The following is a 121,896-nucleotide window of genomic DNA, read 5'->3' as shown; positions in this document are numbered from 1 at the left end:
ATCGAATACTTTCAGAACTGGCATGTCGTTCACATTACCAAAGAAGCACTTTTTGTTAAGAAAGCTTCTCCGTTGGATTTCAAGGTGTTAATTATTGTCAGTGCCGGTTCCGAAATCCACAAACGAAGGCTCTTACTATTTTAAAATCACAACTGTGCACAGTGACGAGGGTGCGAAACGCGAGTGCGCCGACTGTTTGTTTGGATGCAGGAGGTACTTCGTCTGGTCCTCGTTCACCACCAGCGCCATTCGCTTCTTTATTCAGCTTAGGAAATACAGAACTAGCAACGCGGTTGTGAGATCCAACGATTTCGGCAAACGCCAGCAATTTTACGCTCTTAAAATAAATTGTGCCTGAGCGATAAGTTCTGTGCCTCGCACAATATTTTCTAGCATCAGGTTAAAGAAGTCGACCGATAGAGAGCCACCCTGTTATTAGTTAGCATAATAAAATGAGGTCTAATTTATTAAATTGCATATTTCAAAGAACTGACATATCAAATTTATTTTAATGACCTATATCTGCAAACCAAGTTGATGAACTTAACAATTCCTCGGCTGACATAAAAATTTTTTTTTTTTTTAATTCATTCTTAGATCATAGATTTTTTTTTACATTTTTGTCTGACGACACATTCATCACATTATTTAAGATTTATGAGCAGCAACGTAGGAATTTCCTTATAAAAAGTATGAAAATAAGCTGGTCAAGAAGGACACTGCATTTTGGTACACCAGATGAAGCAAAAAAAAGGGGTTCAGATCTATCTAGTGTAATAACACAAAGTCTACTATATAAATAGGAGCTACTCCAATGCAGAAGCCCTAAGAGGCAGGTTTATTACTTAAGATTCTATGAGGTTCCTTGTCGGTACTTGAAGCCCAGACAAAAAAACTCAAAACAATATTCACTAAATGCGGCGAGATTAGAACAGCAGCATTACCCGTACATGTATGAGTAATGTTTATGATGCTACAACAAAAACAACGTATCTGCTTGTTGCATAACTCCTCTAATGTTATTATTCATAATTTTTTTTAAGATAAACAAAAAATTGGGCTAAAATGATGGGAGTTAGATTTTAAGAAATTATTTACTTTTTGTCGTGATTTTGAAGTTTGAAATTTGGATTTATATGGTTTTGTTTAGGAAAGGAGCTAAACTTATATAAAAGAAAATAATGAGCAAAACAAAAACAAAACGCATACTCAAAACTGTTAAAAATGTGCGCTTGCTGTTAAATTAAAAAATGTGTTTTTCAGTTATAAGCCTAAAAAAAGAGAAAAAATACATAACATCAAAAAGCTTTGCTTAAGTGAATTTTATTTTCCTACTATAACACCTCTAAACTATGGGCGCAGAAATGTATGGAAATATGTATGCATTTATGTAAAATTGCTTTGTATTTTCACGGGTCGCCAGCAGTCTGCCTGCCAGAGTGTAGAAGTGAAGTGGACGTGGAATTCGTTGCTGTGCGATTGCGCACCTACTCAAGCCATTTTTGGTGTCTTTACTAAACAAAAAGGAAAAATTATTTTGTTTGTTTTTTAGTGTCACATTTTTCAAAATTAACACGCCGCCTTAATGCTAAGTTCTTGTTGCTTTATACAAATTTTATTTACTTAAAAAGCCTTTGGGGTTTTTTATTTAGTAATTTGAATTTGTTTTTGGCGTTCATTTGCCTATCAATACAATCACCTGCAAAGAAAAGGAAAGAAAAATTAAATTCAACAAATGTATCTGTTTATTTATGTGTGTATGTAAATACTTGTATGCTTTTACAAGTATGATAAAAATACTAAAAGATTTACTCTCAAACTATGATGACAGAACTAAACAGCCGCAAATGAAATCTTTTGAGATTTTCCACACTTTTGGATATTTAAACTATTTTGCTTTATCTCTGGCAAAGGCTGAGCTGTCGGTGCAGTTACGGACATAGCCGAAGCTTAGCAAATCTATTGACTTTCAATTGATTGATTTTCAGAGCTCTGAACTTTTTCAAAAAGCATTCTTTTCTCAGCTTATTAGCGACAAAACAGAGCATTGAAGGTTTGACTTTTTAAGACAGAAACTAGTGACGATTTGTGACTAAGCAAAAAAAAAAATTGAAAAATAATTTGAGAATTTTATAAGCATACATACATACATACCTACATATATGTATATTATATATACGTAAAAAATATACTAACCACAAATGCTGGCTTACTTTATGGGAACTTATCAAGTAGGGGCACACGAAAAAAGTTATAAGGCCAAATGTCTCATAGTTTTATCACCAGTTTAGGCCTGACAATTTATGTTTTTCATATTTAAGCTTTTAATGGCAAAATGTTTTAAAAGTATCCTGAATTAAGCACACATTTCAGGAAACTTAAATGAATTATTACGAAAAATAAGATCTTCAGAACAAAAAAAGTGTTAGACCAGTTATTATGTTTAAAAAAAAATATAATTCTTGTTAGGTTATTTTATTTTTGGGGGTTAGTTTATAATTTGGAGCTGAGCATTTGTATTGGATCTTCCTTTGATTATAACTTTTTGCATAATTTTAATTTCAGTCATCATTGATTACACTTTGAGTTGCTTCTTTTCAAATTGAAGGTCTTGAGAAGTGAGATACTCGATGCTTTTAAATATACCCGACTCTTAACAGAATCAATATCGAAATATTGGATTCCCAAAATTACTCGGAACTGCGCAGCACTTATTTATATTAGCCACTTTCGAGTCGCGAATTCTCTGCTCGCTTAGCGAAGAGTTCATACGGGAAAGCAACAACAAATTAATCGCGCAGAAGCCCCCTAGTTTATAGCTCGTAAGCAACTGGTTTAGATCAGAATCTCCACAACTCTTTTCTAGCCAACCGTCGGCAAAGTAGCACAGAGGTGCCAAATATTCGTAAGCAACCAGAAATTCGCTAGTCGCAGATTGGAAAAGGTGTCCTAGAATAAATCTTTTGGGCTTCTACACAATCATCATTTCCAATGACAGCAGCGCTACAAATACACACCTTTATTTGTTGCACAAAAGAGCAGTGTTTCACACACACACACACACATTCATATATGGTGCGCATACGTTTACCGATGGCTGGTCACTGGCCCTGTTTTAGCGCGCCCCACTCGTGCAATCGCACGTCAGTTCATCACTCACTCGCTCGCCACCAACCGCCATCTCTCGTACGAGTATATGCAGTTTATTTGCGGCCATGTGGGTGGGGGGTGGTGTGGTGTTGCACAAATTTGGCAGCGTTATGTGTCATAGCGAACAACGTGCCACAAACAAACGGACGTCGTCGGAGCTATATACAACCAACCTATCACAACTGAAATCGTGTTGACTGCTCGCTGTGTGCTCTCCTTCCGCTCCTGCTGTCCCGTCCACCTTCCGCTGCATTCTTCTATTTCGCTACTCACTCCTACACTCATTGCAAAAATGATGAGTGTGTGACCAAAGTAGAAAAAGGCAACAAAAAATAGCAAACCCAAGCAAAAGAAAAATGAAAATGAAAAACTGCGAAAAACCGCAAAACTTTATGCAACGATGTGCAACGCGTTGGTTGGCTGACAACAACGATCGCTGTCGCGCTGTGTCTGGGCGCGTCACCGCCTGCGTCGACGGCGCGCTTCGTCAGTGCAGTGCAGTTGCAGCGGCTGTTGTCGTTTGGCCGCCATCGCAATCTAATGTCAGATAGTTTTGCGGTCGCTAACCCCCAGTGGAAGGAAAAACATGTAGTATGGTGCCACAAACGCACACAAACACAGCGTATAATGAGTGATTCCACTTTTGCATGACAGTTTCTTTATAAGCGCGCATGAAATAAGTATTCATATGTGCGCGTATTTTATTTTAGATTTTCTTTAATTTTTGTTATTCTAATTTTTGCAGTCTTTTTTCGCATTTATGCGAATATTCTTGTGGCTGTTTGCTTTCGAGCGTTCGTGCGTGTGCGCGTCTTACTGCGTGCATTGAATGCAAATTTCGTATGCACTCACGCACTCACATGCACTGTCATCTTCCAACGCTTAAATAAATGTCTAAACTGCCTTCTGTCTTTGCTGTGCGTCGATTTTTCTTATTTTGCTCCTTCTCTCTACTTTATTAGTTCAATGAATTATGCGGCCTCTATTAAAAAAGAAACCAAATGAGCTTTTTACAAGTAGAGGCATCAGGAAACAGTGCATATTTTATGAAATATATAAATAAGTAATAAAATAAATAAATGCATTTTTTCTATTAATTTATTCACTTTCTGCTGGGACATGCAATTTTGAGTTCTCAAACGAGCTATCCATGTCCTTTCTGGATTGTTATTTAGAATGGCTGTTGTCGCTTCACAAAGATTTCCTTTCGGCGTCAAATAGAGTTTGAGAAATAGATAATCGCTGGTGGCAACGGTAAAGGGTACATTATCATGGAAAAGTCACTAGCTATAAATTCGTCGAGGTTTAGGCCGACTGTGACGTCTTCTGTTGACTGAGGAATTCCCAATTTCTTCTCAGACATTTTTTTAAAACTTTTAATAAAATTACACACTTTTTCGATGCTTTCTGCAGATAGTCCACATTTGCTCGCTTGTACCCTATTGAAATCGCTTTTACTACTGGTCGATTGGTTCACGGGATAAACAGTCTTACTTAAAAAAAAATCAGCTTCTTGGTGTAGGGAGTGTATACATGCAAGATACTATAGATATACGGGAGGTTTACATACTTATATATACACTTTGCCGTCATATAGCAGTTTGACTTAAACTTCCACTAGAGTTGTGCCATTGCTTTTATGAAAGCTCAGCTGTAATTTAAACAAAAATGAAGAAACTTCGCATTCTAATTTAATGAAAGCTAATATTTAGCTCTGAGCAGCCGAGGACACATGCGTCCTTACTTGCTTGCGTTCTTTTTTTTACGTTCTTAATTTTTCTCTAACTTCTTGATTTACTGCTGACACTCGAACAGCAACCGTAGCTGCTTGCAGTCAGTCAGCCAAGCAATTCAAATCACATCGTCACGAGTTGTATGTTCTGCTCAGCCGAGATGATTGTATGACTTGTCGTTGGAATGATAATCGCAACGTAGATTGTAGATGAAAGTAAAATTTATTCACTTATTTTTAGATCAACAGAAGTAGCAGCGTTGCTCATTACTTGGTCGCATTTTCCTGTATGAGAAACGGATTCCTTTTTTATTTTGTATTCATGCTTACGGAGAGACAATTTTTCCTCTAATTTTGAGTTAATTACCGTTTGCTAACTACATTCAAAATTGTCATTTGTACAGGGTCACTCAAGTTCGAGTATGATTTTTACCTTTCCCTTACAAAGGCGATATTGTCAATTAGACGGTCTAGCCGAACGGGCATTTCTAAGTCTTGTAGAGAGTCAGGTGACTAAAATTTTTAAAAAGTAACATACAAGTTTTACAATTAGTAGAACCTTAAATGTAGGACTTTCGTGGTTGATTTTAATTATTTGCATGCGGTTCTTCGACTGCGCTCGCTAATTTTAAGAAATTCTTTATTTTCTTCTAAATATCTTCCAAAAGAGGCGTTATCGAACTGTCACAGCTGTCAAATAAAGGTAGTGCTAAAAAATAATTTTAAGCTTGAAAAACAAGACCCTGTATTTAATTTTTCCTAATGTAAGTAAGTGTAGTCTTAAACTTAAGTGAAATATTTAGAAAAACTTGAAGACTTCTCAAAATTTTAATATTTTTTCTCACGTTAGAAATACCTAAACAGTGTTGAATAATTTCCTACACTGGAAATTCATCGCCAGTTTTAAAGTTTTCAGTAGATACGCGCGGCTTTTGGATTTTAAATACAGTAACAGGAATTATTGAGGCTTTGAGCAATCAAAGTTCTCCCTAACCACCCCCACTTGTCCCACCTTCGTTACTATCGCCCCCCATGATACGCAAAGCTATTTTTAATCACAATTAACATTTACAAACACTGGTTTGCAATTCGATTGATTGCCTTTGGCACACACACCGACTTCACGTATTTATAGCTGCGCTCTGACGCCACCCAAACCCGCATCTCTCCCACTCCATTGCTTGGCAGAGCTCAATTATCTTATCAGTATGCAATAAAGGCAGTTAGAGCTCACTAAAGTGCCTTCTCTACGCGATTGCAAACAACTATTTATAACTATGCGCGTATGTACATACATATACACATGCATATGTATGATAGTATGTCTGTTTAGTGATATTTAATGATCTAATTTCATTTCAATATTTTTTTTTTTGTATTTGAATTATTAATTGTTTCGTTTGTTATCGGTTGACAACCCTTTAAAAGTTCGCCTGTGCCACAGTTTGTACAGGTTTTTTTGAGGTACTAAAAAATTTACGAATACGTTTTGCTGCAATGTGTGTGGCAAGATGCCGATTGATGTGATAAGGATTTTCTCGCTTCGCCAATGCAAAGTTGATAGGCATATTTAATATTCGAGCAAGACCACCGGCCATAGCCAAATGTTTTATAACTGACATACACACACATACATGCACCCAGAATTTGTATGCTACTTCGAAGAAAAAATCTGTAGACGGTAAACTAAGTACTTTATGTATTTGCGCAAAAACATAGTGAAAGAGTCCTATGAAAATCAAAAAAAGTTTAATTATTTAAGCGTAGTGTAGAGTTAACCATAAAGAATGAAAATCAAATTTATTATTTGATGCGTAGAAAAGTTGCATGCCATTTTATATTTGTAAGCAATAATTTCTTTTACGGCTATACATTTTCTGCTAAGTGCTACATATATTTAACTTTGATTTTAGTTTGGATTTTTAGCTTCAATTTAATAATTCTTAATTTTAAAGCGTCATTATTTTTGAGAATTTTTAACTTATAGCTCACTAAATTTGCCATAGAGGCCAATGACCTGACCGTATTACCTTTACTTAACTTAAGCGCATACATTAAATGCAAGGCCTAGAAGTAGGCAACGAATTTGTAATGAGCACTGCTCCTTCATGCCAACACAAGCACTTAGTTTTTCACGCCAGTCGCCTCGTTCTCATGCTTTGCATAATAAATAAATTACCATAAATCCATACATTAGCAACACTTGTTGTTTTTGCTATTGTTTGTGCTTCACATTTTTCTGTGGCAAGCTGCAATTAACACGCCCACATTTTAAGTTTTAAGTTTTAAAGCGCCAGAGTTTACTTATGGCCACTTTGAGTGGCAATTCAAACTGCCAATTGGTTTTTGCTTAGGTGCAACAGGTTTATCGTATTTAAATGTGTAAAGTGACGATGTCTACAAATCTACAAATAAAACTGGGCCTGCACAGTAAACCATGTAAACCATTGACAACAACAACAACAACAAATGCGATTTGTAAAAATTTGCACTGTTGCCACACGGTTTTGCCGTCATATCGACATCAATTGCCTTACCTGCCAGCTGTTGCGACGTCGGCCGCACCTCTTGGCTGCCGGCGTCGCTGTTGAACTCAATTTGCATTGACTACACACGGCTAACTAAGCTCCGCTTTGTGCGACTCTGCGCTGTTCGGCGCGTTCATTGACTTTTCGGCATAGATAACTCTGTTTGCATTGCCGATTCGTTCAGTCACTCGCTCGCTCGTTCCAAGCTGGCCATACCCAATTGCGGTCGTTTGTTTTGCGGCAATCGCCGGGCATATCAGCTGCGTCGCGCTGACCGGCGGCAGCAAATAGTTGCAGTAGTTTTTATTGCCTATTTATTTGTTAATTGTTTCTTCTATTTTTACTATTGCTGCTTCGGCAACTTTTTGCTGGGTGGCAACCGTCCAATGCATTTAACACTTCACCTCCGCTTTACAACCCATTGCACAGGCGCACATTTCCTCCAGCTGCTCAAACGAGCACTTTACATACCAGTCACTGCCATCTAAGTCGATTGCGTGTTCACCGCAGTTTTGGATTTTGGTCTTGAGTGTTTAAATATGAAGTGGCATGCCACTAATGCCACATTTGTGATGGCTTTTAAAATATTAACACCGCAGCTGTCATCACCACCATCGACGTGTGTTAGTGCCAGCGCCAGGGGCCTGTATCGTTGCTATCGTCATCTTCGCCATCCACAGTTTTTGCTTCAGCATCGTCATCGGTAATAAATCATAGACAAGGAAAAAAGTAGACCCTACTAAGTATACGGATACTAGCAACGGTGCATTTTAATATAACTTATTGAAATTCTGTGGCAGCATTTCGTATTCGGACGTTTTTTTAGCACAATTTAAGCGATTGTTCAACAGTTGTAGTTGCATTTGACATTTGCACTTTTCGCGCCACAAGCTGCAACTGCCTTACGACGTTGCAACATGTATGCATTATATGTGTGTACAAATGTACGTGTATGAATATGTATTTGTGTGAGTTTACCACCTCGTCTGTAATAATTTGGCATTTGTTTGGATATGCGCCATTGTTTCGCATTCATTGGCGAGGCCATTTGTTGCAGGCAGACATTTAAGATGCCTTTATAAATAATTATTTCTTTGCTTGTAGTCGGAATTGAAAATACTTATAAAATTCTTATCATACGGTTAAATATTTACTTATACTTGTATTGAGCAAGTCGTCTGATAGAATAAGCTGAGAAACGTATTAGAGCTCTCATTATCAGATCTAAACATTGTGTCTGCTGTTGTCAATAATAATACAGTTATGAAAACCCCAATCGTTTACATTGTTTTTTAACAGAAAAAAAAATATCAATGAGCTTTAAGCGGCGGTGGCATTGTAAAGTATATTCATTTGTAGATGAACATGTTGCCAATGCAATGTTTAGATACATTTATTGTGTGCTGTTTAGATTTTGTAGAAATGGAGTCTTTGAAAGCATAACAACCCAAACAATCTTTGCAAAGGCTAGTACTAACTTCGCTGCCTTGAATTTCGCTATTAAGATTGATTGTCAAATGAGAAGAAGCTTCACATTTATGAGCATCGACCCAGAAGCTATGGCAAATTTTGATAAAAAAGTGATTTTAAACAAGTTAATACACACACATATATAGTGGCACACAAAAATATAAAGAAGCTTTACTTACACTCTTTGCGAAGAGGATTCGCTTAAAAATGCCATATCTCCGGAGTATGCAAACTGAGGCGCCTCAATCGCAAATAAACGCCCAGTTTTAGCTCAATTTTAAATGACATGTGCGTTTGAAATAGATGTGAAAAAGTGCTGCTGGCTTGTTGGGCGGTGTTTTTACTGCGTGAACTGAGTACTACTTTGCCGTAAAGTACATATGAAACTTCTCACATATTTCACGGCAATACAATTTGTATGGATTTTGTCAGCCATTTCACGTGAAACGAGAACTAATATGCTTAAAATATATTTCAAAATACGAGGGTGGCTACCTAAATGTTGATAAACAAGCAAAAATTATTTGTAATTGATAATGGTTTTATTGCCCCTGAAGATTAATACACTTTTGTATGTACAGGGTGGGCCAAATAAGACCTACTAATGTTAAACACAAATAACTTTTTTATTTTTTGACATATTTATTTTTCTCTTTTTGTAGGTTATAGTTCAATTGTTGGGAATTTATTATGGAACCCTACAGTACAACACAACGCGTTAAAATTATCGAGTTTTTCTATTCTTACACAATTAGCCATACAAATTGATTTTTTAAATAATGTTTTGATGTCGGATGAAGCGCATTTCCATTTAAATGGTTATGTCAACAAACAAAACTGTAGATTGTGGGCCTCTGAAAATCCAAGGGCAACACACCAACATCATTTGCACCCATCTAAATGTTCTGTTTGGTGCGGTGTTATGGCCACTAGAGTTATCGGTCCATATTTCTTCGAAAATGAGGATGAAACGCTAGAATCCGTTTCAGGAGCTTCTTACAGAACATTGATTGAAAACTTGTTGCGGCCAACGGCGGGGCAGTATCCTAATTTGTGTTTTCAACAAGATGGAGCAGCTGCGCATACTGCTCGGCAGTAGTCTTTAGTCATTAGTAGATCTTATTTAGCCCACCCTGTATTGGAACCGATTGGCATGAACCTCTATTTGTGTGATTCTCAATTAAGTGTTATTCAACGCGAATAAATCATTTTAACGTTCAAGTGTTCATGCCATATTGAATGTGTGCGAGTGAAACCAATGCCCAAGCGTGTCTCAATTGCACTGTACGTCACGTGTTTTATGAAATATTTCACAACATAAAAAGCAAATTCAATTGCATCTCTGAATTTTTCAATTCGAGACTTTCACATGTAAATATCAGTAAAAGCTGCATTCCAACTGGTCAGAGTTTCAAAAGTTCAAAAGACGATTACTTTCAAAGAGTTTCAGAGGACATAATATTCAAGAATTGCTCAAAATTTCGCAACCTAATTGATATTTTTATTTGCATTTGAGTAGTTTTATGATATATCGCTCGCGGCCAACAGCAAATGTCCATAGCAATTTGTTGCAATAACTCAATTACAACAGCTACATATCATCTTATCAATAGATTTTTATCGCATGGCAGGTTTGCCAGAGCCGTACGCACGCATACACACACATGCCTGCATGTTTAGATGTAATACACTACAAGGGTGACCCTGTTGGAAATCACGTGGTGCCGAACTGGTTTACTTCAAGTAAATTCTAAACTATCACCAGTTTGCGTTCTTTCCATTTTTCATATAAGCAACTGGTCAGTTTTACATGGAAATGTTTTACAAAGCTTCAATTGGAACCGTCTGTTTCGATAGTTGGATTAGTACATACAGATAAAATGTAGCCAATATTGAACTAGATTTTCCATAATTCCGAATCAATGCTTTCTTCGAAGAATTTTCTCCATCAGACTGAACTGGAAGTTTGTGTCATTAGTTCCAGTTTTTCCTGCAGAGAAGGTGCATATGCATGTATGTGCTTGGTTACAATGTATGTATGTGAAAACGCTCATTGCAGTGGGTAGATGGAGTGCGCGCCGCCAACTCTGTAGTCAGTCAGTCAGTCTTGCAGCCACCCACTTCCTCGAGGCGCAGCAAGTAATTTTCAGTTCCAAACACAATAATGAATAGCAATATATGCACACATGCATACACACATATGCACTTTCATATATGGCAGGTTTTAAATTTGTATGCGATATTTTTGACTATTTTTCCTTTATTATTATTTATGCTGTTAAATAAATGTTTGTCTGCCGCCATGGCAATTTGCGCGAAATAACAATCAGCAATCAAGCCAATAAATTTTCTGTTGTTGCTAGTGTGCTTGTATATGTACATATGTAGTACATATATTGTTCTGAGCGCTTGCACTTATTGCAACATAATTACAATTCCGCATACGCCACCGCAGCCCGCCAACGCCAATTGAGTGCGACGATGGGAACGAACAACGCTGCAGGGCCAGAGGACTGCCAGTCATGAGTTCGGCTGGTGAATTATTGCAGTTGAATTATTTTTAGTTGGCCCCACATTGTACTCACTGTAAATATGTACATATGTGTATGTGTATGTAGGTATTTCGCATTTGTAAATATCACTCGCTTGCGTGTGTATGTGTGCGGCTGTATCTCTGTGTCCGCTGGAACAAATAGTCTTCATAATTACTGCATATTTGATATGTTCACATGTTTGCCTACATTTGAGGCTGCGACAAACAGCTGCTGCATTTAACAAGCTCGCAGGCACACACAAACACCTACTTATGCTTATAAGACAAAGTGGGCGCGGAGCGATCAGCGACTACGAACTGTTGCCACCAAGTATTGTAGTGTCAAGTTGCGTTGTTCTTGTTGTTGCTGAGTTTGTATTATACTTTGCAAGTGCCTGCCTGCCTGCCTGCCTACCTAGTGCATTAGTCTTATTAGTCGTATTTGTTTGTATGTCTGTGTTTGTTGCTTTTTAGGTCAATGAACTGCTGGCGCATTTCGGTTGCTGCTTTTGCGCTATGCCATTCCAACTTATCGCATGGCACTCATTCCTCAGTTAGCTATCAATTAGTAAATAAATTCAATTAAGAGTAAGAACAATACCAGTCTGTTAGATGGAAATACTTTGCGATTTGAAGCATTGCCGTTTTCTGCCTAATGTTACTGATTTCGGTAACCGCTAATTTCTTTCATTATGTACCTATGTATGTGTGTGCATATTTCAAATATTCTTAATTTTTATTTGGCAGACTTATTTTTGAGCTACTTTTTACTAAATTTATCAAACTTTATGACTTGGCAGATTCTCGTAAAGAGTAAGTCTTGATTGCGATTTCACATTTCATTAGTCATTTAAGTGATGCAGAAATTTTCAAACTTTGTATAAAATTTGTAAAAATATGGCAAATTTTCTTTAAAGTTAAAAACCTTTGAATCAGAACTTTTAGAAAAATCGCGTTGATTTTTGAGAATTTTTTCTGCTGACTCCGCACCAGGTGTTTTTCTCCATATAAAAAATGTAGAATAGCTCCCAAAAAAAAAAAAAATCACTAAATTAACCACAATCATTTTTTTTCTGAATTTCAACATATTTTAGTACTTTATTAGTTTTCATATAATACAAAATTTAATCGTCTTAGTTCTATGCAGTTCTGCTTTGCTTGCCGCAGGCTGATAAGGGCAGCCCAATACGTAAAAATCACATCCCCATGCATTCCTTCATTGCAGTAAATCTTTAAAGTGAGTGACTGAGCGCTTCGATGGACCAACTTTGCAGCTTTGTAGCCAGCCGCATTAAGCAATTAGATGAGTTTTTATTTTCGGCACCGACTGCAGAATCGTCAAAGCAAGCAGCCAAAATTTCATTCTGTGCTTGACATGCATCCGTGAAAAGAATTTTTTCAGCCAAGAGAAATGGAATAAAACAATGAACCCTCGTTAAAGTGCCGACATATTGCAAGCGAAGGGGCAACATTTTTAGAAACTTACAATTTTTGCTCCTTCAGCTTTTTTTTGTATTCGTTGGCTGTTTGCTTCACTGGACACTGTTGCGCTAGCCTTTGGGTGAAAGCCAATGACCATTATGCCGTTATAAAAAACGCGAAAGCAGCACCAAAATTAAATAAAATAACATTCCTCTTTGTGTCGCTAATGCGTCCTGTTGTTCGGATGCAATATTTTGATTTGTCCTTTTGACAACGGCCATTAGTTGAGGATTTTTTTGACTGTAGAAAGCTCATGCGAGTCTATTTTTCGCTATTCAGCGAATCCTTTTTGAATTCCCAAAAAATTATATTACTTTACTCTGAAAGTGGGCGGGCCCAGTAGTGGGCGAATGAAATAGGTGCAGCTGGGCTGCCAATAATGCAAAGTCTTATAGTTATATTGTACATAGACATGCATATGTATGTATGTCTGTTATAGAAAGAAATACGTAAATCAACGTGCGTTCCTCTACATTTCTTGCAAGTTGCTAAGTAAGCCAGGCAAACGCTGAACTCGTTAAGCAACACACACATACGTACACACACATTATTTAAATGCATCCCTTTTTTCTATACAATTGAATTCCGAAATCCTCCAGCAAATCATTTACATTAGTTTCCTTCGATATTTTGTCATTCAGTTTTTGAATCTCAATATTTCAGCCTCCAACTGCTGCTCGGTTTCATTCCGCACAAACAATTTACGTATACGTGCAGCAGAACGTGCGAACTTTTACCTTATTTACCACTCGTGGCTGCTTCCCCTAAAGTCCTCGAGTGCTCTCGTTGGTTCGGTGTCCTTTCCCGCTCACTGCTGCCTTGTTAGGAGTCGTCTATGCGAACGTGTCTGCTATGTCGTATCAGCATTTAGTTTCTCTTTAGCATTTACCGTGTTTTTTTTTTTTTTTGGAATATATTTTCAACATTGATTTAATGACGTTGACATTATTGGCGGCTGCTACTGCTGGGGCATTGCGCTGCGCAGGGGTGCATACTTGAGTTCGTCCCAATGTTAGTCGGCAAGTCGCAAAGCTGAAGTAAACTGGCTTCAGTCCAACTCCTCTTATTTGCGCTTCCTCTCTACCGAAGCTTCTCTTCTCGTTCCACTCTCTCCTTTGAACTTTTCCCCATTATAGACCCAACATAATTTCCTTTAGCTTGACTGCTTCCGTTGCATCCTTTGCCAAGTGAAAGCGGCCAAGTAGCAACAACAACAACAAAAATAAAACTTGCGTCTGCTGGCCTCCTATTTTCTATGCGGAGCCGTGCAAGCTGAAGTCTTTCAGGTTCTGAATATTTTCCCTCTCGCTTTTGTCTATTTGGATTTTTTACTTACTTTCTGGCAGAATAACTGCTTTTATGGTTTATTTATTGATTTAACTTTCCATATATTCACTTTTATCTCCAGTGCAACTCCAGTCTCGTCGCGTGGCTGCTTCAACTTATTGCTCTGCTTATTATTATGATGCTCGGCATTGTGTGGCACTCACTCATTGTTGATGCATTATTTTTTGCGTTTTTGCGTTTTAGTGAGTTTTCCAATCACTTGTTTGTTTTTATATGCTGAATTTTCTAGAGTTTTTCATAATCCCTTTTTGTGCACTTTTTTCCTCTGGTTCGCGTCTGCAAAGTTCTTTATCTGCTTAAATGCATATCCACAGATACCTTTGATATAATTTATGCGACTGCTGTCTATATTCGGGGCAGTGTCCCGCCCCGCTTGGCCATGAATGCCTTGTCCACTGCTGGCCAATAATGAGTTAAAATAAATAATGTTCTCTGGCTTCCAAACTCATTTTTGGTTTTGTGAATGATGCTATTCCAACACGATGACTGACTAGCTGGCTGTGCGCCGCGTTGAAGTACAAAAGGCGTTGATTAAGAAAGTTCATTGCCGCCATATATCCTTATTTTGGTTTTTGCTCCATATACATACGCATGTTTTTGTTGGTTTTTGTTTTTGATGGCGCATTCAACATTTCCAATTTTTCCGATCTTATTGCCAAGTTGATTGGATTTTTGTCTGCATCTTGCTGGCTCATATATGTATGTATGTGCGTACTGCTGCTCCTAAATGATTAAATAAAACCTTTCCGGACCCCCCTGCGCCCAACAGCACTGCCGTTCAATGAAATCGAGTGCATTCACTGCCTCGACATTCGATATTTTCCTTTCAACTATTTAGGAGGAAATTAATTTTCTTCTCGTTCACCTGTGTTCTTAAGGCTTCCTTTTGTGGCACCATTTTCTTGATTTTAGTTTGCTTGTTTTCCCACTCTCATTTAGTAACGCCTTTTTCTTGTTTCTTTTTCCTCAACTTTGTGCAGAAATGAGTGTCTGTCTGCCAAACATACACACACACACACACTTGTATGCAGCGTAGTAGTTATAAAAGTACTTGAAAGTTGAAGTTGATGTTGAACTTCGATGGTATTTTCAGCATAAAATATCCTTAAAGCGCAGTGAGACGCCCATTGCTTTGGACTGGTGAAGTGCTTTAAAGAGTTCGATTTGAAAACTTCAATAGTTTTCTCTATTCTATATGTATGTGTATGTGTATTTTGTACCTTTAGCAGTAAGTAAGTTTAGTAAGTGTCCACTGAAAGCTAGTGTTTTGCTCGTGACTAACATACGATTGGTCTCAGGCTCAATACGCACTCTAATCGCAATTGCATTTCTGCTATGAAAAAGCTTTTCAAAAAACCCCCATCTGGCACTCGCAGACGGCATAAAATTATAGATTCTTCTATTTGTATGGCAATTTGAAGACGCAAATCACAATCACTAATCGCAGCGGAAGCTCGACTAAACATCTTCTGAAAAATGTACACCCAAAATATATACATATATGTATATAAACACCCGAACTTTGCAAAATTTCAGCTGATGTTCCTCAACGCAGTGCAATGGGTCCCATTCTATGTATGATTTACACGCATGACTTGCCAGCATTCGAAAATGCAATTGTTGGCACATTTGCCGACGATACAGCGATTCTCGCAACGGACACTTCCACAATTGGCCTTACTCAAACTCCAAAGGCTTCTAATAAGATAACCCAGTGGGTTTCAGATTGGCGAATTAAGCCAAACGGGGCAAAGTCTGCCCAAATTACGTTATCCCTCAAACCTGGAGCCTGTCCTACTGTTAATAATGTGGATATTCCACAGTGTAATGAAACTAGTTACTTGAGCATGTACCTCGACACGACGCGCACGTGGAAAACTCATATCTTTAAAAATCGAAAAGCGCTGTGAATGAAGCTCAGAAACCTACACTGTTTACCTAACTCAAAACCGCAAGTCCCACTTGAAAGTTAGCTCTTCTTCTATTCAGCTGTTTTGGCACCAATCTGGACCTATGAAATACAAATGGGGAGATTCGCGACAGCCTCAAATGCAGAAATTCTCCAAAGATTCCATTCGAAGACTCTCAGAATGATTGTGACCGTCACAAAAAATCAAATTCACCGTGATCTTGAAATCCCTACTGTTTCTTCTGGAATTACAAATCATGATCTTGCTCGCCAGCAAAAAATTCCTGATGACCCAAAGCCTCTTATTTCTAGGTATTCTGGGGTGCATTCCTTAAACTATATATATTTTGAAATTAATGAATTTTTAATTGAAATTGAAATTTCTTATTGTGAAAAACAGATGGCAATAAAAAAATTATAAATATAAAATTTACTATTTACTTGCATATTCTTAGTGCTGAGCCCTTAAAGCGCTACTCAATTTAGTTCATCAGCAAAGTTCAAGGCAGCAACACTGCAGCCGATATATCGTATCTCAACATATAGCACACTTTCAGGCGCTCCTTTTGTATGCAGCCAGATTCGACGCCCACAAAGCACCAAATATTCATGCAATTTAATTATGCTGTGGCTCACCACTCACGGCCAACAATTGCAACACCACATGCCGCACAACACACCCACACACTCAGATGCTCGCGTACATATTTGCTTTGTTCTATGTGCATATGTCCAATAAGTAGGAGCTGGTGTCCTTCGGCTGCACCTACAAACGGTTAACCAATATTTACAACACGAACTGAGCGCCATGTGTGTGGGGCGTGTTGCACGTTTGTACATGGATGCATGTATCACGTTGCATGCGTTATTTAAGTAATTTTATTACATTCCAGCGCCACACACATGCGAACACCGGCACACGAATTCAGCCAACTCGGTGCTTTAACCGTAAAACTTACCCAAAGGACATGGCATTATAAGACAATACCCATACACAAGCGACATCGCCAGGTACGGCTAATGTCATCAGGCCGAGCCAATGTTGCGGTTGTTGTTGTTTAGATGCACGAGGACATGTATCTGTCTGCGCTTGTATTGTTGTATGTCTTGTCGTCTGTTGCACGAAATTGAATTTAATTATAATAGCTTTGAGTGCCGTTGATGCAATAAAACTGTAAAATACATCCACACACTCCTTCACACACTCACCATCGTCTGCGCGTATACTGTTTCTCAGCAGGCTTTAATGGATTTTTCTGCAGCTTCGGTTGGTGGCTTGGTGAAAAACTATGTTTTATTAAATTTTATATTACGCCAAAGTAGTGTCTTAAGTTGATGTTAGCCAAGCCGTGTCGCGTTGGCTTGTCCAAATAAAATATGTAGATACATATGCGCTGTATAAACAACGAACTTTCGCCGTAGATGTAATCCATTTTATGGAATTTGATATCGTCCAAATGTCTTCCGCGGATCCAAGAGGTCCAATTCATGGTATCGGCCTCAATTCAATTAATTAAAGATACAACTAAGAAATTTCCTTGGCACGTCAACATATGAACCTTAGCACCTCCAGGAAGAACTCTCTCTTAGGAGGGATAAGGGGGATAGTAACTCCATGGGCAGAATTTCTACGCCAACATTTTGCCATCACTTCAATTGGCACTCATTGTCAAAACAAAAAATGTCATGAAAACGAGGCATTGGCGTTGATTTATAAGATAACCAGTGCTGATTCTCTCTCAAGAATGGTCGAGCAATTTTAGGCAATAAATAAATCTCCTAATTTGTCAGACAGTCACTTGGTCCATGGCATTAGTTGACAATAAAATTATAGTCTTATTAAAGATAATAAAAATGAATTGGTTAATTGGACGAAAATCAAAGCTCTCCAAGTATATCAAAATAATAGCTACATATAAACAAATTATAAAACCTGTGTGGTTCTATGGCGCGCAGCTATTGGGTTGCGCCAGTCAAAGTTATATAAAAATACTTCTACGAATCCAGACAAAAATCGTTCGATATATTCTCAGCTCTCCTTGGTTCGTTCACAATAGTGATATTCATGGCGACCTTCAGATCTCTACGATCGCTGAAGAAATTAAAAAACTACCTCAGGCTGCAAGGACACATAAATGAGGTAGATAGCAAGAACGTCAGGCCTAATCCGACGACTGCACCGAATTAAACCATATTATGTGGCATGAATGATGGCTGTAAACTTAAGTTATAGGTCACCAAAACTGCAGTGCTCGTTAGTTTATTTGTAATTATTTCCAGTGTCAACAAGCATTGACGTGTATTTTATATTGCATATATGTTTGAAATAAAAATTAAAAAATGTTATTATTCATAAACTCATTTAATTTTTCTTGTTTCACATTTTGCTTTTGATGAAGATAAAAACGCCTGCTCAAATCCATACTAATATCATTCTGCTATATTTATTACTTTCCACTGCGAACATAGTAGGGGGCCCGCGTGCCCCTCAACACTCTTCGAGCAGCATCTTTATCTTTAATGGTCATTGCCTTTACGCTGAATCAGTGAAAATATCGATAAAAACATTACATAAAAAAGTTCGAGGAGCTATGGAAAAAAGAAAACTTGAATGTGAAAGCAACAGTACTGCAAAAAGTGAAATGATTGCATTGTCCTTTCACCAGCACACTTACAGTGATTAATATCCGTCCCAATCTGGTTGGGTGTGTGCGTGTATGGGGCGCCGTGATGTGCATCCTTAAGTAAAATGCGCTCGCCACAACTTGTCGCCGTCATTTTTTACACGTACTCACGCACACATTCGCATGCAATTACATTTATAATACCAAGTAGTTAACACAGCTTCCACAACCCGCGCACAATCACGTTTTGAAAGAGCAGCGATAACACAGAAAGTATGTACCTCAAACAACAATAACAACCAAAACAACAACCTTTGCGCTAAAAGCAACAATTCGTCGAAATACGCGCCAAATTCAACTCGAGAGTGTCTTCACTTTGCGTGTGAATTTCTCGCCAACGCCAAAGAGAAGAAGCACAAAAATTGCTTGCCTGTTAAAAATCCTGCGAGCCTGTTACTCAGCATCACCAAAGAGAGCGCAGAGTTTTTTAACCTCAGCGTCTGGCTCACGCATTAGCTGGTGGGACAGTTGAGTCTTTGCCCCTCCGCGATTTAATAAGAGCCACTCTCCAAAGTGAAAATGGTATGTAAATCGGGAAGTGCGAGAGTTTCTCGAAACTGTTTTTGATAAATGGCCACTGACATTGCCACAAGCTGCTTAGTGAAAGCGACGACAGGAGCGAAAGCGTTGAAGGCAAATGTCCTCTTTAAAGCACACAACTTTGTTGAAAATTCCTGTGCTGTGCCATAGTACAGCGTGAATGCATATGTTTTTGCTTGAAAGTAGCTGTCTGTCTGTCTGTCTGTCGTTGTGTGATTAATTGCACTTGAATGTTCTGTGGCATTTGGGTCCCCAAGTTAGGTTTTAGTCACCCACAGTGGAGCGTTAAAGGCAGTTGTCTATGTGTATGTGTATATGTGTGTATGTGTGTGTGAGAGAACGCGCTAATTATTAACGTTAATGTTGTTGCTTTCACTAATGCCTCGATCAGGCGAACAATGTGCTGAAAGCTTAAGGTGCAGCGACAGTCAACCAACCAACCAACCAGCCAGCGAGCCAGCCAGCCAGCCAACGGTTTCAGTTCCTGTCCAATCAAGCAGCCAACCGTGGGGTCAACCATTCAGCGAGCCATTCTTCGTCAAACAAAGCGCCTCGTCGCTTAATGAATTTTGTAAGCGTGCTTAAATTGTTGTTAAACATGAGTGAGCTGATTGTGCTTTATTTTGTCGTCAATGAGTTTTGCTGGCATTGTCACGCGCTGATTTGCAGCAAACTTTTCTGTGCCGTTTTCATAGTTTTATTTAGATGATTTTTTGTTGTTTATTCATTTATTTATTTTTTGTTTGTTTGCCTTGTTTTTGGTTCTCTGAACTGCTAGCAGTTTTCACTTTCTCTTACTAATACCCAGTTGCCAAGCCACTCGGCGCTTTCTTCGCTGTTCTGCAGCGCGCGGGCAGCCCACAGGTGATCTGATGGCGTTGTTGTTGGTGCTGGTTAACTGTTTATAATGTGACAATTTGTAGACACGCGATTTTAGATGAAGTCATTTAGATAGAAATGCTCGCTTTGGCGCGCAGGTAACAGGCGGATTACGTATTTACATACAAACCAAGCCATTAAGTGACAAATTGAATTAGGTGACAATAACAACAATGGCTTATGTCGGTGGAATTTTGATAATGAAATGAATAAACAAATAGATAGAAAGAGAGAAATTAGTCAAACACAGAAATAGGTATAAATAATTCGAGTTCCCGTGTTTGGGAAGGATGCGACTGTCCGAACGGCCAGAGGGTTGTGTGAAATTGCAAATAAGAACAGAACGTAAAATTGAAAGATTTTTAGTAAATATAATTATTACTCCACTTTTGACAAAGACAAAGGAACTTCTTTTGGCATCATAAAACTTGTAAGGTTGCAATTTTCTTCCTTAAAATAGCAACGAGGGTGACAGTTTTAATTGGAAACTGATAATAATGAACTGAAATTTTCATTTTCAATTTGCTTGAGCCACTTCCAAGGTCAAAATTTTAACAATGTGAAAGTGAAAGGCTTCTTGCGACGAAAATCGTTGCCATACTTCGTTGTGTGTGGACAAAAATCACGACTATGCGGCGGATGATTATTACTTTCATGTTGTGAGCCCCACAGTTTACTTGAATATGGTCCGTTGTTGTTGTAGCATAATAAATTTTCCGCATACAATTACGGCGAATGCCGTTGGAGTGACAGCCCTTGGCCGTATATAAATCCGTGTTGTTCCGGTCACGTAGAACCGACTGCCCTAGGGATCTGAATATTGTCCGTATTTGGCTGCTGCTTTTCAATATTTCTTCTATATTTTAGAGCAAACGCATGTCAGTTTACCTATTAAGTTTAATAAAGGACCTGGGTTTGGATGAGGTTCTCTGATGAGTAGAGTGCGCAAAGGACCATGAGGTCGGAGTACAAACCTCAAATCCATCTATCTATCTGTCTATTCCATCGTCATAAACATTCCACATGTTTACATACTTGCGGAATGCTGCTGAATTGCTAGTCCTTGGCCGTACATGGGCGTTCCGGAGCGTAGAACCGACTGTCATGGAAAGGTGTGATCTTTGGTTATTCTTAGCTGGTGTGTATTGCTTTTTAATTTATAGCCTATTCTCTTTGGGCGCCTTTTGAAGAACCGCGTCTAAATTTTTGAAGCACTTTCTTGTGCAAACCGTCTGGAAGGTCGATTTTATTATGCTGCTCTCGAAGATGATGAATAATGAATTAGGAGCTGGCCGATTCTGTAATTTTGAAGGTTGTGCGCTTTCTCAATTGTAAACAGCTTCTCATCAGTGAACTGCATTATTCCCCGGCAAGCACCTGTGATTCGTCATATGCATTTACAACTTATTTGAAACTTTACATTTTTCTTATCCTCCGTAAGAATTGAGTTCTTCGCAACTTGTAAGGCCTCATATAAAGTTCCACTTTTGCCGTCTGGCGTAAAGTTTTCTTGAATTCCGCCAAACTCGATTTTTGTTGACCTTGGTTGTTGTTCTTTAGTTATTTACGGTGCTTTTTTCGCGTCTTTTGACACCACCTTAACATCCTCGCTCACTGAGCCGCTGAATAGCTTTCGGGGCTGTACGAACAGCAATGTTGAGCTATCATAAAAGTTCACATTGCCATTTTTCTTGTCGTTCATTTGTTAAACAGTACTCATTTTATTACAATATGATTAGACACGGGCTGCCGCAGCTGAGTATATATTTTCTTGATTTAAGAACAACGATATCTGTGCATTTTGTTCTCGGTAACAAATCTTCGGCCGCCGTAGCTGAATGGGTTGGTGCGTGACTACCATTCGGAATACAGTGAGAACGTAGGTTGGAATCTCTGTGAAACAGCAAAATGAAGAAAAAGTTGTTTCTAATAGCGGTCGCCCCGCGGCAGCTAATGGCAAACCTCCGAGTGTATTCCTGCCATGAAAAAGCTCCTCATAAAAACTATCTGCCGTTCGGAGTCGGCTTAAAACTGTAGGTCTCTCCATTTGTTGAACAACATCAAGACGCACACCACAAATAAGAGGAGGAGCTCGGCCAAACAACCAGCAAGGGTGTACACGCCAATTATATATATAAATATAACAAATCTTCGATGGGTATTTCTTAAAGTCGCTGAATCCTATTCCATCGCAGTCTGTATCTGCCACTGCCCCTCACTTGCGTCTCCACTTTGCTCTTGGCTGTTACCTTTTCACACGCATGTTCTTGGGATTCAGTAACAACTTTAACCTCTTCCAAAGGCTTCATTCATTTACACATGTCCCATGACGAGCAGCTTAAACACCCGCTGTCCTCCGCGTAAGCAGTTACACTTAGAACAAAAGTACGAAAAAGTTTACTAACTTATGTTTGGCCGCATTGTATGGGGTCGTCGTTCCTTGCTAAATGACTGGAATTATTGTAAGCAACAATCGTAACGGTTGTTGGTCGCAGTGCCGTTACTTGTTGTTATCACTTTCGCACAATCTCGTGTGGCGCATCTTGCAGATGTTCGTTCATACAATGGAAGTAAACCACAGATGCCACATTCCACATTTCGTTGCAAATGTTGAAAAGTTTTAATCTGCTGTTTCGCATTATATAGTTCAAAGTTGTTTTTGTTGCTCGTTTTAATGTTTCTATTGATGGTTGTTGTTTCTTGTAGGATTTCATATTTTTTTGCAAATTTTATTAAAATTGAATGTTGTTTTGTTAGCAAATTTCGGTTGATGAAATTTGTCTTTATAAAGGTCAGTGCTCTGGAAAAATACGCAATTAAAAAATCAGAGCTGCCTTGACTAAATTAAATGTTAAACGAGTAGAGAAAGAAATACAGTATGCAAAAAAAGTAATCTTTAAAGATTTTCGATTCATGCGTTTGTATGAATGTTTGTAACTTTTTGTTGTATAATGTTGTTTTTCTTCATTTTTTCCTTTCTACAATTCCATTTAGTGCTACAACAGCTTCTACAATATCTTTGAACCAAAATTCCTTTTCATTGCATACATTAAGGCGTCTCCTGCTCTCATCAGCAACACCTCTGTGACTCGTTATCACTGAATAATGCAAGCGAACTCATTAGCCAAACCAAACTGATCATTACAAATAGTTATTAAAAGTGTCATTATCCTTCGGCGGCAATAAACCGCCGCCTCTCACTATTTTCACTGTGGAAGAGGAGTCACTGCACGCCATCAATTGGCCATACACGCACACACATTTCAGAATACTAATAAATACCTAGCGCATTGCATATACTTAGCATATTTAATTACCTGCTGAACCCGAAACGGACGACGAAACACAAGAAAGTGAAATGGAATGATTTTGCATAGCGGCGTCTCTACGTCACACCTACTTAGAGCGCGCCTTTATTGGCACTTCTCCACCACATTTGCGTACGTGCATGCACTAGTCTAGCATGTGTGAGCGTGTATAAGTGTATAAGTGAGCGTGCATCCACACATTCACATCTGCATACGCGCAGGTGTTTCACCTTCATTTTGGCACAACAAAAACCATATGTGAAGTCGGTTGGAGCCTCGCTGCGGGCTGTGCACGCCTTCATTTGTATAGAAGGCAGAAGCACAAACTTTAGCATTATTTTTTGGTGGGCGCTTCGTGCATAAGTATGCGGTGTTACGAAGTAGCGATTAGTGGCTTAAGTAATGTCATTTTTGGCGTTTTCGCTAGACAACGCTCTTATGCAAATAACCACGCATACGCACATAATTTCATATAAACATTTACTACATTCACACATATGCGGTGCTGTATTATTAGCCTTTTAGTCGAGAAACTCTTCGTCGTCATTGTGCTGGCACTTTCTTTATTGACTCCTTAAAGTGCAGGTAAAAGCAGACTATGTAAATGTAAATGTAAAGCGTGAAAGCAGCAGCTGTGGGAGGGGGCGCACCTTGCAAGCATTCACCTTGTTAAAATGGAGTGTTAGTTAGAGTTTCTTAACACTTGAACTTTGTTTTCTTCCCACTCTGTTGGCTGACTTTCGCTTGCCTTTCAATTTCGTTTATTCCAATCCAGTAATTTTTGTTTTCTTATGAAAAGTGTCGGAGTTGGACTCGGAATGAGCGGAGGAAAATAGTTGGCAATGCGCTGTTTTTTGTGTTTTGCTGTGCTGTGGCTTTTGGTGCGTCTGTCGCATGTAATGCGTGACATTATCGTTATGTCTGCTCATGTTTAAGGACTTTTGAAATTTTAATGCCAGCTTAGAAATGACACTTAACTGCGCTTGTTTATTTGTGCCAGTTGTGCAATTATATGCTTCAAGTATGTTCAATCTTTTAAGTTCGCTTTTGGCTGGCTGGCTTAAAACTGGTTGACTGTGATTTTTATAGTTTTTTTTTTATAAAATCAGCAAGGGTTACATGTCTTTCCTGCCTCGAATTTCTTAAACAAAATGTGTAATACTATTTTTGAGAAGTTTGATATCTTAACTATTAATAATAGTTAGAACACACATCTTTGGCATGCGTTCAGGCTGTTTAGGTTCTCTTATTTATGGCATACCTCTTGAGGTTTGTTTTTACAAAAAAAAGGTATGTGTATTTTTAAACCGCCCCCGAATGACAGATGAACTTTATATGAAGCCTTTTCACCCCACAAAAGTATTCCCCGATTTTCCGAAAGTCAACCGTAGGCTGCGAACCTGGGTCCATGTGAATGGTGGTTGTTGTTGTTGTAGCGGCTAACTAAGGCCTGCCAGTATGCTGTAGTCACCGATCGTTACCGTTTAGCTCAACGGTAAGCCGATAAGGAGAAGATTATAAGAGCCTCCCCTGAATGTCGCTTAATGTCTTGTCTGTGCACTGTTCGATCCAGTAGTCGCATCCCATCTAGCGTCAGTGTAGTGGAAGAGATGTTTCCTGACTTAACTGGGAGGTGGCTCAGGCTCTAGCAACGGTAACACACAACATATTCTTTATTTGCGCCAAGTGCTGTCGCCTAGCGATTTGGGGACCTTGTTGCGGTTTTTGACCTCAGTAGCAATCGCGATTGTATGCGCCCAAAATGTTGGGGATGCCATTATCGAACCACTGGCAGCATAGGTTACCAGTGAAACTCGCTCTGGAGGTGGAGGAGGCTCGAGGTATAAAAGTTGCAAAGCAAGTGTGAAAGCATCTCACTCTGCGACACACCTTGCTTTATCCTCCTCTCAAAAGGTGACAGACGATTGCCCACAGCACAGATAATTTGCGGGCCACGTCTTTAGTCCCGGCGAGAGGGTCGATATCATCTTGGATATCATCTAGTAGTGTGGAGAAAGTGTAGTGAAAGCTTTCGGCAGGTTCAACGCTAATAGGACAGTCCTCTCGCAGAGGTGGTCTTGGTTGAGCGCCCGGGTGATCTGCGCACACTACGGAAGCCGTGTTGATGTGTACCTGGGATCAGATGTTTCGTGTAGAGTAGGAGTAGTGGAACTCAAGTGTCTTCACCATTGGGAAAATGAGAGTTATCAGACGATATGACTCTGTTTGGTGGCGGGAGTCAAAGGTTTCAATAGTGAGGCGACTCTCCCTGCATTGCACTTATCTGGTTGACTATTGCTTCATACTGCAATCACATCCCTAAATATTTCCAACACTCTTCTTTATGATTTTTATTTTCAACTTCGTCTAAAATACTATTCGCTGCCCTTGATTTTCAATGTGAAATTTTGCCTGCAAAAAGTTTAATTTGAAAATGTCTCAGCCATTCCACTCCGCAAATGCTGCACGTCAGAAATTTTGGCCACCAGGTTCATTGACTCCGTCGCCGTCAAGTTGACATCTGTTTAAATTTGAAATCAACCAACAATAACGGTTTTTGCCGCTGCCTTCTTAACTTTTATCGCATTTGCTAATTTGTGTGCAAAGCTAATTAAAACAGTTGGCACAATACAAACAACCTAATAAAGTAAATAACATAATTTTCTGTCCGTTAGTTGCTGCCAAAGCATTTTACACTTTTGTACGTTTTTGTTTGTATTTATTTAAATACTTTTTTTAATTTTCTTTAAGAAACTTGTAATTTATGGATGAGTGACTGTTTCGAGTAACTCTTCGCCTGCTACTTTTGTTGTTGTGAATACACATTTTATCAGTACGTGCAACATTTGTCGTTGCATTCAGCGTTTGCCATTTACACACACTCGCAATTAGGTTCATTGATCTGCTGCTCAGCTACTCAGCCTACAGAGCTCCTACAGCTCATATTAGCTTAGCAATTTGCTCATAGTGTGTGCATCGCTGACTGATAAGCCCCCCGATCAGTGGTGCAAATATGCATTTGTATATTTATTTAAGTGCATTGGGTGATTGCTAGAAGCACATCGACCATAAGAAAGAAGCAAAAAATTAAGTGTAGCGCTAGAACAATAAGTGCACGGCCCCTAATTATAGAAACTTGTGATAACCCCTTATCAGTCAAGTACTTAAGTGTGCTTAGTGGTGGGTGTCGAATGGTCGTCGTCGTCGGCATAAACTAGGAGTGGCTTGTAGAGCCTTTCGATAAGAGTTGGAGGCAGTGAGCTTTAGGTTTTACTTAAGTTAGATTACACGCAAAAGGGAACAAGGTAATAAAATATAAGATTTTTAGGCATTTCAAATAATAAGAGCTGTCACGCACATTTCGTACGTTTCGAATAAGTTGGGACAGAAATATATTGGTGTATGGAAATAGAGGTAAATAGTTTTCAAAATTTATATCGTAGTAAAAATATTAAAAGAAAGCCAAACAGTTGGTTTAAGCTCGTCAGCTTAATTTAGAGTGAGAGGGTGGAGGATAGGGAAGAGAAAAAGAGGGTTACCTAAGCTCAAGGATGAGCTCGCTTCCAGCTTTATTTATTTAAGCTGTATAGCTCGTGTGGCCTGTGGGTATGCCGAACTACTTGTCTTGAAATTTATTGAGCCTTGCGGCTGGCTCAGATGTTCCTGTCATGAAAGCAAATATTATTGTATATAATATTTCGTAGTGTCAAGAGAGGTTTCTGTCGGGTGTGAAATATTTTATGAATTAATTACATATTGAAGCGGAGGAGGGTTTTAGTAGAATTCATGGTCGTCGTAGACGGCCGAGATGGGGACGTACATTTCACAGTTTTCAGGACAACTTGATTAAGTCTGGTCCTTTTTTACCGAAAATATAAATATGGATTTGCATTGACTCAATTATATTTAAATTCTATTAATTTTTATATTTAATTTGACATATGTAATAAAAACACCTCCGATAAAAATTTGCGCCATAGGCGGTTGAGCAGTTACCATTTGCACCGGACTTGCCGCAGTGCAAAACTGCATTCCGACAAGGCATACGGCACATATGGCAGATCTAAAAGCTTTGATTAAGCTGTCAGTGGTATTCGTTGCCGCAACAGACGTAACAGACCCATTGTGACGAGCGTATTAAACAGACGGCATAAGAATATCCGGATTTCTTGAAATATACGAAAGGTATATTCCTCCCCTCGTCACAGCTGAATGCTTGCGCGTGACACCAATCGGTTGGAAGCGCACAGCAACGTGAAATGATGGAAAAATTGTTTCTAATTGTGAACAATCCTCAGAAGGCAAAGCCAAACCTCTAAGTACAGTTCTGCCATGTAAGAACCTTCTTATGAAACTGTGGATCTCTCCATTTACAGGGCAACATCAAAAACGGATTAGAAGAAAGGCTGACCCAAACACCTAACAAGAAACAGTACGCCATTTAAAATACCAACTTGGAGCCACTAATTGTTCGTTGTTGCTCGCAAGCTCAAATTTGTATTTGATTATTAGATGCAGTGGAGTTTTAGACGAAATCCAAGCTACTAAATATCATCACACCATAGGTGAAAATGTAAAAACCAAATAATCAGTGCTCCACTTCAACCGGAATTATATTCAAGGACAAGAATTAAAAATGCTTTTAGAAAACGAACTCATTTCTTTCACCCAAAATTAGTTTGCGTCTTAGTCGCATCTACCCCTCATATTGCTTGTAGCAAAGAGGGATTAACTTAAGTGGAAGAAATTATCCGAAATACCATACAATCACATTGTTTGCTTGTCGTAGCAATTGCCATTACCATTTCCATTGTCACTAGAATGCAATGCGGAAAAAATGAAAGTACAAACAAAAAGAAGTACAGAACTTAAAATTTCTCATACACGTACGTGCATATACGCCGTACGTCTGTCCACGTCGACTCCTACAACTCTATCAAATGTCTGCGTTGCAACCGTGGCTGGCTGTAGTAAGTAATCCAGCCGAGCTGAAATGTCTTCCAGTTGGTTGTGCACATCCAGTGTAAATGTCCTGGGGATTAGGTTCAAATCAAAGTAATGTAGTGTGCCATCGTAAGAGCAAATCCAATGCAATTCACAAATGGCGAACAGCACATCAATTGCGTTTAGCTGGAGCCATTGCAGGGATATCATCATACATATGTATTTATATCTATGTATGTAAGTGACGGAGAAAGTTTGCGAGGGAGCGGTGTGTAAGAACTGCGATCCGTTGAGGAGCTTGTGGCTTGCTTGTAGCTGTTAAAGGCGCCAAGCTATGTGTGTTGCATTTTTAACCAGTGATTAACTTTTACTACGCTACAAGTCCCTTTCATTGCAAGTGATTTTCAAATGCACTGCTGGTTATTTAATTTTAATTGAGTGGAAAACAAAAACCAAAATTGTGCAAAGAATAAATACATTTTTTTGTATAAAAAATTATGATATGAAGCCAAATTTAAAGTATGATAGCATCAGCTAAATTTATTTAATTGTTATAGCCTTAAAAGCGTCCAGGTCCTTACAGGCTTCATGGAACGAAATAATATAACTGCGCATCATGCAAGCACTCCACGGAACGACCAGTTAAAGAATTTGAGATTAAATTATATATTTACTTTTGAAGCCCAAAGAAGCATTAAAACCACTTTTAATTCTGTTCATATTTGATAAGAAAAATGTAAGGCTATCGAAGGTTTCTATGTGGAATGTTAAATAAAAAGCGTTCATATTTTCAACAGCTGATCTCTCAGAAATAAATGAATACAGTGGACTCTCTCCTAACGGGCATCTCTCTTAAGCGGATACCTCCCCTAAGCGGACTCTTTTTTCAGAACATCTTACAAATCCTTAAGAATTTATTTTTAATTTTTAGCGAACAACCCTCCCGTAACATATTATTAACTTTTTTCACACCTTTCTCATAAGTTGACATCTCCCTTGCGAGGGAGCTTAATGTTTCTGAGAGTCTTATACGTCGAATTGTTCTTGAAGATATCTGGTATAAATCCTATATTAGGCGCAGGAGACAGTTTTTGTCGATGCAAAAACAAGAACAGCGAGTTATCGGATCAAAACGTCTTCAGTAGGTATAAAATAATTGAAAAAATTAATATACAAAAATTTACTTATTTCACTTGCTTTAACAACAAAATTAACAAAACAACAAAAAAGCGGTATGGCAAAAGTCGACATACATCCCTCTGATTTGGTTCACTACAGCAAAGCAAACATTGATAAAGTAGATGTAAAGTGCCGTTATTCGAAAATTTCCGTTAATATGTGACTGTTTATTACATTATGTGATTGTTTATTTCGTGGTTTGTCGCTGGTCTTGTCGAGTGGATAAAATAAGGAGGCCGAAAAAAGAAATATCTTCTAAAACTGGTGGTTAAGCACAGAAAAGAAAATAAATCTTACGGCGAGATTACTAAAATAGCAAATTTAGTTCGAGCAACGATACAAATGATTGTTAAAAATTACGAAGAGACTAATTTGTATGAAAATAAAAAGCGAACCAGCCGCCCAAAGAAGCTGTTCGGAAGAGATGTAAGATCCTATTTAAGAGAAGTCGACAAAAATCCGAGACTTAGTGCTCCGAAATTAGTCCAACATAACGTCGAACCATCCGGAAAAAGTGGCAGGAAAAGCCTCTGATTTCTGAAAAAAATCTAATCAATACATATCTCGAGCTAAAAGTGGAAGAGAATAAACGCGGATATGGAAATGAACAATTTTATACCTCCTATCAACTGCGGAGGAAATGTAATAGTTTGGGGAGCTAAAGCTACATCTGGCGTTGGAAAGATGACCTTCGTTGAAGTTACTATGGACCAATACATCGGTAGAATGCGTGGGTCTTAGGCAAAGTTGAGTATTCCAACAAGACAATAACCCGAAACAGGCTGCACTAAGTGTCAAAGAATGGCTCCAGAAGATTTTAGTGATAGAACTTCGACAAAGTATGGTAACTAAAGCAAAATTGCTAAAAAAAGAGTTGCTGGAGGCATGAACCAAATAAAACTCGAAGAGCTTACCCAAATAGTTGGTTAAATGCCACGACGCCTTCAAGCAGTGATTAAAGACGGTGGCCGGCCTACTAAATACTAAAAGTATTGTATTCAAAAAAGCTAGTTTTATGTAGTTTATTCTGTTGTGTGTCAGCTATGCTTTTGTGTTTTTTACTATAATTTAATTTTAGTAGTCGGCTTCCAAGTTTCTCGAACCCGATAGAAAATGTGTTATTAGTATTGGGAACAGAAGCAAAAAAAATTGTTTTTCAGTATATATCTGTTTCATAAAATGATATTCTCATAAACTTTTTACCTAACCTGCAGCCTGTCATCCGAATCAATTTCTGGATTTCTATCAATGGGCTAAGTTGTGATTAGCGCTTAAGCGGTTAGTCATTGAGAAAGTGACCCTGAAAGTGTTTAACAGAGAGTCATGGATGTGATAAAAATGATGTAGTTGTATTTAGAAATCGTTTAGCGTTAATTTTCAATACAAAACAACTTAAATTTCATCAACATACACGGGCTTTACAATTTAAATATTTAACCTTCAATTTTTAATTTGAAATGTTGCATACAGATATGCATACACACATATGCACATATATCAACTATATTTGCTGACCACATATCTTGAGTCGATGAATCGTTAAAGGACATGCAAAATATCGCCGAGTTCAATAAACTGCTTTACTAGATTGCTTTCCAAATATTTACGTATCATTGAACCATTAAAAACGGCAACCAATTTACCCACACCTTCACACAAGCAAACAAAATACACCTACACACCGACCTACCTACTAACAGACACATTATTATTTTAAACTCTGCACATTTTTCCGAATTCTTTGCCTTACTTCCCACACATCCTGACCGTATTTTAAGCGCTCGGGCATATCCTCTGATGCCGATGACATTGTCGTGATTGCACAGAATGAACATGAGCTTAAGAAAATTTATATGCGATTGAAAAACACAGCTTTAGAAGTTGGTCTACGGGTAAACATAGATAAAACGAAATATATGCACTTCGCAAAGAAACCGAGTGAAGATGCACACATTGAAATAGATGGTGAATGCATACAGAAGGTCGACAAATTTAAATACTTAGGTTTTTTCATCAGCAGTAATTCTGACACTTCCGTGGCAATAAATGACCGAGTAAGTGCGGCAAACAAAGCATTCTTTGCTCACATAAAATTATTCAAGTCCCGATTGCTATCAAGAGATCAAAAGATGGCAATGTATAAAGCGCTTATAAGACCCATACTAACATACAGCAGTGAGGTATGGGTACTTAAAACAAAAGACATGGACCAAATACTAAGGTTTGAAAGAAAGATACTGCGAACAATATATGGTCCTTCCCGGCGAGATGACGGAACGTATCGGATAAGATACAATCATGAGCTAGACACATTGATACGTAATGGAAACGCAATACGCTTTATAAAAAGTCAACGAATCAGATGGCTGGGGCACATGTACCGAATGCCCAAATGGAGAGCTGCCAATATAGCGTTCCATAGACAACCAATTGGACGGAGATGTCGAGGGAGACCAAACAAACGCTGGGTAGATGAGGTCACAGCCGACCTGCAGAAAATGGGTATCACAAACTGGAAAGGAGTAGTAGAGAATCGATCGGAGTGGAGAACCGTAGTTGTGGAAGCAATGGTCTGCACAAGACTGTAATGCTAATGATGTATATCCTCTGATGCATATAAATTTGTAAATTTAACACTGGTTGAGCTCATGTCTATGTCTGTTGACATTTGTCGCAGAGCGAAAAAAACTTACTTCTGCCAAACACGGAATAAAATGGGAAGGGTAGTATAAAATTCAAAATAAGCATTAAAATCAGCAAAAAAGCAGCTCACTTCAACGGACCCTCTCATCAGTTATTAGTCTGTACGAGTATGACGTCTATTGCTCTCAAACGTGCGCTTGTGTGGATGTGTGAATGCGTGTATGTGCCCTTTGTGTGCCTTTTGTCGGTAAAATGCATTTTGCAAATTTAGTTGGTTATTGACGTGGAAGTATAGAGAAAAAAATGTTCTTGGCGAATTTTCAAATACTTACATACATACATACTTACATACATATAAATATATTTATTTATATTGCCAACATTTTTGCATTTGAGTATTTTTTGCAGTCGCTTGCTATTTTGCCATTTTTTTGTTTTGTTTTTTGTTTGCATCATTAAAAAGTGAAAAAATATGTTTGCAAAAGCTCATATTACGCTTGTCGAAAGCGGTTGGTGGGTCAGCGCGTGGAGTTTGGCCAAATCGTCGCTAAGTGCACTTTGTATTCCTTTTTAGTTTTTTGTGTTTATAGTTCCAAAAATGTTCATTACCCATGCCACTGCGCTTTTTGGCAATTGTGGCCCTATTGTTTAGGTAATGGAGACATTTTCAAGCAAAGAGGTGTCGAGAGTGAGTTTGTTGCAAGTATTTGTTGTTAGTAAATCCCCGTTTTTTACATTTCAGTTTTGAATGCTGGTTGATTGCTTTCGTAATTGACTTTGAGTCACTTAATTTTAATAAATTTTTAATTTTTGTACATTTCAGAAAAATATTTCCCGTCATGCCCGATAAGCACCGCTGATTTGACGCAGAAAACCCTCTCTAGGTCCTCAGTCAGTCATCCAAACACTAGTAAAGCGTATTTCAGCGTTTATTAAACTGCTCTATAAAATTTGTTAACAACTCGCTTTCATCACGCAATAAAAATCTATGGCAGCAATTCCAATTCAAAAAAATGAAACCAAAGAATTCTAAAAGGTTTACAAATTGAATTTGTTCCCCCGTAACATTTCCATATTTCCAAATGAATGCGTTTTGCCAAATAAAACTCGCATAAATGCCACTCCTTTACTGCATACTCAGGCGAAGACACCTTCATGCCATGCGCATGTATGTGTGTGTATGCAATAATAATGCATATAAAATCAAATACTCGATGACATCCTGTGGCTATCAATGCGCCATGTTTTTTATGACCGCTGCGCGTTTGGCATTCGTTGGCTGCTGCCAAAGCTTAAGCATGCAATTTAAATGCATTTCAAGCAATAAGTACTGTGCGATTTCGTGCTGGAAGGGGACAAATGTGAATGGATGGGGCCCGTTGAAAAAATAATCGTAAAAGAGTCTAGGTACTCGACGTTCAGTGCAAGCTTTGGAGGTTTAAGAGTTTTTCGGCAGTTATGCTTAGTTTTCGCCAACGGTTGGCTGCCTTTGGAAAGTTTTTAAGCAGCCGTCTACTTTTGGCATTCTGCGAAAAGCCCACGCTTCCGCGAAATCCACTTGTAAGCTGCCACATTGTTAGTTGCATCCACTAAGTACTTTTCAACAATTTTTAGACTTTCAAACATTAAAAAGAAGGAAACTTACCAGCTTCCCATGTTGGGCACAAAAAATCCCAGTGCAAAGCAAGAATCTCTGTGCACGTTCTAATCTATTTTATCCACTTTTCTTTGCTTTCGTGTTCACTATTTTTTCACTCGTTTTGCTGCTCAGCAAAGATCTACAATCTTTATTTTGCAATTGTGTCTCGCATTTAAATTAAGTGCAAATGACATGAGATTTGTGCAGCGGCGGCTGCTGCTCCTTAAGCTGCCGCCAACAACGCGACAAGCGTGTACTTACAAGCACATAAGTACCGGGCATAAGTGGTGGCAGAGTGAATGCTGTTTAGCTGCCTGAAAGTATGCTTCTAGGTATGTACAACATGTTTGAAATCAGCTCCGTTGCCTGCGTGCAATTCCCCATGCTCTCGAAAGTCTTGCTCCGTGCCTTGTTTACCGCGCGTTTGCATTTGTCGCAGTGTCCCCCAGGCCAGCATAGCCTTTTGAAGTGGCAAAACAGTGTGGAGCTCCGTTTCTCGCTTTCTCCACTGTCCGCCAGCTCAAACTCCAGCCCGCTACTTTGGCATCAGTCTCAGCCTCAGCTTTAGCGGTGCTCATATTCGCTGTCTCTTCAGAACTCGTTGCATTCTATTGCGGTGTAGCACTTTGTGGATTTATTGAAATGTTTGTTTGCTCTGCATTGTTTGGCGAACACACACCGTTCCCTGCATTCCTTTTTGACTGCGTGTTGGCTCAGCTGCAGCTGTTCCTGGTGTTCTTTTCTTACTCCTATCAGTCTCTTATATTGCATTATTTCCGTCACTGCTTTGTGTTATCCTTAAAATATTATTACTCCATTTCATTTCTTTTAAAAAACTACTTACCAAGCTTAAGTCGAAGCTTTTTACATGCAACAAACATTGACAGGGAGTGGCAAATAGGAAACATGCCAAATTGACTACCCGCTCCTGTGCGGACTCAAACCTTTCGCGTTTATTCTCGCTAACTCCTGTGTCCTGTTTCAAAGCAAATCTCGTTCATTCAGCTCCTCTTATTGTTTTTGGCTGCTTGTTGCTGCAATTCCATTTCATTATTGTGTGTCATTACCACTGTCATTTTCATTCATTCAAGTTGGCTTGGTTATCTGGCTGGTTCCTCCGACGCATCGCCTGCTGCCACCAGCTGGCGCTCGGCCCCGACGCCCGTACACTTCTTGCCTCCTTTGGCCCTGGGTTTATATTTACTGAAGTTGTGCTCTTGTGAAATGTTGTAGTCACTTGCAAGCTGATGCTTCATTTTTCATTGTCTTCAACTCAACTGAAATATAGCTGGAAGAACCAATTGCTGGTAGTTGTAATGACAGCAACAATTGCTTATTTGTTGCTGCTGCGACTCCTTAATAGCCAGCCATTGTTATTGTTCAATGTACACTGGTTTGCTGACAATATCGCGTCGTTGCTGCAATTTGTCTACAATGCCATGTTTTTTACAATTCGAGTGTGTTTTTGGAAAATTAATCCACCTGTTCGTGTCCTTCGTTTTGTCATCTACTCGAGCAGTTGATGCGCTTAAGAAATTTTAAGGTGTGGGGGGATGCCTTTGAGGAGAATAGCACTTTAAATTGTGCTTTATTACAATTAAAATGCTGACTCATTTTGCAGATTCTATAGAAGAACTCGTTTAAGTTTTAAAGTTCAATGATTTTAAACTGAATATTTGTGACTTGGAACATACTTTAGTACGTTTGTAATAGTTCCGAACTACCTTACTATCAGTTTGCTTTTCAGCTGAAGTGAAGTTGTTACTTTTAGTTTATGTAATAATATCAACTTTTGTAAAATATAAACTAAAATAAAAAAATACACAAAATATTCCTTGAACATCATCAACTGGTGGTAAGTCCATACATCAGTGTAATACCAGTTAATGGACTGCCTTATCTATACTATAAAGGTGAATGTCTGTACGTTGTCCGCGCATCACTACGAAACGACAACACCAAATGACGTAAAAATTTTTATACATTGATATTTTCACCCAATGAAGGTTATAGGCATGCTTTTATGATGGAACTCCCTTCCCACAGCCCCCAGGCCGCGCCACCATTCTCATTCGTCACTAATAATCGAATATTTGCTTAAATTTAATCTAAAAAATCTTAGTTTTTCCTATTTCCCACTATTTAAAGCACACTCCAGACTTCATAATCCGCATAAGCTGTTCAACTATGACCCAAATGCAAAGTTCAAAAACGGTTTGAGATAGAAAATTAATAAAAATAATTTTGCTTGACATTTTTCTGATTGGTTGTTTTGGTTTTATTCAACGAGGCATAACAACGGATGCCGGGTATTGTAATATTATGGTTATTAATAAAAAATTATTTTCTATGAAATTATTGTTTGTACTTCTTTTATATACATATCCTAAATCCCTCAAAACTACTCCTACGCGAGCGGTGCCGCGGGTTAAAGCTATATATAATTGGCGCTTACACCCTTATTTATTGACATTGATTTACTTTTACAAAATTTTGATAAGAAAAATTACCAGACATGGGAAAGGGTCTTAAAGCTTAGTCGAATATATATATGAAATCTATATATATATTAGCCTAGCCGTAACCACCTGATTTGGCACCGACTTCAATCTATTCATGGTGCTTTCCTTTCAACACCAAATTAAGTTTTAGGAATATATTGGAACGGCTATCCATTCCCGAAATTGCATATTTGACGAAAGCGGAGCGGCATGAAGTGTTGCAGCCATCGAAGCGGCCTTATGTGCCGACTAGGAGCGATATAATATGCATTGCGATAGTTTTCTTAAATTGTTTATTTATTTTAAATTGAGAATGTCATCTACATGTATAATGTATCAAGGAATAAAAGAAACAAAAAGTATGGCGGCTATGAGCACCCCAACCCGTTCCCACGACAGTCGGTACTAAGTTACCGGAACGACCCGGATTTGTATCCGCATAAGGACTATCCCCCAGCAGCATTCACCTACATATATAGGGTATTTTTATGTTGCTACAACAACAACAACTACCCTAAACAAAGTTCCTGTAAAAGACAAAAATAGCTATAACTTCGAAAGGGCTGCTATAAAACGTATTTATTATTGTTATTTTTGTGGTTGTTGTTGTTTTTGTTGTGAAAGAAGTTGTGGGCATATACACCCTTTAATAAGTGTTTCCCATAGTTTTTTTTCAATTTCAAGCTGTCTTACACTCAGTGGATCTTACAGACTTTCACCGAATAGCAGATGAATTTTGAGGGAGGCGTCGAAGACTGGATTCACTGAGCGGTAGCCATAAACACACTAGAGGCAGGAATATTGTAAATTCATGGTGAACTGTTCTTGCTTAATTGAGTGTAATTGTTAATAGCAAATACCTGCACATATAAGTACACGCATAAGTATTTTCTTATTAATTAACATTCATTATTGATTGGCATTCTTCCTACTGGGTGCTCAGATCCATCAGAGACGCGCTTTCACCAAATTAATTCGCCAACACGGTTGAGCCAATATGCGCCTGCTGACGCCCACACTACGCGCAAATCACAGCCTGCAGTCGTTAAAATTTGCAGGCTGCTGCGCCTCGGGCACGAAACAATCTCAAATACACATACCAGCGCACAAATTTAAATTCTAAATACACGACTATCACTCCTTCAACAAAATGCAAAATTTATGTCTTCCTAATGAAATGAATTTCCGCCAACCCCCTCTCGCGCCCATCATTTTCCACGCTAACATTAATTGAAATAAAGTTCGCCATATTTTCTTGCTTTATTGTAATTTGAAGCAATTTATCATGCAACGAGTATATTGTGTGTATGCATAACGGCATTGTTGCTGTGCTGGCAGCTGATTAGCATTTTTTGCTACATTAAAATTTCGCCATAAATCCTTTCAGGCAGACAGTGTGCAACAAAAGCGTGCCCCGTCTCGGAAACAAAAGTGATGTAGGAGCGTGCCGTGCTGGCGTGTCTCTGTCACTATGAAGTAGCGCAAATACTCGAATATGTTCATGTATGTATGTGTGAATATTTGCATGGCGCCTCTGCAAGTTTTTTCGCCTCCTCTTGTCTCTCGGCGTGCATTTTGCTTGATTGCTTAGCTATTTGCTTATCCGCCTAGCACTTCTCTCTGTTCCCTATCCCTCGCGCTCTTTGTTCAGCAGCTCGCCAGAGACACCTACGCATTCAGCCACTCAACTGTCTCCTTATTTTGACTGCAATTTGAATACGCCCATGAAAGGTGGCAATAAAAATCTCGAAGTTTATATTCATGCCCCTGATGCATGGAACAATTTGCATGCACGCCACTCCTCTAGCCGCTCCTCACCCGCATTGCATTTCCACTTTTCTCTCTGCTAGTGCAATTTTCACTTAACTCAGTCGTCGTCGCCATTATCGTCGTGATCGTTATTTCCCAGTTGGATGTGAGTCACAGGTATGTGTTGGTGTGCGTGTCTAGTACTGGCATTAAATCACTCAAAACCGCCCACTCATCTAAAATATCCATGGGCTTGTGTGTGCCTGTGTGTGTGCGCGCCTATCAATGCCTTGAGTACTTGCATGTTATATTGACGGTTTTTTCTCTGGCAATGGACTCAGCGTGGCTCCCATAAGAATGTGACAATTTTCTGCATGGCAGCCGATTGGATGTTTTTTTCGTGTCTTTCGTGTTTTTGGTTTTGGCCAAATTGACGCCGCAATAAATTTTAACGTTGAATAATTGCTGCTTTCCTTGCGGTGCTTTGCTGCCCTGTATGAAAAATAAAATATTAACCACTTTAGCAATCGATTGTTGTGCGTAGGCTTGGTCGCCGTTATGTCAACATTTTAAAAATCAATTAAAACTCTCCACCAGTCATTGACATCTGTAAGCATCATCTCTTCTTTCGCCGCCACTTACGTGCCTATGTATGTGTGTAAACCAACTAGTGCGCATACATTCACTCATTAAAACTCCACTCACCCAGATAGCTTTGATTGCATTTGCATCACCGGCGCTCTTGCCCTTGCACGAGGCTTTGATTATGTTTTGTTGTTTTAATTAAGAGCATACTCGTACATATACACACATCTGCATTTAATCGCTCTCTTCCTTCCTTTTAATCATTTTAATCAAGCGCTTACAGGACATTCACTGTAATTAAATAATTTTTGCTTTGACGTTTCGAAGGAAATAAATTAAAAATAATGAAAAAAGGAGAGCTTTTCCGGACCAATGGTTTTATTTTCAATCGAACTTATAGAAACACATAGCAACTTAGATTCAAGATTCAAACTTGCACTCAAACTTAGCAAGGACAGCAAAGATAAGCAATTTTAATGTATATTCTTCTGAAAAGTTTCCACTATCTTTCATGTTTTTTTTACATATTTTTCTTGAAAATAAATCTAATTCAACTTTTAAATTGGGTTGTTTTTTGGTCTCATGGCGCGCCATAAGCGAGTGCCTGTCAAATGCTCACTTGTTTTTTTGTTGGAACATTGAAAAAAAAAAATCGAACATTGCAAAGCGAGCGTGACTTTATTGGCAAAGTGCAAAAATGCAGTTGCTCTTCATTGCATAGCGTTTTTATTTCGAATCTGCTATTTTACTCATTATTATTATTATTTTTCTTTGTTTTTTGTTTAAGAGCAACTTTTTCAGTTGTGCCAACCAAAACGAAAAACTTTCCATTTCACCTCGTCCGTCAACGAACACTTCGATTACAATCGACAAACTTTTGCCTTCCTTGCTTGCTGCGTCGAATTTTCCTTCAGTGTTGTAAGGTATTTTTTTGTTGTTCTAGAAACAGGTAAATTTATATGATTTCATTATAGTGAAGTTGTTTCGTGAGCGGTACGTGATGATTTGATAATTTCACCCAAACCAAATTTAGCGCTTAACGCAGAGTATCGCTGTTGCCTTCTACTGCAAAGAATGCAACCTGCTGGCATCCTTACGGAGTACGATAATAAGCGTGCAAATGTGGTATGACGACATGTGAGTACGAGTGTTAGTTTGACCTGCAAACAAACCAATCAATCGTTTGTCGTAAATTTAGCAAATTTATTGCCCATTTCGCTTGATGCGTTCATATGAGCGGCCAGTCTCCAACTTCCATTTTCCAACCAACCTTTATTTCGGCAAATGAATTGGTTTTTGTCTAGACGCGCACGCTACGCATTTTAATATTTATTGGCAGAAATCGGTTAGGGAAAATATTTCTGGGTACACAGTGTACTTATGAGTTTATATCTGCATTCCCATATGTACTTTTGTGTGCAGCTACATATTTTGTTTATTTCCACACGCATGCCACACCTCATTAATTTCCTCTTTTCGCACTCAATTTTTGCCAAAACATACTATAGGATAATTCAGAATGAAGCAGATATGACCTGATATCGTGGCATATATAATCCTTTTTTTTTGTTGTTGCGCGTAATTGAAAACTGCTCTATTATTAAACATAGACCATATTTTTGTACGTTACTATTCCTGATCGTCGATTTGACGAACTGTTTTTAAAGCCATGATTTTTTTACAAACTGTGATTTTGTTTTGGGATTTGCTTAAATATTCTTTACTTTTATTTACTCCAAAACCATGAATACTGACTTAAAAACGCAAAAAATATTAATGAATTTTGTTGCTACTTTTGCTTGTATTTCATACCTTTCGTGGTTTTCGTAATTACGTTTGGAGACGTGGCAGAAATTTTTCGTATCTGGAAAACGCCTGACTTTTTTTACATATCACTCTTTGATATTTTTATATAAATCCAATAGCTCCGCTAGCTTCGGAATGTTATGATTACAGTTGGATAACTGAAATACTCGTTGAGGTACCCGCAGGTGTTTGCAGGCCTATTTTGTGTCGGATATATGGAACGAAGAAGTATTTGGGCTCACGTGGCGTTTCACATTGGCTCAGCGCCAAACTCACTTGGGCGTTACGAGCGTCAATCAAGAATAAAAATAAATAAATATAAAATTTCAGGCGATCATTTTAGTGCAGCAAATTAAATCGCAGTTTAAGTTGTCTGCTCGCGTTTTGCATATGTATTGCAATTATGCGCTCACAACACGACTGGCTATACCCCTCCTCTGGTACATTTGTGCTTAAATACACTTAAGGTTATTATGTGTGCTTAAGTGTATTTGTTTTTATTTCTACTGGTAATGCCTTGAACGTTAGTTCAACACCAGCGTCATAAATAAATCTCTGCATTTCCGGTTCACATAAATATTATCACACTACACCCACTACCTTCACCAACTCCCCCCCTCCTTGCACACCGCGCCCGTCACAAACGCCCAATGCTTGACTTATAGAACTAACCGTATCGTGCCATAGCTTATATCCGCATCCACTTCCTCCTTCACAACCTTTTGTGAATTCGCTGGTATCAACTGCTCATTCGCGTTTGCCAAGAAGTAAAACAATAGTCATAAACACATTAAATTAAATTGCATTTCAATTTTCTGCCGCTGCCACCAGCAACTCACACCCCTTCGCTTTTCTTCTCAACCCTGCAGTGTTTTTATTTCAACCACTCATTCCGCTTGTCCTCCTTCTCCTGCTGCCTTTTCTAATTCACAAACTCATATATTACACGTACAGTGCCTTTAAATAGCACTCGAACCACTTTCGCGCTTCTCTAAACAAAAACTGTCGAAATATAGATTTATGTGTGCGATTGTTGTTGTTTGCAATTCTTTTCGCTTAACTACTATTTAGTTATTGTTTGATATATTTCTAATGTGTAGACAAAAGTGCTTTAGCATACACGCATGCATACATACATACACATCTAACTACACAATGTAATCCATTAAAAACTTTCCTTTTGGTGGCGTTTGCTCTGCCATAAATTGTATTTCCTCCTTGCTTACTGTCTGTAAGGATATTTTATAGGTTCTTGCCTGCAGACAGGACCTCCTTTGCTGCCAACCTTTCCCAGCGTTGTAGCTAACCTTTCATGTACTCAAATATTTTTTTGCAACAACAGCGCGGCACTTTATTAAAAAGCAATAATGTGTGTGCTGAAAAATAAAAAATAAGAACTGAGAAACGAATAAAGTATATCGCAGCGCGTGGTAAGGAATGGGAACAAAAAATGCAGTTTTCCAAACCGTCCAAAGTCTCTCCCTACGAACCGCTTGCCCCTAAGGAATTTAACTATTCTGCTTGAAAAAAGGGCACCACCTCTGTATGTTTTGCGAGAAACTAATGCGTTTGAGTCTCTCGCAAGTTTTTAGTGTCTGCCGGTATTACTCTTCAGCTGCAGCACTTTCGACAATTTTTCAATTGTTCACGTATCCTATTATGTTTTTCGCTTCCCGGCGCATCAGTTCACTTTTCGGCAAATATTTATTTTATTGTTTCGTTTTGCTGGTTGCTTCTTATCTCTTTACTATCCTTTTGTACTTCAAGTATAGAAATCACTTAATCTATTGTAACTTCCTTGCATCAACCCCGACAGTATCAATGCCAGCAGGCAACAACAGCAAAGGGAGGATAGATAAAACCTTCGAACAATAGCGCAAATACTGTTACAAAAATACTTTGCAGAACAAATGTCAACAGTCCCGCCTTCATTATCCACAACTGCTTGGCTTATTCCACAAGTATTTACATTGCGCTACATATTGTATTCGCAATACCTCCACACACACACATAGACGTGCCATATTTCCAAGTAGGCACAATCAGTTTATCTTTGCTGCCATTGTACTTTTCTCTAGCCAAATCTGAAAATTAGTGCAAACGTTCATTAATCGAATTTATTGTTTTACTTTCATTCGAGTGTTATTTTTGCGTATCTTCCCCCTCAATCAGAAAAGTGGCACAGATTGGTTATTTCGCCTATATTCGTTCAGTCGCCATTGCTTTGTGCAAATACGGCATACTTCTCGATTGTTTACGTTTAAGTTGATATTAATTTGTTGGCTCTTTCCATGCGGCGCACTTTCTACATCGACAGTCATCTCAACAGCCTCGTCCCACGTCACCGTCGTTCATTTAGATCTGCTCTTAGGCAAGTCTACTTGCGGCAAATTGACACTGCGTCTGTAAAGGGTGGACCAAATACCAGCAACCTTGAAAATCAAATAAAGCAAACGAAACTGAGTTGATTTATACATTCCTTCCTTCCTAGAGAAGTCTAGGGCCAATCTCGATCATTTACGTAAAAGTAATTAATTCGTGAGGCTAATCATTAACAACATCCTCAAAAAGGAGGCTAACCGTGACAAATCGGAGATACGAGCGAGCAATTGACATCGTCAAAACCACTGATTAACTGTGAGGCTGATAAACGCCTAACTGCTGTGTTCGCACCACAGTCGGTGCTACTTATACATTACCTGAACGCACCTTCATTACATCCATCCTGCGATTCCAGCATCATTTACGTGTATGCTGTTACAACAACATGAATTGTTAGGGCGAATATGTGAAACGGTCCGCTATCCTACCAAAGATCGCCAAAATTCAAAGCTTCAATGTCGGGACATAAAATCTAAAATGTTAATATCCACGGAAGCATTGACTTTCCGACGGTTATTCAAATTTGTATGAGAATGTGGAGCGGTTGTCATCGATACGGAATCAAGGCTCGTGGATTGAGTTCCATACTTTTCTTCACGCACCATACGGTGAAAGGGGGACCCCCGCAAGCTAGTTTCATGAAATATTTGCTGAAATACTCTCATACAAAACCCGCGGTGGTGTGTTTTTTTGGTCAAAACTTACTTCCTAAAAAAAGCAAAGCTGGAAAATAATTTTGTTTAAAACGACTCACTTCATTCCGAGGTATGATACTGACTCACTGTCGAGATTTCAAAGGGCACAAAAACTGCCAGCGGCAAAATGGATTCATTCAAAACAAGGTCCTACAGTTGGACCACAAGATTTGTGAGTTTGCTTCGCTATGGTGTTTGCGTTTGTTGATTGATATTTCCGAGAATACAAATGGGATGTTAATAATCTAAAAATTGCCCCAGAATTCCGTGGCGTCTTCATGGCTCCAGTTCCTCTACTGAAAGTTGAAGTCAACTCGGATGTTAAGCCTAATAAATCAAACCTTATAAATCCTAATAAAATGTTTATATGCCTAAAATAAATTGCCGAAATTGCAACCAGCACGTTGAAATTAAAAGTTCAGTGATTTTGCAGTGAGAATTTTAGGTCACCGACCTCTAATGAATAGTCTAGTACATCTATTTCACGAATTATCCGCCTATTACCATCACGCACTCGTGCTTCCATTTGTCCTTGAATAATTGCAACTCGTGCTCATCATAAAATTGTCAATATCAAAATACAACTTTACTCCATCACACACACACATACTTACCTGATAATAGAGTAATGAACGCTCCTAATCTACGTGTAATCGCCTTTGATGGTCACCTGAGAATATTTCTATTACTTTCCGAATTACACTTTTCCGTTTTTTTTATATTTGTGGGGCCACGCGCGTAAGTCAATAAACGCATTAGTCTGCCCCACAAATACCTTGCAGCCGCTCCTTGCACATATGGCTTTGATGTACAAATAACTATTTTCGTGCATGCATGCAATAGAATATTTAGATTTGAAGACAAATACGAGCTAAAGCATATGTTTTTTTTCGGCTGGCGGGATTTGCAAGGAAATTGAGCTTTTTTATGTTTCTCTCCTTTTGTCTGTTGGCAACTTTGTTTTCGTCTATTACTTTATTAACCACAAAAAACACACGCTCTGCCTTATTCTTATTGATTATCAATTTGGGAATATGTTATGTCAACATCGACCGTAACAATGCCCGCACACATACACATGCATATTCATACATACATACATACAGCGAGGCATAAGGATTTCGCAGCACGTTCATTCACTTTGTCTGCAGTTTTAGCTCATTCAAGACTTTAGGGAAATCCGATGTTATTGGCATTACTCGCGCACACTACTCGTAGCTTCGGGTAGGAGTGAAGGAAGGATCCTCACATGCTTGCATACATATATACATATGGTGTTGTACTCGTATGTTCCTTCACACAGCTACTTATGCGAATTCAATTTAGCATAACTTAACGGTGCTTAATATATTTTCCAGGTATCCTTTGCGGGCACCTCTATTCAGGTTAAAAAGTGTTCGCCAGAAGAGTGGCAGTGGATGGTTACGCTGGAGCATCAGCGAACTTAGTAGCTCTCATTTTGTGGCAAGCGATTGGCGCACTTGGTTTCGGCACGTTTCGCTTTTATGGTTCATTTGTCTGCTGTGTGGTTTTCTTGCAGGTGGTTGCGCCAAGTTTTGTTGCTTAGTAAAATTGGATTATAAGTGAAATTGGGACGCTGTTGGTCCTTTTTGATTTGCACGTCTTGCCTTTTAATATGTGGATAAGACAAAAAGCAGATGGATGAGTTGAATTTTCATTTGCTGAGAAGCCTTTGTTCAGCCGAAAAACAATAAAACTCTTAAACCATTTGTTGAACTTTTTCATATTTTCCCGGAATTATAATTGTTATTAAATTACCCTCCTTTCTCTTTTCTTGCAGATCGAGGACGAAGGCAATCATGGCAACGACGAGACCCGTCTGTTTATTTTATCTTCTTTGGCTCAGTCGCAAATGAGTCGTGTCGCTTGCATTTTATGTGAGGAACCGATGTTGGTTTTCGATCGCTATCCGCTCGTTGACGGTTCATTTTTCTTGAGCCCAAAACAACATTCAGCCGGTTGCATTGAGGTAAGTGAACTGGAGTTGGTTGCAATTTTTATTAAATTTTTTCATAGCTTAGCTTCGCTTTCGATACCTTTGTTAACCAAAAAGGACTATAAAATGTATAGAAAAGGCTTAAGACGATGAGATAAATTAATAGACAACAATTAGAAAATATTTTTTTAATTTTTAGAAGAAGAAAAAGTCTGATTTGATTATATTAAAAAATAGCTTAAAAAACAATATTTGGCCTTTATAGAGCTTTTATTGCAATAGCAGTGCAGATTCTTCCCCTTCGCTGTCGATGAGCGCATTAGCAAGCTTCTTTTCCTTTTGCATTATTTTCTTTCTGCACCAAGTAATCTTATCGTTCGCATGTGCAACTCTACGCCTTACAACTTCTTCGTGCAATTAATCTTCATACCGTCAAATGACTGACTTCAGATCAAAGCCAACTCAACTCGCTTCAACTAAACGCCCACATACGACAAATTCGACTTTTCATGTGCTGGCAAATGATGTGGAAAACAATATGAACAGAGGGAACCAATACCTTCATGTGCGCCACAATGGTTGCACTATTCTTCAGAGACGTTTACATTCCTTAAAGGAAGAAAGCAAAGAAAAAAAAGAAAATGCTCGATCACTTTAAAATTTCTAGCGTCATTTGAGACACAAATGCGTTAATGTAGTGGTAGATAGACAGACAGTTGACGTTGAAATCGAACATTTTACTAAGCAGTGATTGAGCCACGAGAACAGAACCATTGACATGGGAAATTTATGGGCGCCCCGAGACGCCCACATTAGTGAACGGATAGGTACTTCCATGTGTACACATATGAGTCTCTACAACACTCCAAATTTTTAAAACTATTTTATTTTTTAAATTTATACATCAAGACTTACTATGAGCGTCAAAAACTAATACACGCCACGCTTTTTTGCGATAATAAAATATAAGCCACGTCGAAACAATATTAAAAAATTAAAGCAAAAAGCGCATATTTCAAAAAAGCTGGAAATGACAACACAGGTGAATTCACACTAAAATAGTTTTCATGACCGTTTATCTCAAAATTAGATGAAACAAATTGGCTATATTTTGCTCAAAACTACAACACAATGAATATGCATACACACATATTTGCCATCATAATTTACAAATACCACCATGCCAAGCCAAAGCCAGGCAGACGACGGTCTGTGCAACACGATAGAGGATCGATTACGGAGACATTTTGTGCAAGGTTAGCTAGAGGTAAACGGAAATAAACGACCGCAACTGAAACGAGCCCAAGGCAGTTACCGTAACCGAGCAACTTTGTGCGTAACTACCAGTCTATGGATCCCGTTTTGAAGCTGAAATACAGATATGGAAACAAATGTTTTTAAGGGGTGCGGTCGCGCGTCCACAGGCAATGACCACCCTCCAAGTGCCATAAAAAAGCTTGAATTCGATATTTCGCAAAAGTGTACTTCCATCTATATATTTTTTTAGATATTGATTTGAAAAAAGGTTTCGATTATATGTATATATGAATTGCGAATTCATGTGAAGTGCAGAGTAAGATAAACTTCGAAATTGTGAAACAAATATTCGTCCAAAAATTTATTAGAAAGCAAAACCATGAATATATAAAAAATATTATTCTGGAATCTACGCACAAACATATTGCGGACGACGTTGCCTGTTTGTTAACTGGCCCTACGCTTATGAACATCTGTAGAAAAATGCAGAAAAGTCTGGATATAATTGACACTTGGTGTTGTGCTAATGGGGTATCGCAAACCCTACCAATACTGGTATTGTCCTCTTCACCAGAAGGAGGAAGCTTAATAGACTCGTTCTGCCTAAGCTAAAAGGAGTCACAATCCAGCTATCCAAAGAAATCAAATATCTTTGAGTAATCCTCGATAGTAAACTCCTATGGAAGTCACAAAGACATCCAAAGCACTGAAAGCCTTCTAGCAGTGCCAGGGATCTTTGGGAAAACGTGGGGTCTTTCTCCTAGCAAGATCCTATGGATCTACACAGCTATGATAATACCTATCATCACCTATGCATCAGTGGACTGGATGAGTAGACTCTCTCTCTTGGTAGCCAAAAGGACCTTATCGAGACTACAACGCACTGTTGCCATCTGTTGCACCGGAACTTTTCCGAATAATTCAGGCCCAGCATTAGATGATATAGTTAGTCTACCACCATTTGATGTTTTCATCCAAGGAAAAGCCTAGAAGGCCATCTGTAGGCTGAAACACAATGGGAATTAGTAAGGTCCCTGTGTGGCATTGGACAGCTGAGAAGGCATGGACTTCGATCAATTCCCGATTCCCGCCACGCCCCTTGACTCCATGCCGTCAGGAGTCATACTTGAAAGGAGATACAGTGGGGTGCTGCCAGAAGCTGGTCAAACTCTGAAAATGAGCCGGGCAAACACTGTATTGGCTGGCTCCAGGTGAGGTAGATCTGTATGCATCGGCAGTGACAGCAAAGCTGCGCTCATGGCCTTAGACAAGCTTCCAATCACGTCAAGCTACCCTTGAATCCTAAATACAAGCTGAATTATGTCGGTAGACATGTAAAGTGCAAAATAAGGTAAAGTCCGAAATTGTGAAAAACATATTCGTCCAAAAATGTTAGAAAAAAAACTATGAATACATAAAAAAATATCTGTTTGTACCTCTGCATAGAGATGCAGAATGTAATTGTGAAAACTAGTTAAAATTTCGAGTCGATCGATCAAGATTTGTAAATGGGTCCTTCCGGCTTTAAAAATGAGGTTTCGTGAGAAACGTGAAAACAAAATTCTAACCTCCCAACTGTACTTAAGAGGATCGTACGATCCATGGTAGTTTTGGTTATTTTGCTAATATTTAATTTATGGGTGCATAATTTAACCCAAGTGTCTTTGGTTTTGTTTAAAAAAATCTTACAAAGAGGAGACGCAGAAAATGCCTACAAATGGATGTAGGTGTTGACTTTCTTTTGACGCTCTTATGATAGTGATGATGTTACTATTGAACGTTTCATTAGCAAGCCGTACCAAGCGTTGACCCTACAATATAGATTTAGTATATGTATTATTTTAATATTCCTTTCACGCATTTCTTATTCTTCTGGCTTACAAGTCGGAGCATATTTCTTGCTAGCTTTCGTTTTGTTAGTTGTTAGTTAGTTTTGTTGTCATCAAGTACGCCTACTGCCAAATTGCCTACATATTTGCCTCAGTTTTATGCTCTTATTGTTACTAATAGCATTGAAAGTACTTTAAATTGCCGTTGCATTAAACTGTATAATAAAATATTTTCGGCACTCCTATCTCGTAAATCGCCAGCATAAGTCCACGTGAAAAAGGGCATGTGCTTGCAACTGTTTGTGTATGCCTGTGTGTGTGTGCTGCCATTTTGTAGTCTGTTTAAGTCGCAATAATTACTAAAATGCACGCCAGCAAACGGAGAAGAGTAGAGGCTGCAGCGAATGGTGCTGTTCTTGTGTTGCATGTAGCGTTGTTTGTTTGGCTGCGCGGAAGGAGCACAGTTGCATGCAACTACCCACATACACATGCACTGGTATATAGACACATACATATATGCTCCTAAAGTACGCATGGCGGGCGATACAGTAAGGCAGTCTGCATTTCAACGCGATATTTAGCCAACTTTCTTCACGCCTACTCATAAACCTAAATTCTATGCTGTAGCTTGGTTTGCGCAACGCAGCACTTCACTTACCTTCACATTCAGACATCCATACATACATACATACATACATAAGAATATTAGTGTATATCTCTCCACACTCCAGTCTGCGCTTTCCTAAAGCCTTTTGTCTACCTCATTATATTTTGGCAACGGATTTATAACTCGGTGTTGTCAGCTGTGCTAGAGTTGAAGTTGGCTGCCACAAACTGCCGCTAAACGCCCGCCAACAATGATGGGCCTTAACTTTAATGCTGCTACCTCTTCCCATCGCAGTCATTCCCATTAAAACTTCCATCCAGTCCATATATTTGTATGATGTTTCTGTTGCCTGACAATGCCTGGTCGCTTTGTAGCCGCTAAATTTTGCCAGTTTACTGTGGGCGTAGATGTCTCTGCGCTGCATCATTTGGCCATAAGGAAGTTTATGCCTTGCATTATTTCAAATTAATATGTCTGCCTGTAGGAGTCACTGTTAATGTAGGTGTATGAGTCTGCAGCGGGCTTTCGAGGTTCAGCTGCAGTTCGCTGTCTCTTGGGTTATATGACGACGCCCAGTGCCAGGAAATGTCAGAAGTTGTAGAAAGTTTCGTTTGAGCGGCTTTGTACTGTTTCAATTCCTTCCGCTGCTTGGCTGGTCGCTGTCTTGAACTTCTCGTGCGTTGCGTTCCTCACTTGCATATTTTTTCACATTTCTCTTTTGTTGCACATTTGAACATTTTGCTGCCTTATGGTTTTTCCTGACACCGTTTAGATTTAAAAAGTTCAATCTTTACTATTATTGCGTGCAGAAACTTTACAGTTATACATTTTATAGGAACAAATTTCACTGATTGGATTTTTAGAGATTAAAAAACTGCAAATAAACGCAAAATAAAAACATTTTTTTTGTTCTTTCGCTGGCCCCTACATTTGTTCTATGGCTAAAGAAAATATTTAGCTACATTTATTATTTTTATTTTTTGTAATATTTACCCTTGCCGCCAACGTTTTGAAAGTTGCTATCGAATTCCTTTAGAATTAATACACTCTTATTTTAATTTCGTATAATTTTTTTACAAATCAGTATCCCGAAAATGATATTACTTCGAGTGAGCCTGAGAATTCCCAACATTTTTAAAAATTAAAAAACTTAAATACTAATCTATTTCGTTGGTGTCGAGAGGAGACCACATAATATTGATCTGTAAAAATGTATGGCAAAGTGAATTTTCCATAGGAATTCAATGGCAATTTTCACAGCATAGGCGGCATGGGTAAATATTTTTCTTTATTATTTTATTTATTATTATTAATATTTGTTATTCTATTAAATAAAAAATAAATATAGCAGTCCATAAGTTCGTGCGTTTTTTAAAGGTGGTTTTAAAATTAATAAAAATTAATCAATAATATATTTTCCTTCATTTAAAATGTCTTCCCAACGTTTAGGCAAATTTTTAATTCTCTGCTCAAAAAATTTGTTGTCCTTGGAGCCAAAATACGCTTCGATATCCCTTTTTATAGCTTCTTTTGAGGAGTAGTTCTTCCTACTCATATGAGAAAGGTGATAATCACAAGGTGCAATATCCGTAGAGTATGGTGAATGTGGCATTAGCTCCCATCCGAGCTCGTTCAGCTTGCCTAATGTTTTCCTTGCGGCATGAGGTCTTGCGTTGTCGTGGTGAAACAAAACTTTGCGTCTATTCACTAATTCTTTTTAAGTGCCTCATTCAGGTTTGATAGCTGATGGGAATATTAATCAGCAGTTATCGTCTGGTTTGGTTCCAGAAGTTCATAATAAACAATACCGGCCATATCCCACCAAATAGACAGGAGAATCTTCTTGGGGTGAAGGCCATCTCTAGGGGTCGGTTCTGGAGTTTCATCTTTATCTAACCATTGGCGTTTGCGAACAGGATTATTGTAAAGGACCCATTTTTCATCACCAGTAACGATACGGTTCAAAAACTTTCATTTTCAAGCCGTTGCAGCAGCTGAGAATACACATTCCCTCTCTGCTGAAGGTTGGCGACGGAAAGTCTTTGCGGAACCCATTTTCCCAGCTTTGAAACCTTTCCCAACTGAACCAGGTGTCTGTGAACTGTTCCATGCGATGGATTTAACCTCTGAGCTATCATATCGACTGTCAAATTTGGCTCAGCTTCCACGAATTCATGGACTGACCTGATTGATATAAGAAAATACGAATCCTATATCTTAGGCCATAGAACATTTTTAGAGGGTAGCGCCAAGTAAAAAAATTCTTTTTTTGTGCGTCATCCTAATGTAAGTTCATATGTACATACATACACTTGTTTGTGAAATTTCCATCTTTTATATTGCTTCCGCCAACAATTTCATATGTGCCCAATATTTTGAAAGAGGTGTAAGGCACTAAGTAAATCAGGCATTGTTTATTATTCATTTGGCATTACGTTAGTTGAATCTGATAATGTTCACTATATGTTGCTTATTATTTAAACAGTTTATTGTTAATTATGGAAATGATCTGAGTAAAAAAAAATAGCTAATAGCAATCAGCCAACTCTGATAGCCAACCCCTTTTCTAACTGATGGCACCACTACAAGCAAAAAACCTCTGAAAAGTCGGCGACAGAATTAAAAAACTGCACGATTTATGATTTATTTAAAATTATTCTTTAAGATGTTCTACAAAACACAAAATATTTCGTTTGGGTCTTTCACCTAACCAAAATCATTTGCGACTATTAATATAATTTATTTCCGTTATATGTATTCAACCAGCAGAAAAACTTAAAGCTATAAAATGCTCTGTACCTTATATTCCCCCTGTCTTCAAAATTGAATGCTTTCAAATGAATTTCCTTTGTATGTTGGTTATAAAAACAAAATATAAATGTTTGCATTAACTACTCCGTAGCAACAATATCAACGAAAACATAATCTGAACTTAAACAGATGAGTACTCGATCAGGTAGCGCAAAACGCGGGATGTTTTTCTCCGCTTCAAGCTACGTTTCGTTACTGCTAGTAGCCCATAGCAATAGTCAGAGAGAGTGTTGAGTGCTCTCTGTATTTGGAATAGGAGCAAAGCCTTGGAGTCGGCCGGAACGCTACTTGCGAAATTCTTCATGTGTACTCCAGCTAATACTACGGCTCCCGCTTCTGTTGCTCTGCTACTACTTCCATAGCTGGTATTTGAGCACTGTTCGTTTTTGTTTTGTTAGATGCATTTTTTACGAGTTTTTGCGGTGCTACACTGAAAATATACGTAACTGACCAATTATGTAGTGTAGGTTGTAAGTATGTTTCCTTCCTTTATGTTAAAAAAAATCATATCTGGCTATTTTTAAACGATTTATTATTTCAATACGTCCATGATTTGGAATATGGCGTTGTATCACAATCTGCGTGAAGTCATCAATTCTATGTATAAATACAAACTAACAGAGGAATATTTCTGGTTCAGAGTTTTATGCAAATATTTTTTTTATTAAAATATTCAACAAACAACAACATGAATACAGAAATACATCAAGTGATTGATATTTACTTAAAACAATGGTTCTCTTTTAAAACACGAAGGTACAAACAGACAACCGAAATATATTTTTTCTGTTATGTTTTCCCTCGCCGATGATTGAATTGTTTTGAACCTTTTCCCATGTTCACGCATTTCGAGTGATAATGCGACATCAACAAAGAATATAAGCTCTAGAAAACACAGACTAGCGACACACTGAAAAAACTTAGAGAAATGCTTTTTACAAATAATGAGGTAATTAGGGTAGCTGTTACCTGCTCCAAAACACCACCTGGTGCACAAAGTATTTTCTAAAAGCGATCGCATCTCGGCTGGCAATGACAAACCTGCAAGTGTATTTCTGCCATAAAAAACGATCTGCCTTTCGGACGCGCGCAGGTCCCTCCATTTGCGGAAAAATATCAAGACGCACACCAGACCTACGCGGAAGAGCTCGGTCAAACATCCAATAAAGGATTTAAGCGCCAATATATAAAATATAGAAGAATTAATTTAAGAAAGTCCAAAATTCGTATTAACCCTTTTGAAAATTGCTCGAACATCATAAAACGTTGTTGATAAAGTTTTCTTTTATTAATAATACATTTTTCTAATTAATTTCCAGGTGAAGTATGAAGGAAGGCCACTATATTTGACTTGCGTTTGTATGGCTTGTTTGGATGGTACCTCAACGAATCGTGTCATTAACTGTAGGTAAGTCAAATCAAAGCAAGTTTAACAAGCAAAAAAAAATAGTTTGCTTTTAATCGATTGATAATTTCATAACGTTAATGGGAGAAAATGATTTCACACATATGCCGACCCAGAGAATTATACTATTCTTGCACTTCTTCGAAATTTTGTAAAGGCAACAAAGAAAGGAAACTCCAGTATGCTTGAGGCATATATCCAAAAGTTAGCGTTAAAACATTCCTGTGCAGCTCAGGAGCGTGTGAATCGAGGGTAGAAAGTGAAAACATTATGAGGTGGTAATTTTAGAGCGTACGGCAGACCTCAAAACACAGGTCCACTAATTAAAAGTTATCCTAAATTTTTAGTTAGGCGGAATTGGGACACTTTTAAAATCCTTACTTTAAGATAAAATATAACAGCAATAATAATAATATTCTAAAAAGACAAGAGCCTGATTATATTCTGCAAGATCTGTACGCTTTTATGTACAACTCATAAGCCGGCTGAGAGGTGCTAACGACGAAAATAATAGCGCAACTAGCATTTGAGAACTGTATACCTCCAGCCCAATGATTTATGTAAAGGTCGCTTAGAGACAAACTATTCTGTTTTATATTTTTACAAACTTTCAATCTAAATTATTGGTAATTTCTATTTTATTTCGGTTTCTATTCAGGTTCTGTGGCGAAATTTGGGATGGCTCGAATCTAGTCCTTGGCACCATGTATTCATATGACATTTTTGCCGCAATGCCATGCTGTGCTGAGCGTCTAAAGGTGAGCAAAGAAAAGATAGCTTCGACAAAAATATTTTATGTTCACTCATTTTTCTCCGCTAGAATATTTTTATTGCGCTCATGTATTCGTATATGATTTTCACAACTGTTTTTCGTCTAATAATGATCCCGTCTCTTGTTTTTCTCTGCTTGCAGTGCAATAATTGCTTCAAATTGCTTTTGCATCCGCAGCAGCGTCTCAATTTCTACAGCGACTATTCGCACTGCGTCACCTGTCCATATTGCGCCACGCAGGATACTCACTTCGTCAAGCCGTTGAGCTTCTGCTACACCAAAAGCAATGTGATACGCCACCAGGCGATCGCATAACATGAGGCCCCGTTGGAGTCCACGGAAATGCTGGCGGCAGCGACAACAGCCACTCAAACAACAACAGCAGCCAACACTGCCAGCATTGCGGCTCCAACGGCAAACAATAGAAACAGCAGCAGCAGCAGCAGCAACATCAGTAGCAACACCAACATGCAATCGAAGAAAATTGTGCTCTATAACCCATCAATTGATTACTCAGCACCGCTGCAACAACAAATCAATCCTGAAATCATTGGTGCACATCCTCATGCACAACAATACCAACAGCAATACAGCGGTGGCAGCGGACTCGGTGCCGGTAGTTCGGCCAACAACATACACAACACAAATCAGGTAAGACAGCCACTACAGCCACAGCAACAGCAACAACAGCCGCAACAACCACAGGCACAGCAGCAGTCACGTTTGTCGGCATTTACGCCAGTGGCTGCTGCACGTCTGTCCTTAGCTGGTTTGGCAGCTGCCGCCGCTACGCCCGCAACCACTCAGTCGAGTGCATCGATTTCGTCATCACAGCAGCAGCAGCAGCAACAGCTTCTACTACAGCAACAAATGCTGGCAACACTACCGCTAAAATTAAGTGAGCAATGTAATTTAAGTAATTTGCATTTGAATAGTTTTGTTAATGAAATGGGCGAGATTAAGTCAGGTCTCGAACAGCAACAACAACAACATAATAGCAATCAGGTGGTAGGGCTTTTAGGACGCAATGGTGATTCTAACAGTTTACTAGCAAACAGTAGTGTCGGTAGCAGTATTAGTAATTTATTAATTAGCAATAATTTAGCAACGGCCGCAGCAACAGCACCAGCAACAGCAGCTGTAGCATCCGCAAGTGGAGCAGGAGACGCAGCAATAGCCCTATTGCCAACCGCAAACAAATTGAATGGGTTGTGGAGCCAATCGCACGCAACAGTTGCTCCATACAACATCACTGGGGTCAATGCTGGCTCCAGTATACTATTCGGTAACCAAACGAGCACCTCCGATGCCATTTCATCACTCTGGGGTTGCTCCCCCTCGTCCGGCTCCAGTGGTTCTTCCTCCACTAGCGGCTGTTCGAGCGGCTCCGGCTCTCAGCCTTCATTGAGCCCCACCTCCACTGCATCCACACGTCCGGACTATCGTAGCAACAGCAAGGAGCCATTGTGGTCGGCATCGCAAACATCGCCCAACAGCAGCAACACTCTCAGGGATACTTATTACACCACAAAGGCAGGTGTAGCCATAACCGCAGCAAACGCTTCGGGCGGAGGGTCTGGCAATAATGGCCCCAACAATCTAGGCGATAGCGGCCAGCAGTCGACGTCGCCCAGCGCATCCTCCACTTGCTCCTCGGCATCGTCCACCTGTTCGTCGGGCCTGGGTTCGAGCACTGGCATAGAGGTTGGCGTGTGGCCCAATTGCAAGCTACAAAGTTATTTTGCAGCCGATAATTGCGGTGCCGCCCAGCCCGATGAAGCTGCGCAGTTCGCCAAGATAAGCAACATTTGGGAAATACCGAACCCGACGGCAGCCGCCACAACACGCGCTACCACCGACCTATTCACTGATCTCTGGTGCAACAATACTGAACGGAACAGTGTCGCAGCAGGAGCACGCGTCACGAGCAACACAAATGCCGATTTCGACCTGGCTCAGCCCATCGACTTCACCGACTCCAACAACATTTGGCGCACAAACATGCCGGCCACAACATCGCTTGCAAGCTCCACCAAGCAACTGCCGACGCCAGCAGTGGCGGCTGGCAATAACAACAAAGGATTGCGTGCAAATATAGGAACCGACTTGGATAACGGCGGCATGGGAATGAGTGCGGCGGAGGCGGATAGCAACACGGCGTGCATGCAGTTGTTTTCGGAGCAATTCCTCAATTATATAAACATAATTAACTATGCGGATTAACTCATTATGAAATGAAATGATAAAAATTTAGCGAAATTTTTTAACAGTACATAATAAACAAAGGCGACAGACATGTAAAGTAAAGTGGTTCAGCAAGCAGCGAACGGCAAAAATAATGGCGAAAAGTGAAAACTAACCAAACAAACTGATTTGAACAAAATTAGAAAACAGATTTATTTGTAGTAGCAATAATGTGAAACGATGAGTCGACGTCGGGTTTTATTGTGTTAATTATTATTTTTTTTTTTGATACGTGAGAAGGGAGAATTTGAAATAAAATGCAGAAGTAATGAATTGCAACTGCAAAACATTTAATAATACTGTTATTTAGTTACAAATAATCATACTAATAAATATGTATTAGTAAGAAGTAGTAGCTGTTTGACGTTTAATGAAAATGAAAAAATTAGTCCATTTATTTTAGTTTATTTCTAGATGTAATTTTATTTTGCACACTGTGAAGTAAAAGCCTTGAGTGGAACGTTTTGCGTTTAGCTTATTGCCGAAGCCGTGGATATGAAATTTGCTTAGAAAAACATTTATGTACACAGAGCAATAGAACTTTGCGAAATTGTAAAAACTGCGCTACTAACTTTTTTCATTGACCAGCTGAAGTAATGATTTTTCTTTGGTGCAAAGGACTTCACTGTGCATAAAGTACCAGCCTAAATAAATTTGGCACACGACTTGAAGCTGCTAAACGCGAAATGTTTCCGGGCAAATAAATATAGCATAAAGTAATTTCTTTCTTGTTTGAGTTATTTTTTTAGTTAAATTCAAAAATCTGCAATTATCATCACTGAAATCAATACGTGTACAAATGTTTATGTTAAAAGAATTTGTTGAATTTTGTTTGAGTTTTATTTAAATGGATTTAAAACACATCTCACTGTAAATTATGACTTATTAATTTATGTGTAATTATTTTTATTTAAATTTTTTTTTCATTTTGGTTTTGCCACATTTACGAAATATTTCTACTTATTAAACTGTTAAGAATGGAAAATGCATAGAATTAAAAAAAATTACCAAATATTTTTGTTAACATAAAGAAAACTACGTAAAACAAATTATTACTACAAAAACATCACAATTTTTGTGTTTTAATTGATTATTTGTAGAGATTTTACGTCATATAAATTAATTAATTAGTATTACTTTGAAGTTTTACTTATTTTAAAAATTAAATTAAATATTGCTGTGTTTTTCAATAAACATAAACCTACTTTTGCAAAATGAATGAGAGAATGTTGCATCAAGTAACAAGTAAATGTATATTTAGAAGAGGGCAATTATTGAAAAATGAGTGTTAAGAGAAAATCCCCAATTCCCTAATTATTAGATTTTAGTGCAAGAAGATATTTAGTTATGCGTTGCTTGTAATTTTTTAGCGTAACATCTTTACCTCAAATTGGTAATTATAATCTAGACACCCGCCAAAAGGACGTGCAGAAACATTCGTGCATATTTTGTGCGCACCGTACAGCTACGCGATTTCCCCGCCGAAAATTAAGCGCATTGAGGCGCCTTAATTTATGCTAACCCAGAAGTGTGGACGTGCAAGCGGTCACTTCCTGTGCGAGCATACCCTGCCCTTAGCCCATTCAAGTGTTGATGCTATTTGTGTTTGAACTTTATTTAATTTGTTTTTTTTTTTTGTTTCTATTTTTGTTTGGAAACATTTTTGTTGCAAATATGCCAGCTCTGTAAATATTTATTATAATCCTTCTGTTTTTGTAAAAAATAAATTGAAATGCGTGAATGCATCACTACATTCACTTAACACAGCGCAGCGTGATCATATTAGTTGTAAGAAACCAACCCCTCCCCGCCACTCTCACCCAACCCTTGTTGTTGATAAGCTTAGCTAAGTATTTTCCAAATCTTAAATTGTAGATTTTAGTATTTAAAGTTAAACAAAAACAAAAACAAAAACAAAAATCATAATTTTAGGTCCAAAACAAAAAATTGAAATCTGTGTATATCCCAACCAAGTTTGGAAAATTGAAATATGTAAGGAACGCCCTTGTGATCTCTTTCAAAATTTGCTTGTAAGCATAGTTTTAGGCAGTGAGGCAGTGACGAAAATGTGAGTTGTGTCATTGACACCGGCAAAAGTTGCCATCTTCCCTTTGGTTATACTTTATATATTATATGTATGTTTTTCTTTCCTTTTATTTGGAGCAAGCTTCCGTTTTTGTGTGCGCTGAAAAGTAGGCTACTGCTGTGACTCCCTTCAACTGTGCTTGGTAATTGTGATATTGCTCAGCTTGAAGGATCATGGCTGGTGGACCACTTTAGCACAACCACTTTTCCAATGTTGTGATAATATAGTAATTCTTTGGGTTTGAAGCTTGCCTCCCGAAGCACGCAAAGAGCGGCCCTATGATTCCTTTTTGACTTTCATTTGCAAGATCATTTTGTGTTTTTGAACATTTTCTTAGTGTAGCACTATGATGATGTACATATATATTTGTGTATGCATATGCATTTTAGGTTAAGGAAACTTTCAATTTAGCGAATAGTTAACCACAATTGAACTACGTTTGATTTTTCTTCCCTCTTGTCGAATTCAAAAAATCAATCTATCCAAAACAATATATCCCAACAATTGCTTCTTATTCCAACTACTGCTTCTCCATTCCCATTTAGTAGTTATAAATATTTAAACGCAATGTTCATTCTTTTTAGTTTAGTTTTCCCCGACGTATTGACCAAAATTAGGCGATTATTATTTTTTTTTATTCTGTTTACCACAACTGTGAAAAAATGTGAAAATCAGTTCGGAACGAACAATTTGAAGTCCAAAAAAAAAACAAATAAGTTTTGAAACTTATAAAAAACCTTTAAACTTTAAACTTTGTTATATCGTAACAGCTGGCAAATCTGCAACAAACGCTTTCCATTGTCTGTTCTCTTAATTATCCTCCTGAGTTTTTAACGCTCTTCAGTTTTTCATAAACCTTTGATTTGTCTATTTCTTGTAAATGAACACCTTTAATGAACTGGAAGAAGTCCCAAAATTATGAATAAGTTTCGTATTTCATCCTATAGCTGATAACACTTGCATCCAATATATTCTCCTTTTGACAAAAAAAAAAAAACATAAAAAATCTTTTTTGCAACCGCCTTTGGCGAGTTGTGAGTTGCGAGCTGTACGTGTGCGTTACGCAGTTGCGAATTAGGATTTGTGCCGCATGCTTCCAGTTTCCGAGCAAGTGAGTTGGAAGCCCGGTGCAAAATATCGCTGTCCAATTGTTAAATCTACTGTAGTTTTAAAATTTTGCTCCTCTCTAAGGTTAAGATTACAACACACACCCACACACATTGACAAACGCAAATATAATTAATTAAACTAAGCATTTTATACGAAATTAAGGAAAAACACAAAGTAATAAGTAAATGAAAAACTTATACACAGACACGCGTACATGAATAAGTCAGCCCATTATTCAGTTGAGTTATTATAATTTTTCCTTTTTATTTTTTTTTTTTTTGTATTTTGAAAACTATAAATATTTGCTTTCTGCCTTTTGTTATTTTCAAATAATAATTTTCCATTTTTTGTCGCTGTGTTGTAAGTAGAAATAAAATAAAAATTTGCAGTAATTTAGTGCAAATTTATAAGTAAAGTAATTGTAAATGTGAACCAACTGAAGGAGTTGCGGGACAAAGGTCAAGCAGAAGTATTTTTTGTTTGTTGTCCGAAGTTGGGCGCAGAGAAGTGTGAAGCAGTGGTAAATACAATAGCGATAGCAGCATAGAAGGCGAGCGGTTTAAAGCTCGTGGCTGAAACATATACTTATACATTAATGTACACCCTTACCCACCACTACCACCAATCGCGTAACAGTTAAATGAATTCAAATAAGCAAATAATTGCAGCGTCTGAAGTGAGGCAACAACTTCATAGAGATGTTGGCGTGAGTTGACTAAATAAATAAATATATCTAAAACACACACACTCACACACACCTATACACACATAAGTACGATAATCGTTAATAGAGCTTTTGACTAAATGAATTTTGTTTAACAACTATTTCTCTTCTCGGGCAACTACCGAGAATTCATATATGCAATAAATAAATAAACTAAATTAAACGTCTAGCGAAAATAGGAAACCGGATACAATAGTTAAACATAACAATAGTAAAAGTGCGTCACTGATGTAAAGTAATGAAATAAATAACAGATATAATATAATAATTTTACCTCCCTAGGAAATGTTGACGAATAACATTTATCGATTATTCGCTAACAAAAAAAGAAAACAAACAAAAATAAAAAATAAAATAAAAACGAAAACTCTTTGGTGAATGTTGGCATTTAATGAGTCGTCGATATTCAGAATATGAAAGTAGGCAACTGCAATTTTACACATACATACATACATCCAAATGAAGCGAAGTAATCATGAAGAGTAAACTGCAAACCAAACACACACACACATACACATGCAATTATACTTTTAATAGTTTTTTGTATGCAACGAGAACTCATTCACACACATACAGACTAAATAGAACCACTCAAACACTTGGCACCAGCTGAGGGATTCTGCAAATCGTTGCCCTAAAGACTCACCTCCGAATTTGATTGATTTGTTTCTTTTTAATTCTTTTGGCAACTTGTGGAAATGAAATTAAACTAACAAATCTCACTGCAGGTGAGCCATAAAAAAAAAACAAGAACGTATTTTATGCTTAATAAATTTTAAATAAATTTTGCGTTTATCGCGCAAGCAATCGAACAGCGCAAATTATTTTGAAATGATTACTCCCCACGTCTTTTGCATTTTGTGAACTCGAATTTTAATTTCAAAATTGTTTAAATGAACTATAATTTGTTGGCAAAGTTTCAGTGTCTGAATTAAACGATGAATTACTTGAAACGGGGAATATACTTTTGCACCGTGCCAACGTTCAGGCTAGCAAGCGTGCAAAAAGGTAGAAAGTTCAAAGCAAATACATTCGGTGTTTGATATTTATTATAAAACGTAAAATTTTTTTGGTTAGAAACATTGAAAAAATAAATTTGTAAAGGTTTTATTTGCAAAGTATCTGCAATTTAATTTAAAATAATCTCAGTAAAATCAAAATATTAAAAGGAAATATTGCAAAAAAAAAAGTTGGCGCATTGCGAAAATTTATATTATATATCGCTCACGGCCTCGTCTTTTTAAGTTCGACCAACATTGTGCAAAGCATTTAGTTCTTTATTAATATTTAAGTCTTCTTATAGTTTGGTTATGTTTATTTCTAGTTTAATTATACCCTCTATTACTTAAATTTTTATAGTGCGAGCTTTTTGCACGTTTTTGCGCACCACAGCCTTTTCAAAAAATTAACTAGAATTTTACTTTCGGAAGTACGTCGAGTTGCGATAGAATTAAGGCGAAACGCTGGTGTTGTTACAGCGGAAAACATTGCCCATAGGTGCAGAATTTAAACGAGTTTTCAAAAGAGTCATAACTGGAATATCGAATAGGTCATATACAAGGCTTAAAAGCTGGTTGGCACGCCTCTTTTTTACAAAGAACTATTATTGAAACCAATAAGTTGGCTCTGATCCCATAACTTATGCAAGTAAACCTCTCACTTCTTTCCGTCTCGGTTCCTTTTCGGTGATCCGGTTCCTTTTCGGTCGTTCTAGGAAATATTCATGTACGACTGATCAACATTTCGAAACAAAATTCCTTTCGGGTATTTGATGTTTCAAAAAATTTCGTTCCAGTATTTCAAAAAATCGTCGACACATCGAAGTGTTCCGATTTTGTTTGTCAATTATTTGCGGTTTTGGGACTAGCCGAAGAACATGTCGGTAGTAATAATGACTAATGAAACTCAGACGGTTTATGCCAAGAGGTATTCGAATTGGTAGAATAGGCCACCGCAGCCAAAAGCAAATTTTTCAAATTTATGTATTTTTTATAGTTCATTCAAAGTTCAATTCAAAAAATACCAAAATTATAACTTAGAAATCTGAAATATGTCTTAGTCACTTCTTTAGGTTTATGCGAATTATTACAGTAGAGCCCCGCAGCCAAAATCAAGTTCTTAAAATGTTTTTTTTTTTTATAATATAATTCAGTTTAGAAAAAATAACAAAATGACAACTTAATCTGATACATGCCTTAGTCACTTCTTTAAATCCACATATGAATTCACAATTGATTTTCTGCCACAGAACATTTTTCCTTAATACTTTACTGTAATGTGTCCGTAGGGTAAGACTCCGTCAGAAAATATGAGATTTGCAAGTGGTCTTTCGATTTCTTTGAAACTTTGGGAAATATTAGTTCTAGGTAAGATACATTCGAGCCTAAAAGGATTTTGAAAAATTTTCAAGATTGAGTCATCTACGCCATGTTGAAAATCGGGACCGTGTTTTTTTCAAAAATCAATATTTCTTGAACCGTTGGATGGATTTCAATGCAATTTACAGACAATATAGAAACAAATAAGTAGTTTAAATTAGTATTATGTTAAAAAAAAAAATTAGAAATTTTGACCAAAAAAAAGTCAAAAAAATTTTTTGAATCAATTTTTAGTTGATTTGGCCAGTTTTTTAGATTTTCTGTTATACACGTAACGATTCCTTATGATTTAACCTTTATTTTGAAAAAAAAAAATTTATGGTGTCTATAATAATTCTCGAGATATTGCGATTTTAGTGGAAGCGCGCACGCACGGTTCGCGTAAGCACGCACGGTTCGCGCTGCGTTATGTGTTCCTGTATGAAGTGACTGGAGCAGACTGCTGCAGGTCTGTGCGCGTTTTTCTACTCCCGCGCTGCGTAACCGCGAACTTCACGGTGCGCGCTTCCACTAAAATCGCAATATCTCGAGAACTATTATAGACACCATAAATTTTTTTTTTTCAAAATAAAGGTTAAATCATAAGGAATCGTTACGTGTATAACAGAAAATCTAAAAAACTGGCCAAATCAACTAAAAATTGATTCAAAAATTTTTTTTGACTTTTTTTTGGTCAAAATTTCGAAATTTTTTTTTTAACATAATACTAACTTAAACTACTTATTTGTTTCTATATTGTCTGTAAATTGCATTGAAATCCATCCAACGGTTCAAGAAATATTGATTTTTGAAAAAAACACGGTCCCGATTTTCAACATGGCGTAGATGACTCAATCTTGAAAATTTTTCAAAATCCTTTTAGGCTCGAATGTATCTTACCTAGAACTAATATTTCCCAAAGTTTCAAAGAAATCGAAAGACCACTTGCAAATCTCATATTTTCTGACGGAGTCTTACCCCGTAGCGATTCTCTTATATTCAAAAAATATCATTTTCATTTTTACGTTTTTTTTTTTAATTTTTTTCCATATTTTAAATTGTGTAAGTTTTCCAATCGCTTTAATTCCACTTCAACTTGCGCTACTCTCTCAGATCATCTGATGACAAAATGTACAAACTTTGGAAAGGCTCAGGGCGTACTTGATTATGAAAAAAATCCTTTATAATTGGAATCAAAAATTTAAGTTTATTATTATAAATTTAATTTGTCCTTCCAAAATTTTAGTATTTAGAAGTACTTATGATCGAAAAATAACTTTGTAAAAACTGGAAAACTAATATTTTTGTTATTATTCACTTTTTTTAATTAACTTTAATTTTGCAAGCGTCGAACTAATGGAAAATAATTAGCATACTGATTATCTTAAAAACTTGATTGGTAAAGTTTAGTTCAAATAATTCAAACCATACAGCTAATCCAGTGATAAACCAATAGACACATATATCTACATACATACATATATGTACATACTACATACAATTACATGATCATACAATATAAGCATACAAAATACTTACAAATACCTGGAAAATGCCGTTTCGGTAAACGCATGTTTGCACACATTTGGCACTCTGAGAGAGTGCGATGTGCGTTTCTCAACGAAACCTCTGCGCAACATGTTAACCGCATGCAAAAGTTGCTTAAACACTCATGCTCCGCAACATGCTGCTAGCCTACTGCCGATGGCATTTTCCCACTGTAATTACGATTCATCACCTTGTAGACTCCGCCAACGACAACATTAACCAACATTCACATATTTACATACATACATATAGTACATCCTACTTTTCATATGCAAATAAAAAATGTTTAAAAATGAAAGGAATAACTGAATTTAATTAATATAAAATTTATGAATTATGTGTAATATTGTAATTGCATTGTACCTACATCGGACGATGTAACACATTTATTAATTCTACATTTTATTTCATTTTTTCCTACCCTCTTACCCTTACCTCTATGAAACAAGCTACAAATACCACATCCATACAAACATGTTTAAATGTTAGGTGAAAGCCCAGTGTGTGTGAAAGTACACATCCATATAGAGCATACATACATATATACTTCCGAATGTGTGTGTTTATATGTGCGAACCCCTTCCCCTCATCGTATTTCATACTCTAGCAAGCATTTATGCATTTAGTTGCACTTTAAATTAATTCAATGGAAATAAGTAAACACTAAAAAAATAAGAAAAAATAAATATTCGAATTAAGTAAAGTTTTTGGAAGAAAAGTTTTGCAAGTTATTTAGCAAGCTGCCTAGAAATCGTAGGTTTAGTTTATTTTTATTTTTTTTTTTTACCAAAATTTCGGTTTGAGACATATTGAAAAGCACAGAAGCAAAAATGAGAAACCAATACCTTTTATATTTACATATACATACATGAGAACATACATATAACTTTTAATGTAATTTAGATAAATATTTTAGTTGATTTTGCCTATTAATTAACAATTTAAAATATTATTACTTTTAATGGATTTTTCAACAACAATAGAAAAAACGAATAAGAAAACCACAAAAACTTGAAGCAGAAAAAGCACATATGTATGTATGTATGTAAAAATTTACATTCATACATTTTTTTTATATTCAGTTACATTAATTATATTATCGATTAATATTGAAATTTTTGTTGACTATTCAAAATATTTAATAAATAATTTTTTAATGCAAAATATCATTTATTGTTTTCTTTCATTTATTTACAAATATTCGTTGTCTTTTATTGATTCACTTCAGTTGGAATTTTGATTGGTTTGTATTTGAGTTCGTCTATCTTCAAAGTTTATTCGTTTATAAATCTCTTTGTTTGCGTTTAGTATATATGTGCATACGTATGCGTATATCTGATGAGTATTTATTTGATCTGTATCCGTTTCCGCTTCCCTGCGGAGGTTCTCATAGCTGGTACTTTCAGAGGACTGCTAACAGAAAGAAATCACATAAAGTCGAATTAATCAATAACAATTTACTTTTTTTCTATAATTCCGCAGAGTGAAAATAGAATAAAAATACATAGCAATGAAAGTTAAATTAAACTGCTTAATACAAAAAATTAAGAAGTAATATATTATTTAAATGGAAAAATAAACATTTGAATTAAAATACTTTCATTTGAGAAGTTTAAATTGCCTGAAATTTAATTAATAATGTAAAATACATTAAAAGATCCAAGTACAGTTTTTACGTATAGCTAAAGTACATCAAGATAGGATAGTAAGATGGTTGCCGCAAGGTCAAAGGGGCTCACTCGGACGTGAATTCTAATTCCCTCCTGTGGTCCATGGTACTTCAAGAAAGACCTCAGCCCTTAACACAACTTAACTAGACTTGCCACATTGCGGAACTATCAATCGTCAATCTCAAGAACTATATTTCTACTTAGGCGCCAAACCCAACCTCGGAAGTGAACAAAACCGTTTGCCCAGACCATTTTTCTTCCTTTAAGTTCAGTAACTTTTATTACTTTTACGAGTGGATCACAATTTTTAAGTTTTTGACTTTAATATAAACGAATTAGAGCCGCATTGTTGCTTTAATTCACTACATGATAATTTTCAAGTTCGTTCATAGCGCCCGATTTTCTTTCGCTCTTTCCAAAAACTAAAAACAAATAAAATATAAAAATAAAAGTATAATAAAAATTGATGAACAAATAAAATAGACCATTTTTGATATACCTCAATAGATCATTGTGTTAGTAGAAGAAAAATTAAAAATATTATTAATCTATTAGTGAATAAAAACCGATAATATCTACTCTATTCATAGCTTAAACTTATAGAAAGAAAAAAGAAGAATTTTTTCTGCAACTAAATATTGTCCTCAGTTTCATCAGATATGAAAATAGGCTTCAACAAGTAAATTTGTATGTATTTAGGATATAGAGAGTGAAAAAACAAAAAACAAAAAGCAAAACACAAAAACAAAAACCCATAGCATTTGAGGCAAAGTTTAGCCAAGCGAATGAAGGGCAATACCGGGCGTAGGAACATATTAATCGCAGAAATATGTAGCATAACCGTTAGTTATACTCACTCTCCTCACGAACCACTTCAACATACGACGACATACGAATAGATGCGTACGAACATAGAAACTCAATTAGTTTTTTCCTATGAAACTCTTAAGATGTAATCAACTGAACTCACACTCGGTTAGTTTTTGAATTGTCAGAGAACTCGAAACAGGTGAATATAGTAAATTTATATACATATGTATGTATATGTACGAGTATATGTATTTGTATAAGCCCTTAACTAGTTTCACACTCGACCCTCTCTAGTTGTAAGATTCTTATTTTTAGTGAAAGTAGTATTTGTTTTATTATTTCCTATAGAATTTTGTTTGTTTCGCATACATTGTGACCTGTCCCCCTTTTGCATAAGTTTAGTTAAATTTTTAAATACTTTTTATTTTTATGAAAATTTTTGCTCAAAAACATTGATGCAATTGTGTTGGCTGCGTGGAGGGAAAATGAAATGTTAAACTAAATTTATTTTATGCAAATGATGGCATACACATGTGCACGATCACTCACGTGCGTGCATGCAATAACGAAATAAAGGCTCTGCGTCACAATACTTTACTTGAAAAGTCCGCTGGTTCTAAATCAGAAGATTGAATTTAATCTTATAGTCACAGTCTACTGGGATGCAGCATTTCTACATTTATATTTGTTACGTCGATACAGTCAGTCCAAAAAGTTTTGGGACAGTAATTTTTTTACAACATTCACAATGTTTTTCATGCTAGACTTTGTCCGTTAATGTTATAAGAAAACATAGTTTTTATTTTATGACTTGAAACAATAATTAATATAATTGCGCAGTTTGCTGCTAGTAACAGACAGTTGGAGGAAATCCGTACGCGACGTCTTCTGTGTTGCAAAAAGTTATGCCAGCAATATACAAGTGAAATTCGACATCATAATTTATGATAAGCAATAACAGGGCAAAGCGTCTATGGACACTCGCTTTTAGTTCATGAATTTATTTGAAATGAAAACACTAATAACTTTTTAACTTCATTTTTGTGTCCAGTAACTTCAAACTTGCGCTAGAACTAAATGAGTTAAAAAACTGCATACCGAAAAAAGTTAAATACTCTGAGTAAAATGCTCGAAATTTTGTTGTAATTATTTTATTTTATTTTACAAGGGTTGATTGAAAAGTCCGCGCAAAATCACAGAGGTGGCACTACTGGCGCGTATCGAGGTTATGTTTAGTTAGTAACATCGTTTGGAAGAACACACCGCGATCGGTATATTTGTGTCTTTGCGCTTGACATTTGTTTAAATTGAGGACGTCGAGTGATTTTCCCTTTTCCATTTCGACCACGCGCCAGCTCACGCCTCAGCAGTTTTCGTCGCAAAATCAATTGAAATAGGGTTCCAATTCGCTTCACCTCCCCCTATTCTCCACATATGCCTCTCTCTGGGACTACTATTTGTTCCCGAATTTGAAGTAATGGCTGGCGGAAAAAAGATTTTGTTCAAACGAGATGATTCCTGCAACGAATGGCTATTTTTCAGACTCGGACAAATCCTATTATTCGGAAGGGATCGTCAAACTTTAACAGCGCTGGTCGAAGTGTATAAGCCTAAAGGGAGACTATGTCGCACAATAAAAAAGGTTTACCCAAGAAATTAAGAAGTTTTTATTTTTGCACGGATTTTTCGAACGACCTTTGTATGAAGTTTGGAATTTTAAAATATGTTGCTTTTGTTGTAATATGAACTATACTTCGACATAAAATTAAGAAAAAAATGTGAATGAAAAGCAATGGGAATATTAAGAAAGAAAAAGAAGCTCACTACGCTTTTTTGACTCACTGTATGTAGGCATGTGCGTTTATGCATTCTTCACCGGTGATCCACAGTGCTGCGTTATCTTTATGAAGTAAGCGAAAGCACATGATTTACGTCACCTCGCAACACTTCACACTCTCTCGAACAAATTTGATGTTTTGTTGCATCATTGCGAGAACCAGTTGTTGTGACAGCTTTGGGCATTTCTCGCGAAAAATTCGTTTACTTAAAGCTCAACATTACGACCCAGGCTCGAATTGGGTCGATGCCTTCCACGCCACATAGCAACACTTTTTATCTCTTTATTCTCTATTATTAACAATCGCATGTAGTTCAATATTCCAAAGCTGCGCAAAATGAATTGGCACACGCATATGTACTTACGTAGACGTATGTGTGTATGAGCGCAGAAGCTTCTAAAGCCTTTCTCCTTTTGAAACTTTGCCGAAAGTACAAACCTTAAATAAAAATTTGCTAATAGAATTCTTAGACCTTATTCGATTACTCACTACCTGATTTTGAATTGTTTATGCGTTAAAATTTAGTTGGATTTATTTGCAATTACCTGTGTGTAATATTATGTAGCAAACATAGTAGTCTTAGAGATGCCAGATCGTTTTTATTAACACTTTAGTTTAATTGTATTTCAATGTCGACTTCGAAGTGCATTTTTTGTGTGTTTGTGTTTTAAAGTAAGACAAAAATGACACTTTGCAATTCGTTAAAAGTTTAAACGAGAAACGAGAAACAAAAAACAAGAAACCAAAACAAAAACAAAAACAAAATAACACAATTATTAACGAGTACCTCCTACCTCTTAAAATGCTTTTATTATACATAAATACCTAATTACAATACATACACACACTAATAGTGTAATACTCACTACTACATAAACAAATATGTTTTAAAAAATCATTAAGATTAGTACTTTTTTTATTCATATGTTAATTAGCGTAAAAAGTGAACATTTATGAGAAAAACTATTCATTGTTAGTTTAGTAATAAAAGTATAAATGTCATCGTATTGAGATTATTAGTTGTAGTAGGAATCGTTTAGCGTTTAGTAATGGCTTTTAAATATAATACCTACCTACCTACATACATATTTATTGATAACTGTACATACGTGTATATGTATATGTATATGTGTGTTTTATTTGTAGTTTAATGTGTTTTAAAATGTTTTGGTGCCGTTACGTTGAGTAGATTTTTGTAAACAGTGTTGAGATACTTATTTTTTATCTTCAATTGGGCTGCACTTTGAAACAAATGAAAAGAAAAGAGAAACAGAACAAAACAAAAATATGCATAAGAAACTATGTAAATGTTTAGTTCATAGTTTGTACGTAAGTTCAATAAAAAGTGAGAGAAATGAAAGGTCTTTTTGTAAATTTTAAGTGCATAAAATAAATGTTAAGCTACTGTAAGTTAATAGTTATACCGTGGCAACGCCTGAAAACGTGACCGGTCAACAGGTTTTGCAAGAAACGAATTTTTGGAAAAAGATAAATAATTATGAGTTGAGTTGTGCGAATTTTTGCGTCTCAACTGGATTCTGAAAATACAAAGCTACGAGTATTTGAAGCAAAATGTTTTGGTTATTGTGAAAATAAAAACAACAACGCTGCTGTATGTGGATGCAAGCTCACTGCAAAACCCTTGCCTAAATAACTAACCTATGAAAGTTTTGCCCAAAACAACAAAAAAAATTGAAGCTTCTGTACCATCAGCTAATACGTTTTTGACATAAGTTGTACAATTAAATTTTAAGTAAAACAAAAAAAGAAATAATGTTTTAAAAGCCTATAAACTATTCGGTTTTGTTGCAAGACTCACAAGAGAGTTAATGAAATTTGACAGCTTTCATGTCAGTAGCTTTGTAAGTAGCTTTCACCTAAACTTGAAAGCGCGAACGTTGAAAATCGTGAAAATCACCAACGATTCGCGTGCCCCTACTTTATTTATTGTACGTATGTAATCGTGTACCATAAAAAGCTTGCGTCTTATCGATAATTTGTAGCATTTAGTAGCTTGCACATAGAAAAAAGTGTGGATTAAGCAATATAACGTTTAATTTTAGTAGTTAAAAATAAGTAGAGGCGACCAGCTCTGCCCGCTGCCCTCACTGTCCATTTATTAGCCCTTCTACTAGAAGCTTCTGTAGCAGAAGTAAGTACTAATATGTATGTACATGAGCTGCGACTGGTATAGCTGTAAAAGTGGATAAACTATCTTTGTGTCGAACAATCGTTAGTCCTTCAGAGTGAAGAGGGCGAGTATGTGTTTGCCAATTTTTAATAAAATTCTGTATCCAAAAGCACATTTTCACAGCTTACTGTCACTTGGTTTTACATTTGAATGTAGGCAGGTGAAATTTTTGAACTTTTCAAAAAAAAAAAAACAAAAAAAAAACATTTGGAAAGCAGATGAGCTCTTGGCAGGACGAGAGCATGCGAGTATTTTTTGAGAAAACTTTTATAAGTTTGCATAAATTCGCAAGTAAAGGCACTAATGACTGGTTGTAGAATGTTAACGAAAATGTGATGTTTTTGGACTGCGTTGAGAGTTTTCAAAAAGACTGGTTTACATGAATGCACAGGCTAAGATGATACAAATGTTTTCAATTTGTTTTTCGAGTGGAATAGCTTCGTAAGGTCACAAGGCCAAAACAAAAATCAAATCAATAAATAACTCAACTCAAGCGCAAACTCCGAAAAAATATTAGAATTAAAACATAAAAAACTTTGAACTTCTAAATTTTAAATACAGAAAAATAGAAAATTAAGTGAAGAATTTTACTAATTTTTTAACATTGTTTGAGGTTGTTTGATAGTGAGAGAGAAATATAAGACAGTTAATACTTTTGATGAAACTCCGTAAAATGAAGACTAGCAGCAGAGCAAAAAACTGAAATGCGAAACTCGATGCTACCTCAGCACATAAGTTTGTAAAGACCGCAATTACCTCATTACGCAGTTAATAATCTTCAATAACGAAATGCATTTTCAATGAATGTAAGAAGTTGTAAAATAAACTGCCAGATGTGTGTCAAAATTAGTAGCGAAAAGAGTCAAGAGGTGTCTACAAATTGCCATCTTTTGCATACATACATATATATATAATAAGAGAGAAGTGAATAAAATTTCTTGAAAAACCAGCTTAGATGCACCACTTCGCAGCTAATATGAAATGTCAAAAAAAACAAAATAACAAAATTTGCGACTCTAACTCATCGTCATCTGCATTGTAAACCAGCTCAGTCATCCAACAACAGTCATTCCATATGTACACAAACTGTCATTGAAACGTTTAATCTCAGACTATTGTCTCTTTCATCCCCGCTGAGAATTCCATATTCCCGATGCTTTCATTAAACGCTTCATGATTTTGAACGAACAGCGCTCGCTTGCGGTTGACATCTCTAACGCACCAACCCGAGTGCTGCACGCAGGTTTCGACAAGTTTGTATTACATACGACAAATGAACGAATCCTGCTTGCCAATCGCTACTTGAAATTTGCGATTTGCCATTTCTCGTTTTTAAACAATATAAGCTTTTTAAATACAAATTAAATAAGACTGATGTTTTTGGTTATATTTTCTGTCTGCGAACCACTGCACATTTCTCTCTTCTCTTTAAAATCATGAGAGTGTGCAGCATCGCTCAGAATCGGAAACACAAACACACACCTGTTTATGCATAACCTTTTACTTTATTAGGCGCCGCCACTTCTCTGCTCGCTATCTCTGGGCTCTGCTCACTTGCCGCAAAGTTTGCATGTGAAAGCACCAACAAAGTTATCGAGCAAGATTCGTCTCTAGCGAGAGTGGTTATGCCTCATAAATCTGGTATAGCTCACTATTTTCACAAACAAATGTAATTTTAGGCAGCTCTGTTCCAGCTGCAGCATACAAACAACAAGCAATGTAGCGCGTAAATGCTCAAAATAAAGCCAACCACAAGCCAACTTAAAACCACCTTTTTTAAACAGAATTGGATGATTACTTTTGAGTAAGATTGAACTTGAAATTTTTATGAGTACAAGTACAAGGATTTCCTTCACAATTCGTAAGTACAAGCAAATCCTTTTTTTTGAATACTGCTCCCTCTCTGAGCCGAAATTAGTAGCAAAATTTTAAATAAAGTTGTTGGCGAATTCGAGTACTGATTTTAAAGTATTCCTAACTTCAAATGTAAACTTTCGGTAATATTCACATAAAGCCGAAGTTCTAAGCAACCAGTTCTTGTAAAAAGTATTTATGGAAGTTTTCCTATTTCGAAATATTCCCTCCAGGAAGTGCTCAACGCTATTCCTATTTCAGTATTTCTAGCAAACTATTTGCTCTGCACGTCATACTGACAGTGCTCACAAGCGTTCGAAAGCATCGGAAAAGTTCTTCAGCAAAGAAGTTGAAACCATTTTGAAAACATTTTTGTACTCAAGTCATTTATTCATCTGCACATCATTACAACTTTATTAGGCCCACGATTGGGTAGACCTAAGAAACATCAATCCACGTATACATTTAATGAAGCATACACTCATACATACTCATAACGAAAAACTAACATACATATATACTATATTTTTCTCATTTCTGCTGTGCAAAAGTCATTGTAAGAATTGAACACCAAAAGCATTCTCAAGAAAACCGACTCATCGTCATTCAAAAAGTTTGAGTTTTCGAGAGTTTAGAGTAGACTGGAATGAGTAGCATTTAGATAACCGTATGTTATAATTATATTTTAGTATCTAGGGATCAGCTATCGCGCTAAGAACATGCATGCAACATGCAACGGTTGCACGTGGCATGCAAAATCGCGTGTTAAGGTGTTTAATCTAAGTGAAAAACTGCAAATATTTCTTCTTTTGGAATATCTACATATGCATTTAATAGTAAGCAGCAAATAAAAGTATCTAGTAATAAAGATCAAAATCTACTTATTAAGTAAATAAACAGCTATAAAGAAAAGCACATTTGAAAAAAGGAAATATTAAAGGTAAATTGTAAATTAATACGAGTACTTTAAGTTTAAACTAATATGCGTTTATTCTGACTGGTGGCTAAGCTTTGTTCAGCGAAACCAAGCTATTGAAGTTATTAACATACAATTTTTCATGTATGATACCGTTAGTTTTTTTTCTAATACCCCATGCTTTAGGCTTGGGCTTCTATATATTTCCGCTTCAACTCTAAAAATAATGCAAAAGTCAATATTTGAATAAATTTTAAGACAGCCACAAAAGGATTGGAAATTGTGATTAATAAAAATATTTTTTTTTTCAAAAGAATTGGCAATGTACACGCATATTTTATTTACATACATACGCACCTACGGGCGAACATCCAAGAGTGAATAGAAAGCAATCATTTTTTCGCAAACTTACACATTGCATTTAAAATGAATATTTTTTGAGCATTTTTAAGAGCTAACATAAGTTTAATATACGTAAGTAGAAACTAGCACACAGACATACATACATGTATATGTAATTTACGTTTGTATGTATTTTACCAATAACGTGTCTGTCTATTGAATTACCCACACATCCATGCCGTGTAATTGGCTTTTATTGCATATACGACATACTTATATTTATGTACACATTAATATACATACATACATACGATTATTTTGCCCCAGAAATTCTTACTACTTTATTGGAATTTAAGTATTTAGCATAACAACAACACAAATGAGTATGAGAAAACGAAAAACGTGAGTAAGTAAACGTTTAGAAAAGAGCTCCCGAAATGTGATACTAAATTGTTTAAATACCCTTTATATGCATACATACATATTTATGAAAAATAATTATACCGCAGCTTAAGAAAATTGCAACTTTGAATAAGCAAAGAAAAAACGAAGATATTTTTTTATAAACTCATTGGCTATTAGCATTTCCCCCATTGGCGAAGGGCATATACGAGTACTAGTTTTTAGCAAGAGAAATTAGTTTTAAATAAACCAAAATTGGCTTAGAAGCAATCGGACAAAAACACCAAAAACATACACATATACGTACGTATAAAAGTGAAATTGATTAAAATTTAATTTTCAAAAATATACATTGGAACTCGAAACTGTGAGATTGGATTTAAAATTTTGTTTACTTACACAACTACAAACTTACATGCACATACATATGTATATGTATATGTATAAGTGTTATAAGTTCCTTAGTTTTAAGATGTCAAAATTGTGAAAATGAATTGGTTTAAAAAGGGAAGAAACTGTGAGCATTACAAAATTGTGGTATTTTCTAAATTGTACACATATACACAGGCATGCATACTTACTAACATACATACAAACATACAATATACGAATGCGTATAGAAGAAAATCGTATTGAAAAATTGGCTTAAGGTAGTTGATTAAGAAATTGAAATCATCATAAGTTTAATTAAAAACCAAAAACACAAAAAATTTTTTAAAAACTTCATTTAGAAATTGAAAATAAAGAAAAAAATATTTACTAAAATAGATTTAATTTAAAATTTAGCACACAAAATAAATTGGCTTAAGTGAAATGGTGTAAGAAATTAAAATAGTATTGTATTTTATTGGCTAACTAACTAACAATAGTGGCAATAAACAAGAATTGGCGTTGCACAACAATCGCAAAACGTTGCTTGATCATCTTCCACCCGAACGGCTGCTCGCGGTAGCACTCGTCGTCCCAGCATTCGTGCCGTTCGAGCAGAGAATATTAAAGAGATCATCCTTAACATTCTCCGGTTTGAGCGACAGTGTCTGTACACTAGCAGACTGCTGTGAGCAGCTGCACTTCTGGTGGAAATCATAATGTAATTGTTGAGCACTTTTCCTATAAATAATTTTATGGCTAAAATATGTGTATGTATGTGTTGACATGAACTACTCACAACTGTGACATTTTCGTAGCTTTAAGTCGGTGTCTATATTCTTAAAGTATTGTTTTTGTGTTTGTATGTGTATTTTTGCTTGTAAGTATAAAATTTAATTCGATTTTCCATGCTATAACAAAAATGGCCAAATGGTTTACTTTACTAAAGTATGGCGCTTAACTGGCTTATGGCACCCGAAATCCCACCACAGACGAAAGCGTTCACCTTTTTGATAAAATTTGCAAAACTTTATATTTTTGGATTATTTTAACGAGCGCAATTATTGCTGTAGCGTGCAAATGAGATGACGTTGAAATTCTAAATTATCCAAATATTGCAGAGCTATTTTGTCCAATGAGCCTATTTGTAAGAACCTACAGCGTTGCGCGCGAGAAGCGCATAAAATCTGCTAACGAAAGAGTAAGTAAAATACCAAAAAAACCAAAAAAAATATATATATATAATTTGGTCAAAATTGTAATTGCAAAAAAGTAATCGAAAAGCAAGAACAAATTATTATTTGGCAAAAATTGTTTGTGGCTGCTTTTAAGAGAACTCTAATTTTTTGAGGTGGCAATAATTACTTAGCAGATAAGCTACATATGTACATACTTATATACATATAAAACAAAAAAAAACTGTTTAATGTTTAAATCCGTTATTATGCTAGCACTCACCGCATATGTGTAAGTGTAAATATACTTTAGCGCTTAGATGCAACATAAAAGCAAAAAAGTGAGACATAAATATTCATAAGCGTATCCACATCTATATACATACATACATACATACATAATGTAATCTCTCAATGTAGTGATTTATTTGCATGCATTTGTATGTGGAGTCTCATCGGCTCTCATATTGATATATTTAATATTAATAAAATTTCCAAAATCATTAAACAAAATAGAAAGAAGCTGCAATTGCTGCTTTTAGTCTTAGGAATTAAGTCGCATCAGAGAAATATACATAAATACATATATAAGTACCCTTAAAATCCTCAAACATATTGAAAATATTGTGACGTCGAATTTCATCAAAATGGTTGGACTGCAGACGACATACGAGCATGTGTGTGTGCGTGTAAAAATAATGAACGAAGCAGAGTTCAATGTAGAATTCAGCAGTCGAAGCAAAATAGCAAAGTAGAGAAGAATTCATGCGAAAATAATAAGACAGTGAAGTTATTTGCAATAATTACAAAAATGATCAAATACCTCAACTTTTTTTAGTGAAATTCTTACAAGAAACCCAAAACAACTATTGAAAATCACACAAAAACCAAAAAATGTGTATAAACTAAGAAATGCTCAGTTGCAAATCCAACAATTGAAGGAACTATGCATTTAGAATTTATTAAATCGATGGAATGTGAAAGCGTAAGAACAACAAGCAAAAATAACAATAAATAATCTATGAAAAGAATGCCCATCCAAAAAGCAAATTATATACAAGCACACACAAAATATTGTAAAATATAACAATAAATGCAGCAACAACAAGTCATGAAAATTAAAAAAAAAATTCTCAGAAGGAAATTTTTAACCAAACGTTGTTTTTCACGAAGAAGTTTTTGAAGTCTTTTGTAACCGTTTTGGCGTAGAGTTTCATAAGTAAGCGTTATTATTGAACTAAATGGAATTGTAATTTGTGTAATTGTAACGCTTTTGATTTTTTATACACAACTCAAAAATAAGCAAACTATAGTCATAGAAGTGTGCACGTTTTAGAGAAGAACCTGCAAGAAATTCATGGCAGTCTCAGTCTGAGCGGAAAGTTTTGAGCTGCACACACTGCGACGCCCCGAGAGCGTGACAGTTATAGTTCAGTAGCACAGTGTAAATGCACATAAGTGGTTATTGACTATCCTAACCAAACTTTTTGGGCGTCAAAAGCAGGCAGATGCCTCCCAAACGGAGCACGTTTTGCGTCAATCTTGAGATAGTCTAATTGAGGGGAATGCAGGGAGTAAGTTGATTACACATACACACTCATGCACATAGCATTTAGAAAAATAAATAAAAATGTCTGAGTATTATTTAGACAAAAGCAAAAAGAATTGAGATTAATAATGGTGGCACTTCCATTGTTTGCAATTTAAGTACGCATAATAAAACTAAGAAAATATCAAAATATCAAAATATGTGAAATGCAGATTTCAGAAGAAAATAATGAACAAATGAATGTAGAGAAATAATAACCTCAGCTTGAAAGCCTAACAGCGCATCTCATCCCACAAATTAGCCCAACAGTTTTTAGTGCAAAACTGATTTTGTTCGTTTTATGCGACATAAGGATTTTCAAATGGAATTACATTTTTTTTAATAAATTAGTTTAGGGCCCGCGGTTCTGAGAAAAACCACCAAATGACAACAAAAAAGCTGCAGTCTTTGCGAACACGCAAACGACGTTATCATTGAAAATGATTTTGCTTGCATTAGTCCATAAAATTAAAAATACAAAAAAATGTAAATTGCTTTGTTTTGTTTTTATTTTAAAATTTGAAAGACGTTATTTTTGCATGTTTTAAAATTGTTATTCGGCATTTTCGTTATCGCTTTCATCGTCATAAGAAGTTTCCAATTTTTTTCGATGGTTGGACATACCCAGTTGTCAGGTGTATAGATTTAGGTTGTTCAATGTCAATGCCTTTCAGCGGAGCGTAGCCTACGCAATCAAGAGATAAATCCAAAGAAATTCCATTTTTTTATTATTTTGAAGCCAGCAGACTTTATAAGTGACTCGGTTTTTCGGGACATGCAAAACCATTAGTTTCAGTCATTAGAATCACTTTAATTTTCTTGCAACTGGAATAGCAATTTTTGCATAAATTATAAGAACCAGATTTTATTTGTATTGAGCTGTCCAAAAAATGTATAATATCTTTCGGTCTTGGAAACTTAATAGTTACAGTTGTCCACCACAACCTCTCATACCCATCGAAAATTGAATTTAAGGTATTTTTGTAGAATTTGCAGTTTAAAAGTGTTTTTGTCTATTCGATGTTTATCTCAACACATGCAGATTTTTCAGTATTGACTTCCACACTAATCTTATAATACTGCGATATTTTTTGCAATTTTCAGAGACGTATAATTATCCAAATTGTAAAATACTAAATAAAAATAATGTAAAATCTGCACATCTAACTATTATGAGTCTGTTCAGTAATACATCCCGTGTTCTAAAATACATCCCATTCAAAAATTCCGCCTTCGAGCTGCAAATTCTACACATTTTGAAAATTCCGCGTTCTACAATTCTACGTGACCAACCAAACAATAAATTGAATGCAATTATCAGGTTTTAGTGTTTAGTGTTAAATCATTCTCAGTGATAGAATAACGAATGGCAGATACTTTGAATTCAGAATTCGGTAATAGTTCCAAGCTAATACAAACAAAACTCTGCTGTAGTCAACTGGATTTTTCATAAATAAGACTTGGGCTGAAAAGTTCCGAGCCCGAGGCTGAAAAGTTGTTCGAAATTAGCTTTATTCATCAGCGCCGCTCTAACATTTCAGTACCACTTTTGTAGGACGATTTATCTTTTGCCTCAAAGTAGGCCTCAGTTTCAGTGATAACCTCTTCATCGACTCTCTGGTAAGCATTTTTTAGGACTGCGAACAGCTAGTACTCGCAGTAGGAGATTAATCTGGCGAATACAGTGGATGTGGAGCAATTCGAAGGTGAATTCATTTAGTTTTGATTGTTCTGATTGACTTGAGACACTGTGCGTTGTCTTGCTGTTTGGTGAACAGTGAGCAAACACGGTGCCCGGTTTGAACAGATCTTTCTCATAGTCAAATGCTCATGCAATATAAAGCCAATACGATCTTTTGATATCTTTACGATCCGGCTAACTCAAAAAACTTCACTTTTCGATCATTCAAAATGATTTGTGGATTTTTTTGATGTTTTCTGGTTTTACCGCCTTATTTGGACGTCCACTGCGTTGTGCATCATTGGTGTCTCTACGACCACGTTTGAAGTCCACAAACTATCGTTTTATTGTTGTTTCCCATCAAGAAGCAGTGTAAAATTAAAACACGAAATTTTTTGTATCCATTATTTCGAAATAACAAAAGTAGTGTCACTCTTAGCACTCACGAACTAATGACTTTAACAGCTGTCTTTCATAGGTTGGTACTAACTAAAAAAGAGGTGAGTGCAATAAAACTAGTGCCAATGTGTTAGGCCCAGACCTGTCTGTCCATTTGTTATCTATAAATAAGTAATACATACACACACATAATAAAAATGCTGTGTGTTCACATTTTGTTACAACTAAAGAACGATGGAACATCGATTTTACTGCGGAACCGAACATTTTCAAAGGTCCAAGTAATAAACAGCCAATGACTTTAAAGATCCAATATTTTTATTGATAAAAACGTAGTTAAGTTTCAATCACATGCATTTCAGCTCATAAAATAGGCATAGTCTGCAGGCAATTTAATTCCATAACTGTGAGCGATGTGGTAGGAAGCAGGACGCTTCTTTTTTGTATATTAGATTTTTTTTCATTTTAAAATCCATTTGAGTATAAAATTGAAACATAGCAAAATAAGCCGAAACTGTTGGGGCTTTTACTCACACATGCATGCATACATACACAACTACGAATACTTCCTAAAAGGCAAAGCAAATGTTTGATCTATAATAACTAACAATACAACTTAGAGCATATTCACAGTGCACCTCATTATATATAATCTAAATAATTAATTAATTAAAAATCTACCTACTTGAAAGATACACACACTTATAACTATTTATTATTACAATTTATTGCAAAATAATAACAATTTTATTACTCTAATCGTAATTATGTGCGACCAATGGCCGACGGACACACGGAGTTCTATTATCAGGTAGATATGTTACAATATGTTAAAAACTATGAAATGTATAACTAAGGCGATTTACAAAGCATAAACTAAACAATTTGTAAACTAGATGAGAATATCCACATATTTAAAGCGAGTAAAGAAAATTAATTGTCAAATTAGCCCAATCCTTCTTATAACAAAATACAAAACGTTTAACATAGAAAAAGTGAAGAGTGGAAGCGCTGACCCAAATCTGCGTAAGGCTAGAGACTTGTTTGGGATACGAGCGCCAGTCACCGCCGGTGCTTTGTTGCTTGTGCGCCAAGCTGCGGTGAGTCGTTGAATTGTGCTATTTAAGGTAAATTGCACTCAGGTAAAGCACAATCCACGCCCACTGGAGCAAAAATGGCAGGCAACAGCAGCGCCGAAGCGCAGCGGTTGAGTTTGGGTGGCGTCGTGTGCCGTATTCTGTAGTTTCGAAGACTTGTGCACAACTTGAAGAGTTGTTTGATGTGTTTTAAACTGGAAATGATATACATACATACATTTATATAAAATATATAAAACAATATGAAGATTTGGTCTGTTTGAGTTGGAATGTAAATTGTTTGCTCGTTACTTTAGTTGAAATCCATAGAAAATTATGTTCTGTTTTGTTTCATCCGGTTGTTGGCTCCTTTGGAAAATTAATGAAATGATTAATGAGAGTTAAATGAGAAAGCAATCGATCGATGAACACAAATTTTATTTAGACTCATTTCCAATGATGAAACTTTAATTCCTTAAATTAGTGAAATTTAATTTGGACCTGAACGATCTGATCTAACGATCGCATTAATGTATTTATACCTACAAACTTACAAATAACAAACAAGCAAAAAAAATGAACTAAGATGAATTGCACGTCAATTGAATTCGGTTGAACGGTGCGAGTAGCGGGTTAACAGTGCCACCAATACGGCGTAGCGTACGCGAGCGAGTTGAAAGATGGCGAACTGCTCAACTGAGTTTGCAAGATTGTATTTTTAAAGTTGGTTGAAGCTGGTGCTCAGAGAGGTGTGCGACCTGCTGACTGACCATAGGAGCGTAAAATTGAAGAGCGAGGTGTTTTCTTGTTTATCTTAGCAGGCGTTTGGTGGGAGTTTAACCCGTTCGCGGCCATTTAATTTTATAATAATGATGAAAATAAATTATCAAAAATCATATTTTAAAGATTTGGTTTTCCGAAACATGTAGTCCTGTTTTCTTTTGTAACGTTTGGAAAGGTATCTAAAGTGACGACTTGTTTTCTTGTTGTTTACGAAAAGCGAAAGTTCATATTTATAAAAAATAATATTGGAAGCGCAAGCGATTTTCAAAAATTATAACACATGAAAACCATTTAACGAAAATAATAAGGAATGAATTATTATGATGAAGAAAAGACGACAAAAATGCTACAATGATACAAAAAAGACAAACCTCAGTAACCCTCAAGTCCCTCACATGCAAGTTACAAAAACAACACGTATAGAGTGAACCACAAAACAAAAAATCTTTCTCCTCCCCCCTTTCGAGAGTACAAATTGTTTTTTATGGTAAATGAAAATAAGAATTTTTTAAAGAAGGCGATCAATGTATCGAAGCTAGCACAAGTGTTTGGAAAGGATGATTAAATTGAGAAAATAAATATAATTTAAAATAGCATGAAGGCATAAACATTGAGAAAAAGAAAGTAAATCGTAAAATAAAAAAACCTAAAGTCAAACAGAAAAGGAATAATAACTTTAATTTAAAAAATATGAAATATGAAAGCAGTAGCAAAGGCTAGCGAGGCGAGGCAGTACAGTTGGACAACCCTAATAGCAAAATCATAGGACAAATGAAGACAGGCACATCCAAGCAAATAAGAAGTATTAGACGAACCAAACAGCAACAAAGTTGTTGACGTCCCTCAGCAGTAACAGTAAACAAATACATACAAAATATTAAAATTATTGCCAGTCTTATTTATGAAAAATGTAAGTTAAATAAAATTATTTCTCTGAGTCTGCGATGTGAGTGATTTGAAAATTAAAAAAAAAAATCTGAAAAGTCTGATGTCCAGGCTTAAGTGCGAAACGCGAAACGTCTGAATTTGACACGAAAGTTCGTGCCACAATTTGACTCAGTTTGATTTTTGAATGATGCAGCAAATTCGTGCGCTCATCACTTGCCAAAAACGGAAAAAACAAATCACTTAGCATCAGCAATCACCGGAAAAGTCAATCTCACTAAATCAAAAGTCAATACATATTTGCTAATTTGGAGACCCTCACCCAATCGCTTCAAACAAATTCCTACCAAATGTAATTCAATTATTCAAAACACATAAAATTATCGCAATTATTTGGCTTTTTAAATCTTTGTGTGATTATAAAAGTCAAACAGAAAGAAAAGCAGAATAGAAACCTATACAGAACTTTTTTTGCAGCAAAAAACAAAAACAAAAATATATATATAATATAAACATATATTCATACATATATGGTAGATGCATTTGCTTCATAGAAACAAGGATACAATAAAATTTAGAGAAATACAAATAAATGCGAAACTCAGTAAAAATATACAAAGCGAATAAACAGGCACATGCGACAGAAAATAAAATATTTAAGCGAAGCAAAAATGAAAGTGCGTAAATAAATTATTTAAGGCAAACATTTTCTACAAGCGATACTTTGCAGCCGTAAAAACAAAAAAAAAAAACAAATACACAGAAAATATTAAAATGCTTTCATCTTCTTTAAAACACTCTCGTAAAAACATAAAATAAAAAATGAAAGATTAAACAAATAATAATAATTATAATAAAACATTAAAGGTAAATAATAAATATAAATTTCTCATTCAATTTTAAATATTATTATTATATTGGATATATTATATAATCTATGTATACTATTGTAATCATACATTGCATTAACCATAAACGTTATTTGAAATACATACATACATATATAAATATCACATCACCATTGTCTTAAATATTTAAGAAAATATTTCATCATAGAAAGTCTAGAAGAGGTAAGCGAAGATAATAAGTAATGTTTTTTCATGGGAAATAAAATTGAAATATGCAATTTTTTACGAAAATCTCTATGGAAACAGAAGTATTGTATTTCAAATAAAGTGCGACTCGAGTCGTTTTTGAAAAAAATTTAAAATCTTTCATTTCACAATTGTTGGCGAGCACTGCCATACAATAGAATGCATTCCATTTCCATGGCAAGGAAGAGTTCAAAAGGTGAGTTTATTTAAGAAATCAAAAAATTATACGAGTTCCGACCAGTTCGAAATATTTCATACTACAATAATTTTCTTTTTATCTTAATGAGTTTTTGAAAAATAGACACTCCGGGCATACTAAAGGGTAAACGTGGCTTTAGTTAACATGCAGAACTTAAGTTTTGGCGTCAGGCACCCCAATTCTGCAATTTAAAGCAAGACTCACTGCTCGTTTTCACATTTAATATGAGTTCACATTACAAGTCCCAAAAACAACATCATTTGTATTAGGCAAGAAGAGAGTAGACAAATGAGCCCTTGATTTTGAAAGTGGTATAAGTCAAAAATTTTAAAAATCTAGTTTATCTGCTATTTCATCTTAAATCCTAATAAAATAACATAATCTGAAGAGATTAGCAGTATGCCATGAAAATTAACTCGATAAAATGTGTTTATTTTTTGGTTGGTAAACAAAATAAGGTTACTGTTTTTTTGATAGTGGTATAAGTCAGTCTACTCACAAAGTTTGACAAAATAATTGGTAATTTTCAGATAACGGTTCAGGCATGATCAAGTAATCCTTTTACTGTAAAAACGTACTATTTATAGTTAATTGTAGACATTATACGACGAAGAAGTGTAAGTAATGCTCCCAAGAAATGGAAAAGAATAATACTAATATCGTCTTCAGATGAATCAGTTCATACTTTAAAAGTGAATTCGGAACCCCTACAAATGGAAGAAATCAACATGAAATCAAGAAAGATGATACGAAATCAACGTAATTATGCACAAAATATAAGAAAAATGAAGAGAAATAGTGGAGCGGAATATGAAACAAAAGAGTCTAAGCATGTGAGAGGTAAACTTTTCGAAAATAAAGATTGCCTCTGTTCCAAAAAATGTATAAATGGAATCGGATATGAAGACAGGAAAGCTATTTTCGATTCTTTTTGGAAATTAGCTTGTTTTGAAAAACAGAATTTGTTTCTGTATGCTTCGGTTCGAAAACAATCAATAAAACAAAGACGACCCAGAAATTACGAAGGATATACATATGAGAAAATGTAGTGTTAAGTTTCATCTAAATGTACGGAATTCAGAATACTTTCAACTTACAGGAAAATATTCAATACGGAGTTCAATTTAAATTTTCATACTCCTCCTAAGGACACGTGCCAAAAGTGTGATTCGCTAAAACTAAAAATTGAAGCATCCAGTAATGAAGACGAGGAAATGCATCTTATGTAAATTCATGATTCACATCTTAACAGTGCCGAACAGGCTAGAAAAAGTGTAACAGATGACATACAAAAAGAAAAAGATAACCCGAGGGAACATTACGGATTCACATTTGATCTATAGAAAGCACTTTCTTATCCAAAACTTTCTGTTTCGGTAGCTTATTATAAGCGCAACATGTACAATTATGTATGTATACAATTATGGTTTCATAATTTCCACAGTGAAAATGCTAAAATGTATGCATGGGATGAAACAATCGCCTCAAGAGGGTCACATGCAGTTGCGCCCTGCATTTTAAAGCATATTCGGGACATTACCACTAAAAAGCATATCATAGCTTGCAATGATGCCTGCTCAGGACAAAATCGTAACATTAACATAGCTTTACTTTCGTTAAAAATTGTTCAGTCATATGATAATAATGTTGAAACAGTTGATCATAAATGTATGGTATCCGACAATTCTTTTTTGCCAACTGATCGCGATTTTGATTTGATAGAAACTAAAATGAAAAATCTAATTATTTATACATACCTAAGCATTATTATAATTTAATAGAAGCATCTAAAAAGAAAAATCGTTTTTGGTAGTACAAATGGCTCAAAATGATTTCATTTCGACGAAACAACTAAAAGAATCAACGAATAATATAAAGAGAAACACCAATGGAGAAGCTGTGTCTTGGCTAAAAATGCAATGGATCAGATTTCTAAAAAAATGCTCCATATAAGATGTTTTATAAAACTTCTTTGGATGACAATTCCGAATTCAAGGTATTAAACCTCTCAGCTAAGAAAGGAATATACGAAAATATTGATTTGCTTCCATTATACACAACCATTAGAACAATAACAGCAGAAAAACGTAAAGATACGATGGATTTACTACCCTAAATCCCACCAATTTTTCACAAGCACTTTATTTCCCTGAATACTAATAAATAATTTACTTAGTTACAATGAAATGAGTTTGAATAAAATGTTAATTACTAATAAAAATGTTTTCAGCCTTTCAAAATGACATTTCCTTTTACAAATGGTTATAAATTTCACAATCATAATAAATACTTGTTTGTTGGCACTGCTTTACAATCGAAAAATCATATTCCAGAATTTAATCCTTTAAAATGCAAAACTTTAAATATCTCGAAAGAAGGAAAATATGACTTATACCACTTTTAAAATCAAGGGCTCAAATATAACTGTTGCAAAATTATAAAGGTTTAGTACGGTTATTCAGAAATGTAGATATTTGAAGGCGTTTTGCCATTTCATATCAAAATGCTCAGAAATGGAAAAAGCTTAAATTTTAGCTCGTTCTTTCGAAAACAAGCCATTTCGGGAAATAGGCCGTATAATACAGGGTCCGGCCCTCGAAGTGTAACCAACTTCAGACTTCAGCTGCCTGTTTCTGTTAGTTGGTTAAATGATAGTCCAGAGTATTATTTGCAAGCGCGCGGAAGTATTTTGCCGAGAGTAAACGCGAAAAAAGACCATCAGTAATGGATTTCAAACGTAATAGTGCGATTGCATTATATTCGGCTGGAAAATCACAACCAGCGATTGTTGCATTAAAGTAAATAAAGTTTTTGTTTATCGCGCCATTACTCGTTACAATGATACCGGTAGCATCGTGAAATCTCATGGAGGTGGTCATCAATAGACTGCAACGTTGTTGTTGTTGTTGTTGCAGCATAAACATTCCCCATACATGTACGGGGAATGATGCTGAAGTGACAGTCCTTGGCGGGATATAAATCCGGGTCGTTCCGGTTACGTGGAACCGACTGTCGTGGGAACGACACGTCACGTGAAATGGTTCAAAAAGTAAAGAAGCGACTTGGGTGAAATCCCCAACGAAGTGCTAATCAAATGGCGAAAGCACTGAAAATGTTTGACCTTACCATCCGCAAGTCAAGCCTTCCAAAAGTCAAAAGCTGCATGATCTCACACCAAAGCAGCAACAAGTCAGACTTGAGAGAGCGAAGCAGTTGCTTTGCTTGGCCGAAAGCGGTCAATTTCCGAACATTGTGTTTTCTGACGAGAACATTTTTCAAATTGAGCAATGCGTAAACTTCTAAAATGATAGAGTTTATTTGACCGACCGTTCAGACGAGAATTTCAGCCAGGAGGCAGCACAAGCCACAGGTAATGGTTTGGGCCGCGGTAACCCCAGATGAGCGTTTTTTCGTTTTCATCGAACTTGGCCCAAGGTAAATGTGAAATATTATCGGAAAAGTATTCTGGAGGTTGTTTTGAAGCCGTGGGCAGACAAACATTTTGGTGGCATACCCTGAACGTTTCAACAGGACTTGGCACCGTCTCACAAAGCCCTTATTCAACCAAGAATGACTAACAAACAACGTTACGAACTTCATAACGTCCACACAATGGCTCTCAAATTCACCAGACGCGAATCCGATGGATTATTTTTTTTTGAGCCATTTTGGAGAGCAAGTCTCGAGGCGCTGAAAAAAGTCATTGTCCACGAGTGGGCCAAAGTACTTGCAAGTTAAATTCGGGCAGCTTGCGATTCGTCTATGAACCGTCTCAAGGCCATAGTGAAGGCAGAAGTTGGTCAAATCGAGCAAAAGTTAATAGATTCTTAATTTTTTATTATTTTCACATATCTTTTACTTTGAATTGAATAAAATTTATTTCCTAAATTTATGACCTTTTTAATTGGTTACACTTCCAGTGCCGGATCTTGTAAGAAGAACAGATTGCATCGTGCGAAATTTAAAATAACGAAGACAATTACGGAGCCACAAATAAAAAATGAAGTGAAGTGCGAAGAGTTATTCGCGTGATGCCAAACAGTATAAAGAGCTTACGTGATATCAAGGCTGAATGCGACTTCAATGCTTCTCGGGCCATGTTAAGAAGAGTTTTCAAGTGTTCGGGCAGCATTAAGTTCTCTAAAACGAAGTCACCGCCAAAACTTACTGCTAACCACAAAATGAGACGGCAAAATATGGTTGCAAGAAAGCTTGTCTGTCGATTGGAATTTAAGTCTGCCCTGCAATCGCTAAGAAGGGTGATCCTGCAATCTGTGCCAACTACCGCAGAATTAGTATTTTAAATATCGCATAGAAGGTTCTAGCAAGCGTATTGGGCGAGAGACTAAGCCCGCCATTAACCTACTAATTCGACCTTATCACTGCGCCTTTAGATCTAGAAAGTCCACCATCGACCAAATATTTACAGTACCCCAAGTCTCGGAAAAAACTCCATAAAAGGAGAATCGACAAACATCAATTTTTCGTCGATTTTAAAGACAGTATGGCTCGCCGAAGTGTGACTTCTTTAACCTAATACTAGAAAAGATCGAGCGCGCCACAATTTATCACAACAGCATAAAATTGCTGGCGTATGCCGATGATATTGACATCATCTGTCTTAATATTCGCGCGGCTAGTTCTCTCTTTTGTAGCTGGATGAGGCAGGAAAGCGCATACGCCTGGTGTTAAACGAGGACAAGCCGAAGTAACTCCTGCTTAGTAAGAGACTTCGTTATTAAGGAACCAGACAATAATTTCCGCCTTGAAATCCAACGGATTTCTTTCCAACAAGTCGTAAGGATTGCGTTACGGATGAGCCTTTTGGTTTCAATCTTAAATCTTATTAGAAATCACACCCTCGTTTTTTCCTAGATTCTTTGCAGCACTGGTGGAGAGTTTGTACATTTGTGCGTATTACATACATACGTACGTATTGGGTTGGGGAATAAGTTCATAGCGATTTTATATTTTCTTTTATTTTGCCGATTTGTTTGCTGTTTGGCAAAGGGGAAGTATTCATTCGATAGAACTATTTCTGCTCTACAAAACTTTGTTAATTGTATTTTTGAGTTACTTAATTTTCTATTAGTTTTGACACCTTAAAATGGAATACCCAGGAGACAAAAATCAATGTTTTCGACATCTGCTCTTCTTTGGTTTTCATCGAGGTCAAAAATCTGCCGGAGTAGCCCGGAATATTTGCGACGTGCAAGAAGAAGGTGTCATAGGCGAGTCTAAAGCACGAAAATGGTTTGCAAAGTTCAAAAATGGCGACTTTGACGTCGATGACACGCCCCGCGGCGGAAGAATTCGATGACGAAAGTATCAAATCACTTTTTAAGGAGAATGGTCGCCAAACCAGTCGTGAATTTGCGGAAAAAATGAACTGCTATTATAAAACGATTCTCTATCGCCTTCATTCATAGAAATTTACGGAAAAGTTGGGAGCGGAGCTCAATGAAAAAAAACAAAGAAAACAGCCTACAAATTGCTTCTCAGCATCACACCCGCCATCAGGCAACACGCGGTCCTAAACAGCGCTTCTTGTACCGAATCGTCACGGGAGATGAGAAATGATGCCTACACACCAATATGAATCAAAGAAACGAGTGGGTGGCTCCAGGATATACACTAAAGCCGATAGTCAAGCCGGATCTTCATCCAAAGAAGATCACGATAGGTGTTTGGTGGGACTGGGAGAGTGTGGTGCACTGGGAAGTGGCCGAGAAGAAGGCCACTGTTAACAGGGAGCTCTACATTGTGCAGCTACATCGCGTGAATGAGACTATTCCCTGAAAATACCTCATCGATATGGACAAACCATACTCATTCACGACAACGCCAGGTCCCATGTTGCACAAGTCGTCAAAACCGCACTCCAATAGCTCGTATGGGAGGTCCTTCAGCATCCACTTATTCTCCGGACCTTGCACCGACCAATTACCATCTTTTCCGCTTCCCTGTCAAATATGAAGAGCGTTAACTTCGATTACAAAGAGGTCCTCCAAAACTAGCTCAATAACTTCTTTGACACCAGAGCAGGCGATTTTTGGCGAAGCGGCATGAACAAATTGGTCGAGAGGTGGAAAGACGTTGTAAACAGCAGCAGCGAATATAATTGATTAACTTATTGATATAATTACTGTTTTTTGTTTAAATAAAAGCTTTAGTAAAAACGCTACGAGCTTATCCCCCAACCCATTACATACATATCTACTTACTTGTACTCTGATGAAGTAATACCAACGCTAATTTACGCTTCTATGACGATTCACTTTTCTCTTCGTCCTTTTTATTCCTGCGGTGAACAATAATAAACGTTTAATCCGCATGTCACAATAAAAACTCGCTTCCGGCGTAATTAAATGAGATTTGACCACAACGCAGTTCGAACAAATACAAGAACGCCAACAGCACACAATGACTAAAATCACACCGGAGACTGTCCCTATCTGCTTCAGGGAGTATATAAACGGAGATTATTTTTCAATACAACTAAATTTCCAATAGGAAATGAATGTTCAACGGGTTAGACGACAAACAGCAACCAACAAAACAAAGATGATGAAGACAAGGCACGTAGCATTGAACAGGAAATCTGTTGGAGTGAGAGGAAATTGCGTTTTATATAATTGAAGAAAAATTGTGAGGATTTTGGCTTTGTTATGAAAGAAAAACAAAGGGTGCAGGGGATATGGGCAAATTATAAGAGCGTAGATATTCTTAGAAGAAAGGCCAAGCAAGGGCAATTGCAGCCTGACAGTTGAAATGTTGGAAAGAATTTCGTACAAACGGTTACGTATGTATGTGTGCTCTATCTACATTAGGCTGGGTCGAACAAAAGTTGCAAAAGTCCACTTATTTATTTATAGTCTGTATGGAGAGGATTTCGCCACCATAAACATGTTTTTTGTCCTTCTAAAAACCGCCGAAATATTTGTTTCTATTATAAGGTGGTTAACATGTTATTCGATTTTTAAACACAATACGAGGTGTGTCCAAAAAGTATCGCGAATTTTGTGTTTTTTCAAAAATTATTTATTTATTCATTATATCTAATTTGTCCCCTTCAAAGTAATCCCCATGAGATATTATGCACTTTTGCCAACGTTTTTCCAATCTTCGAAGCACTTTAAAAAATCATTTTTTTTTTGTCTTGTTCAGCTCTACCTTCGATGCCGTCCTTACCTCGTCAATCGTAGCGTAGCGTCGTCCTTTCATGGGCCTCTTCAGTTTCGGGAACAAGAAAAAGTCACAGTGGGCCAGATCTGGGGAATACGGCGACTGTGGCATCATTAGTGTGTTGTTTTTGACCAAAAAGTCGCGCACAAGCAACGATGTGTGAGCAGGGGCATTATTGTGATGCAAGAGCCAATTTTTCTTCTTCCACAAATTAGGTCGTTTCTGGCGGATTGCTTGGCGCAAATTGATGCACAACGCCCCTGCAATCGAAGAAAACGGTAAGCAAAACTGGAGTAAATTTGGGTCGTCGCGGACAGAGTCCAACATCTCATTAGCAATGTTCATGCGATGCTGCTTTTGGTCGAAATGCCCAAATCATTGAAAAAAATCGAATAGCACGAGCCAACGATGAGACGAAGATTGGTCAATATCATTTACTTCACGTCATCAACTTTTTCGTCCATTGTTGAAGTACTACTTTTCGTCGTTCACATCTTCTCGGCCTCCTGAGAACATTTTTTATCACCGATAAACGTTGCTTTGATCCAAAGTAGCTTCTCCGTATGACACAGTCAACATTCGGAATGCATCCGTGCACTTAAGGGGTTAGGTGGGTTTGAAAATTTCAAAAAATCGATTTTTTTTTTTTGTCTTATTAAATAGTATAATATGTTTAAAATATTCTCCTAAAATTTCAAATTGATCCGAGTAAAATTCTACGAGATAGACCCTTCAGAAGTTCCGCCCATCAGGCCATGTCAGTGCAGCGTTTCGCAGGTATACGCGTTTATCTCAAAACTCGATTTTTTAAGTCGGTGGACACGATTTTTCGAAAAGTTATGAAGCGATTTTGTTCAAATTTTGCACACATCTTTGGAATAACATTATCAAGTTATTGAACGAAGGATTTTTTTTATTTTTATTACAACTAATTTTTTCGAGCCAACACATGACGAAAATTTGTCCAAAAAATGTGTTTTTTTGTTCAAAGTCTGTCAAAAATTCAAATTAAATTTTTTTTTTTCCTTCGTCCAGTAACGAGATTTATCCATGTACTAACGAAATATTTTTGGTTTTTTGATTTTAAATGAACCAATAATGAGTTATGCTGTCCGCGGAAAGAGCATTTTTTTGATATATAAAATATATGATTGTATATATTAAAAAAAAAAAAAAAAAATACCAGTCTAACGGTTAGACGGGATAGAAGTGAAACCTTCCGTAAGACAAACTGAGAGAGAATGATACGAAAGCAGCATTAGGGGCGGGATAGTTATAGGTTCCTTATAATATTGCTATAAAGTTCATATTTTATTTTCGTCATTTTATTATTATTCATCCTCAATATTTTCAATTTCAACAAATGATACGAGTGGCTTATGATAGCTAAAATATGATACAAATGCTTTGGTTTCGGTGTTGTCAACATATCTTTGAAATACCGCGTCAATTGTTGTTTTTGATCGTGTTGTCGGTTCAGTGCGATTGTTACACATTTTTAAATTGAATGTTGTATTGAGAAGTCAATTGAAGGAACCGCTGTGTCTAATGCAAAATTTACGTTAAAATCGCCACTTAAAATCATTGGAACTTTATCGTAATCTTTTCTAAGTATCCGCGATACTTCTGGTGTATACTTTATTAAATTTTCGTGAATGAATTCCGTGATGCTATTTATTGATTTTTTTTTCTGTCGATATTCACGACACTTTTCTGCATTGTTTTTCGGCATAATTGCGGTAAATATTTAAAAATGAAAATATTTACGAATATAAAAATACACACGCGGTTGCTATTATGAGCGTCCCCAGCAAAAAGTGCGTGACCGAAACTCTAACACAATTACATTTTTTTGAATGTTACAAACACATATGCACGCAGGTTTTGCTGGGGCGTGACCGAAACTCTAACACAATGACACATATGCACTCGTATTTGCTTGAAAATCGACTTTTTTTTTGGTTCTCCGTGACCTTTGGAAAATGTGTAAACAGTAAGCAAACTTTATTCAAATATTTTCCCTCATTTTTGCATCAGTAAAATTAAACAAACGCCGTAGCCGAATGGGTTGGTGCGTGACTACTATTCAGAATTTACAGAGAGAACGTCAGTTCGAATCTCGGTGAAAACACCAAAATTAAGGAAAACTATTTTTCTAATAGCGCTCACCCCTCAGCAGGCAATGGCAAAACACCGAGTGTATTTCTGCCATGAAAAAAGCTCCTCATAAACATATCATAAAATAAAATAAAATATCTGTTTAAAAAAAATTTTTTTCTTGTGATTCGAACCAAGGATTTTGGATCGGAAGCTCACATTGCTAGTCGCTCGGCTACCGCGCCATGCTGTCGGCGCTGGCCTAAAATTATTTAGTTCGTCGCTACGTTTATATCAACATATAATATAACGCTTCGTAACTAAATAACTTTTAGGCCAGCACCTACAGCATGACGCGGTAGCCGAGCGACTAGCAATGTGAGCTTCCGATCCAATATCCTTGGTTCGAATCACAAGAAAAAATAAAAGTTATTTTTATTTAGTTCGTCGCTACGTTTATATCAACATATAATATAACGCTTCGTAGCCAAGAGGGTCGCTTTTTTCGTTTCACTTTTTCCCAAATCACTCCCAACGATTCTAAAGAAGTTTTCACTTCAAAAATAGTAAAAATACCCTTTTTTTGAACCTCTGTAACCCACCTAACCCCTTAATTTCGTTTTTCACACACAATTCGATACAGGTTCCTTAATCCATCTTTTTGAATAGGTAAAAATCGAAGACGGACCGAAACACGTGGAAGCAAAGCAGCTGTCAACAATTAACTGAACATTCAAAATGGCCGAACTCGTCGGCATGAGTGAGAGACATGAGTACCAACCTATCGCCTCAAAAAAATCGAAATTTTAATATACGTAACCTGCGAAAATTCAAAATTCGCGATACTTTTTGAACACACCTCGTATATCAATATTCCAGTTTTGAGGAGTTCTATTTGTTGAGTTGATTGAATTCACAAGCAAAATGGAAAATATGCACAAGGGGAGAATGAATGATTTAATCGAAACAACTTTATTGTTCACCTTGCATAATGTCAGGAGCCCCTATTCTATGATTCACTGAAAAAGCACACATTCATACATACAATTTCTTCCAAAAAATGTAGCACCAAAAAAATCTTTGGGGGATTAATGGGCTTTTTCGTTCAGAATTTCCTGTAGAATACTTTATTCGCCGAAACAAAGTAGAGCAAGCATTTGACCCGCCCTAATACAAGCATATCTATATTTACACTCTTAGAAGAACCATATGTGCGACCTCCAGCTACTCATTGCTCCGCTATTTGCCATTTTTAAGCATTCCGACCACGCCAGCCACGCGTTGCCATAGTCGCAGCCGCAGCTGCAACACCCTGTCAACTTTCACTGAGAAAACAATTGGCAAAGTGTCTGTGAATTTCTTTTGCACAGCTAGCACTTTTTGCGGCACTTACACACACATGCACCTAGAAAGAACGTTATCCTTTCGTGCGTGCGCTTCGCTACCGCAACGCTTAACAGCCGCTAGCATTTCCTGCTTGAAAGTCCTTTTAGTCTGTGTTCCACATGTTCGCGGGGCAGAAACACCGACACATACATAGCTGCACGTGTGTGTGCAGCAAGGAATCTTGTTATCCAGCCATTGGAGACTTGTAAAAGCATAGCTTAAGAATTCGCAAGAAGTGCATTATTTGCAATTGAGTTTTCTTGTTCGGTTCGACTTTTCCGCCCGCTTGCCTTTTGCGAATCTCCCTTTGAGTGCAACTGGGTTGGGTTGCATGAGCTAGTCGGTTGTCTACGTCTCTTTAAAATTATTCAAAAATGGATTTGTCAGGATTTTAAGTGATTTCTAAAACTATTGATTTTAGGAATGACAAAATTTTGGGTATAGAAGAAAAGTTATTTTCACGGTAAATATGAATCTTTAAACAATTGGACAAAGCTGTTCATCAGTTGTGCATCTGCGAAGACGATCGAGCGAATGCGTTGAAACTGTACACCGGAGGATAAGGAATGGCCTCACAAAATATGCTAAAACAGCAGTAGGGGCCAACAATCTCAGAAAGAGAGAATAGTGTAGTTTTATTGCCCGGAAGTGTAGTGGAAGCAAGGGCACTTTGCTATAAACTGTAGTTGAAATAATGGTAATAAGCATAGATATGTCTTTACTTGCTTCGCATTTTTTAGTCATAAGTCTTCTTCGGTAAATTGATGATCCGAGCATTCAGCGGAGCCATTAATATATTTTCAAAGCTCTTTCTCCTATGTGCTTAAGTATGCGTGTGCTTACGTACGAATGCGAATTGTTACTCATTTTCTTACTAAAATTCTTCTTGAACTGAACACAATTTGCACCCCCTAATTCAACCAGGGCATCACACACATCCATACATGTCTGGTCTCTGCAAATTTACCCCTTTTACTTTCATCCTCAATAAAGTGACCATTTGTCGCAATTTAATATGCTCAAGTACCAGCTTAGTTAATCATAGAAATCGTCAACCGGAATGAAAAAGAACAAATAACCGCAAAGAAACGCAGATACTAAATTGAACAAAAACACGAATAAAACCAACTAAAACAATCAGATAACACCAATACGCGCAAAGTCCCCTTCACAGCCTCGAATTTCTAACCTTTCCAGGAGTGCTTAACTCCCACATCAAAATCAATCCCTTAAGGGTATTTATCAAAATCCATCATCAAACAGCAAAACAAAAGTTGCCAACTACATATCAACTTTCGCCTGTCCAATAAACGTCCTGTGCATTTTTACGTACAATTCGCACCATTAACCCTTTTACCCGCATTGCAAATGCACGACAGCCGCTCGCAAATGGTCCGGACGAAGAGAAACAGCAAAGCGTAAAGTTGCTTGGGGAATTCATTCTGCACAGCTTTGATTATTCTACTCCATTCTTCGCTTAAATATTAACCGGATACTGTTACGCTCTGCCACAAATCGAGCTGTCCAATTGCGGGCATTTGAAGCATTTACTTGTATAAAAATCCATCAAAACCTCATTGACTTCACTGCGAATTGTAGACGTTTTGATATTTGTTGCACGCTAAGTGGCCAATACGCGCACCATTGGCCGATATTCCGAACACGATTTTGGCAACGAGTGCTCAAATTTATAACCGAAGGCTGTTTGTAAGTTAACTTGCGATTGACCGATGGCAGGGGCTTAAATCAATTTGCACTAAAAAACGTTCAAAGCTTCAAGTGTACAATGCAGCGTACTTATGTTCCGAACCACGTCACAAGCAATAACCGTCTAAGCGGACTGAAGAATGAATTTAGTTCAATAAACTACCGTCTGCTACCAGATTAGGTCAGCTTAGGTTGAAGCGGTTGCCCGCTATGGGACACACTCAGGCTCATGGCCCATTGCGATGTCGTGTAGGGAACTTGTCCTTGTCCTTGGCCGCTCCTAAAACCATTGTGTACTTTTCAAAAATTCTAGAAGATACCTGGTTTCCACAGTACTGAGATTTTCCAATTCTACCTAAAATGGTAAATCTACAATAGAGCAAGACAATGGCACAGGAAGTGCGAGATCATCTCTTCCTATTTCTCATCTGGATAGCTTCTGCAGAAGTCATGTGTTTCCATGCCCATTCCCTGGTAGTGTCTGCCTATTATCAGTGGTTATGACGGAAGTCAGTGTGCTAAGACTTCAATTATTTTGGCTTAGCAGATTTTTTCCCCACGATTAGCATTGAAAGTCGGTCAAAATTGTCGGGCGATTCTGCATGTGGTTTCATTACGTCACCTTTCATTTGCGCCCTTACAATTTCCTCAAAGATAAGTTTGTTAGCTTACATGTTTGTAAGGATACGTCTATGTGGCTGTGTACTCATCAGTATCCTACTATTAAAACTATATTTTCACATGAAATCTCTATAGCACTAACAATGTTTGAAATGATGGAACGGTGAGCTGTATGAGCTTTACGACAACATAAGCATAGCGCAGCGAATAAAGATCCAGTGGATACGTTGGCTGGAGCATGTCGTCCGAATGGGTACAAACGCTGCGGCTCGGAAAGTATTCGAGTCGGTACCTTCTGGTGGTAGCAGAGGAAGAGGAAGACCTCCTCTACGTTGGAAAGATCAGTTGGAGAAGGCCTTGACTTCACTTGGTGTGGCTAACTGGCGCCGGTTAGCACGAGAAAGAAACGGGTGACGCGTTTCGTTAAACTCAGCCAAAATCGCGTAAACGGTTATAGCGCCAATTAAGAAGAAGGAGACAAGCAATGTTTTTTCAAATATATTCATATTATTATATATAAAATAATTATTTATGTATGATCACTGGTAGGTTAAACTCCCACTTCTCCATAAGAGTCCGCGACATACTCAATAAATGTAATATTAACCACCTGATCCAACTCACCAACTAAGGGGCAAGGTAAGCAAACCATGGTAAGAGGTGAATGCCCAATATTGCAAAGAGCATTTTCTTCTGAACAACATGTCATAAGGTTCTATCGAGTGTATCATGTGAAAGATTGAAGTCCGCCAATGAACTTGTTGGACTAGTGAAGTTTTAGGTCTAGTAAATTATTTTATAAATCAAGTCAGCCAGATATTCACAATACATCTCATCTTAGAAAAATCTCTGTTAAAATAGACTGACACACAACACATATAAAACCGCATTCGATAGCACGAAAGGGTGTTGTCTATGAGCCCAGATTTCTGAATTTGAAAGATGTGTGAATTGACATTGAGCAATACCAGCAGCTCTTTCGGAATTGGGAAGGCCGTTCGTCCTTTAATGCCAAACAAGGCTTCAGACAGGATGTCTCCCAATCGTGTTTCGTTTCTTTGAGAACCAGCCGTAAGACCGATAATAATATCTGGCTTGACATCTAATGGAGAATCTAACTTGTTAACAGTACCTTAAACATATATTCTTAATCCTGTTCTAAGTTCCGTTACAAGTTAAGTCCGTTATAGATATGAAATTATAATATAATACCTTTTTTAATGAAGTTAGTTTTGATTAGTCATGCAAATATTAAAACAAAATTAATTTTCATTCGAAATGATCACGATTTGCTTTTACGAAAGCCTTCAAACGATTAGGCCATTCAGCGATTGCAGCACGCACGGTTTCCATGGATATTAACGTCGTAGCTGGGACCAAAGATTGTTTGAGACTGTCCAAATTTCGGTGACGTATTCGACAGGCCATGTTCTCCAATTCTGACCACAAACTGTAGTCCAATAGATTCAGATCTGGTCTTTTAGACGACCAATATTCTGCGGCAATGAACCCAGGAATATTGTTTATCCACTACTGTGTGGTTTTTGCTCATAGGCTAGAGCGGAATCTTGCTGGAAGATCCAACGCTCTCCACTGCAGAGAGTACTGCTCAACTGCTTCACCACGTCTTCTAAGACAGGACAAGGAGGTGTACACTTTTGCCCCGGTCTTAACCCCCTTTCTTTACAATACACTCCCCACCAAACCATTACGACGGCATTTTTTGCGTCTTTAAAAATTTTAATATAGATTTTGTCGTTTTGCTTGTTAAAAACTTCTCATTCATCTGTGGCACCGCACGCCACCGAGGAAGCTGCTTGCATTTGTCGAGTCTAATTTTCTTCAAGCGCCTTGCCAAAAGATGACCAGATGAGCGACGTATGGGTTTCATGTGGGGATCATTTCTAATTAGTCTTGACATGGATCTGGTTGATACATTCATTTCCCAGGACATGATTTTCTGCTTTCTAAGGGGATTTCTGAGAATTCTTTCTCCGACGGCTTTTATAGCTGCACTGGTTCGAGGACGACCACTTCTTTTTCTGTCTGTCACTTCAGAAGTTGGGGAAAGACAATTGATCGTCTACCACACTTTTGTAATGCAAGCACTGCAATGCGATTTTCCTTAGCTCCGCACTCTATTGTTAACAAGCGAAATTTAAAACGAAACGGGGTATAATTTTTGAGTAGACAATGCAAAAAAACAAAAATAACGGAACCTTTTTCTGGGAATTTGTTCTTCCCGTACGCATTGTAAAACTTGTCACAGAATTTATGGCAAGACTAAGTATAGTACGTCCTTTATTAGATACTTGAGTGTATTTTTATTGTGCTACCAATGGAGTGGCCCACAGTCTTATCCCTCCTCCAAACGATTAGATATTTTTACTCAGCCTATAGCAGAAGGAGAGGGAAGACCACCTTTGCCTTGGAAAGAACAAGTAGAGATGACAAGTAGAGACAATGGAGGACAATAGAAGTAGCAGTTAAAGTAGGAATTATATTGCGTCGTCCTTTTTTTCAAGGCTTTTAGTTTATGTTTGGAATATCTGGAGATCGTTCAAAAACACAATCATTTAGTAAAATAATAAAGTACTGTTTCAGTGAAGGAAACGCCGCCACACTAAATTTGACTATTCCCTACACTACTTGACCAGAAGTGTCTCTTTATGAGATGTCACGGATATGTACGTCTGTATGTACGTCGAGAAAGAAAAGCAAAAACAAGAAGGCAATGTGAATTTATTATGGGGCATTGCACCTAACACATACTGACGATACATATACGTACTCATACATATATACGTTGCGCGTATATCTACATACCTATGCGGCTATTGCACTAATCTTAGGAATTCAAACAATTAAGATAAAATCACGACTAGAGATGGGAAAAAGTTTGCCAACCAAGAAAAAGGTGAGCACATAAATACATTCGTACATATGTACATATTAATGCCCGAGATAAAAGCGAAAATGTCATACGATAAGTTTTATGAAACTTTGAAAAGTATTTATGTAGTCAACGGTCAGTTGGGAAAAATGTCATCCTCGTAAAATGCACACTCGCACACTTGCCACAATGCCATACAAACACACATACCTATGTACATAGGTGGATACATATGCACATCATAATTCAAAGTTTTGCACTGGAGAGCAATAGACACACACGACTTTTGAGCGCCGGCCAGTGAAAGTTGTCGTAATTACCAAAGTTTGCTGAGAAATCTTAATAAAATAGCCGCGGGCCTTTGACGCCAGGGCAGTGACCGAACGACCGCCCGAGTGACTCCCAGACTGACCATAAGCAGGGATTTGATACATATCTACATACATAAAAATGGTAATAAATAAATATTTGTGGGTAGATGTGCTGCCTTTGGTGCTTGGATAAATAAATAAGCCCAAAAGTAAGAAAATACGCATAAATATAGTCGTTAAATTAAACATGACAATATTCCACTACAAACACGATAAATCAAAGGGTATTACATACTCATACGCCTTAAGCATGTGTGCGTCTTTCTAATAGCCACGCCAACTTACACACTTACGATGTACTTATGTGCCTGTATGTACGAGTATGTGCGAGTATGCAACGTCACATAATCAGTCGCTCTACCTCCGCACCCACCGCATTCTGTAAAGCCATTCTCTGTTAGCGTGCCTGGGATTCTTAAGTGTCGCAGAACCCTTTCGTTTAAGAATTCCAAACTCGCTGCCAGGACATCTTAGTCGGACCCGGCTGGCTATGCTCGTGAATGTGCGATAGTTGGCGCATTTTCGATGATTTATATCTAATTTAAACGTCTTTTTACAGCTTAAATCTTAACTTCAATTGCCTGCCTCTCCGCCACCTGCCTGAGCTTGGTCCACCGCTGAAGGCGAATGCAAATCATGTCTACATTTCCCAAACTTGTCTGCATTCCCCCATGAACAGTCTTAAGGTCAGCAGATGTGCAGACGGGTGGTTGAGAGATGCACGGCTCGAGGGACGCACATTTGCGCAGGAAAGTGCTAATATGCAAATCCATTTATTGCATGTAAATGCCTCTGATAGCCACTGGTGGTCGGATGGGAGTGAAGCCAGTAGCGAGAGTCCTAGCTTTCTTGTTGTTGTTGTAGGTGTTGAGCGAGCACATAAATCTTGTATTAAATGGTACATAAGTCAATATGCTAAATCCACATACACGCATACAAACACTTCGCATCGACACCAGTTCCCTAAATGTTCCATTCAACATTTATATTTTGTGGCCCCACCAAAGACTTGTGGAAGGGTTACTTAAGAATGTCTTTTGTGGATGTTGCGTGCTTGCGTCTGCAGTATGTCCAGTCCATATGCGGGATAGTGAGATTTCAATCAATTGCAATCAATTGGTTGTGGTGTTTCTACCATTGCGGATGCGAGTTGTTGCACTTTCTAAAAGGCAGCAGTTACTTATGCCCTCGAGAATAGAAAAAGAGTTGGGAGAAGGTATGAGTGTGAGGCGAAAGATTTATGCTGACATGGATGTGGTTATCAGCAGTAATTGGCCAAAAAGAGGTAATTTAAATTTTTTCAAACCGATTGCACTTGCATTTCTTACTGGTAAGAGTTCATCATAGCCAAATAATTAGAAAAAGCTCAAAAATTATTTAAGAAAATAATTAAAAGAATAGTACCAAAAGTTCATCTCTAAAGCATTTGTGTGCTTTATCTACCTCTTACATCAAGCACAAAGCCATGGTTAGATTACATGGCAGCGCATGAGAGGTCCAACCTGGACGATAAATCAAATTTGTCAGTTGTGATGCCAATGTAAGGGAAGAAGGAGGAAAGACTAGAAAGAAAGGATAAAGGGTGGTTGAGAGTTATGAAACACGACTGGCCGATTAACACTTAAGTACGCTAGTGTGGACCGCTTTATATTTACTACTGAGGAAATTCACCAGGTGGATGATATCTAAACCTACTATATCCCCAAGTATAGTAAAAAAGTGAGATGTCTTACCTTTAGCCCAGCGAGAGCTTGGCAGCTGAGATGATTTCACCCAAGAATGATAGAATAGATGATTTGGCCATACGAAACCAATCTGACATCATAACATAATATAATATATGAGGTTATATGCGAAATGTTGGTTTTACTTATATTAAGGGGGAACACCACTGTGATATTTCAAAAAAAATCTTTTTTTTTGCATAATCTTAAAGTAGATAAATTAAAAATTATTTAAAAAAAAAAGTTTACTTAAGATCTTGAAAATTGACGAAGTTATACCCAATACAATAAGTGCAGGTAGTAAGTTACAACGGCCAATGAAAACTTTAAACTTTTTCTAAAAACGACTTTTCTGAACTCGGTGGCCTCGATTTCTCTAAGACTTATGAACCAATTTTAATTGTTTTTTTAATTTTTGTACATGTATTGGCTACAATCGTACATAGCCGTTTTTAAGAATTCCAAAAATTAATATTTTTTCAAGCCTTTCGAAAACAAACAAAAGGGTAAAAACACAATCTCCTTTTTCAAACCTGCACAATTTTCTCAAAAAAAAAATATAAAAAACCGCCACGTACGACGATAGTCATTGATGTATAGATTAAGATTTCTTTTGGTTTTTTGCTTTCGGATGATTTTTCACCGCTGTATCGTTACCACCAGGGTGCATCAGTTTTTATGACGTCATTGCATTTATATTAATAACAATTGTAATTTTGAATATTTTTTAATAAAAATGTGTGTTAGTATAGTTGAATATATGTTAAATAAATTATAGTTTGTCCGATCCTCAAATAATCATCCCTACTTATAAAAAAACATTCATGAAAATCACTTAATTTTCACGTGTTCACAGTGGTGTTCCCCCTTAATAGTAGACGCATTAGTAATTCAAAAACTGCAGCAAGCATTTTCAATGCATCATTTGTAAGTTATTTTGTTAAAATTATAATTTTTTTTTCTGCTTCATATCACGCTTAACATCTCATTGGAAAATATGATATTTCTACCCAATAAAGAGCATTTTAGAAATTCTTAGGTACAAATTTGTCCATTTACTTTGGAGCCGTGGTTAATAAATCTTCATCTTCAAATTTTACAAAGCTCAAACTAAAATGCCAGGTATTAAAAACGCCATTCTTGAAAGCGAAAAGTTAAAGACGGCATTATTTATGCATAAAACAACACTAAAAAAACGACGCCCCCGGGTGGGCTCGAACCACCAACCTTTCGGTTAACAGCCGAACGCGCTAGCCAATTGCGCCACGGAGGCGTTAAAAATTTATGCTCGCATATTTATATTTGTGTGTGTGCGTTATGTGAGCAAGGAGAACAAGCACAACAACAATGGAAGCACAAAGAAAGCACATAGTTAATTTTTAGAATTAATTTATTTATGCGGGTTTTGCTATTTTCTTTAGTTACGAGTATTAAGCAACAATTTATTACTGGCCAAAAATGTGAATACTTACATTCATGCAGCAAATCGCCGATAATACTTGTGGGTCCTGAATATATGCATATAAAATGTGTATAAGAATCTGGTGTCGCTTTTCAAAATATAAAAAGTCACAATTTATTCGCCACAATTTATTTCATCGTCACTGCGCGTGCAATGCAAATACAAGACTAACTCTTGGGCCAATTCTCCACAGAGCCTTTGTTTGCTTTTTGAACAACTCGTTCGGTGAATTATCTCGTGACCTCTGGTGGTTTTACGAATATTTTTAGTAGTGATAATTTTTGCCTCGGTCACAAGTCGAAATAATTTTGGCGGATATTCTCGAGAAACTGTTCCGTGGCTTCTAAGTAGTATTCCTTATTCACCGCTTGTTCCTCTGAGAGCAGCCTGAAGTTTGTAAACAAGCTATTCTGACGCACTAGTATGATATGGTTCTGTTTTATTACAAAAGAACTTAATGAGAATTTTATAAAATAATATTTTTTTATATGGGTAAGTCAAGAAAAGCACGATCTGCAGGGGTTTTCAGAATTTCCTGTACTTTGGTCAAATTATTGGGTATGGGAATAAGTTTCTGCCCTCGTAAAAGAGGTCTCGCTGCTAATACTATTTTTGTGTTCACTCTAGTAATATACTGGCGATTTGAAGGTGTATATGTGAGGTCTCCATCGCAGTAGTTGAAATTCGTTACTGCTACAACAACAACAACATTCGTTTCAAGCGTAAAGATCCTTTTTATCTGACGCCAAAAATATGTATGTTCGTCCCGGAAGAACAGCATTTATGGGAAATCACGCTTCATTATTACCTTTTATAGAAAAGTGCAGCTGAAACGTGTCGTATATTGATCAATATTTAAGATAATCACGCTCCATCAAATACAACTTGTAAAGGGTAGTTTCGACGCTTCCAAAGTGGCAATTTCGACGTGAGTGATAAGATCTCAAAGGGGCACCGAACAAATTCGTAGGTAGTCAACTACAACAATTGGATGAAGCCGCATGTCGAGCCCTTAATGATATGTCTAAAGAGTTGGATGTTGACAGATCAACCGTCGGTAAACGTTTGCACGCGATGGAAATGGTACTGAAAGCAGGTGACTGGGTATCACATCAATTTAAGGAGAGGAATATCGAGAGGCGTTTGGTGGCGTGTGAGATGCTTCTAGAACGGCAGAAAAGATTTTCTGCATCGCATCGACTCTGGCGATGAAAAATGGATCTATTATGATAACCCTAAGCATTTCATTATATTTTTTTTTTTTTTATTATATTTTACAGTGTAAATAAGGAATGGACACGAAGAAAACTAGGTTGTGTTTACTGATCACTTGCGTAAAACTGTAAGTAAAAAAGAAGTATCATATGCACAGTTTTTGTTGTGATTATAAATTTTGCGTATTCACTTTTTGTAACTTCTACGTATTCTACAAATTGTATTCGGTTAAGGGTGAGCTTACGGAGAAAATTGTGCGCAAAAAGCAAGGAAATGGTCATCTGTCGCTCAATGCCATAGCAAAAACTTTAAATAGTCCGAAAAGTACAGTTATGAGCTAAAAAAATGTAATGAAATCTTGTCGGTTGAACGAAGGCCTGAAACAAAAGCCAAAGAAAGGCGTCATTATTTCGAAAAAAGCTAACCTTTCACTTCGAGATACTGCAAAACAGTCCCGTATGTCGGAAGAATACGTCCAGGAAGTGTGCAAGTGTGAAGGTTGACGATCAATGAGAAATGGGGCTTGCTCCTTTATTATTAAATCGTGCCTTCAACCCATTAAAATTTGATTTTTTAAGAGTCAGTTCAAAGTTCTGAATATGCGGTTTTTTCTATTTGACTAAGCGCAAGCCTGGGAAAATGTATTTTTTCACCCGGTGATGAGCAAAAATATTAATGTTTGAAAAAGTGGTAAGTGAAAGCTTCAATATGGTGTAGGACAAAATTCTCAGAACTTACAGTTTCTCTGGTTTCTAGAAGTCTATCGCCCAACCTGTATACATATACATACATACATACCCACATATTACTCTCCCATGCAATGTGTAACAGCAGTTCAAATGAATTTACCTCGCATAACTTGACCCAGACGTACCCCGCAGAATGGTAAAAACCATTTCAAAAATAGCGAATGTAACATCAATCGGATGCTATTATTAAATACACACACACATATATACATACATGCATGTGTGCAAACCTAATCGTCCTTATTGTTATTGATGGCATTCTGTCAAACTTACCGATAATAAATGGCTAATGTCGGGTGAGTTTTATTTAAACTTTTCACGTGCATTTCTGTACATTTTAAGGTCAATTGTTCACACATACATATGCAGTTAGAGACAAGTAAATATGAACTTATTTGTATGCACTCACAAACGTATTTATCATAATTTGTATTAGCATTTCGTTAGGGTGACCGCACGCCAAACATGGCGATAATTTTTTCCACACTCCTTTTTTCCAAAATAAAAAAAAGATCTAAAAATACATAAATAAAACACGAATCATAAAAGCATTTGTGGGCACGTACGCACTGAAGAATGGCGGCAAATGGTAAAGGGCAAGCGGCCCTCTGTGTCCAATTTGCGAATTTGTATTGCCGCTGGCGAGTGGTTGACAGTGCTTTCACTTTGTTCGCAATCCTTTATAGACTAATTTCAGTTAAATTTTTCACAAGTATGTGTGAGGGGTGTGGCCGGCAGATTGACAGCATATTGACAGCTGTAACAAGTTATCATAATTCAATACATGTCCTGTGACTCCATGGTTGCGAGCTGGGTTTGGGCTGATGGGGGCAATTTGTTGCAGAAAATCCTTTCACTCATGAATTATTCCTTTTGTGTGCGAGGAAAACCGGCATTGAAGGGTTAATGGTCTTCAATTGCGTTCAACTTGGCAAACTGGATTAGCGACCGGAAGAAAGTAACCTTTCAGCTCTTTGTTGTTGTTATTGTTGTCTTTGCGTTCTTCTTAATTTTTTTCTTTGCGCTGCCTTTTTGGTGCGTTCGTGCTTTGCTATTATTCGATTGGCCACAGGTTCGATGCTGTTGTTGTGGATTCGCGACAATAAATACTGGTATAAGGTTGTCAGCCTTAGGACCAGTCCCCTCTAGGAGAGCCAGAGGGAAAGGAGTAGTAGAGAATCGATCGGAGTGGAGAACCGTAGTTGTGGAAGCAAAGGTCTGCACAAGACTGTAATGCTAATGATGATGATGACAGGTTCGATGCTCACTGCATGAAATTGCAGGGCAATGGCCAACCACCGGGCACATTTCTGCCAAGCAAAGCCTTCTCGGAGTCGGGATAAAATTGCAGGTAACTCAATTCAAAGAACAACGTTAAGACGCACGCTATAAATTAATTAATGTGCATACTATTGAATACACATAAATACAGTTATTATTTATTTTCCTCTTTATTAAGCATAATTTGTTAAACAAAAAACTCATATCAACTATCTTTGCTGTAAACAAAATGACGCAATTTAGATTTGGACATTAGTTTTTATTACGGTATCTGCTGCTCTCTGCCAATTCATTTTAAACTGCTGCTAACCCAATATTTTCCAATAGGTCACAATTGTGGACAGTTTTGTGGGCTGCGGTCCTTTTGAACAATATTTACCCTGTGATTTTCAACCAATTTGTGGCAAATAGGCTATGATGGCACGATGCTAGATCGGTCCAGAACAGAACTGAGCATTTGTGGTGTTTTATGAATGCCAGCAAACATTATTGAAAATACTCCTTCAAATAATTTTCTTGATTTTTAGAACCCATGGTAATGATCGTTATGCATTTCATACCACACTAGCAGATGGCTTGCAAAACCAAACATTTTTTAGGGCACTTGTCTAATATTTTTAGCTTAAAGGCACCTGTGACTCCTCCTCTCTTCGTCGCAGCATAAAACTCAGCGCCCTGAACCTGCTTGAAGTCTGCTTTGACGTATGTTTCAGCGTACATAACCACACAGCCATATTTATGAATATCTTGACTGTATGATTTTCGCGCACGTGCTTTAGCACCCGACATACGGGCCTGTTTTGCAACATCTCGAAGTGAAATATAAGCTTTTTTCGAAATAATGGTACCTTCCCTTGGCTTTTGCTTCAGGCCTTCGTTTAACCGACAAGATTTCATTACATTTTTTTAGCTCATAAATCACGGTACTTTTCGGATAATTTAGAGTTTTTGCTATGGCATTGAGCGACAGATGACCATTTCCTTGCTTTTTGCGCCCAATTTTCTCCGCAAGCTCACCCTTAACCGAATACAATTTGTAGAATACGTAGAAGTTACAAAAAGTGAATACGCAAAATTTATAATCACAACAAAAACTGTGCATATGCATACTGATTTTCTATTTACAGTTAGTTTTACACAAGTCACGAGTCACAATCGACTAGTTTTTTTCGTATCCATTTTTTACGTGTATGTTCAATATAAGGAGATCCATTAAAGGCGATCGAGCTTTGAAACAAAACAAAAACAAAATGGGATGAATGATATTGCCAAGATTAAAATTATAAGTGGCATTTTAATTTCAGACAAATGACTGCAAATGGGCATGGCTCTTCCTAGTGCACCACTTTTAAATTACATCTTTGATTAAATAGCACTCAATTTTATGAAGAGCGTCAATTCTGTTGGCCTCTCTCAGCCTTGAAATCCAACGTAGAATCTCTCTTGCCAACAAGGGCTACTTTGGACTAAGTAGGCAATTGATTAGTAAAGTCTCTACAAGACTCTCATCATGTCCGTCCTAACGTATGGCGCAGAAGCGTGGACGAGGACAACATCCGATGAGGCGACGCTTGGAGTGTTTGAGAGAAAGATTCTGCGCCAGTTTTTTGGACCTTTGCACGTTGGTAACGCCGAATATCGCGGGCGATGGAACGATGAGCTGTATGAGCTTTACGACGACATAGACATAGCGCAGCGAATAAAGATCCAGCGGCTACTTTGGGTAGGTCATGTCATTCGAATGGATACAAACGCTCCGGCTCTGAAAGTATTCGATACGGTACCAGCTGGTGGTAGCAGAGGAAGAGGAAGGTATCCTCTGCGTTGGAAAGATCAGGTGGAGAAGGAATTGGCTTCACTTGGTGCGATGCACGAGAAAGAAACGACTGGCGCGCTTTGTTAAACTCGGCCAAAATTGCGTAAGCGGTTATCGCGCCAATTAAGAAGAAGAAGAATTATGTTGGCGCTCAGGGCGGTTGTTGTTGATGTTGTAGCAGTATAAACGTTCTATATCCAAATACTGGGAATGCTGCTGGTGACAGACCTTGACCGGGTATAAATCCGGGCCGTTCCGGTAACGTAGAACCGACTGCCGTGGGAACTCGTGTTGGCGCTCAGAGCGGTTGTTGTTGTAGCAGCTTACAAAACTCTGTCTGTGCGATGTAGTCACTTGTTGTCTCCATCTAACTTAGCTAGCGGTAGACCCCGAAAGCCTGCCGTTTCGACAGGTTGGGTCCAGAGCGAGAAGGGTTTTAGGTGAGTAGGTTTGATAGGGCATGTGAATAGAGGGTTAGTGTCGGGTGGTGTGCATATCGGTGGTGTGTATATCGGGGTCCACTCTGGATAGGTAGAAATTTCACCTGCTACAATATCCAGAACGCAAAGGGCCCAAGTTAAGCGGGTCTCGGCAGGTAGCTCAAGTTCTTCGTCTGCAATAGGTGACGGTTGAACTCCGATAACGGCGTTCTGGGGTCGAGAGTTTACAAAGGTGGTAAGGGTCTCACGATGAATATTGTTTATTGTTCGTCTGTATACTGACCATCGTCAGTGTAGTTAAAGAGATGTTTCCTAACATGCCTGAGAGGTGGCGCGGGCTCAAGCAAATCTCTGCAGGGGTGACACCTCCGTTTATCATTCGTGGTTTGTTTGCATTGAGCAACGGTTTCACGAAGCTCCATAGAAAATAGTCGAGTTGCATTAGGTCACGCGATCTAGTGGTCAGCGAGTACCTCGAGCGTCTCCTCTAAAAAAATTCAATGCTCCCGGCATTCAACGCGTGGATGAATGTCGGGACTAAGTAAGTATTCCCTCCAACTTCAACAGTCGTGGCTTTACCAAGATTGTTGTTATATACTGTCAAAGTTCGAGCGCGCCTTTTATATTGAATTGGCCACCAACTGGAGTGCTCCATATGCTTTATCAATTCATTGCAGTAATACTGATTCGGTAACATGAAACTAAATATTAGAAGGGCCAGCGAAGTATACTTTTATAAAATTCTACGGAATTTAAACTGAACTGATCAGCCTGAGTCGATTGGGCATGGTCTGAGCGCAGTGCTTTCGCCGAAGCTAACATACTTACATATCGCAAATGCCACTCATATCTCCGAATGTGTATGCTTTCATCGCTCATAAATTTTAACAACTGCACAACCACCACAAATCACTATCGCCGCTGCAGTGATTTTCATTGAAAGCTAAGTGGCTTACGGTCATATATTTTCAAAAGTTCCCGACTACAAGATAAGTAAAACTCGTTTTTATTCTTAACTGCTTTCCATCGCAGTAAACATTTTATTTATTTATTATTTTTCCGTTGTTCAAGCATACAACGTCATTATGTAGTGTGAAAAATTCTAAGTTATCAAGAAGCCTTTCACGTTCAGCCTTACTGACAATAGGCAATTAATTAATTATGCTTTAAACTGCTGTTCTGATTGTGCTCGTGTGCGAATATAACACAATTAGACAAATAAAACGTATTAAATAAATTATTTTAATGGCACATATGTACATATGTATGTATGTGTAACTACAACTCATGGTGAATAAAAATAATCCAAATACTTGACTAAAGATCTGTAGAATTCTATAAAATTTTATTTGCAGTTCAAAAATATCTTTTAGAATATCGAATGTTGAACGGAGTTTTGGAAAGTATAGAAAAACAAGTTGAAAACTATAGTTATAGTTAAAGTTAATTTCCAATTTTTAATACAGTATTTAAGACTATTATAAAGAACACAAAAATGCTAAATGAATACTAATTTCAATTCATACACAAATAATTTCATTACTTTTTCAGTTGCTACAGTAGTTTAGAGATATAGCGACAAGTCCAGCTTTCAAGCTTTTCTTTCTTTCTTTTTCATATGCTTCTTCTGGTCTCCTCCGCTTGTACGCCATCACAAAATATAATATTTTGTATAGTCTTCACATGAATAATTTGCCTCGGAAGTGGGTAATTTACCGTGTTGCTGTTGTTCTGGTCTTTTTATTTCAAATATAGGTACAATGAATTGAATAAATGATCACTTGACTGGTAGGTGAATTGAATTGTGGAAGCAATTTACAATTGCTTGTCGAATAAGAATTCGCCCAAAGCGCCTTGGCTTGCCATCATCTTTGTAAGAGTGCTCAACTTGCCGGCCAAGTCACGTTGTCCGGTGATTTGTTCCTCCAAGAATTCACCAGTTAGCCAGTCGACCAAGTGGTACCAGTTTGGTGACTTCTCGCAAGTTTTAATGACATTGCGAATGCTCTTGGTGACCTTGGTTTCTAATTCAAGCGCCTGGCGGAGAGCATCAGCACCACTTTCGACTCTAATGTCAACATCCTGGAAGAATGAGAAAAACAAAAACGGTATGCGATGTAAAAACGAGTACGTACAAGGTTTTAAAGATATTTTGGCACAAAAAATGTGTTGTGTTGTCTGTGTACTTACAATAAGATGAATCAAGTCGGTGACAGCATCCGTCAACTGGCCGCGCATGGACAGATACTCAATGAGTTTTGAACCATGCTCGCGTTCCTCGCGCGCCGACTTGAAGAAGTGCTCAGCAAAACCGGGGCGATTGATGACGTCGCGTGAGAAGTGTGCAGCCATGCCCAAATAGATGTTGGAAGCATTGATTTCCATCTGGATTTGCTTTCGCATCTCCTCCAAACACTGGCCGTTTTTATCATTGAGACCCACCCATTCAACTGGCACACGTGGTTGCTCCAAGCGGCCTACAAAAACACATACATACACAGGTACATGTAAATATAATTGTTACAGTAAAAACAAAACAATAATTATTTAAAAAAACTAGATGATAAGTGCGGTCCAATGTCAAACTTTGCAGCATATGTATGTACATATGTATATGCTTATCACTAAACAAAATGCAAAGTGGCGGCATAATCAACTTTTCAATGTAACCGGCTCCTTCTGCCTCTACGGCCGACCACATAAGCTTACAAATTCGATTACTAGTTGCGGCCACATAAAAGACGGGCTTGTAAATATACAAATTATTATAAACATGTGCATGACAATAACAAAAACAACTTTGCTGGACATATTGATTCACACGTTCCCACAATGGCTTGGCCAGCAGCGCTAATTCTAGAAACCATATGTATTAAAAAGTAGAAAGGTTTAAGGGGCAAGGGGATGCACAAAGCAATGTTTTGCTGTTTACTCGCCGCTGGTGCCGTGTGCAAAAGTCTCTCTGTGCTACGAGTAGGTAAGAATGGTTAGTACTCAAACAGAAAGTACTCAGAGTGTAATTATGTACTTTTGGTTGAGTAAAATTGTTGTTACTTATCAAGGCACTGTATTTATTAGCTGGTATGTTTGTCGAGTTGCTCGGTAGTTCTCCCTGAAGGCAGTTGGTTGTAGAATTTACAGTTATGAAAATTAAGTTATTTTTACTGTGAATGAATAGGAAATGAAAGTAAAATTATGTTCGGATGCATACAAAAACAACATAAATATAATTATTGAGCGCGTGTAAAAGAGTAATTTCTTTTATGAGGAAACATGGAGGTAAATAAGGAAAAGGAAGTGTTCAAAGTACATACATATACGCATGCATTTGTGTGTACGAAATATATGTATGTATGTACATATATAAGAGAACTTACAATTTACGACGTACTAGGCACTAGGTTTGAGAAAATATAAAAATGTTTCTAACACCCCATTTACACACGGAGACATCTGGAATGGAGACACTGGAAATTCTCTTTTCATGTCTCATTCGCGGGCACACGGGCAAAATTGTTTTCGGCGACATTTTGACATTTAATACTTTAGCATCGTATGGTTCGGAAGTATTCTCGCACGCGCTTACATGTAAAGCGGAAAACGTTCGTCAAAAATTTCTTAAATATATGAATGAAAAATGCAAACTGGTTAAATAATAAATAATTTGTTGTTTTTTTTATTGAAATATATTTATAAATTCTTATACTTGAATAAAAAAAATTAAATTAAAAATACTTCATATGTAAATAATTAACTTAAAATTAACTTGAGTATCTAGAAATGCAGGGAAAAATTAGAAATCAACATAAACATGTCCCATAACTATTTTAAATTATACCTAATTTACTACCAAAAATAATCGTGCATTTCCCAAGCAGCGTTCGGATGTTTGTCATCGTTGTTTTCTTCCGTTTGTATGAAAACCAACACATAACTTAGAACTTTCTTCCACAAAAGCAGAAAACGAATGAAGCAACTGTCAAAAATTGCTTTAAGATTGGAAATACGAATAAGAAGAGCAAAGCGTGTCGCCAGTACAGGAGACAAATTCCCTTCCCTCTTCCCCGGCCGTCCTTCACCCCCGAACAAAATGTTTCCCTTCCAGTGGCGACATCGTGTAAATGGGCACTAATGCGAAAATTATACGCTCATAGAAGCTAATCAGAATATTTCTCTTTCATATTCATATGCTCATATGTGCGTGTGTATGTATTTGGTGAAATTATAAATAATATTTTTGAGCGAGGAGTTTGGAATAGCAACTCTACTTATGATGTACATAGGAAGGTCAACTAGAGTTGTATTCGTTCCATAAATAAACTAAACCAGGCATAAAGATCCAGCATAAAGTGAAGAGCCATATTTATGAACACAACCGGTTTAGCCATGTTAGACAAATTTATGTAAACAAATGAATGTATAGTGCTTTGTTTTACCATTTTTCAAGTTCTTAGGCTGTAATTGAATAGTCAAGTAAACAAATAAAGAAAACAAGTAGCGAATTGCAAGTATTATTATTTCCTATAATTCCATCGAGGGATAAAGGGACACATTACCAGAATATTTAGTGAAAAATAAGTTATTTTTTTCGCAACAAAACAAAGAATGTTTTAATTTGATGCAACGAAGTTTTATATTCACTTGTTTAAATATAAATGCCGTATCGATTATTTGTTTTTTGGCAACTCAATTTTGTTTGTATTGTCATTGTTTGTAAACAAAACGTGTCTCTAAAAGCCATTTAGCCATTTATACGCCTTATCAAAACAAAGAATATCTCAAAATAATTTTGCGCTTGGAAAAAACCCAACAAATCACCCCTGCAGCTGTTTATTTTTATTTCTCTCAAAACTCTCGTAGCACTTAAATACATATCGCACTCTCTTCGTTTTCTGAGCGGATATGCTCCCTAAATGCGCAGCAACACAACTTTTTGTTTCCTTTCTTTTGTTTAATTTCACAGTAAAAGTTAAAACTTTTGCATAGCCCCTACAAATGAATGTCAGCACGTATGTATGTATGTGTGTACTTACATGTCATTTGCGCGTTGACCACAGCGGCCAATATCAAAACTGCGGCAAATAATTTCATCATTTTGATTTTGTCTTCTTGTTTGTTAAAGTTCACAGCAAAACAGTTATTCCCGGTTTTCAAATTAATGTAATGGCGAGTTTAAGGACTTCTGTTCACTCTCCGTGTTGCTTTGAACTCCGTGTCTCTTCGCTAAATGCACAAAAGAAAATGAATAAATTTCATTAACACACGGCAGTTAAATATCTTTCAAATGATATGATTTTTATATAAACTTTTGCATGTAATTTCACTGTGTGCCGATTATTTCGGTTAGTTACACAAATTTTGAAAAGCAAGTATTCGATTTACTACACAAATAATAATAAAGAGAGCGAAAACAGCACGAACGTTTTATGTTTTTGATTGAATTTTGAGGTTGACAATTTCTTCAAACGACTTCTCGATCTGATCTGATTTGCAACCGTCTATGTGCCTTTATACACACTGGTATAGAAAGCAATTGTTGCCTTTGATGAGTTAATGCGTTATTATATCGCCTAGAGTTCTAGCTCGTACAATAAAATAATCACAAGTTGATTGAATTATGATTTTAACTTGAAAAGAAAATCTTCTTTAGCGCTGTATTAAAATTCTACTCGTTGATAGTTGATACTGAATGCGAATATGAACTGACTGCTGGCGAGACAGACCTTACACTTTTAAAGTCCCCTCACTAATCTCTCGCTACTAGCACACACGGCTCTTCGCATTTTGTTTGTAGGCACTCACTTTGTATTGTTTCTTATCTTTAATTTTGTCCAATATGTCGGACACAAGTTTCATTTGGTTTTGCAGTCTTGTTTATTTGTAACGTTGCTGGTATTGATTTTCTCTTTATAGCTATACGAGTTCATTGTTATACACACGACTCCAATGCACTGTGCTATAAACATATTTCTTTATAAGTGATTTTTGTAAAATCATGCTCATGGGAGAAGTCAAAAACGAAAAACATTACTCTGTAGAGAGCAATCAAATTATGCAATCCAATATGGCGGCCGTAATGGTGGCTGCCGTTGAACTGAGTCAGCTGGTTTTGTTTTCCTTTGTTGGATGCACTACACATGGTTTCTCTATCATATACACATCTGCAGAGAATTCAGTCAGAGTTGCCATGCGCATGATTCATAAACAGATTGTTGCTAGCTGCATATCGGTATTTTTAATCTCTCGAGACTTTGTCCGCTGTCCTATGACAATGTGAATGACAGTAGATCAAATAATCACGACGGTGTGACAGTAAAATTACGTGTAATAGGTATTGGCGCCATACATTTTCAAAGAGAAGGAATCAAATTTGAAAGGAATTTTCGTATTGACGACAAGGTAAACTGGAGTACACCTACATTTGAAAGTCAACTCCAGGAGCGTACCCTGCACTGGTACACAGATGGCTCAAAGACACCAGAAGGCATAGGCATTGGTATATATGGCTCCAAGACCAAGCGTTCTGTGTCGATGGGTAGTTTTCGAAGCATTAACGAAGATTAACTTTGACACCAACTTCTGGTATGAGCGAATTGCCATTCTGAGCGACAGTCAGGCAGCACTCAAGGCTTTGTCATCGTGTGAGATTATGTCCTCACTGGTCCTTGAGTGCATCGAGATACGCGAGGCGAAATCCTCACTGAGCGGCACAGCCAAAAGAGGTTTAAAAATCTCATAATCTGTCTCCAAGGATAAACTGTGAATACTCACGGGCATTCTCACAGGCCAGTGTAGACTGCGTAGTCATCTGCACTTGGTCGGGATATGGTCAACAGCTTCTTGTCGTTTCTGTAACATTCTCCTTGAATGAAACACTATATCGCGGAGAAGGTTGCGGCATCTTGGCCATTTGCAGCTGGAAGAATCCCTCAATCCAACTCAGCTCTATCTTAAGTTTAATAAGGGAACTGGGTCTCAATAAGTTACTGTGAGAAATAGAGGGCACAAAAGACATGAGGTCGAAGGGCGAATCTCTCGTAAATCTAAGGGAAGGAATAAAGTGTAAAATAATTATAACCAATAAAAGTTGATTTCGTCTTTGTCTAGTTCATATCTTAAGAATTGTAAAGTTAAACTCGCTTCTCATTTCTTACACATTATCAAATCTTAACCGAAGAAATTTTGAATACGTTTCGAAGCATACGCAAGTCTAGATTATGACCTTCAATATGGATAATACCGTTGACTCTAGATTCGACACACAACCCAAATATTATTAAGGCGCAAATGTTCTATTGCGCTATAACCTTAGTGTATTATATATTAAATATTCATAATTTAAATGTACATATTTTTATTTCATACATATTTTAATTAAAAAAAATGGTAACTACATAGATGAAGCTCGGACATGTGATATGGGTGAAAATGAGATCATGGATAATATAGCTGTTTGAAGGTCAGCGCTATAGGATTCGAGGATTATTAATTTATAATTAAAATAATTTTGAACATTTTCTTCTGATTAAACCCTTCACTGTTCATAGTAAAACTCTCATGTGACAATATGTTTTCTAGATCTCCGGTGAGATCATCGTGACAATGTTTCATGATATAACCTATGCATGGGACTAACATATGTGACTACAAGTAATCTTCACTATTATAATCCCAAGTTTAATTTATATGGGCAAGGAAATAGTTGTGACTGTTGCAAAATTAAATACATTGTATGCAGGGACCTCAAAATTTATCAGTTTGAAGACAATACTAACTGACATTAAGTTGTTAAAGATAAGTCAATCAAAGATGAAAGCTGAAGAATTGTTTAAGACACAAATATGAGAGACTTTCAGGTAAAACTCATGATGGGCGACGACAACCCTAAAATCTCGAAATCTCTATACACATAAACACGCGTGATTCACAACTTATTGACGTTTATATGTATGTTTGCACACGCATGTATAGAAAACAACTCTGCGAAGAGCGCACTAAGTGGCCGCCATGTTGCCCGAGCCATGTTATCTGCTGAGCGTAGAGTCGACGAGTGCAATGAGTATATGAGGCATTATCGATCGAATAGAAACAAGCAGACACAGGCATTATAAACGACAGTTGGAAAATTTCATTTCATTGAAACACATCTGTGGCGTTAATATATATACGCAGAACAAAGTAAAAACCAAGAGAGCATATAATCGAAATTAAGTGAAACTAAACACTGCACTAAATTATACTGAACAAGTTGACATCTTTTGTAAGCCATTGTCAATTATTAGGTAAGTCGACGCGAGTTAATCAAAAATAATTGTGTGGTGACCAGAGGTGGAACTTTTTAAATTCCCCTTACACTTTAAAAGAGACATTATTTCGGAAACAAAACTCAACCGCGGTAGTTGTCGCTCTAGAGATACTTGAACAAATTCGCGAAGAGGTACAAAACAAAGCAAAACATGGAAACAATACTTGAAACGCAATAAATTGATTGGATGCAAACAAAAATATGTTTTTCCAATTTTGTCAAATTTGAAGTGCCTAAATAAATTATAATTAGTTTAATAACGAGAAGAATATTTGTATAACTAAACAAATTTGTGCTTTCCTTTGCAGGGTAAAATACTCAGAAAACGAAAGAAATGAAGTCCTTTATTGCGGTCGCTCTGTTTGCGGGCATAATTGCTTTGGCAAAGGCTGATGATTACGGTTGCCACAAAAATGTAACGTTTGGCTGCAGCAACAGTATTTTAAGTAAGTAATGTACCAATTGCATACTCTCGCATCTTGCTCGCACTCACACTGCCAGCCAATAAGCAGAATGTTTTTGTAAATTTACTTCCTGTATGTGTTTTTTAATTTTTCTCTTATTAAACAATTTAGATCCGGTGGTGTGCCATTCCCGTTATGGTGGCATTGATAACATTGAATCCGGCCTCCAATCTTACATTAACTTGAATCTGCACAAGTCCTACCAATACCTATTGATGTCCACCTTCTACAATTCCTACCAAAAAAATCGTCCTGGTTTCCAGAAGCTCTACAAAGAAATGTCGGACCGCTCCTTCGACGATGCCATTGAGCTGATTAAGCAGGTCACGCGCCGTGGCGGTCAAGTTGACTTCCGTGCCATTAGCCAACACCCCAACTCGATTGCACAGAGCAACCTGAAATTGGAAGAGGATGAATTGCACTCATTGGGCATCGCTTTGGACGTTGAGAAGACTTTGACCGAAGGTGCCTACCATCTGCACCTCGAATCCACACACGGACGGCCACACGATCCTCAAACCGCTCACTTTGTGGAAGAGAAATTCCTCGAGAGACAGGTTGACTCCGTCCGCAAGGTTTCTGGCTACGTTAACGACTTGTCAAAGATCATGAACCAACGCGATCCCTCTTTGGGCATCTACCTTTTCGACCAGTACTTGGAGAAGCAGTAAACAGCAATGCAGCAGTAAAAATCACGCACGGGCTCACATGTTTGGAGTTGAAGTTGTGAAGTTCGTGCGAGAAACCTGCCCACATATATCCTTCGTTAAGACACTATACGTATTTCTGTCATAGCATACAAACAAAACAAAAATCAGCAATGTAATTAAATTTAAAGAAAAATATAAATTCCAATTGAGCGCATTTGCATAGTTTTTGGCAGGCGCTTCTTCAAAAATCTTCAAACATTTAGTATTAAAAACAAGTGCTATAATAAATTTTGTATTCTGCATTCTTATTACATAAACACATGAAATTGAAATTTTTTCTAATGAATTACTATTAAACAATTGAATGTTATATTTAACTAAACGTAGGCCATGTTTATTTATTTCCTGCTACTAAATTGTGCTACTTGGTGCAAGAAAGAGTGTAAAAGCATACCAAACATACAAACAAATTAATAAACATGCGAGCTACTAAAAAACTCAATTACTTATGCTATCATTTGGTCTCTACTTTCCCTCTCTCTCTCTCTCTCTCTGAGGGTTCTCTTAACACGACTTATATGAGCGCAATGTTATTGAACCATTCTTTTCATCTTCAGTGTTGGTAAAAAAAATTCCATCGGAAGTGTGTTTTATATAGTCCGGGAGCCAGGGGTCGATTTTGGGCTGCGTTTTTATACCGTTAAATTCTTGACTATACGAGTACTTGTGATTTAGCTTTCATGAATAACGAAGGTGAACGTCAGCTGGCGCACCCGCGGTGGGTTTGAATGTGGAAGGGTACGAAACGTGTCGAAAAAAAATTTCTACCAACTCATTTTATACCAGCTGAAATTTTTTTCATGTATTGTTGACATTTAGTAGAATAAAAAAAAATAATCAGCTGCGCGGTAGAGGGGGAAAACACGTCTGCTGAACAGGTGAACTTGTAAAAAAAGCTAAAAAGTAAAACTACTTTATGCTTTGGACACATTTGAAATTATAATAATGATGGTCAGCTGCGTTTATAGCGGTGAGAAGACCGTCAGCCGAAGCAAGAGTTTATCATTGCGTTCAGCTGACGTATTTTCTCCCCTTTACCACGCAGCTGACTATTTTTTTAATTCTACTAAATGTCAACAATACACAAACAAAATTTCAGCCCGTATTAAATGAGTTGTTAAAAAGCCCATATTTTCCAGCTTTTTTTTCAGATCAGTATAAACTAAAGATTTTACAAACTTCTAATTACGAAAATCCACCAATGGCCTGTGACCCCACAATAATAGCGCAATTTTGCAATCTTGTTACTTGCTTTATTCTATTGCTGACGCTCAGCTGATAATCTGGTACAATATTACAGATTTTTTTTTGCATAGAGCGCGATGTTTAAAAGAATTACAAAAATATATAGCAATTGTGTTCTACATACATACATAAATAGTATATTTACTAAGGAAGATATGTCGATTTTTTTACATTTTCTTTGGAGTTCTTGGGGTAAACTCTCTACTTTGGCTGAAATATTCTATTTCTTTTACAAATAACCTTTAACAAAGTGGGCTTACTTTTCATCCATCATCTCCATTGCGGAGCAAACATTTTTCTATTTCATTTGTTTTGCTAGTGATGAGCCGCAGATTGTCAACATCACCAAATATCACCGGAATTTTCGCTTAGAACATGACGCTGTATTATAAGAAGTAACACTGCTATACTTATTGAAGCACAAACACACCCTTGTATCCTTGAACAATACTGATGCTGCAGAGATTACCTATCTGAAACTACTCGTTGCTTCACAACTACGAAATTTTGTTATCAAGATTGATCAAATTTGGTGCAAATTATAAACGCAAGAAAGCTGGTACAACGAGTTCACGAGTAAAATAGCCCTGTCTAGTGTACCGTACCCCACCCCCAATCTATCGTCACAGGAGCTATCCTACGCAGCATGTCTGCTCCAAATACTTCTCTTTAGGGCTGGTATCGAACCCAACACTGGACCGCAGTAATCAAACCTCAACGGTTAGGGGCCCACTGGTGCAGCAAAACCCCTCTCTGACCCACAACCCTCCTGCTCCAACCCCAGCAGCTCTTGGTCCCCCGCACAGTCTGTTCCGTGTGTCAGGCAAGGGTTCCTCGGAACCTATCATCAGTCAAGTGCAATTCTTGCAATGGCTGGTGCCACTTTCGGAGGTGCTCTGGACTGCGTACCATCCGTGAGTGGACACGCGGCTTCGTTGCCCCTGCTGCATAGTTTGGCACCTGCAAGCGCCCACTGTGGCGCGACCCGTCAACATCAGGCCGCAACAACTACTAAGGAACGCATAGCAGGACCAACGCAGATAACCTCTCGCGTCCCTCATTCCCTGAGTTACGACAATACTCCCGAGGAACTTCAAGCTCCTCCAACTCAACTGCAGCGGACTCATGAGCAAGATAGTTGAGATAGTCGACTTCATGAGCCGTGATGGAATTAAGATAGTTGCGGTCCGAGAGACAAAACTGTACGCTAGCTCCTCAGTGATTACCAGGGATGGCTACAACGTGCACAGAAAGGATCGCGAGCGAGACAACGGTGGTGGCCTAGCGTTCATAGTCCCCCATACAGTGCAGTATCGTCCCATCGATGAAGGCATCGACCTCAGGGACAACACCTTAGAATGTCAACGTATAGCTGTCTGGTCAGGCGATGATGAGCTAGAAATGTTTAATATACATATATATATCCCCTGTCACCTGCTGCCCGGCAGGATATCACGCTGATATCGGGGCGCTCATCAGAGGAGAAACCCGATTTGTTGTAGGTGACTTCAATGCGCATCACGATCTTTGGCATTCAAGCCTACCAAATCATTGTAGGCGGAATCAATTGGCAGAGCAGATAGACGACTCGACGTCCAGCACAGTAAACGACAACGCCCCCACTAGGGTAGTGGGCAATTGCAGCAGCTCGCCTGACATAACAATTGCTAGAGCCAGTCTGATAAATAGCATAACCTGGCGACCTATAGTTTGCATCAGACCACTTGCCATTTATCATCTCGATCGAGAAACCTGCGAACTTTGTTTCCGCGGTCATACATGAGCAATAGGAAGAGCACTTGAAGTCCTGCAACTTCACCTCTGGTGTGAGTAAGCTCTGGTCCACCGTAAGGCCCACTTTTATCACTTTTAACGGTTGCATTTCGTCGGACCCGAAGAGATCCGCGAACTATGTTAGCCGGCAATAGATGCACTGCATCCTCCAGCCGACAGATTCAAGCGCAGTGCCACCAGATGACTGCACAAACTGACATACAACAGTGCGCCAATTGCTTTATCCAGTGATGAGGTTCAGAGGGCCATCAAACATATGAAATCTTTTAAAGCCATTGGCTCTGACGGACTAAATATGCTGATGCTGAAAAATCTGGGTCCATTGGGAGTAGAATACCTCACGAAGGTCTTCAAATTGTCCATGGACTCTCATCATTCCTGATAAGTGCAAAGCAGGGAGAGTGGTCCCACTACTGGGAAACCCGCCAACCAAGCGGAGTTCTATCTTCCGATAACTCTCCTTTCTCCAGTAGTGAAGACTCTAGAAGCGCTTCTACTCCTACTCTATACGAAACATCTAACCTCACACCAGCATGCACCGAAGAGTGCACTGTACCACCACAGCATTCACCGTCATAAACGCCCAGATAAAATGCGTGCTCAACCAAAACCGCCCCTGCGAGAGGATTGTCCTAGTAGCGTTGGATCTAAAAAAAGCTTTCGTTACAGTCCGCCACGCTCCGCTACTAGATGACATTTTACAGTCGACACTCCTGTCAGGGCTGAAGAGGTGGACCGCGAACTACCTGAGTGATCGTCATTCGTCG

At 37.3% G+C, this 121,896-nt stretch overlaps 3 protein-coding genes and 1 non-coding gene across 7 annotated transcripts; 2 read left to right on the top strand and 2 right to left on the bottom strand.

Moving 5' to 3' along the window:
* Positions 1–3,506: 3,506 nt before the first annotated feature.
* LOC129238907 (headcase protein) lies at positions 3,507–56,546 on the top strand. The gene is given in 5 exon segments (XM_054874138.1): positions 3,507–3,692; positions 45,487–45,675; positions 53,466–53,554; positions 54,210–54,309; positions 54,465–56,546. Coding segments are annotated over 5 exon segments (2,646 nt in total).
* Positions 56,547–102,847: 46,301 nt separating this feature from the next.
* Positions 102,848–102,921, bottom strand: Trnan-guu (transfer RNA asparagine (anticodon GUU)). The gene has a single exon. It is a non-coding gene; the product is annotated as a tRNA-Asn (tRNA).
* A 7,000-nt stretch (positions 102,922–109,921) lies between these two features.
* LOC129243547 (ferritin subunit) lies at positions 109,922–114,558 on the bottom strand. Of its 3 annotated transcripts, none has more exons than XM_054880647.1 (4): positions 114,414–114,558; positions 113,645–113,834; positions 110,802–111,088; positions 109,922–110,693 (listed from the first exon to the last, which is right to left on the bottom strand). In XM_054880647.1, the coding sequence occupies exons 2-4, from the start codon at positions 113,703–113,705 to the stop codon at positions 110,427–110,429; spliced, it is 615 nt and encodes a 204-aa protein (XP_054736622.1). In that variant the 5' UTR covers positions 113,706–113,834; positions 114,414–114,558; the 3' UTR covers positions 109,922–110,426. The 3 variants fall into 3 exon arrangements, with proteins under 3 accessions (XP_054736622.1, XP_054736615.1, XP_054736606.1); XM_054880640.1 differs by lacking the exon at positions 114,414–114,558 and adding an exon at positions 114,201–114,328; XM_054880631.1 differs by lacking the exon at positions 114,414–114,558 and adding an exon at positions 114,033–114,324.
* A 2,151-nt stretch (positions 114,559–116,709) lies between these two features.
* Positions 116,710–118,532, top strand: LOC129243533 (soma ferritin). Of its 2 annotated transcripts, none has more exons than XM_054880610.1 (3): positions 116,710–116,893; positions 117,225–117,362; positions 117,492–118,532. In XM_054880610.1, exons 2-3 carry the CDS (start codon positions 117,251–117,253, stop codon positions 118,049–118,051), a joined length of 672 nt encoding a protein of 223 aa, XP_054736585.1. In that variant the 5' UTR covers positions 116,710–116,893; positions 117,225–117,250; the 3' UTR covers positions 118,052–118,532. The 2 variants fall into 2 exon arrangements, with proteins under 2 accessions (XP_054736585.1, XP_054736593.1); XM_054880618.1 differs by lacking the exon at positions 116,710–116,893 and adding an exon at positions 116,921–117,048.
* The last annotated feature ends 3,364 nt before the right edge of the window (positions 118,533–121,896 follow it).

Source organism: Anastrepha obliqua, chromosome 1 (assembly GCF_027943255.1).
Source record: "Anastrepha obliqua isolate idAnaObli1 chromosome 1, idAnaObli1_1.0, whole genome shotgun sequence".
NCBI lineage: Eukaryota > Metazoa > Arthropoda > Insecta > Diptera > Tephritidae > Anastrepha > Anastrepha obliqua.
This window is presented reverse-complemented; position numbering and strand designations above follow the sequence as displayed.

Bases quoted from the DNA above. Each gene is read 5' to 3' on its own strand.
- LOC129243547 (XM_054880647.1), bottom strand. From the start codon at position 113,705: ATGATGAAATTATTTGCCGCAGTTTTGATATTGGCCGCTGTGGTCAAC. The intron at 111,089-113,644 runs GTAAGTACACAC...GTGTTTTTGTAG, and splicing joins GGTCAACGCGCAAATGACAT to GCCGCTTGGAGCAACCACGT. The intron at 110,694-110,801 runs GTAAGTACACAG...TCATTCTTCCAG, and splicing joins CCGACTTGATTCATCTTATT to GATGTTGACATTAGAGTCGA.
- LOC129243533 (XM_054880610.1), top strand. From the start codon at position 117,251: ATGAAGTCCTTTATTGCGGTCGCTCTGTTTGCGGGCATAATTGCTTTG. The intron at 117,363-117,491 runs GTAAGTAATGTA...TAAACAATTTAG, and splicing joins CTGCAGCAACAGTATTTTAA to ATCCGGTGGTGTGCCATTCC.